Here is a 137171-nt window from a genome sequence, read left to right as displayed (position 1 = left end):
AAATGGTGTGCTTAAAAATAAGCTGGCAAAAATCTGTAGTTCCACAGGGTTAAACTGGCCAGCTGCTTTACCACTGGCCCTTATGGAAATTCGGTCATCCCCATCCCAGAGACACAAATGGAGTCCATTTGAAATCATCATGGGACGCCCTATGCGAACAATGGCTACTATTACCCCAGCCCCAGACCTAAACCTAACTCACAGCACGCTCCTCCAGTACTGCAAAGGGTTAATGCAAGCTGTGAGCTCCTTCCATTCACAGGTGCGAGCAGCTTGGCCGACGGAACCCACCTCTGCTGCCTGTCACACTCTTGAGCCTGGTGATTGGGTCTACATGCGGCACCACCTTCGGAAGCACGGCTTGGAACCCCGGTGGAAGGGTCCATACCAGGTACTGCTCACCACCCAGACAGCAGTGAAATTATCCAGCATCGCTGCATGGATCCACGCCTCACAGTGTAAGCCAGCACCACCTCAAGGGGACCAAGCACCTCCGCAAGACCACGCAGAACCAGCTTCAACCCCAGAAGACAAAGAGGAACAGCCTGCAATACCTTACAATCTGCGCTCTCGTCAGGGTTGCCAGAAGCAGAGGGTAAGCAGACAGCAGGACCCAACAAACAAGAAGCAGTAGTGAGCCTAGTGCCTGCTGGACGTAAAACCGTGACTGTGGTTCCCTCGAAAGGGGTTGTCAGAACCAGAAAGGGTCCTGCTTCCAACATGTGTCCTTTGAGAAGCTTAATCCTCAGCTACTGTGTCCTGAGGGTCTGGGGAATCCAGAGTGACAGTGACACTTCTTTCATCCAACAGGTGCAGATAGCCCAGATCCTGAATATTTCTAATTGCTGGGTCTGCAGCCACATCCCAGCTCACTCACAAGCTAGTATCCCCACCATGGCAATCCCTTTGAATTCCTCAGAGCTTGCTGGAGAACCCTATCCACTTAAAAGGACATGGAAGGAAAATGACACTTGGGGGCTAGGAAAAACATATGTTACCCCTAACCAGAGTGCTAATCTAATGTTGTTAAATGTCACCAGTGAAAGTAATGAAAAAGAACGATTGATGTATGGAATCCAGTAAGTCATTGGTCATGGGCGTAGCCTTGACCAAAAGGGGGGGATTGTGGAAGTATAACATTGTATAAGGGGACATGCTGGATACATTGTATATGAGAGGGCATGCCAAAACATGTTACAGAGTATCTGAGGCAGCACACGTAGGGACAGTTAGCTTTTGAAGGGAGAAGCAATTAAGATAGAGCCAGCATGTCTAAGAAGCAGGCATCAGAATGGAAGGTGTGAAGGGCAATTAGTTAAGTTAACTGGAAGCTGTTAAAGGAGATTGTTAAGGGTGGCAGGTAATTGAAGATACCTGACTGGTCTCAGGGATCTCGAAGGGTGGTGACTAAAATTTTTCTTCTTTTGTCTATAACTTGTGTCTCTTAATTTATACAGCTTGCTGGAGAACAAGCCCCACTCGGGGGGCTCACTTCTAAATGTATTAGCAGAGCAGCTTTGCTAATAAAACAGAGTGGTCTGATAAATTGTGAGTGAGTCAAACTTTGACACCTTGCACCCCACTTCCTAGGGAAGGTTTGGTAAAAATCCTCACCAATTTGCATAGGTGACCTCAGACCCAAACCCTTGGATCAGAGAACAATGAAAAAGCATTCAGTTTTCTTACAAGAAGGCTTTTAATAGAAGTAAAGGAATCACCTCTGTAAAATCAGGATGGTAGATACCTCACAGGGTAATTAGATTCAAAACATAGAGAACACCTCTAGGCAAAACCTTAAGTTACAAAGAAGACACAGACAGGGATAATCATTCTATTCAGCACAGTTCTTTTCTCAGCCATTTAAAGAAATCATAATCTAACACATACCTAGCTAGGTTACTTACTAAAAGTTCTAAGACTCCATTTCTGTTCTGTTCCCAGCAAAAGGAGCTTACAGACAGACAGCCACAGACCCTTTGTTTTTTCTCCCTCCTCCCAGCTTTTGAAAGTATCTTGTCTCCTCATTGGTCATTTTGGTCAGGTGCCAGGGAGGTTACCTTTAGCTTCTTAACCCTTCACTAGTGAGAGCATTTTTCCTCTGGCCAGGAGGGATTTTAAAGTGGTTTACCCTTCCCTTTATAATTATGACAGACCATGACCCACAGCAGCTACAGGGCAGGGGAGAGGGGTCGTGTTCCTACCAGGTCAATGATTTGCTGGAGCTGGGAGAGGGCCTCCAGGGTGCGCTACCTGGCTTGTCTCATCATGCCTAGGGCGTGCTGGTAGGCTCGCTGGCGCAGCGTGCTCGAAAGGGAACCCAGATGCACGTAGTAACTCCGCTGCTCTGCAGGAGCCTCTCCAGGCCCCTCAACGGGAGTTGTGGCAAGCTCAGCTGGAAGGGAAAAGGGGTCAGTTGGCAGCAGTGGTGCAAGTAAGGCAGTAAGGTCAGGTACACCGCACCATTAAGACATTTGTTGCTGGTATGACGTACTGGAATGACGTTCGGTATCCATTGAAAACTGCAGGGCTCTCAGGAACCGCAGCAGCAAAAGGAGCAGAACGCTGGCACCTCCTCCGGTGTGGCTGTACCGCCCCCAGCTGGCTCCCCACCAGCCCTTCCACGTAGTTCCATCTCCTGTCTGGAATCTGTAGAGCCACCTGCACAAGGCAGGGTGTGGCTGTTTTGGGGAAGTCACGTGCCCCCCCTGCCCTTTTGGATCCCTCCCATGAGTCGCCGTACTGGTAAGAGTTTAAATCTACTTGCACCACCGGTTGGCAGGGCCAGGATACAAGGCAGGGATGCGTTCAGCCCTCCCAAAGCTTGTGACCGATGGAATATTTCCCAGGGCACCTTTGGATGCCCTGCAGCACCGACCAGTAAGGCAGCGGGTAGCTGCACAGGGAGCAGCGTCAGAGCCAGACGACAGGGCTAGCTGAGGGCCCAGCATGAAGGAACAAAGGGGAGGGCTAGTAACCAAGTAAGGTTGCAAGGGAGCCTGAAGGAGAGGTGGCTCTTTTGGCAGCTCAGCTGTGAACACTGAACAGCTGTGAGTCCAAACCACACCCCAAGACACCAGGGTCACATTGGTTTGTATTCAGCAGAGGGGTTCTTACCGAGCTCCTCCTCGGTCATGGGGAGGTAGTAGTCCACCAGCTGCTCAGATTTCCCCAATGCTGTGTCTATGCCACTGGCAGCCATCTGCCCCATGCTGGAGCCCATCACTGTGCTCATGCTGCTGGTCACGGCGGATTTGGTCACCTCCACGCTCTCCTGGACAGCCCCTTGGGCCACGCTCACCATGCTGGTCACTGCATCCTTGGCCTCAGTGACCATGCTGCAGACTGCATCCTTGGCACCCACCATTGTGGCACGCACGAGGTCTTGGGCATCCAAAGCCACCTAGAGGGAAAGGGGTCAGAAGAGAGGTCACTGAACACCTAGCGGAAGTGAAGGGCCCACAACCTCATCCTGCTCCAGGACCAGCCGTGACACTCCTGTGGTTACCTTCTCAATCGGCTGCTGCAGGATGGGCAGCTGCTCCTCCAGTCTGTCCAGACCCCGACAGGCATATTCATTGGCTGCTTCAACTGTAACACAACCACAGAACTCGTTCCCTTAATTCGTTCACGTGAACAGATCTCGTGGGGCTGCTAATCTGTGTACATTGGAGGACTGGTGTTCCTAAGCAAGTGTCCCAGGTTACTGATGGGAAAGCCAAGGAAGAGGGCTTGGGCAAGTTGCCCAAGGCTATGGAGCCAGTCTGGGTCAGCGCCAGGTTTAACACTCAGGAGATCTGGCTGCCAGCCATCTGTTCATCCACCCCCAGCTTCTCCTAGAGGGTTTCAGGAGTCTCCAGTGCCTGCAATGGGCTCAGATCCTTTTAGCATTGGAGCTGCTTCCTGTGCCCTCTAGCAGGTATTACTCCATGGCATTAGGTGCCATACGCAGTGCATGTGGCTGTGTGGTACTGGGCCAGGCACACACACCAGGGATTGTGCCTGGGCACTGCCTGCCTCGAGGCTGGCCCAGCTCCCCGCTTGTACCTGAGCAAGAGTCCTCACCAGCAGCTGCTGCAGCCAGAGCTGTTCCGCACATCGCCAATGCCTTGGCCAGATCACGTCTAGGAGCTCGCCGAGTTCAGGGGAGCAGGAGAAGGGAGTCTGTGGATTCTGTTTGCTGCCAGTTGGAGGCCGAGTTCAGTAGTGGGCCTAGAGCCACTGTAGGCTGAGCCTGTCCCCAGACCCAGCTCCCCCACCACACACACAGGAGTGTTCCAGCCTCCCTTCCCTTACTCACGCTGTGGCTCCAATTGGGCCAGGAAGGGCCGTGCCCCGGTGATGGCAGCAGAGGTGATGGCCCTCACCCCAGTCTCTGCCACCTCACAGACACCTTTGATGGCTGGGTGGGTCTCTTTGGTGGCAGCGTAGCTGGCAGAGGCCATCTCACAGGCAGAGCTGACCAAGGGCATGCCAGCCACCCTGTCCCCTGCAGTCTGAGGGAGGGAAAGAGGAGTCAGGTGGGGAAGAGCTCCTGGCTTGTCAAGGTGCCCCTCCTGTCTCTTTCCTTCTACAACTACTGATTCTGTAGGAGACGGTCCTCAGAGCTAGGCAGTCTCCGGTCCCTGTCAGCAGGGGTTCAGTGGCCTGCCTGTGACATTAGTTACACACCCAGAAGCCTGGTCCCATTGGAACAGATGCCTATAGTCAGCAAGGTCTCAGGAACGCCGTTTCCATCCTGGCACGCCCACCAACAAAACAGAACTGTGTCACGATCTCGTTCTGTCAGTGAGAGCAGGAATGGAGAGACCTTTTGTCTTTCCAAGTGCAGTCTCTCCCAATCAGGAACCATGTCTCGGTCCAGCACCCGGTACAGTGCCCCCACTGGGCATTACAATCAGCGGGATTTGCCGGTGTTCTAGTGCAGAGAGCATTCACAGGGTCACCAGTTCTGGTGCTCCTCCCGGATTCAGGGGGCACTTGTGGGCAGTGACTACGGCACTCTGAGAACTAGAACTTGGAGCATTAGCTAGTGTTGTGGTTACGAGTCCCTGTCTCCAGCAGTGGAGACATTCAAGCTAGAACAGCCCTGCTAGCTGGAATGTCTCCAGCAGTGGAGACATTCAAGCTAGACCAGCCCTGCTAGCTGCCAAGCACACCTGCCTCCCCAGGAGGGACCCACCTGTTGCTCCTCTGCCTGGATCTCCACCTCTGGTTCATTTTCCTTAGCAGACATGGGGGAGTGAGATGTCCCTGCAAGACCCAAAAAGGAATATTGAGTGGCTACAGCAGGAGCCAGTGAAATCAATGTTGTGTAGGAACACCAGGAGAGCTGCTCCCGGTCCGTTTTCTCCAAGAGCCAGACCAGGTTGTCCCCCTGTAGAAAGTCTCTCTGTACAGAGAACAGGCCAGGGCCTTAAACCTTTGATCTAAGGCAGGCTCAGAGACAGCCAGTTCCTCAAACCCAGGGATGCACTTGTAATCCACACACCTTGTGGGTATGTTCTTCTGTCCCATCTCATGGCACCAGGACCAGTTAGAGAGACAGAGATTAACGCATCAGCTCTACAGTCTTAGCTAAGAGCCTTGTGGCTTTTAGCTCATGCAGTGGAGGCTCATGCATTTAGCTCCAGAGGTCCCAGGTTTGATCCTGCCGATCACCAGTGTCTATCGGTGTTACACACTCCCAAAGCTTCTCCTCAGACTTCTAGACCCAACAATGCCTCCCAAGGGAAGCACCAGGACACCTGCAAAGCTCAGAGGCACCCTCCTAGTTTAGTCTTTTCCCAGTTAATACCAGGGCTAATTCCATTTGTCTCAGAGTACAATCACTGACAGAAGTTACCCTGCTGAAGGTAGTAGCCATTGACTACACACACAGAACACTGAATTGAGAAGGTACCACTGGTGAGCCTTCAGGGACCTCTTGAGTGAGTAGTGTAGGAGCCTCCCTGGATACTGAATTACATAGGAGATGATCATAATGGTCCCTTCTGGCCTTAATATCTATGAGTCTATGTAGGAGATGCCCACTATGGCAGGCTGGTTATTTTAAAGCCAATTTAGCTGGTAAAAATACAAATATTTTCTATTGTCAGTTAAAGACTGGTCTGGTAAAGAAAGAGATTCCAGTTCAGGTAAATTGACACCATCACCCCTAGAGGCGAGAGTGAGACTACTAACTAGAAAGCTAGGGCCTTTATAGGAAGGCACCAGGCCTGTTTTCCTTTAGTGTTTCCTGCATTACCTGTTTCAGATACATATTGGTTACCCAGCACTCCAGTCTCAGCTGAATCAGCCACCTCAGTCAAGTGTTTCCACCTGTAGATCATCATGACAAGCCAAAACTCAGACCACAACCAGAAGTCCCAATCCTCATCCCTGAGTGGGAACAGCATAGCTTAGCTCAGGTAGAATGGTGAGTGGAGAGTTTTTCATAGTCCAGGCTCTAATTTAGTTCTCCTTGTTAAATATTCTATTCTCCTCTAGGGAAGCCTCCATCTCCTAGAACATACCATTAATCCAGGCCTCCCACTCTGGAAGGCAGACAGTTTCCTTTCCTGGACTGTTTGTTCAGAAGACTCAGCTAGAAATGCTTTACACAAGTACAGCTACCAAGCACTGAAAGTAGCTAAGAACTGCCATCTAAACCCCCCAGAGCCTGAGACATAGCTTAACCACACCACTTACCAAACTTCCACACTACTAATCCTTCACCAATACTCAGACCTCCCCCAGGTCTCAGCCATTATATTCCTGTGATGATGTCATCATGGGGCTGGACACACTTGACAGACAGCTCAGGAGACCAATCACACAGCTGCATTCTCTACTTTGCCCAGTGAGGGCTGTGAACCTCTGAAAAGTTACAGGGTTTCAGAGTTGCCAAACTTGGTTGGATGTGTTCCTGGCGGTCTCATCACATGACAATCTTTAGTTCCTGGAGACTCCAGAACGATCCTGGCGGGCTGGCAAACCTAATTTCAGATTATGAGCTGTTTGGGGCAGGCCTTTTACTCTGTGTTAAGACAGTACCTAGCACGATGGGATTCCAGTTTTGATTTTGGCTTTGAAATGCTACGGTCATACAAATAATAAGAATGCTTCATATTCTCAGAGTGCTCCAGTTGCTCCCTCTGAAGAGCGCCTTTACGCTCCATTTCCCTGGGAACATTTTCAGTGTAGGTGGTTTTTTGTCAGTAAAACAGTTCTAGGAGAGGAGAGTGCTGATAGCTGTTGTATTATTTTGCTGTCTTGCCCACTCCAGAAGAGGCTGGCGAAGTTACTCTGGCCCAGCTGGTACAAGTTGCTTCCTCAGTTCATTTATAGCTTTCCTGTTAGTTGACTTGTCCAGGGAAGAGAACGTGGCACAGGTTTTTAAAGGTATTTAGCTATTGCTCCTCTCAGCATTGCAAGGCCTAAGTGAGTTAGGCCCAGAACCTCAAAGAGAGTTAGTTGCCCCACACTGGGCAATAAGGGGTTAAAGACTGAGTGCAGTTAGCAGTTCCAATATAAGTGTCAGTTCGATACGTGGAACCCCCAGGCTCAGGGGGCATCAGGGGAGCATTTGGGCAGATGCTGGGGGTGACACAGCCACAGGGAAGGACTAAGTGGGGAGACAAGCTCAGGGAAAAGTTTGGGGGGGTGTCAGTTATAGCCACTATGCTCGGCTCTGCCCTCTCCCCATTATCATTCCTGGCCTAGTTACTTCAGTGCCAGGGTCCTTCCCAGCCAGAGTGACAGCAGATCACACCAGGCATAACTTCGTCCCATAACCTCCCCATCACCCTTCACACAGGGAGTAAAATCAAAGCAGGGAGTGCAAATGCCTGGAGCAGCTAAGCAGAGTGACAGAGGCTTGGGGCTGAGGCAGGTGCTCACCTCACTCCTTTAAAGCAAGCCGAGATGTTCATACCCATGTGTCTGTCCCACAGAGGGATGTGAGTGGGCCTCCATCCAGACACACGATCTTCAGCTTCAGTGGCTGCAAGGGCCAGAGTGGGGCAGTGTTAGTCCCTGATTCTACAATGAGCCCTGCACAAACCAGCCCCTGCATTTACTCAGACCCCAGGAACTTCAACAGGCAGTTGGGAAGAGTAGCTGAGTTCCAGAGGGCTCTGCACAGGTGCAAGTATCCCTAGCACAGAGAGACCATTGCACGCTCAGGGCTTAGAAACCACCTTCCCATCCATAGCCCTCCCACACAGGCAGCCAGCAGAAGCAGCAAGCCCAACCATGTTAAGAGCACACTACAAGTCTTCCTACCTGGGATCTACAGCTACAATCACTAATTATCCAGAGGGTGCCACCCAGGAGAGAAAGCCAGCTGGGGGCAGGAAGCATCTTTTTCCTTTTCCCATTCCTCCTTCTAATATTCAGACCATTGGGGTGTAGCTGGTGTGATCTCTATGCTCACACCTTGGAACCTCCAACAGGCCTTTGGATTAAATACCTGAGCCTGTTGGTGGATCATCCTGGGGTTTGAATAAATAACTCACTGCTCCTTCTGCCATAAATACTGCATCCGGTGGGTTAGTCAGTTACTGCATTTGCTTTATATAATTTAAGACTGGTCCAGCACCAGTTGCTATAGGGTATCTTACATCTGACCCTAGCTGGGGATATGTTACAACCACTCCTTCTCTACGGAAGGATTAGCTGCAGGGGCTGCGCTCGGGAAATGCAGGCTGCAATGTTCTTCATGGTGTAAAGAAAATCCAGCTCCCACTTGTATCCATGTTTGAAGCTAATATCTGCTGATGTGAAATCCACTCATTGACCTCACACATTTTATTAGACTTGGACTAAAGAACTTCCTTAGGCTTGAGCACAGAAGTCCCATTTGCTGAACAGCACTACTGAAGTCTGCACTTACTCTTGCATGTCCCTAGAAGGAGCAGGCTACGACCTTTACTCACCCCAGCAGGGCTCCACCTAGCGAGTGCTCTTACTCACTCTTCCCCCTGAGTGTGTTGTAGGGGCCTTTGTTAATCCAGAACACAGCAGGGTTTGCAACACACCTCCAGTTGCAGAGGCAGGTTAGTCTGTCAGTCAGGCAGTTTCTGACTGAAGAGCTTGCAATCCCCAGTCCTTTGGAGTACAAGCCAGGCCCTGTCCAATGAGATGAGGGGTAACCAGCCATAGGAGCTGCTTCCATCACCACTATGGTTACTAGTCTCCATCCTTGAGAGCAACACAGCCATTCCTGCTCATGGTGCTGTTGTAGTGCTGAACCCAGGAGACATGGTCTTGCCTGAAGCTTTTTAATAGCTCAAGCCTGAGTTAGGGTAAGCAACAGTGATGGAGCTGCCTAGATGCCACTACCCACTTGTGACTTCAAGCACAGACACAAGCTCTCAGGAAAATGCATTACAAGCCCAGCACTGGTCCCATCATGGATCTCCCACAACCCTGAGCCACGTGCCTGTACGGTTATTGGCCTGGCTAGGTTTACACTAGGCAGTAGGAAAGGTTAGGCAGGTGCCTGGCTAATAGCCAGCCTGCGTCCTTCCTCCCTGCTGATGTCCATGCTTCAGCAAGACTATCTGCTGCTCTATTTCTTGCAGCTAGTCTCCCTGTGCGTGTGCACACCTGTGTGCATTATGACAACTCCAGGCAACTGGGATTTAACAATTCACCATCTCTTTTCCTGGGCACTTCCAACCTGTTGAGCTTCTTGCACTGGATTAGAGGCAAGGGCCGGCAGTCTCCCACCACTGTATGTGACCCTTTTAACTTCGCTCATTACCAATAGTAGGTTCTCAGCTCTCCACACACCCCATTTCCTCTGAAGGCCACAGTGCCCTAACACCCTGGGTTCTTCCCTCTGTTAGTTGGTCTCAGAGTCTGGCTTCCAGTGTGTAGTAAGGCAACACTACAGACGAGTGTTCTCAATGGGCTGTTGCCGCCGTCTACCTGAGAAAAGTCTCAAAGGAAGAGTGTCAAATGGAGGCACCTGAAGAGATGCCTTCACCAAGGAGATGAGCTCAGCCATTCTGGAGCCCTGCCGGAAACACAAGTGGGTGCAAGGGGGGGGGTGTGCGTGTGTGTGTGTGAGAGAAGAGGGGGATGGGGTCGCCTGTACAGTATACGTTTGTACAGAGTACGAGTCGGGGAGGGAATCACATTAAGCAGACAGGAATTTGAATACAGTTGCAGTTTATTGTGACACCAAACCCTAGTTTTACCTAGTACAAAGCTAGTAAAAATATCGAGCTGAGGAGCACTTCCTATGTACAGAGGAAGACAGCTGTATGTATGTCCTGAGAGAAGCAGGACTAGCCCTGCAAGGGATGCCGTCCTGCATGACTAGTGAGGCCACCCTGTAACAAATGGTTCTGGGGAAGTGTGCCTGGGAAAGGACATTCAGGTTCTTTAATTCTGCAGAAGGAAGAGCCGACATCAGTCCACCGTCTGCCAAAGCCGAACTGCAGCCTTAGTGAGGAGACCCCACACTAGCTATGCAGGCAATTCAGCTGGATTCCTTCCAGCAGCAGGGGGAACCCTTCAGGCCTCCAGCTTCTTTCCTTCCTCCACCCTCTCATCAGGACATGGTGGGGAGTCTCCAGCAGGAGTGAAGGGTCCCACGATCCAGTCCAGGGGAATGTTCTGCATCACGTATTCCAGCAGCTCCCCCAGGGACTCCTGGGCCTTGGTTACGATCTCCCGACTCCGGGCAAGGGCACTGCTGGACAGATCCTGGAAACAGCTGGCACTGGAGAAGGAGGCCTGGAGCTCTTCTATATTGCTCGAGACCTGCTGGGCCTTGTCCTGGATAGTGCTGGGAAGGCCCTGGATGCTGCCCAGGAGAGCAAGGCAGGTGGTTTTCAGTTGCTGGGTGAGGCTCTGGGACGTGGCTAGAGCCTGAGCTTCAACCTGATGGAAGGAGAAAACGAGAGATGGGAGTATCTGCAAGTTTCCCCTACACATGGGGGGAGTTCACTGGAGCGAGAAGGAGAATACCTTTGCGAAGTCTGGTTCCTCCTGCCCTTCCAACTTCCCCCTGCAGCACTGGAGCCACATCTGGTACAGACAGTCCTGGCCATTGTGAAGCTTCTGATCTACAGCCTGCTTGGCATGGTTGATCTGCAGGAGGAGAGGGCAGTTAGCTGGGAAGAGCAGGAGGCGGCTGGCCAGGGAAGCTCTCCCACACCTAGCTGTGGGCAGCAGGCAGGCAGCACTACTGCAGTGACACAGCTGGGCCCAGGAACAAACAGCGCCAATGGCACTGAGCAGGGGAGGCTGCAGAGACCGTGACCCACAGCAGCTACAGGGCAGCGGAGAGGGGTCGTGTTCCTACCAGGTCAATGATTTGCTGGAGCTGGGAGAGGGCCTCTAGGGTGCGCTGCCTGGCTTGTCTCATCTTGCCCAGGGCGTGCTGGTAGGCTCGCTGGCGCAGCGTGCTAGACAGGGAACCCAGACGCACGTAGTAACTCCGCTGCTCTGCAGGAGCCTCTCCAGGCCCCTCAACGGGAGTTGTGGCAAGTTCAGCGGGAAGGGGGAAGGGGTCAGTTGGCAGCAGTGGTGCAAGCAAGCCAGTAAAGTCAGGTACGCCGCACCATGAAGACATTTGTTGCTGGTATGACGTACTGGAATGACCTTCAGTATCCACTGAAAACTGCAGGGCTCTCAGGAACCACAGCAGCGAAAGGAGCAGAACGCTGGCACCTCCTCCGGTGTGGCTGTACTGCCCCCAGCTGGCCCCCCCACCAGCCCTTCCATGTAGTTCCAATTCCTGTCTGGAGTCTGTAGGGCCCCCCCGCACAAGGCAGGGTGGGGTCATTTGGGGGGGGGGGGAAAGTCATGTGCCCCCCCCCACTTTAGGGTCCCTCCCATGAGTCGCTGTACTGGTAATAATTAAAATCTACTTGCACCACCGGTTGGCAGGGCCAGGATACAAGGCATGGATGCATTCAGCCCTCCGAAAGCTTGTGACCGATGGAATCTTTCCCAGGGCATGTTTGAATGCTCTGCAGCACCGACCAGTAAGGCAGCGAGAAGCTGCACAGGGAGCAGCGTCAGAGCCAGACGACAGGGCTAGCAGAGGGCCCAGCAAGAAGGAACAAGGGGAGGGCTAGTAGCCAAGCTAAGTTGCAAGGAAGCCTGAAGGAGAGGTGGCTCTTTTGGCAGATCAGCTGTGAACACCGAGTCCAAGCCACGCCCCAAGACACCAGGGTCACATTGGTTTGTATTCAGCAGAGGGGATCTTACCAAGCTCCTCCTCTGTCATGGGGAGGTAGTAGTCCACCAGCTGCTCAGATTTCCCCAAAGCTGTGTCTATGCCACTCGCAGCCATCTGCCCCAAGCTGGAGCCCATCACTGTGCTCATGCTGCTGGTCACAGCGGATTTGGTCACCTCCACGCTCTCCTGGACAGCCCCTTGGGCCACGCCCACCATGCTGGTCACTGCATCCTTGGCCTCAGTGACCATGCTGCAGACTGCATCCTTGGCACCCACCATTGTGGCACGCACGAGGTCTTGGGCATCCAAAGCCACCTAGAGGGAAAGGGGTCAGAAGAGAGGTCACTGAACACCTAGCGGAAGTGAAGGGCCCACAACCTCATCCTGCTCCAGGACCAGCCGTGACACTCCTGTGGTTACCTTCTCAATCGGCTGCTGCAGGATGGGCAGCTGCTCCTCCAGTCTGTCCAGACCCCGACAGGCACATTCATTGGCTGCTGCAACTGAAACACAACCACAGAACTCGTTCCCTTAATTCCTTCACGTGCACAGATCTCGTGGGGCTGCTAATCTGTGTACATTGGAGGACTGGTGTTCCTAAGCAAGTGTCCCAGGTTACTGATGGGAAAGCCAAGGAAGAGAGGTTGGGCAAGTTGCCCAAGGCTATGGAGCCAGTCTGGGTCAGCGCAGGTTTAGCACTCAGGAGATCCCCCTGCCAGCCATCTGTTCATCCACCCCCAGCTTCTCCTAGAGGGTTTCAGGAGTCTCCAGTGCCCGCAATGGGCTCAGATCCCTTCAGCATTGGAGCTGCTTCCTGTGCCCTCTAGCAGGTATTGCTCCATGGCATTAGGTGCCATACACAGTGCATGTGGCTGTGTGGTACTGGGCCAGCCACGCACACCAGGGATTGTGCCTGGGCACTGCCTGCCTCTAGGCTGGCCCAGCTCAGCACCGGTACCTGAGCAAGAGTCCCCACTAGCAGCTGCTGCAGCCGTCAGAGCCGCTCCGCGCAAGGCCAATGCCTTGGCCAGATCACGTCCAGGAGCTAGCCGAGTTCAGGGGAGCATGAGAAGCGAGTCTGGATTCTGTTTGCTGCCAGTTGGAGGCCAAGCTCAGTAGTGGGCCTAGAGCCACTGTAGGCTGAGCCTGCCCCCAGACCCACCTCCCCCACCACACACCCACGAGTGTTCCAGCCTCCCCTCCCTTACTCACGCTGTGGCTCCAGCTGGTCCAGGATGGGCCGTGCCCCGGTGATGGCAGCAGACGTGATGGCCCTCACCCCAGTCTCTGCCACCTCACAGACCGCTTTGATGGCTGGGTGGGTCTCTTTGGTGGCAGCGTAGCTGGCAGAGGCCATCTCACAGGCAGAGCTGACCAAGGGCAGGCCAGCCACCCTGTCCCCTGCAGTCTGAGGGAGGGAAAGAGGAGTCAGCTGAGGAAGAGCTCCTGGCTTGTCAAGGTGCCCCTCCTGTCTCTTTCCCTCTGCATCTACTGATTCTGTAGGAGACGGTCCTCAGAGCTAGGCAGTCTCTTGTCCCTGTCAGCAGGGGTTCAGTGGCCTGCCTGTAACATTAGTTACACACCCAGAAGCCTGGTCCTATTCGAACAGCTGCCAATATTCAGCAATCTTGGCACACCCACCAACAAAACAGAACTATGTCACAGTCTCTTTCTGTCAGCGAGAGCAGGAATGGAGAGACCTTTTGTCTTTTCCAGTGAAGTCTCTCCCGATCAGGATCCATGTCTCGGTCCAGGACACGGTACAATGCCCCCCTCTTTTTTGGGGGCCCTTGGGCATTACAGTCAACGGGATTTGCCAGTGTTACAGTGCAGACAGCATTCAAACAGTCCCCAGTGCTCCTCCTGGCTTCAGGAGGCACTTGTGGGCAGTGACTACGGCACTCAGAGCTACAATCATTGGCTAGTATTGTGGTTACGAGTCCCTGTCTCCAGCAGTGGAGACATTCAAGCTAGAACAGCCCTTCCAGCTGCCAAGCACACCTGCCTCCCCAGGAGGGACCCACCTGTTGCTCCTCTGCCTGGATTTCCACCTGTGGTTCATTTTCCTTAGCAGACATAGTCGAGTGAGATGTCCCTGCAAGATCCGAAAAGGAATATTGAGTGGCTACAGCAGGAAATCAATTTTGTGTAGGAACATCAGGAGAGCTGCTCCCGGTCCGTTTTCTTTAAGAGCCAGACCAGGTTGTCCCCCGTAGTAAGTCTCTCTACAGAGAGAAGAGGCCAGGGCCTTAAACCTTTCATCTAAGGCAGGCCCAGAAACAGAAACAGCCAGTTTGTCTGTGTGTGGTCTTCTGTCATTGCATGAGTCTCTAGAGGGCCCAGGTTTGATCCTGCCGATGACCAGGGTCTGTTGGTGATTTACACATAGATCGATCGATATTAAGTCAGAAGCGACCATTATGGTCATCTAACTTGACCTCCTGCACAACGCAGGCCACAGAATCTAACCCACCCACTCCTGCAAAAACCCTCTCATTTATGTCTGAGCTATTGAAGTCCTCAAATCGTGGTTTAAAGATGTCAAGGAGCAGAGAATCCTCCAGCAAGTGACCCGTGCCCCATGCTACATAGAAAGGCGAAAAGCCTCCAGGGCCTCTTCCAATCTGCCCTAGAGGAAAATTCCTTCCTGACCCCAAATATGGCAATCAGCTAAACCCTGAGCTTAGGGGCAAGACTCACCAGCCAGATACCCAGGAAAGAATTCTCTGTAGAAACTCAGATCCCACCCGATGTAACACCCCATTTACACACTCCGAAAGCTTCTACTCAGACTTCGAGACCCAACAATACCTCCCAAAGGGAACACCAGGACACCTGCACAGCTCAGAGGCATCCTCTCCATTTAGTCTTTTCCCAGATAATACCAGGGCTAATTCCATTTGTCCCAGAGTACAATCACTGACAGAAGTTATCCTGCTGAAGGTAGTAGACATGGACGACACACACAGAACACTGAATTGAGAAGGTACCATTGGTGAGCCTGCAGGGACCTCGAGAGTGAGTAGTGTTTAAGTCTCCCCGGATTCTGAGTTACATAGGAGATGATCATAATGGTCCCTTCTGACCTTAATATCTATGAGTCTACATCGGGGATGCCCAGTATGGCAGGCTGGTTATTTTAAAGCCAATTTAGCTGGTAAAAATACAAATACTTTCTATTGTCAGTTAAAGACTGGTCTGGTAAAGAAACAGATTCCACTTCAGGTAAATGGACACCATCACCCCTAGATATGAGAGTGAGACCACTAACTAGAAAGCTAGGGCCAGGGAGCGTTTCCCTTATGGGAAGGCACCAGGCCTGCTATCTTTATTGTTTTCTGCATTATCTGTTTCAGATACATATTGGTTACCCAGCACTCCAGTCTCAGCTGAATCAGCCACCTCAGTCAAGTGTTTCCACCTGCAGATCATTAGGACAAGCCAGAACTCAGACCACAGCCAGAAGTCCCAATCCCCATCCCTGAGTGGGAACAGCATAGCTTAGCTCAGGTAGAGGTGAGTGGAGGGTTTTCCCATAGTCCAAGCTCTAATTTAGTTCTCCTTGTTAAATATTCTGTTCTTCTCTAGGGAAGCCTCTATCTCCTAGAACATACCATTAATCCAGGCCTCCCCGTCTGGAAGGCAGACAGTTTCCTTCCCTGGACTGTTTGGTCAGAAGACTCAGCTAGAAATGCTTTACACAAGTACAGCTACCAAGCACTGAAAGTAGCTAAGAGCTTCTGATCATTCAATCCTAGCTACTACTAGCCATCAGGCAAGACATTGTGTCACATTCTGTGTAAGAAAGAGCCCCCATCTAAACACCCAAAGAAGCAGAAACATAGTACAGAGCTTAACCACGCATCTTACCAAACTTCCACACTACTAATCCTTCACCAATACTCAGACCTCTCCCAGGTCTCAGCCATTATATTCCTGTGATGATGTCATCATGGGGCTGGACACACTTGACAGACAGCTTAGGAGACCAATCACACAGCTGCATTCCCTACTTTACCCAGTGAGGGCTGTGAGCCTCTTAAATGTTACAGGGTTTTGGAGTTGCCAATTTTGGCTCCCGCTGGACTCTCTGAAGAGCGTCTTTATGCTCCATTTACCTGGTAACATTTTCAGTGTAGAAGGTTTTTTGTCACTAAAACAATCTAAGAGAGGAGATTGCTGGTAGCTCAAAGAGAGTTAGTTGCCCCACGCTGGGCAATAAGGGGTTAAAGACTGAGTGCAGTTAGCAGTTCCAATATAAGTGTCAGTTCAATACGTGGAACCCCCAGGCTCAGGGGGCATCAGGGGAGCATTTGGGAAATGATGGGGATGACACAGCCACAGGGAAGGACTAAGAGGGGAGACAAGCTCAGGGAAAAGTTTGGGCGGGGGGGGAGTCAATCATAGCCACTATGCTTGGCTCTACCCTCTCCCCATTATCATTCTCTGGCCTAGTTACTCCAGTGCCAGGGTCCTTCCCAGCTGGAGTGACAGCAGATCACACCATGTATAACTTCTTCCCATAACCTCCCCATTGCCCTTCACACAGGGAGTAAAATCAAAGCAGGGAGTGACAGAGGCCTGGGGCTGAGGCAGGTGCTCACCTCACTCCTTTCAAGCAAGCCTAGATGTTCACACCCATGGGACTGTCCCACAAGGGGGATGTGAGTGGGCCTCCATCCAGACACACGACCTTCAGCTTCAGTGGCTGCAAAGGTCAGAGTGGGGCAGTTTTAGGCCCTGATTCTACAATGAGCCCTGCACAAACCAGTCCCTGCATTTACTCAGACCCCAGTAACTTCAACAGGCAGTTGGGAAGAGTAGCTGAGTTCCAGAGGGCTCTGCACAGGTGCAAGTAACACCAGCACAGAGAGACCATTGCATGCCCAAGGCTTAGCAACCACCTTCCCATCCATAGCCCTCCCACACAGGCAGCCAGCAGAAGAAGCAAGCCCAACCATGTTGAGAGCACACTACAAGTCTGCCTACTTAGGGCTTGCTGAAATAACTCACTGCTCCTTGTGCCATAAATCCTGCACACGGTGGGTTAGTCAGTCACTGCATTTGCTTTACATAACTTAAGACTGGCCCAGCAACATTTTCGATCGGGTTTCTTAGGTCTGACCCTGGCTTGGGGATGTGTTAGAACCGCTCCTTCTCTACGGAAAGATTAGCTGCAGGGGCTGCGCTCGGGAAACGTAGGCTGCAACATTCTTCATGGTGTAAAGAAAATCCAGCTCCCACTTCTATCCAAGTTTGAAGCTAATATCTGTCGATGTGAAATCCACTCTTTGACATCACATTTTTATTAGACTTGGACTAAAGAGGAAAGAGCTTCACTGGGCTTGAACACAGAAGTCACATTAGCTGACCACCAGTCCTGAAGTCTGCACTTACTCTTCCATATCCCTAAAAGGAGCAGGCTAGGACCTTTACTCACCCCAGCAGGGCTCCACCTAGCTAGTGTGTTGGAGGGGCCTCTGTTAATCCAGAACACAGCAGGGTATGTAACACACTTCCAGTTACACAGGCAAATTAGCCTCAGTGATCGCTCCCTGTCAATTAGAGAGTTTCTGACTTTTCTGCAGAAAAGGACCTTGAAGTTACAGTGGACAAGAAGCTGGCTATGAGTCAACAGTGTGCCCTTGTTGCCAAGATGGCCAAGACATTTTGGGCTGTGCAAATAGGGGCATTGCCAGCAGATCAACGGATATGATTGTTCCCCTCTATTTGACATTGGTGAGGCCTCATCTGACGTACTGTGTCCACTTTTGAGCCACACACTACAAAAAGGATGTGAAAAAATTGGAAAGTGTTCAGCAGAGGGCAACAAAAATGATTAGGGAGACTAACACATGACTTATGAGAGAGGCTGAGGGAACTGGAATTGTTTAGTCTGCAGAAGAGAAGAATGGAGGGGGGATTTGATAGCTGCTTTCAACTACCTGAAAGGGGGTTCCAAAGAGGATAGATCTAGACTGTTCTCAGTGGTAGCGGAGGACATAACAAGGATCAATGGTCTCAAGTTGCAGTGGGGGAGGTTTAGGTTGGATATTTGGAAAAACTTTTTCACTAGAAGGGTGGTGAAGCACAGGAATGCATTACCTAGAGAGGTGGTGGAACCTTCTTCCTTTGAAGTTTCTAAGGACAGGCTAGACAAAGCCCTGGCTGGGATCATTTAATTGGGAATAGGTCCTTCTTTGAGGAGGGAGTTGGACTAGATGACCTCCTGAGGTCCCTTCCAACCCCCCATATTCTGGGAGTCTATGGAAAGCTTTGTATCCCCAGTCGATTGGAGTACAAGGCAGGCCCTGTACAATGAGATCAGGAATAACCAGCTATGGAAGCTGCTTACATCACCACTTTGGTTACTAGTCTCCATCTTTGAGAGCAACACACCCATTCCTAATCATGCTGCTGCTGCAGTACTGAACCCAAGAGACATTTCCTTGCCTGAAGCTTTTTAATATCTCAAGCCCGAGTTAGGATAAGCCACAGGGATGGAGCTGCCTAGATGACACTACCTACTTGTGACTTCAAGCATAGACACAAGCTCTCAGGACAATGCATTACTAGCCCAGCACTGGTCCTATTATGGATCTCCCACAACCCTGAGCCATGTGCCTGTACTGTTATTGGCCTAGCTAGGTTTACACTAGGCAGTAGGAAAGGTTAGGCCGGTGCTTGGCTAATGGCAGCGAGGAAGGAAGGACGCAGGCTGGCTGATGTCCATGCTTCAACAAGACTGTCTGCTGCTCTATTTCTTGCAGCTAGTCTCCCTGTGTGTGTGTTTTCTTAAATCCCAGTTGCCTGGAGTTGTCAATTCACCATCTCTTTTCCGAGACACTTCCAACCTGTTGAGCTTCTTGCACTGGACTAGAGGCAAGGGCTGGCAGTCTCCCACCACTGTATGTGACCCTTTTAACTTCGCTCATTACCAGTAGTAGGTTCTCAGTTCTCCACACACCCCCTTTCCTCTCAAGGCCATAGTGCCCTATCTCAACAACCTGGGTCTTTCCCTCTGTTAGTTGGTCTCAGAGTCTGTAATGTTGCCTTGCTACCCACTGGAAGCCAGACGAGTGTTCTCAAGGGGCTGTTGCCTCCTTCTACATGAGAAAAGTCTCAGTGGAAGAGTGTCAAATGGAGGCACCTGAAGAGATGCCTTCACCCAGGAGATGAGCTCAGCCATTCTGGAGCCCTGCCAGAGAAAAAAAGTGTGTGTGTGTATGTATGTAGAAGAGGGGCCTGGGGTCACCTGTACAGTATATGTTTGTACAGAGCACGAGCCAGGGAGGGAATCACATTAAGCAGACAGCAATTTGAATGCAGTTGAAGTTTATTGTGACATTAAACCCTAGTATTACACATTACAAAGAGCTACGAAAAATATCAAGCTGAGGAGCACTTCCTATGTACAGAGGAAGACAGATGTATGTCAGTTACAATCCATGTTCTGAGAGAAGCAGACTAGCCCTGCAAGGGATGCAGTCCTGCATGACTAGTGACGCCACCCTGTAACTGGTAATACATGGTTCTGGGTAAGTGTGCATGGGAAATGATATTCACGTTCTGTAATTCTGCAGAAGGAAGAGTTGACCTCAGTCCACCATCTGCCAAAGCAGAACTGTGGCCTCAGCGAGGAGACCCCACACTAGCTATGCTGCCAATTCAGCTGGATTCCTTCCAGCAGCAGGGGGAACCCTTCAGGCCTCCACCTTCTTTCCTTCCTCCACCAGCTCATTAGGACACAGTGGGGAGTCTCCAGTGGGAGTGAAGGGTCCCACGATCCAGTCCAGGGGAATGTTCTGCGTCATGTATTGCAGCAGCTCATCCAGGGACTCCTGGGCCTTGGTCACCATCTCCCGACTACGGGCAAGGGCACTGCTGGACAGATCCTGGAAACAGCCGGCACTGGAGAAGGAGGCCTGGAGCTCTTCTATACTGCTCGAGACCTGCTGGGCCTTGTCCTGGATAGTGCTGGGAAGGCCCTGGATGCTGCCCAGGAGAGTAAGGCAGGTGGTTTTCAGTTGCTGGGTGAGGCTCTGGGACGTGGCTAGAGCCTGAGCTTCAACCTGATGGAAGGAGAAAGAGACTGGAGTATCTGCAAGTTTCCCCTACAGATGGGGGGAGTTCACTGGAGCAAGGCTGTCAGGGCGAGAAGGAGGAGAATACCTTTGCGGAGTCTGGTTCCTCCTGCCCTTCCAACTTCCCCCTGCAGCACTGGAGCCACATCTGGTACAGACGGTCCTGGCCATTGTGAAGCTTCTGATCTACAGCCTGGTTGATCTGCAGGAGGAGAGGGCAGTTAGCTGGGAAGAGCAGGAGGTGGCTGGCCAGGGAAGCTCTCCCACAGCTAGGTGTGGGCAGCAAGCCGGCAGCACTACTGCAGCGACACAGCTGGGTCTAGGAACAAACAGTGCCAATGGCACTGAGCATGGGAGGCTGCAGAGACTGTGTCAAGGTTCCTCCCCCACTCTGAACTCTAGGGTACAGATGTGGGGACCTGCATGAAGACGTCCTGAGCTTACTTTCACCAGCTGAGGTTAAACCTTCCCCAAGGTACAAATTAATTTTACCCTTTGCCCTTGGAATTTCCACTGCCACCACCGAACTCTAACTGGGTTTACCGGGAAATGTAGTTCGGACGCTTCTTTCCCCGCAAAATCCTCCCAACCCTTGCACCCCACTTCCCGGGGAAGGTTTGGTAAAAATCCTCACCAATTTGCATACGTGTCCTCAGACCCAAACCCTTGGATCTTAGAACAATGAAAAAGCATTCAGTTTTCGTACAAGAAGGCTTTTAATAGAAGTAAAGGAATCACCTCTGTAAAATCAGGATGGTAGATACCTTACAGGGTAATTAGATTCAAAACATAGAGAATCCCTCTAGGCAAAACCTTAAGTTACAAAAAAGACACAGAGACAGGGATAATCAGTCTATTCAGCACAGTTCTTTTCTCAGCCATTTAAAGAAATCATAATCTAACACATACCTAGCTAGGTTGCTTACTAAAAGTTCTAAGACTCCAATCCTGGTCGATCCCCGGCAAACACAGCATACAGACAGACACAGACCCTTTGTGTCTCTCCCTCCTCCCAGCTTTTCAAAGTATCTTGTCTCCTCATTGGTCATTTTGGTCAGGTGCCAGCGAGGTTACCTTTAGCTTCTTAACCCTTTATAGGTGAGAGGATTTTTCCTCTGAGAGATTTTAAAGGGGTTTACCCTTCCCTTTATATTTATGACAGACCATGACCCACAGCAGCTACAGGGCAGGGGAGAGGTGTGTTCCTACCAGGTCAATGATTTGCTGGAGCTGGGAGAGGACCTCCAGGGTGCGCTGCCTGGCTTGTCTCATCTTGCCCAGGGCGTGCTGGTAGGCTCGCTGGCGCAGCGTGCTCGAAAGGGAACCCAGACGCACGTAGTAACTCCGCTGCTCTGCAGGAGCCTCTCCAGGCCCCTCAACGGGAGTTGTGGCAAGCTCAGCTGGAAGGGGAAACGATCAGTTGGCAGCAGTGGTGCAAGTAAGGCAGTAAGGTCAGGTACGCCGCACCATTAAGACATTTGTTGCTGGTATGACATACTGGAATGACGTTTGGTATCCACTGAAAACTGCAGGGCTCTCAGGAACTGGAGCAGTGAAAGGAGCAGAAGGCTGGCACCTCCTCCGGTGTGGCTGTACCGCCCCCAGTTGGCCCCCCACCAGCTCTTCCACACAGTTGCATCTCCTGTCTGGGGTCTGTAGAGCTCCTGCACACAAGGCAGGGTGGGGTCGTTTGGGGGGAGTCACGTAACCCCCCTGCCCTTTTGGATCCCTCCCATGAGTCGCCGTACTGGTAAGAGTTTAAATCTACTTGCACCACCGGTTCGCAGGGCCAGGATACAGGGCAGGGATGCGTTCAGCCCTCCCAAAGCTTGTGACCGATGGAATATTTCCCAGGGTACGTTTGGATGCCCTGCAGCACTGACCAGTAAGGCAGCGGGTAGCTGCACAGGGAGCAGCGTCAGAGCCAGACAACAGGGCTAGCTGAGGGCCCAGCATGAAGGAACAAGGAGAGGGCTAGTAGCCAAGCTAGGTTGCAAGGGAGCCCGAAGGAGAGGTGTCTCTTTTGGCAGCTCAGCTGTGAGCACTGAACAGCTGTGAGTCCAAACCACACCTCAAGACACCAGGGTCACATTGGTTTGTATTCAGCAGAGGGGTTCTTACCGAGCTCCTCCTCAGTCATGGGGAGGTAGTAGTCCACCAGCTGCTCAGATTTCCCCAATGCTGTGTCTATGCCACTGGCAGCCATCTGCCCCATGCTGGAGCCCATCACTGTGCTCATGCTGCTGGTCACGGCGGATTTTGTCACCTCCATGCTCTCCTGGAGAGCCCCTTGGGCCACGCCCACCATGCTGGTCACTGCATCCTTGGCCTCAGTGACCGTGCTGCACACTGCATCCTTGGCACCCACCATTGTGGCACGCACAAGGTCTTGGGCATCCAAAGCCACCTAGAGGGAAAGGGGTCAGAAGAGAGGTCACTGAACACCTAGCGGAAGTGAAGGGCCCACAACCTCATCCTGCTCCAGGACCAGCCGTGACACTCCTGTGGTTACCTTCTCAATCGGCTGCTGCAGGATGGGCAGCTGCTCCTCCAGTCTGTCCAGACCCCGACAGGCACATTCATTGGCTGCTGCAACTGAAACACAACCACAGAACTCGTTCCCTTAATTCCTTCACGTGCACAGATCTCGTGGGGCTGCTAATCTGTGTACACTGGAGGACTGGTGTTCCTAAGCAAGTGTCCCAGGTTACTGATGGGAAAGCCAAGGAAGAGGGGTTGGGCAAGTTGCCCAAGGCTATGGAGCCAGTCTGGGTCAGCGCCAGGTTTAGCACTCAGGAGATCCGGCTGCCAGCCATCTGTTCATCCACCCCCAGCTTCTCCTAGAGGGTTTCAGGAGTCTCCAGTGCCTGCAATGGGCTCAGATCCTTTTAGCATTGGAGCTGCTTCCTGTGCCCTCTAGCAGGTATTACTCCATGGCATTAGGTGCCATACACAGTGCATGTGGCTGTGTGGTACTGGGCCAGCCACGCACACCAGGGATTGTGCCTGGGCACTGCCTGCCTCGAGGCTGGCCCAGCTCCCCGCTGGTACCTGAGCAAGATCCCCAACAGCAGCTGCTGCAGCCATCAGAGCTGTTCCGCACATCGCCAATGCCTTGGCCAGATCACGTCTAGGAGCTAGCCAAGTTCAGGGGAGCAGGAGAAGGGAGTCTGTGGATTCTGTTTGCTGCCAGTTGGAGGCCGAGTTCAGTAGTGGGCCTAGAGCCACTGTAGGCTGAGCCTGTCCCCAGACCCACCTCCCCCACCACACACACAGGAGTGTTCCAGCCTCCCTTCCCTTACTCACGCTGTGGCTCCAATTGGGCCAGGATGGGCCATGCCCCGGTGATGGCAGCAGAGGTGATGGCCCTCACCCCAGTCTCTGCCACCTCACAGACACCTTTGATGGCTGGGTGGGTCTCTTTGATGGCAGCGTAGCTGGCAGAGGCCATTTCACAGGCAGAGCTGACCAAGGGCATGCCAGCTACCCTGTCCGCTGCAGTCTGGGGGAGTGAAAGAGGAGTCAGGTGGGGAAGAGCTCCTGGCTTGTCAAGGTGCCCCTCCTGTCTCTTTCCTTCTACAACTCCTGATTCTGTAGCAGACTGTCCTCAGAGCTAGGCAGTCTCCTGTCCCTGTCAGCAGGGGTTCAGTGGCCTGCCTGTGACATTAGTTACACACCCAGAAGCCTGGTCCCATTGGAACAGCTGCCTATATTCAGCAAGGTTTCCATCCTGGCACCCCCACCAACAAAACAGAACTGTGTCACGATCTCATTCCATCAGTGAGAGCAGGAGTGGAGAGACCTTTTGTCTTTCCAAGTGCAGTCTCTCCCAATCAGGAACCATGTCTCAGTCCAGCACCCGGTACAGTGCCCCCACTGGGCATTGCAGTCAGCGGGATTTGCCGGTGTTCTAGTGCAGAGAGCATTCACAGGGGCACCAGTGCTGGTGCTCCTCCCGGATTCAGGGGGCACTTGTGGGCTGTGACTACGGCACTCTGAGAACTAGAACTTGGAGCATTTAGCTAGTGTTGTGGTTACGAGTCCCTGTCTCCAGCAGTGGAGACCTTCAAGCTAGAACAGCCCTGCTAGCTGCCAAGCACACCTGCCTCCCCAGGAGGGACCCACCTGTTGCTCCTCTGCCTGGATCTCCACCTGTGGTTCATTTTCCTTAGCAGACATGGTGGAGTGAGATGTCCCTGCAAGACCCAAAAAGGAATATTGAGTGGCTACAGCAGGAGCCAGTGAAATCAATGTTGTGTAGGAACACCAGGAGAGCTGCCCCCGGTCCGTTTTCTCCAAGAGCCAGACCAGGTTGTCCCCCTGTAGAAAGTCTCTCTGTACAGAGAACAGGCCAGGGCCTTAAACCTTTGATCTAAGGCAGGCTCAGAGACAGCCAGTTCCTCAAACCCAGGGATGCACTTGTAATCCACACACCTTGTGGGTATGTTCTTCTGTCCTATCTCATGGCACCAGGACCAGTTAGAGAGACAGAGATTAACGCATCAGCTCTACAGTCTTAGCTAAGAGCCTTGTGGCTTTTAGCTCATGCAGTGGAGGCTCATGCATTTAGCTCCAGAGGTCCCAGGTTTGATCCTGCCCATCACCAGTGTCTATCGGTGTTACACACTCCCAAAGCTTCTCCTCAGACTTCTAGACCCAACAATGCCTCCCAAGGGAAGCACCAGGACACCTGCAAAGCTCAGAGGCACCCTCCTAGTTTAGTCTTTTCCCAGTTAATACCAGGGCTAATTCCATTTGTCCCAGAGTACAATCACTGACAGAAGTTACCCTGCTGAAGGTAGTAGCCATTGACTACACACACAGAACACTGAATTGAGAAGGTACCACTGGTGAGCCTTCAGGGACCTCTTGAGTGAGTAGTGTAGGAGCCTCCCTGGATACTGAATTACATAGGACCATTATGATCATCTCCTTTCTGGCCTTAATATCTATGAGTCTACGTAGGAGATGCCCACTATGGCAGGCTGGTTATTTTAAAGCCAATTTAGCTGGTAAAAATACAAATATTTTCTATTGTCAGTTAAAGACTGGTCTGGTAAAGAAAGAGATTCCAGTTCAGGTAAATTGACACCATCACCCCTAGAGGCGAGAGTGAGACTACTAACTAGAAAGCTAGGGCCTTTATAGGAAGGCACCAGGCCTGTTTTCCTTTAGTGTTTCCTGCATTACCTGTTTCAGATACATATTGGTTACCCAGCACTCCAGTCTCAGCTGAATCAGCCACCTCAGTCAAGTGTTTCCACCTGTAGATCGTCATGACAAGCCAAAACTCAGACCACAACCAGAAGTCCCAATCCTCATCCCTGAGTGGGAACAGCATAGCTTAGCTCAGGTAGAATGGTGAGTGGAGAGTTTTTCATAGTCCAGGCTCTAATTTAGTTCTCCTTGTTAAATATTCTATTCTCCTCTAGGGAAGCCTCCATCTCCTGGAACATACCATTAATCCAGGCCTCCCACTCTGGAAGGCAGACAGTTTCCTTTCCTGGACTGTTTGTTCAGAAGACTCAGCTAGAAATGCTTTACACAAGTACAGCTACCAAGCACTGAAAGTAGCTAAGAACTGCCATCTAAACCCCCCAGAGCCTGAGACATAGCTTAACCACACCTCTTACCAAACTTCCACACTACTAATCCTTCACCAATACTCAGACCTCCCCCAGGTCTCAGCCATTATATTCCTGTGATGATGTCATCATGGGGCTGGACACACTTGACAGACAGCTCAGGAGACCAATCACACAGCTGCATTCTCTACTTTGCCCAGTGAGGGCTGTGAACCTCTGAAAAGTTACAGGGTTTCAGAGTTGCCAAACTTGGTTGGATGTGTTCCTGGCGGTCTCATCACATGACAATCTTTAGTTCCTGGAGACTCCAGAACGATCCTGGCGGGCTGGCAAACCTAATTTCAGATTATGAGCTGTTTGGGGCAGGCCTTTTACTCTGTGTTAAGACAGTACCTAGCACGATGGGATTCCAGTTTTGATTTTGGCTTTGAAATGCTACGGTAATACAAATAATAAGAATGCTTCATATTCTCAGAGTGCTCCAGTTGTTCCCTCTGAAGAGCGCCTTTACGCTCCATTTCCCTGGGAACATTTTCAGTGTAGGTGGTTTTTTGTCAGTAAAACAGTTCTAGGAGAGGAGAGTGCTGATAGCTGTTGTATTATTTTGCTTTCTTGCCCACTCCAGAAGAGGCTGGCGAAGTTACTCTGGCCCAGCTGGTACAAGTTGCTTCCTCAGTTCATTTATAGCTTTCCTGTTAGTTGACTTGTCCAGGGAAGAGAACGTAGCACAGGTTTTTAAAGGTATTTAGCTATTGCTCCTCTCAGCATTGCAAGGCCTAAGTGAGTTAGGCCCAGAACCGCAAAGAGAGTTAGTTGCCCCACACTGGGCAATAAGGGGTTAAAGACTGAGTGCAGTTAGCAGTTCCAATATAAGTGTCAGTTCGATACGTGGAACCCCCAGGCTCAGGGGGCATCAGGGGAGCATTTGGGCAGATGCTGGGGGTGACACAGCCACAGGGAAGGACTAAGTGGGGAGACAAGCTCAGGGAAAAGTTTGGGGGGGTGTCAGTTATAGCCACTATGCTCGGCTCTGCCCTCTCCCCATTATCATTCCTGGCCTAGTTACTTCAGTGCCAGGGTCCTTCCCAGCCAGAGTGACAGCAGATCACACCAGGCATAACTTCGTCCCATAACCTCCCCATCACCCTTCACACAGGGAGTAAAATCAAAGCAGGGAGTGCAAATGCCTGGAGCAGCTAAGCAGAGTGACAGAGGCCTGGGGCTGAGCCAGGTGCTCACCTCACTCCTTTAAAGCAAGCCGAGATGTTCATACCCATGTGTCTGTCCCACAGAGGGATGTGAGTGGGCCTCCATCCAGACACACGATCTTCAGCTTCAGTGGCTGCAAGGGCCAGAGTGGGGCAGTGTTAGTCCCTGATTCTACAATGAGCCCTGCACAAACCAGCCCCTGCATTTACTCAGACCCCAGGAACTTCAACAGGCAGTTGGGAAGAGTAGCTGAGTTCCAGAGGGCTCTGCACAGGTGCAAGTATCCCTAGCACAGAGAGACCATTGCACGCTCAGGGCTTAGAAACCGCCTTCCCATCCATAGCCCTCCCACACAGGCAGCCAGCAGAAGCAGCAAGCCCAACCCTGTTGAGAGCACACTACAAGTCTTCCTACCTGGGATCTACAGCTACAATCACTAATTATCCAGAGGGTGCCACCCAGGAGAGAAAGCCAGCTGGGGGCAGGAAGCATCTTTTTCCTTTTCCCATTCCTCCTTCTAATATTCAGACCATTGGGGTGTAGCTGGTGTGATCTCTATGCTCACACCTTGGAACCTCCAACAGGCCTTTGGATTAAATACCTGAGCCTGTTGGTGGATCATCCTGGGGTTTGCTGAAATAACCCACTGCTCCTTGAGCCGTAAGTACTGCATCCGGTGGGTTAGTCGGTTACTGTATTTGCTTTATATAATTTAAGACTGGTCCAGCACCAGTTACTATAGGGTATCTTACCTCTGACCCTAGCCGGGCATATGTTACAACCACTCCTTCTCTACGGAAGGATTAGCTGCAGGGGCTGCGCTCGGGAAATGCAGGCTGCAATGTTCTTCATGGTGTAAAGAAAATCCAGCTACTACTTCTATCCAAGTTTGAAGCCAATGTCTGCTGAGGTGAAATCCATTCATTCACCTCACACATTTTATTAGATGTGGACTAAAGAGCGTCCTTGGGCTTGAGCACTGAAGTCCCATTTGCTGAACAGCACTACTAAAGTCTGTACTTACTCTTCCATGTCCCTAGAAGGAGCAGGCTATGACCTTCACTCACCCCAGCAGGGCTCCACCTAGCGAGTGCTCTTACTCACTCTTCCCCCTGAGTGTGTTGTAGGGGCCTTTGTTAATCCAGAACACAGCAGGGTTTGTAACACACCTCCAGTTGCAGAGGCAGGTTAGCCTGTCAGTCAGGCAGTTTCTGACTTTGAAGAGCTTGCAATCCCCAGTCCTTTGGAGTACAAGCCAGGCCCTGTCCAATGAGATGAGGAGTAACCAGCCATAGGAGCTGCTTCCATCACCACTATGGTTACTAGTCTCCATCCTTGAGAGCAACACAGCCATTCCTGCTCATGGTGCTGTTGTAGTGCTGAACCCAGGAGACATGGTCTTGCCTGAAGCTTTTTAATAGCTCAAGCCTGAGTTAGGGTAAGCAACAGTGATGGAGCTGCCTAGATGCCACTACCCACTTGTGACTTCAAGCACAGACACAAGCTCTCAGGAAAATGCATTACAAGCCCAGCACTGGTCCCATCATGGATCTCCCACAACCCTGAGCCACGTGCCTGTACAGTTATTGGCCTGGCTAGGTTTACACTAGGCAGTAGGAAAGGTTAGGCAGGTGCCTGGCTAATAGCCAGCCTGCGTCCTTCCTCCCTGCTGATGTCCATGCTTCAGCAAGACTATCTGCTGCTCTATTTCTTGCAGCTAGTCTCCCTGTGCGTGTGCGCGTGTGTGTGCAGGGGTGCATTTTGACAACTCCAGGCAACTGGGATTTAACAATTCACCATCTCTTTTCCTGGGCACTTCCAACCTGTTGAGCTTCTTGCACTGGATTAGAGGCAAGGGCCGGCAGTCTCCCACCACTGTATGTGACCGTTTTAACTTCGCTCATTACCAATAGTAGGTTCTCAGCTCTCCACACACCCCATTTCCTCTGAAGGCCATAGTGCCCTAACACCCTGGGTTCTTCCCTCTGTTAGTTGGTCTCAGAGTCTGGCTTCCAGTGTGTAGTAAGGCAACACTACAGACGAGTGTTCTCAATGGGCTGTTGCCGCTGTCTACCTGAGAAAAGTCTCAAAGGAAGAGTGTCAAATGGAGGCACCTGAAGAGATGCCTTTACCAAGGAGATGAGCTCAGCCATTCTGGAGCCCTGCCGGAAACAAAAGTGGGTGCAAGGGGGGTGTGTGTGTGTGTGTGTGAGAGAAGAGGGGGATGGGGTCGCCTGTACAGTACTCTGTACAAACGTATACGAGTCGGGGAGGGAATCACATTAAGCAGACAGGAATTTGAATACAGTTGCAGTTTATTGTGACATCAAACCCTAGTTTTACCTAGTACAAAGCTAGTAAAAATATCGAGCTGAGGAGCACTTCCTATGTACAGAGGAAGACAGCTGTATGTATGTCCTGAGAGAAGCAGGACTAGCCCTGCAAGGGATGCCGTCCTGCATGACTAGTGAGGCCACCCTGTAACAAATGGTTCTGGGGAAGTGTGCCTGGGAAAGGACATTCAGGTTCTTTAATTCTGCAGAAGGAAGAGCCGACATCAGTCCACCATCTGCCAAAGCCGAACTGCAGCCTTAGTGAGGAGGCCCCACACTAGCTATGCAGGCAATTCAGCTGGATTCCTACCAGCAGCAGGGGGAACCCTTCAGGCCTCCAGCTTCTTTCCTTCCTCCACCCTCTCATCAGGGCATGGTGGGGAGTCTCCAGCAGGAGTGAAGGGTCCCACGATCCAGTCCAGGGGAATGTTCTGCATCACGTATTCCAGCAGCTCCCCCAGGGACTCCTGGGCCTTGGTTACGATCTCCCGACTCCGGGCAAGGGCACTGCTGGACAGATCCTGGAAACATCCAGCACTGGAGAAGGAGGCCTGGAGCTCTTCTATACTGCTCGAGACCTGCTGGGCCTTGTCCTGGATAGTGCTGGGAAGGCCCTGGATGCTGCCCAGGAGAGTAAGGCAGGTGGTTTTCAGTTGCTGGGTGAGGCTCTGGGACGTGGCTAGAGCCTGAGCTTCAACCTGATGGAAGGAGAAAACGAGAGATGGGAGTATCTGCAAGTTTCCCCTACACATGGGGGGAGTTCACTGGAGCGAGAAGGAGAATACCTTTGCGGAGTCTGGTTCCTCCTGCCCTTCCAACTTCTCCCTGCAGCACTGGAGCCACATCTGGTACAGACGGTCCTGGCCATTGTGAAGCTTCTGATCTACAGCCTGCTTGGCATGGTTGATCTGCAGGAGGAGAGGGCAGTTAGCTGGGAAGAGCAGGAGGCGGCTGGCCAGGGAAGCTCTCCCACAGCTAGGTGTGGGCAGCAGGCAGGCAGCACTACTGCAGCGACACAGCTGGGCCCAGGAACAAACAGCGCCAATGGCACTGAGCATGGGAGGCTGCAGAGACCGTGACCCACAGCAGCTACAGGGCAGGGGAGAGGGGTCGTGTTCCTACCATGTCAATGATTTTCTGGAGCTGGGAGAGGGCCTCCAGGGTGCGCTGCCTGGCTTGTCTCATCTTGCCCAGGGCGTGCTGGTAGGCTCGCTGGCGCAGCGTGCTCGACAGGGAACCCAGACGCACGTAGTAACTCCGCTGCTCTGCAGGAGCCTCTCCAGGCCCCTCAACGGGAGTTGTGGCAAGTTCAGCTGGAAGGGGGAAGGGGTCAGTTGGCAGCAGTGGTGCAAGCAAGCCAGTAAGGTCAGGTACGCCGCACCATTAAGACATTTGTTGCTGGTATGACGTACTGGAATGACCTTCAGTATCCACTGAAAACTGCAGGGCTCTCAGGAACCGCAGCAGCGAAAGGAGCAGAACGCTGGCAGCTCCTCCGGTGTGGCTGTACCGCCCCCAGCTGGCTCCCCTCCAATTCTTCCACGTTGTTCCAATTCCTGTCTGGAGTCTGTAGGGCCCCCCCGCACAAGGCAGGTGGGGTCATTTGGGGGGTAGTCATGTGCCCCCCCCCACTTTAGGGTCCCTCCCATGAGTCGCTGTACTGGTAATAATTAAAATCTACTTGCACCACCAGTATCCTGGCCCTGCCAACAAGGCAGGGATGCGCTCAGCCCTCCCAAAGCTTGTGACCGATGGAATCTTTCCCAGGGCATGTTTGAATGCTCTGCAGCACCGACCAGTAAGGCAGCAGGTAGCTGCACAGGGAGCAGCGTCAGAGCCAGACGACATGGCTAGCAGAGGGCCCAGCATGAAGGAACAAGGGGAGGGCTAGTAGCCAAGCTAAGTTGCAAGGAAGCCTGAAGGAGAGGTGGCTCTTTTGGCAGATCAGCTGTGAACACCGAGTCCGAGTCCAAGCCACGCCCCAAGACACCAGGGTCACATTGGTTTGTATTCAGGAGAGGGGATCTTACCAAGCTCCTCCTCTGTCATGGGGAGGTAGTAGTCCACCAGCTGCTCAGATTTCCCCAATGCTGTGTCTATGCCACTCGCAGCCATCTGCCCCATGCTGGAGGCCATCACTGTGCTCACGCTGCAGGTCACAGCGGATTTGGTCACCTCCACGCTCTCCTGGACAGCCCCTTGGGCCACGCTCACCATGCTGGTCACTGCATCCTTGGCCTCAGTGACCGTGCTGCAGACGGCATCCTGGGCACCCACCATTGTGGCACGCACAAGGTCTTGGGCATCCAAAGCCACCTAGAGGAAAAGGGGTCAGAAGAGAGGTCACTGAACACCTAGCGGAAGTGAAGGGCCCACAGCCTCACCCTGCTCCAGGACCAGCCGTGACACTCCTGTGGTTACCTTCTCAATCGGCTGCTGCAGGATGGGCAGCTGCTCCTCCAGTCTGTCCAGACCCCGAGAGGCATATTCATTGGCTGCTGCAACTGTAACACAACCACAGAACTCGTTCCCTTAATTCCTTCACGTGCACAGATCTCGTGGGGCTGCTAATCTGTGTACACTGGAGGACTGGTGTTCCTAAGCAAGTGTCCCAGGTTACTGATGAGAAAGCCAAGGAAGAGGGGTTGGGCAAGTTGCCCAAGGCTATGGAGCCAGTCTGGGTCAGTGCAGGTTTAGCACTCAGGAGATCCCGCTGCCAGTCATCTGTTCATCCACCCCCAGCTTCCCCTAGAGGATTTCAGGCGTCTCCAGTGCCTGCAATGGGCTCAGATCCCTTCAGCATTGGAGCTGCTTCCTGTGTCCTCTAGCAGGTATTGCTCCATGGCATTAGGTGCCATACACAGTGCATGTGGCTGTGTGGTACTGGGCCAGCCACGCACACCAGGGATTGTGCCTGGGCACTGCCTGCCTCTAGGCTGGCCCAGCTCAGCACCGGTACCTGAGCAAGAGTCCCCACTAGCAGCTGCTGCAGCCGTCAGAGCCGCTCCGCACAAGGCCAGTGCCTTGGCCAGATCACGTCCAGGAGCTAGCCGAGTTCAGGGGAGCATGAGAAGGGAGTCTGGATTCTGTTAGCTGCCAGTTGGAGGCCAAGCTCAGTAGTGGGCCTAGAGCCACTGTAGGCTGAGCCTGCCCCCAGACCCACCTCCCCCACCACACACCCACGAGTGTTCCAGCCTCCCCTCCCTTACTCACGCTGTGGCTCCAGCTGGTCCAGGATGGGCCGTGCCCCGGTGATGGCAGCAGAGGTGATGGCCCTCACCCCTGTCTCTGCCACCTCACAGACCGCTTTGATGGCTGGGTGGGTCTCTTTGGTGGCAGCGTAGCTGGCAGAGGCCATCTCACAGGCAGAGCTGACCAAGGGCAGGCCAGCCACCCTGTCCCCTGCAGTCTGAGGGAGGGAAAGAGGAGTCAGCTGAGGAAGAGCTCCTGGCTTGTCAAGGTGCCCCTCCTGTCTCTTTCCCTCTACAACTACTGATTCTGTAGGAGACGGTCCTCAGAGTTAGGCAGTCTCCTGTCCCTGTCAGCAGGGGTTCAGTGGCCTGCCTGTGACATTAGTTACACACCCAGAAGCCTGGTCCCACTGGAACAGCTGCCTATGTTCAGCAAGGTCTCAGGAACGCCGTTTCCATCCTGGCACGCCCACCAACAAAACAGAACTGTGTCACGATCTCGTTCCATCAATGAGAGCAGGAGTGGAGAGACCTTTTGTCTTTCCAAGTGCAGTCTCTCCCAATCAGGAACCATGTCTCGGTCCAGCACCCGGTACAGTGCCCCCACTGGGCATTGCTATCAGCGGGATTTGCCGGTGTTTTAGTGCAGAGAGCATTCACAGGGTCACCAGTGCTGGTGCTCCTCCCGGATTCAGGGGGCATTTGTGGACAGTGACTACGGCACTCTGAGAACTAGAACTTGGAGCATTAGCTAGTGTTGTGGTTACGAGTCCCTGTCTCCAGCAGTGGAGACATTCAAGCTAGAACAGCCCTTCCAGCTGCCAAGCACACCTGCCTCCCCAGGAGGGACCCACCTGTTGCTCTTCTGCCTGGATCTCCACCTGTGGTTCATTTTCCTTAGCAGACATGGTGGAGTGAGATGTCCCTGCAAGACCCAAAAAGGAATATTGAGTGGCTACAGCAGGAACCAGTGAAATCAATGTGTGTAGGAACACCAAGAGAGCTGCTCCCGGTCCGTTTTCTCTAAGACCCAGACCAGGTTGTCCCCCTGTAGTAAGTCTCTCTGTACAGAGAACAGGCCAGGGCCTTAAACCTTTGATCTAAGGCAGGCTCAGAGACAGCCAGTTCCTCAAACCCAGGGATGCACTTGTAATCCACACACCTTGTGGGTGTGTTCTTCTGTCCCATCTCGTAGCACCAGAACCAGTTAGAGAGGCAGAGATTAACGCATCGGCTTTACAGTCTTAGCTAAGAGCCTTATGGCTTTTAGCTCATGCAGTAGAGGCTCATGCATTTAGCTCCAGAAGTCCCAGGTTTGATCCTGCCCATCACCAGGGTCTGTTGGTGTTACACACTCCCAAAGCTTCTCCTCAGACTTCTGGACCCAACAATGCCTCCCAAGGGGAGCACCAGGACACCTGCAAAGCTCAGAGGCACCCTCCTAGTTTCGTCTTTTCCCAGGTAATACCAGGGATAATTCCATTTGTCCCAGAGTACAATCACTGACAGAAGTTACCCTGCTGAAGATAGTAGCCAGTGACTACACACACAGAACACTGAATTGAGAAGGTATCATTGGTGAGCCTTCAGGGACCTCTAGAGTGAGTAGTGTAGGAGTCTCCCTGGATACTGAATTACATAGGAGATGATCATAATGCTCCCTTCTGACCTTAATATCTATGAGTCTACATAGGAGATGCCCACTATAGCAGCCAATTTAGCTAGTAAAAATACAAATATTTTCTATTGTCAGTTAGAGACTGGTCTGGTAAAGAAACAGATTCCAGTTCAGGGAAATTGACACCCTCACCCCTAGAGAGGAGAGTGAGACCACTAACTAGAAAGCTAGGGCCAGGAAGCATTTCTCTTATGGGAAGGCACCAGGCTTGTTTTTCTTTAGTGTTTCCTGCATTATCTGTTTCAGATACATATTGATTACCCAGAACGTCAATCTCAGCTGAATCAGCCACCTCAGTCAAGTGTTTCCACCTGCAAATCTTTAGGACAAGCCAGAACTCAGACCACAGCCAGAAGTCCCAATCCCCATCCCTGAGTGGGAACAGCATAGCTTAGCTCAGGTAGAGAGGTGAGTGGAGAGTTTTCCCATAGTCCAAGCCCTAATTTATTCTCCTTGTTAAATATTCTATTCTTCTCTAGGGAAGCCTCCACCTCTTAGAGCATACCATTAATCAAGGCCTCCCAGTCTGGAAGGCAGATAGTTTCCTTCCCTGGACTGTTTGCTCAGAAGACTCAGCTAGAAATGCTTTACACAAGTACAGCTACCAAGAACTGAAAGTAGCTAAGAGCTTCTGACCATTCAATCCTAGCCACTACTGGCCATCAGGCAAGACATTGGGTCACACTCTGTGTAAGAAAGAACCCCCATCTAAACACCCCCAGAACTTAAGACATAGCATAGAGGTTAAGCACACATCTTACCAAACTTCCACACTACTAATCCTTTGCCAATACTTGGATTTACCCCCCATCAGCCATTATATTCCTGTGATGATGTCATCATGGGGCTGGACACACTTGACAGACAGCTCAGGAGACCAATCACACAGCTGCATTCTCTACTTTGCCCAGTGAGGGCTGTGAGCTTCTGAAAAGTTACAGGGCTTCAGAGTTGCCAATCTTGCTTGGATGTGTTCCTGGAGGTCCCATCACATGACAATCTTTAATTAAAGATTAATCTTTAATTCCTGGAGAGTTCAGGACAATCCTGGAGGGCTGGAAACCTAGTTTCAGATTATGAGCTGTTTGGGGCAGGCCTTTTACTCTGTGTTAAGACAGTAACTAGCGCGATGGGATTCCAGTTCTGATTTTGGCTTCGAAATGCTATGGTAATACAAATAATAAGAATGCTTCATATTCTCAGAGTGCTCCAGTTGTTCTCTCTGAAGAGCGCCTTTACTCTCCTTTTCCCTGGTAACATTTTCAGTGTAGAAGGTTTTTTGTCAGTAAAACCATCTAAGAGAGGAGAGTGCTGATAGCTGTTGTATTATTTTCCTTTGTTGCCCACCCCAGAAGAGGCTGGCGAAGTTATTCTGGCCCAGCTGGTACAAGTTGCTTCCTCAGTTCATTTTTAGCTTTCCTGTTGGTTGACTTGTCCAGGGAAGAGAACATGGCACAGGTTTTTAAAGGTATTTAGCTATTGCTCCTCTCAGCATTGCAAGCCCTAAGTGAGTTAGGCCCAGAACCGCAAAGAGAGTTAGGCTGCCCCACACTGGGCAATAAGGGGTTAAAGACTGAGTGCAGTGAGCAGTTCCAATATAAGTGTCAGTTCGATACGTGGAACCCCCAGGCTCCGGGGGCATCAGGGGAGCATTTGGGCAGATGCTGGGGGTGACACCGCCACAGGGAAGGACTAAGTGGGGAGACAAGCTCAGGGAAAAGTTTGCGGGGGGGTGTCAGTTATAGCCACTATGCTCGGCTCTGCCCTCTCCCCATTATCATTCCTGGCCTAGTTACTTCAGTGCCAGGGTCCTTCCCAGCCAGAGTGACAGCAGATCACACCAGGCATAACTTCGTCCCATAACCTCCCCATCACCCTTCACACAGGGAGTAAAATCAAAGCAGGGAGTGCAAATGCCTGGAGCAGCTGAGCAGAGTGACAGTGGCCTGCGACTGAGGCAGGTGCTCACCTCACTCCTTTAAAGCAAGCCGAGATGTTCATACCCATGTGTCTGTCCCACAGAGGGATGTGAGTGGGCCTCCATCCAGACACACGATCTTCAGCTTCAGTGGCTGCAAGGGCCAGAGTTAGTCCCTGGTTCTGCAATGAGCCCTGCACAAACCAGCCCCTGCATTTACTCAGAGCCCAGTAACTTCAACATGGAGTTGGGAAGAGTAGCTGAGTTCCAGAGGGCTCTGCACAGGTGCAAGTATCCCTAGCACAGAGAGACCATTGCATGCTCAGGGCTTAGAAACCACAGATTAGCTGCAGGTGCTGCGCTCATGAAACATAGGCTGCAATGTTCTTCATGCTGTAAAGAAATTCCAGCTCCCACTTCTATCCAAGTTTGAAGCTAATATCTGTTGATGTGAAATCCACTCATTGACATCACACATTTTATTAGACTTGGACTAAAGAGGAAAGAGCTTCACTGGGCTTGAACACAGAAGTCACATTAGCTGACCAGCACTCCTGAAGTGTGCACTTACTCTTCCATATCCCTAAAAGGAGCAGGCTAGGACCTTTCCTCACCCCAGCAGGTTTCCACCTAGCTAGTGTGTTGGAGGGGGCCTCTGTTAATCCAGAACACAGCAGGGAATGTAACACACTTCCAGTTACACAGGCAAATTAGCCTCAGTGATCGCTCCCTGTCAATTAGGGAGTTTCTGACATTTCTGGAGGAAAGGACCTCGAGGTTACAGTGGACAAGAAGCTGGCTATGAGTCCACAGTGTGCACTTGTTGCCAAAGATGGCCAATGACATTTTGGGCTGTGTAAATAGGGGCATTGCTAGCAGATCAATGGATGTGATTGTTCCCCTGTATTCAACATTGGTGAGTCCTCATCTGGAGTACTATGTACAGTTTCGGGCCCTACACTACAAAAAGGATGTGAAAAAATTGGAAAGGGTCCAGCAGAGGGCAACAAAAATGTTTAGGGGACTGGAACACATGACTTATGAGAGGTTGAGGAAACTGGAATACTTTAGCCTGCAGAAGAGAAGAATGAGCGGGGGGCGGGGGGATTTGATAGCTGCTTTCAACTACCTGAGAGGGAGTTCCAAAGAGGATGGATCTAGACTCTTCTCAGTGGTACAGATGACAGAACAAGTATCAATGGTCTCAAGTTGCAGTGGGGGAGGTTTTGTTTGGACATTAGGAAAAAACTTTTTCCCACTAGGAAGCTGGTGAAGCACTGGAATGCATTACCTAGGAAGGTGGTGGAATCTCCTTCCTTTGAAGTTTTTCAGGTTGAGTTTGACTAAACCCTGGCTGGGATGGTTTAGTTGGGGATTGGTCCTGCTTTGAGCAGGGGTTGGATTAGATGACCTCCTAAGGTCCCTTCCAACCCCCATATTCTAGGAGTCTATGGAAAGCTTTGTATCCCCTGTCCACTGGAGTACAAGACAGGCCCTGCCCAATGAGATCAGGCGTAACCAGCCCTGGGAGCTGCTTACATCACCACTTTGATTACTAGTCTCCATCTTTGAGAGCTACACACCCATTCCTGGTCATGGTCCTGCTGCAATGCTGAACCCAAGAGACATTTCCTTGCCTGAAGCTTTTTAATACCTCAAGGCCGACTTAGGAAAAGCAACAGTGATGGAGCTGCCTAGATGCCATTACCCACTTGTGACTTCAAGCATAGACACAAGCTCTCAGGAAAATGCATTACAAGCCCAGCACTGGTCCTATTATGGATCTCCCACAACCCTGAGCCACGTGCCTGTATAGTTATTGGCCTGGCTAGGTTTACACTAGGCAGTAGGAAAGGTTAGGCCGGTGCTTGGCTAACGGCAGGGAGGAAGGACGCAGGCTGGCTGATGTCCATGCTTCAGCAAGACTGTCTGCTGCTCTATTTCTTGCAGCTAGTCTCCCCGTGTGTGTGTTTTGTTAAATCCCAGTTGCCTGGAGTTGTCAATTCACCATCTTTTCCGAGACACTTCCAACCTGTTGAGCTTCTTGTACTGGACTAGAGGCAAGGCCCCACAGTCTCCCACCACTGTATGTGACCCTTTTAACTTCGCTCATTACCAGTAGTAGGTTCTCAGTTCTCCACACACCCCATTTCCTGTCAAGGCCATAGTGCCCTATCTCAACAACCTGGGTTCTTCCCTCTGTTAGTTGGTCTCAGAGTCTGTAATGTTGCCTTGCTACCCACTGGAAGCCAGACGAGTGTGCTCAATGGGCTGTTGCCTCCTTCTACATGAGAAAAGTCTCAATGGAAGAGTGTCAAATGGGGGGACCTGAAGAGATGCCTTCACCAAGGAGATGAGCTCAGCCATTCTGGAGCCCTGCCAGAGAACAAGTGGGTGGAGGGGGTTTGTGTGTATGAAGAAGAGGGGCATGGGGTCACCTGTACGGTATATGTTTCTACAGAGCATGAGCCAGGGAGGGAATCACATTAAGCAGACAGCAATTTGAATGCAGTTGCAGTTTATTGTGACATTAAACCCTAGTTTTACACATTACAAATCTAGGAAAAAGATCAAGCTCCGGAGCACTTCCTATATAGAGAGGAAGACAGCTGTATGTATGTCCTGAGAGAAGCAGACTAGCCCTGCAAGGGATGCAGTCCTGCATGACTAGTGATGCCACCCTGTAACCGGTAATACATGGTTCTGGGGGGGCGTGCGTGGGAAATGACATTCACGTTCTGCAATTCTGCAGAACGAAGAGTTGACCTCCGTCCACCATCTGACAAAGCAGAACTGCGGCCTCAGCAAGGAGACCCCATACTAGCTATGCAGGCAATTCAGCTGGATTCCTTCCAGCAGCAGGGGGAACCCTTCAGGCCTCCACCTTCTTTCCTTCCTCCACCAGCTCATCAGGAGACGGTGGGGAGTCTCCAGCGGGAGTGAAGGGTCCCACGATCCAGTCCAGGGGAATGTTCTGCATCACGTATTCCAGCAGCTCATCCAGGGACTCCTGGGCCTTGGTCACCATCTCCTGACTACGGGCAAGGGCACTGCTGGACAGATCCTGGAAACAGCCGGCACTGGAGAAGGAGGCCTGGAGCTCTTCTATACTGCTCGAGACCTGCTGGGCCTTGTCCTGGATAGTGCTGGGAAGGCCCTGGATGCTGCCCAAGAGAGTAAGGCAGGTGGTTTTCAGTTGCTGGGTGAGGCTCTGGGACATGGCTAGAGCCTGAGCTTCAACCTGATGGAAGGAGAAAGAGACTGGAGTATCTGCAAGTTTCCCCTACAGATGGGGGGAGTTGGCTGAAACAAGGCTGTGAGGGCGAGAAGGAGCATACCTTTGCGGAGTCTGGTTCCTCCTGCCCTTCCAACTTGCCCCTGCAGCACTGGAGCCACATCTGGTACAGACGGTCCTGGCCATTGTGAAGCTTCTGATCTACAGCCTGCTTGATCTGCAGGAGGAGAGGGCAGTTAGCTGGGAAGAGCAGGAGGCGGCTGGCCAGGGAAGTTCTCCCACAGTTAAGTGTGGGCAGCAAGCCGGCAGCACTACTGCAGTGACACAGCTGGGCATAGGAAAAACTGTGCCAATGGCACTGAGCATGGGAGGCTGCAGAGACCGTGTCAAGGTTCCTCCCCCACTCTGAACTCTAGGGTACAGATGTGGGGACCTGCATGAAAACATCCTGAGCTTACTTTCACCAGCTGAGGTTAAACCTTCCCCAAGGTACAAATTAATTTTACCCTTTGCCCTTGGAATTTCCACTGCCACCACCAAACTCTAACTGGGTTTACTGGGAAACGTAGTTTGGACACGTCTTCCCTCCCAAAAATCCTCCCAACCCTTGCACCCCACTTCCCGGGGAAGGTTTGGTAAAAATCCTGACCAGTTCGCGTAGGTGACCTCAGACCCAAACCCTTGGATCGGAGAACAATGAAAAAGCATTCAGTTTTCTTACAAGAAGGCTTTTAATAGAAGTAAAGGAATCACCTCTGTAAAATCAGGATGGTAGATACCTTACAGGGTAATTAGATTCAAAACAGAGAATCCCTCTAGGCAAAACCTTAAGTTACAAAATAGACACAGACAGGGATAGTCATACTATTCAGCACAGTTCTTCTCAGCCATTTAAAGAAATCATAATCTAACACATACCTAGCTAGGTTACTTACTAAAAGTTCTAAGACTCCATTCCTGTTCTGTTTCTGGCAAAAGCAGCATACAGCCACAGACCCTTTGTGTCTCTCCCTCCTCCCAGCTTTTGAAAGTATCTTGTCTCCTCATTGGACATTTTGGTTAGGTGCCAGCAAGGTTACCTTTAGCTTCTTAACCCTTTATAGGCGAGAGCATTTTTCCTCTGGCCAGGAGGGATTTTAAAGTGGTTTACCCTTCCCTTTATATTTAAGGCAGACCGTGACCCACAGCAGCTACAGGGCAGGGGAGAGGGGTCGTGTTCCTACCAGGTCAATGATTTGCTGGAGCCGGGAGAGGGCCTCCAGGGTGCTCTGCCTGGCTTGGCTCATCTTGCCCAGGGCGTGCTGGTAGGCTCGCTGGCGCAGCGTGCTCGAAAGGGAACCCAGACGCACGTAGTAACTCCGCTGCTCTGCAGGAGCCTCTCCAGGCCCCTCAACGGGAGTTGTGGCAAGCTCAGCTGGAAGGGGAAAGGATCAGTTGGCAGCAGTGGTGCAAGTAAGGCAGTAAGGTCAGGTACGCCGCACCATTAAGACATTTGTTGCTGGTATGACATACTGGAATGACGTTCGGTATCCACTGAAAACTGCAGGGCTCTCAGGAACCGCAGCAGCAAAAGGAGCAGAACGCTGGCAGCTCCTCCGGTGTGGCTGTACCGCCCCCAGCTGGCCCCCCACCAGCCCTTCCACGTAGTTGCATCTTCTGTCTGGGTTTCTGTAGAGCCCCCATGCACAAGACAGGGTGGGGTCGCTTGGGGGGAGTCAAGTGTCCCTCCCTCCCCCCCCCACATTTGGGTCCCTCCCATGAGTCGCCGTACTGGTAAGAATTAAAATCTACTTTTACCACCAGTTGGCAGGGCTAGGATACAAGGCGGGGATGCGTTCAGCCCTCCCAAACTTGTGACCTATGCAATCTTTCCCAGGGCACATTTGGATGCCCCGCAGCACCGACCAGTAAGGGAGTGAGTAACTGCACAGGGAGCAGTGTCAGAGCCATCAGACCGGACGGGCAGAGGGCCCAGCATGAAGGAACTAAGGGAGGGCTAGTAGCCAAGATAGGTTGCAAGGGAGCCCGAAGGAGAGGAGAGGTGGCTCTTTTGGCAGATCAGCTGTGGACACTGAGTCCAAGCTGAGCCCCAAGACACCAGGGTCACGTTGGTTTGTATTCAGCAGAGAGGTTCTTACCGAGCTCCTCCTCGGTCATGGGGAGGTAGTAATCCACCAGCTGCTCAGATTTCCCCAATGCTGTGTCTATGCCACTCGCAGCCATCTGCCCCATACTGGAGGCCATCACTGTGCTCATGCTGCAGGTCACAGCGGATTTGGTCACCTCCACGCTCTCCTGGACAGCCCCTTGGGCCACGCCCACCATGCTGGTCACTGCATCCTTGGCCTCAGTGACCGTGCTGCAGACGGCATCCTGGGCACCCACCATTGTGGCACGCACGAGGTCTTGGGCATCCAAAGCCACCTAGAGGCAAAGGGGTCAGAAGAGAGGTCACTGAACACCTAGCGGAAGTGAAGGGCCCACAGCCCCATCCTGCTCCTGGACCAGCCGTGACACTCCTGTGGTTACCTTCTCAATCGGCTGCTGCAGGATGGGCAGCTGCTCCTCCAGTCTGTCCAGACCCCGACAGGCATATTCATTGGCTGCTGCAACTGAAACACAACCACAGAACTCGTTCCCTTAATTCCTTCACGTGCACAGATCTCGTGGGGCTGCTAATCTGTGTACACTGGAGGACTGGTGTTCCTAAGCAAGTGTCCCAGGTTACTGATGGGAAAGCCAAGGAAGAGAGGTTGGGCAAGCTGCCCAAGACTATGGAGCCAGTCTGGGTCAGCGCAGGTTTAGCACTCAGGAGATCCCGCTGCCAGTCATCTGTTCATCCACCCCCAGCTTCTCCTAGAGGATTCCAGTGCCTGCAATGGGCTCAGATCCCTTCAGCATTGGAGCTGCTTCCTGTGCCCTCTAGCAGGTATTGCTCCATGGCATTAGGTGCCATACACAGTGCATGTGGCTGTGTGGTACTGGGCCAGCCACGCACACCAGGGATTGTGCCTGGGCACTGCCTGCCTCTAGGCTGGCCCAGCTCAGCACCGGTACCTGAGCAAGAGTCCCCACTAGCAGCTGCTGCAGCCGTCAGAGCCGCTCTGCGCAAGGCCAATGCCTTGGCCAGATCACGTCCAGGAGCTAGCCGAGTTCAGGGGAGCATGAGAAGGGAGTCTGGATTCTGTTTGCTGCCAGTTGGAGGCCAAGCTCAGTAGTGGGCCTAGAGCCACTGTAGGCTGAGCCTGCCCCCAGACCCACCTCCCCCACCACACACCCACGAGTGTTCCAGCCTCCCCTCCCTTACTCACGCTGTGGCTCCAGCTGGTCCAGGATGGGCTGTGCCCCGGTGATGGCAGCAGAGGTGATGGCCCTCACCCCTGTCTCTGCCACCTCACAGACCGCTTTGATGGCTGGGTGGGTCTCTTTGGTGGCAGCGTAGCTGGCAGAGGCCATCTCACAGGCAGAGCTGACCAAGGGCATGCCAGCCACCCTGTCCCCTGCAGTCTGAGGGAGGGAAAGAGGAGTCAGCTGAGGAAGAGCTCCTGGCTTGTCAAGGTGCCCCTCCTGTCTCTTTCCCTCTACAACTACTGATTCTGTAGGAGACGGTCCTCAGAGTTAGGCAGTCTCCTGTCCCTGTCAGCAGGGGTTCAGTGGCCTGCCTGTGACATTAGTTACACACCCAGAAGCCTGGTCCCACTGGAACAGCTGCCTATAGTCAGCAAGGTCTCAGGAACGCCGTTTCCATCGTGGCACGCCCACCAACAAAACAGAACTGTGTCACGATCTCGTTCCATCAGTGAGAGCAGGAGTGGAGAGACCTTTTGTCTTTCCAAGGTCAGTCTCTCCCAATCAGGAACCATGTCTCGGTCCAGCACCCGGTACAGTGCCCCCACTGGGCATTGCTATCAGCGGGATTTGCCGGTGTTCTAGTGCAGAGAGCATTCACAGGGGCACCAGCGCTGGTGCTCCTCCCGGATTCAGGGGGCTTTTGTGGGCAGTGACTACGGCACTCTGAGAACTAGAACTTGGAGCATGAGCTAGTGTTGTGGTTACGAGTCCCTGTCTCCAGCAGTGGAGACATTCAAGCTAGAACAGCCCTTCCAGCTGCCAAGCACACCTGCCTCCCCAGGAGGGACCCACCTGTTGCTCTTCTGCCTGGATCTCCACCTGTGGTTCATTTTCCTTAGCAGACATGGTGGAGCGAGATGTCCCTGCAAGACCCAAAAAGGAATATTGAGTGGCTACTGCAGAACACAGTGAAATCAATGGAACACCAGGAGGGCTGCTCCCAGTCCATTTTCTCCAAGATTCAGACCAGGTTGTCCCCCTGTAGTAAGTCTCTCTGTACAGAGAACAGGCCAGGGCCTTAAACCTTTGATCTAAGGCAGGCTCAGAGACAGCCAGTTCCTCAGGTCCAGGGATGCACTTGTAATCCACACACCTTGTGGGTGTGTTCTTCCGTCCCATCTCGTGGCACGAGGACCAGTTAGAGAGACAGAGATTAACGCATCGGCTTTACAGTCTTAGCTAAGAGCCTTGTGGCTTTTAGCTCATGCAGCAGAGGCTCATGCATTTAGCTCCAGAGGTCCCAGGTTTGATCCTGCCCATCACCAGGGTCTCTCGGTGTTGCACACTCCCAAAGCTTCTCCTCAGACTTCTAGACCCAACAATGCCTCCCAAGGGGAGCACCAGGACACCTGCAAAGCTCAGAGGCACCCTCCTCGTTTAGTCTTTTCCCAGATAATACCAGGGATAATTGAATTTGTCCCAGAGTACAATCACTGACAGAAGTTACCCTGCTGAAGGTAGTAGCCATTGAGTACACACACAGAACACTGAATTGAGAAGATACCGCTGGTGAGCCTTCAGGGACCTCTGGAGTGAGTCCTGTAGGAGTCTCCCTGGATACTGAATTACATAGGAGATGATCATAGTTGTCCCTTCTGGCCTTAATATCTATGAGTCTACGTAGGAGATGCCCACTATGGCAGGCTGGTTATTTTAAAGCCAATTTAGCTGGTAAAAATACAAATATTTTCTCTTCTCAGTTAAAGACTGGTCTGCTAAAGAACAGATTCCAGTTCAGGTAAATTGACACCATCACCCCTAGAGGCAAGAGCGAGACCACTAACTAGAAAACTAGAGCCAGGAAGCATTTCCCTTATGGGAAGGCACCAGGCCTGTTTTCTTTTCGTGTTTCCTGCATTATCTTTTTCAGATACATATTGGTTACCCAGCACTCCAGTCTCAGCTGAATCAGCCACCTCAGTCAAGTGTTTCCACCTGCAGATCATTAGGACAAGCCAGAAGTCCCAATCCCCATTCCTGAGTGGGAACAGCATAGCTTAGCTCAGGTAGAGAAGTGAGTAGAGAGTTTTCCCATAGTCCAAGCCCTAATTTAATTCTCTTTGGTAAATATTCTATTCTTCTCTACAGAAGCCTCCACCTCCTAGAACATACAATTAATCAAGGCCTCCCAGTCTGGAAGGCAGATAGTTTCCTTCCTTGGACTGTTTGCTCAGAAGACTCAGCTAGAAATGCTTTACACAAGAACAGCTACCAAGCACTGAAAGTAGCTAAGAGTTTCTGACCATTCAATCCTAGCCACTACTGGCCATCAGGCAAGACATTGGGTCACACTCTGTGTAAGAAAGAACCCCCATCTAAACACACACAGAACCTAGAAACCAGAGACATAGTATAGAGGTTAAGCACACATCTTACCAAACTTCCACACTACTAATCCTTTGCCAGTACTAGAATCAACCCCGCCCCGCCATTATATTCCTGTGATGATGTCATCATGGGGCTGGACACACTTGACAGACAGCTCAGGAGACCAATCACACAGCTGCATTCTCTACTTTGCTCAGTGAGGGCTGTGAGCCTCTGAAAAGTTACAGGGTTTCAGAGTTGCCAATCTTGCTTGGATGTGTTCCTGGAGGTCCCATCACATGACAATCTTTAGTTCCTCGAGACTCCAGGATGATCCTGTAGGGCTGGCAAACCTAGTTTCAGATTATGAGCTGTTTGGGGCATGCCTTTTACTCTGTGTTAAGACAGTACCTAGCATGATGGGATTCCAGTTCTGATTTTGGCTTCGAAATGCTACGGTCATACAAATAATAAGAATGCTTCATATTCTCAGAGTGCTCCAGTTGTTCTCTCTGAAGAGCGCCTTTGCGCTCCATTTCCCTGGGAACATTTTCAGTGTAGAAGGTTTTTTATCAGTAAAACCATCTAAGAGAGGAGAGTGCTGATAGCTGTTGTATTATTTTGCTGTCTTGCCCACTCCAGAAGAGGCTGGGGAAGTTATTCTGGCCCAGCTGGCACAAGATACTTTCTCAGTTCATTTATAGCTTTCCTGTTGGTTGACTTGTCCAGGGAAGAGAACATGGCACAGGTTTTTAAAGGTATTTAGCTATTGCTCCTCTCAGCATTGCAAGCCCTAAGTGAGTTAGGCCCAGAACCTCAAAGAGAGTTAGGCTGCCCCACGCTGGGCAATAAGGGGTTAAAGACTGAGTGCAGTTAGCAGTTCCAATATAAGTGTCAGTTCGATACGTGGAACCCCCAGGCTCAGGGGGAATCAGGGGAGCATTTGGGCAGATGCTGGGGGTGACACCGCCACAGGGAAGGACTAAGTGGGGAGACAAGCTCAGGGCAAAGTTTGGGGGGGGGTGTCAGTCAGAGCTACTATGCTCGGCTCTGCCCTCTCCCCATTATCATTCCTGGCCTAGTTACTCCAGCTTCAAGGCCCTTCCCAGCCGGAGTGACAGCAGATCACACCAGGCATAACTTCTTCCCATAACCTCCCCATCACCCTTCACACAGGGAGTAAAATCAAAGCAGGGAGGGCAAATGCCTGGAGCAGCTGAGCAGAGTGACAGAGGCCTGGGGCTGAGGCAGGTGCTCACCTCACTCCTTTAAAGCAAGCCTAGCTGTTCATACTCATGTGTCTGTCCCACAGAGGGATGTGAGTGGGCCTCCATCCAGAGACACGACCTTCAGCTTCAGTGGCTGCCAGGGCCAGAGTGGGGCAGTTTTAGTCCCTGATTCTCCAATGAGCCCTGCACAAACCAGTCCCTGCATTTACTCCCTGCACGCCCTGGTTCTCATGGGAGACTTCAATCACCCTGATATCTGCTGGGAGAGCAATACAGCAGTGCACAGACAATCCAGGAAGTTTTTGGAAAATGTAGGGGACAATTTCCTGGTGCAAGTGCTGGAGGAACCAACTAGGGGCAGAGCTCTTCTTGAGCTGCTGCTCACAAACCGGGAAGAATTAGTAGGGGAAGCAAAAGTGGATGGGAACCTGGGAGGCAGTGACCATGAGATGGTTGAGTTCAGGATCCTGACACAAGGAGGAAAGGAAAGCAGCAGAATACGGACCCTGGACTTCAGAAAAGCAGACTTTGACTCCCTCAGGGAACTGATGGGCAAGATCCCCTGGGAGAATAACATGAGGGGGAAAGGAGTCCAGGAGAGCTGGCTTTATTTTAAAGAATCCTTATTGAGGTTACAGGGACAAACCATCCTGATGTGTAGAAAGAATAGTAAATATGGCAGGCGACCAGCTTGGCTTAACAGTGAAATCCTTGCTGATCTTAAACGCAAAAAAGAAGCTTACAAGAAGTGGAAGATCGGACAAATGACCAGGGAGGAGTATAAAAATATTGCTCGGGCATGCAGGAGTGAAATCAGGAAGGCCAAATCACACCTGGAGTTGCAGCTAGCAAGAGATGTTAAGAGTAACAAGAAGGGTTTCTTCAGGTTTGTTGGCAACAAGAAGAAAGTGAAGGAAAGTGTGGGCCCCTTACTGAATGAGGGAGGCAACCTAGTGACAGAGGATGTGGAAAAAGCTAATGTACTCAATGCTTTTTTTGCCTCTGTCTTCACGAACAAGGTCAGCTCCCAGACTACTGCACTGGGCAGCACAGCATGGGGAGGAGGTGACCAGCCCTCTGTGGAGAAAGAAGTGGTTCGGGATTATTTAGAAAAGCTGGACGTGCACAAGTCCATGGGGCCGGATGCGTTGCATCTGAGAGTGCTAAAGGAGTTGGCGGATGTGATTGCGGAGCCGTTGGCCATTATCTTTGAAAACTCATGGCGATCTGGGGCAGTCCCGGACGACTGGAAAAAGGCTAATGTAGTGCCCATCTTTAAAAAAGGGAAGAAGGAGGATCCTGGGAAGTACAGGCCAGTCAGCCTCACCTCAGTCCCCGGAAAAATCGTGGAGCAGGACCTCAAGGAATCAATTCTGAAGCACTTGGATGAGAGGAAAGTCATCAGGAACAGTCAGCATGGATTCACCAAGTCACCATGCCTGACTAATCTAATTGCCTTCTATGACAAGATAACTGGTTCTGTGGATGAAGGGAAAGCAGTGGACATGGTGTTCCTTGACTTTAGCAAAACTTTTGACACCGTCTCCCACAGTATTCTTGCTAGCAAGTTAAAGAAGTATGGGCTGGATGAACGCACTATAAGGTGGATAGAAAACTGGCTAGATTGTTGGGCTCAACGGGTAGTGATCAATGGCTCCATGTCTAGTTGGCATCTGGTATCAAGCGGAGTGCCCCAAGGGTCAGTCCTGGGGCCGGTTTTGTTCAATATCTTCATTAATGATCTGGAGGATGGTGTGGATTGCACCCTCAGCAAGTTTGCAGACGACACTAAACTGGGAGGAGTGGTAGATACGCTGGAGGGTAGGGATAGGATACAGAGGGACCTAGACAAATTGGAGGATTGGGCCAAAAGAAATCTGATGAGGTTCAACAAGGACAAGTGCAGAGTCCTGCACTTAGGATGGAAGAATCCAATGCAGCGCTCCAGACTAGGGACCGAATGGCTCGGCAGCAGTTCTGCAGAAAAGGACCTAGGGGTTACAGTGGACGAGAAGCTGGATATGAGTCAAGAGTGTGCCCTTGTAGCCAAGAAGGCCAATGGCATTTTGGGATGTATATGTAGGGGCATTGCCAGCAGATCGAGGGAGGTGATCGTTCCTCTCTATTCGACACTGGTGAGGCCTCATCTGGAGTAGTGTGTCCAGTTTTGTGCCCCACACTACAAGAAGGATGTGGAAAAATTGGAGAGAGTCCAGCGGAGGCCAACAAAAATGATTAGGGGACTGGAACACATGACTTAGGAGGGGAGGCTGAGGGAAGTGGGATTGTTTAGTCTACAGAAGAGAAGAATGAGGGGAGATTTGATAGCTGCTTTCAACTACCTGAAAGGTGGTTCTAAAGAGGATGGATCTAGACTATTCTCAGGGGTAGCAGATGACAGGACAAGGAGTAATGGTCTCAAGTTGCAGTGGGGCAGATTTAGGTTGGATATTAGGAAAACGTTTTCACTAGGAGGGTGGTGAAACACTGGAATGCGTTACCTAGGGAGGTGGTGGAATCTCCTTTCTTAGAAGTTTTTATGGTCAGGCTTGACAAAGCCCTGGCTGGGATGACTTAACTGGGGATCGGTCCTGCTTTGAGCAGGGGGTTGGACTAAATGACCTCCTGGGGTCCCTTCCAACCCTGATATTCTATGATACTCAGACCCCCAGTAACTTCAACAGGCAGTTGGGAAGAGTAGCTGGGTTCCAGAGAGCTCTGCACAGGTGCAAGTAACACCAGCACAGAGAGACCATTGCATGCTCAGGGCTTAGAAACCACCTTCCCATCCATAGCCCTCCCACACAGGCAGCCAGCAGAAGCAGCAAGCCCAACCATGTTGAGAGCACACTACAAGTCTTCCTACCTGGGATCTACAATCACTAATGATCCAGAAGGCGCCACCCAGGAGAGAAAGCCAGCTGGGGGCAGGAAGCATCTTTTTCCTTTTCTCATTCCTCCTTCTAATATTCAGACCATTGGGGTGTAGCTGGTGTGATCTCTATGCTCACACCTTGGAACCTCCAACAGGCCTTTGGATTAAATACCTGAGCCTGTTGGTGGATCATCCTGGGGTTTGCTGAAATAACCCACTGCTCCTTGAGCCATAAGTACTGCATCCGGTGGGTTAGTCGGTTACTGTATTTGCTTTATATAATTTAAGACTGGTCCAGCACCAGTTACTATAGGGTATCTTACCTCTGACCCTAGCCGGGCATATGTTACAACCACTCCTTCTCTACGGAAGGATTAGCTGCAGGGGCTGCGCTCGGGAAATGCAGGCTGCAATGTTCTTCATGGTGTAAAGAAAATCCAGCTACTACTTCTATCCAAGTTTGAAGCCAATGTCTGCTGAGGTGAAATCCATTCATTCACCTCACACATTTTATTAGATGTGGACTAAAGAGCGTCCTTGGGCTTGAGCACTGAAGTCCCATTTGCTGAACAGCACTACTAAAGTCTGCACTTACTCTTCCATGTCCCTAGAAGGAGCAGGCTATGACCTTCACTCACCCCAGCAGGGCTCCACCTAGCGAGTGCTCTTACTCACTCTTCCCCCTGAGTGTGTTGTAGGGGCCTTTGTTAATCCAGAACACAGCAGGGTTTGTAACACACCTCCAGTTGCAGAGGCAGGTTAGCCTGTCAGTCAGGCAGTTTCTGACTTTGAAGAGCTTGCAATCCCCAGTCCTTTGGAGTACAAGCCAGGCCCTGTCCAATGAGATGAGGAGTAACCAGCCATGGGAGCTGCTTCCATCACCACTATGGTTACTAGTCTCCATCTTTGAGAACAACACAGCCATTCCTGCTCATGGTGCTGTTGTAGAGCTGAACCCAGGAGACATGGTCTTGCCTAAAGCTTCTTAATAGCTCAAGCCCGAGTTAGGATAAGCAACAGTGATAGAGCTGCCTAGATGCCACTACCCACTTGTGACTTCAAGCACAGACACAAGCTCTCAGGAAAATGCATTACAAGCCCAGCACTGGTCCCATCATGGATCTCCCACAACCCTGAGCCACGTGCCTGTACAGTTATTGGCCTGGCTAGGTTTACAGTAGGCAGTAGGAAAGGTTAGGCAGGTGCTTGGCTAATGGCAAGGAGGAAGGACACCGGCTGGCTGATGTCCATGCTTCAGCAAGACTGTCTGCTGCTCTCTCTTGCAGCTAGTCTCCCTGTGTGTGCACGCAGGGGTGCGTTTTGACAACTCCAGGCAACTGGGATTTAACAATTCACCATCTCTTTTCCTGGACACTTCCAGTGCAAGAAGCTCAACAGGTTGGATTAGAGGCAAGGGCCGGCAGTCTCCCACCACTGTATGTGACCCTTTTAACTTCGCTCATTACCAATAGTAGGTTCTCAGTTCTCCACACACCCCATTTCCTCTCAAGGCCATAGTGCCCTAACACTCTGGGTTCTTCCCTCTGTTATTTGGTCTCAGAGTCTAATGTTGCCTTGCTACTCGTCTGGCTTCCAGTGGGTATTCTCAGTGGGCTGTTGCCGCCTTCTACCTGAGAAAAGTCTCAATGGAAGAGTGTCAAATGGAGGCACCTGAAGAGATGCCTTCACCAAGGAGATGAGCTCAGCCATTCTGGAGCCCTGCCAGAAAAAAAAGTGGGTGCAAGGGGTGTGTGTGTGAGAAGAAGGGGGTGGGGTCACCTGTACAGTATACGTTTGTATAGAGCACGAGTCGGGGAGGGAATCATATTAAGCAGACAGGAATTTGAATGCAGCTGCAGTTTATTGTGACATTAAACCCTAGTTTTACACATTACAAAGCTAGGGAAAATATCAAGCTCAGGAGCACTTCCTATGTACAGAGGAAGACAGCTGTATGTATGTCCTGAGAGAAGCAGACTAGCCCTACAAGGGATGCAGTCCTGCATGACTAGTGATGCCACCCTGTAACCGGTAATACATGGTTCTGGGTAAGTGGGCCTGGGAAATGACATTTATGTTCTTTAATTCTGCAGAAGGAAGAGCTGACCTCAGTCCACCATCTGCCAAAGCAGAACTGCGGCCTCAGCGAGGAGACCCCACACTAGCTATGCAGGCAATTCAGCTGGATTCCTTCTAGCAGCAGGGGGAACCCTTCAGGCCTCCACCTTCTTTCCTTCCTCCACCATCTCATTAGGACACGGTGGGGAGTCTCCAGTGGGAGTGAAGGGTCCCACGATCCAGTCGAGGGGAATGTTCTGCATCACGTATTCCAGCAGCTCATCCAGGGACTCCTGGGCCTTGGTCACCATCTCCCGACTCTGGGCAAGGGTATGGCTGGACAGATCGTGGAAACATCCGGCACTGGAGAAGAAGGAGGCCTGTAGCTCTTCTATACTGCTCGAGACCTGCTGGGCCTTGTCCTGGACAGTGCTGGGAAGGCCCTGGATGCTGCCCAGGAGAGTAAGGCAGGTCGTTGTCAGTTGCTGGGTGAGGCTCTGGGACGTGGCTAGAGCCTGAGCTTCAACCTGCTGGAAGGAGAAAGCGAGAGATGGGAGTATCTGCAAGTTTCCCCTACAGATGTGGAGAGTTCACTGGAGCAAGTCTCTCAGGGCAAGAAGGAGGAGAATACCTTTGCGGAGTCTGGTTCCTCCTGCCCTTCCAACTTGCCCCTGCAGCACTGGAGCCACATCTGGTACAGACGGTCCTGGCCATTGTGAAGCTTCTGATCTACGGCCTGCTTGATCTGCAGGAGGAGAGGGCAGTTAGCTGGGAAGAGTAGGAGGCGGCTGGCCAGGGAAGCTCTCCCACAGCTAGGTGTGGGCAGCAGGCAGGCAGCACTACTGCAGCACTGAGCACGGGAGGCTGCAGAGACCGTGACCCACAGCAGCTACAGGGCAGGAGAGAGGGGTCGTGTTCCTACCAGGTCAATGGTTTGCTGGAGCTGGGAGAGGGCCTCCAGGGTGCTCTGCCTGGCTTGTCTCATCTTGCCCAGGGCGTGCTGGTAGGCTCGCTGGCGCAGCGTGCTCGAAAGGGAACCCAGACGCACGTAGTAACTCCGCCGCTCTGCAGGAGCCTCTCCAGGCCCTCAACGGGAGTTGTGGCAAGCTCAGCTGGAAGGGGAAAGGGGTCAGTTGGCAGCAGTGGTGCAAGTAAGGCAGTAAGGTCAGGTACGCCGCACCATTAAGACATTTGTTGCTGGTATGACGTACTGGAATGACGTTTGGTATCCAGTGAAAACTGCAGGGCTCTCAGGAACCACAGCAGCGAAAGGAGCAGAATGCTGGCACCTCCTCCGGTGTGGCTGTACCGCCCCCAGCTGGCTCCCCACCAGCCCTTCCACATAGTTCCAATTCCTGTCTGGAGTCTGTAGAGTCTCCCGCACAAGGCAGGGTGCGGTTGTTTAGGGGGAGTCACGTGCCCCCCCTGCCCTTTTGGATCCCTCCCATGAGTCGCCGTACTGGTAAGAGTTAAAATCTACTTGCACCACCGGTTGACAGGGCCAGGATACAAGGCAGGGATGCGTTCAGCCCTCCCAAAGCTTGTGACCGATGCAATCTGTCCCGGGGCACATTTGGATGCCCTGAAGCACCAACCAGTAAGGCAGCAGGTAGCTGCACAGGGAGCAGCATCAGAGCCATCAGACAGGGCGAGCAGAGGGCCCAGCATGAAGGAACTAAGGGAGGGTTAGTAGCCAAGCTAACCTGAGGGAGAGGTGGCTCTTTTGGCAACTCAGCTGTGAGCACTGTGAACAGCTGTGAGTCCAAGCCATGCCCAAAGACACCAGGGTCACATTGGTTTGTATTCAGCAGAGGGGTTCTTACCGAGCGCCTCCTCTGTCATGGGGAGGTAGTAGTCCACCAGCTGCTCAGATTTCCCCAATGCTGTGTCTATGCCACTGGCAGCCATCTGCCCCATGCTGGAGCCCATCACTGTGCTCATGCTGCTGGTCACGGCAGATTTGGTCACCTCCACGCTCTCCTGGACAGCCCCTTGGGCCACGCCCACCATGCTGGTCACTGCATCCTTGGCCTCAGTGACCATGCTGCAGACTGCATCCTTGGCACCCACCATTGTGGCACGCACGAGGTCTTGGGCATCCAAAGCCACCTAGAGGGAAAGGGGTCAGAAGACAGGTCACTGAACACCTAGCGGAAGTGAAGGGCCCACAGCCTCATCCTGCTCCAGGACCAGCCGTGACACTCCTGTGGTTACCTTCTCAATCGGCTGCTGCAGGATGGGCAGCTGCTCCTCCAGTCTGTCCAGACCCCGACAGGCATATTCATTGGCTGCTGCAACTGAAACACAACCACAGAACTCGTTCCCTTAATTCCTTCACGTGCACAGATCTCGTGGGGCTGCTAATCTGTGTACACTGGAGGACTGGTGTTCCTAAGCAAGTGTCCCAGGTTACTGATGGGAAAACCAAGGAAGAGGGGTTGGGCAAGTTGCCCAAGGCTATGGAGCCAGTCTGGGTCAGCGCCAGGTTTAGCACTCAGGAGATCCGGCTGCCAGCCATCTGTTCATCCACCCCCAGCTTCTCCTAGAGGGTTTCAGGAGTCTCCAGTGCCTGCAATGGGCTCAGATCCTTTTAGCATTGGAGCTGCTTCCTGTGCCCTCTAGCAGGTATTACTCCATGGCATTAGGTGCCATACACAGTGCATGTGGCTGTGTGGTACTGGGCCAGGCACGCACACCAGGGATTGTGCCTGGGCACTGTCTGCCTCTAGGCTGGCCCAGCTCCCCGCTCGTACCTGAGCAAGAGTCCTCACCAGCAGCTGCTGCAGCCATCAGAGCTGTTCCGCACATCGCCAATGCCTTGGCCAGATCACGTCCAGGAGCTCGCCGAGTTCAGGGGAGCAGGAGAAGGGAGTCTGTGGATTCTGTTTGCTGCCAGTTGGAGGCCAAGCTCAGTAGTGGGCCTAGAGCCACTGTAGGCTGAGCCTGTCCCCAGACCCACCTCCCCCACAGGAGTGTTCCAGCCTCCCTTCCCTTACTCACGCTGTGGCTCCAATTGGGCCAGGAGGGGCCGTGCCCCATTGATGGCAGCAGAGGTGATGGCCCTCACCCCAGTCTCTGCCACCTCACAGACACCTTTGATGGCTGGGTGGGTCTCTTTGGTGGCAGCGTAGCTGGCAGAGGCCATCTCACAGGCAGAGCTGACCAAGGGCATGCCAGCCACCCTGTCTGCTGCAGTCTGAGGGAAGGAAAGAGGAGTCAGGTGGGGAAGAGCTCCTGGCTTGTCAAGGTGCCCCTCCTGTCTCTTTCCTTCTACAACTACTGATTCTGTAGCAGACTGTCCTCAGAGCTAGGCAGTCTCCTGTCCCTGTCAGCAGGGGTTCAGTGGCCTGCCTGTGACATTCGTTACACACCCAGAAGCCTGGTCCCATTGGAACAGCTGCCTATAGTCAGCAAGGTCTCAGGAACGCTGTTTCCATCCTGGCACGCCCACCAACAAAACAGAACTGTGTCACGATCTCATTCCATCAGTGAGAGCAGGAATGGAGAGACCTTTTGTCTTTCCAAGTGCAGTCTCTCCCAATCAGGAACCATGTCTCAGTCCAGCACCCGGTACAGTGCCCCCACTGGGCATTACAATCAGCGGGATTTGCTGGTGTTCTAGTGCAGAGAGCATTCACAGGGTCACCAGTGCTGGTGCTCCTCCCGGATTCAGGGGGCACTTGTGGGCAGTGACTACGGCACTCTGAGAACTAGAACTTGGAGCATTTAGCTAGTGTTGTGGTTACGAGTCCCTGTCTCCAGCAGTGGAGACCTTCAAGCTAGAACAGCCCTGCTAGCTGCCAAGCACACCTGCCTCCCCAGGAGGGACCCACCTGTTGCTCCTCTGCCTGGATCTCCACCTCTGGTTCATTTTCCTTAGCAGACATGGTGGAGTGAGATGTCCCTGCAAGACCCAAAAAGGAATATTGAGTGGCTACAGCAGGAGCCAGTGAAATCAATGTTGTGTAGGAACACCAGGAGAGCTGCTCCCGGTCCGTTTTCTCCAAGAGCCAGACCAGGTTGTCCCCCTGTAGAAAGTCTCTCTGTACAGAGAACAGGCCAGGGCCTTAAACCTTTGATCTAAGGCAGGCTCAGAGACAGCCAGTTCCTCAAACCCAGGGATGCACTTGTAATCCACACACCTTGTGGGTATGTTCTTCTGTCCCATCTCATGGCACCAGGACCAGTTAGAGAGACAGAGATTAACGCATCAGCTCTACAGTCTTAGCTAAGAGCCTTGTGGCTTTTAGCTCATGCAGTGGAGGCTCATGCATTTAGCTCCAGAGGTCCCAGGTTTGATCCTGCCGATCACCAGTGTCTATCAGTGTTACACACTCCCAAAGCTTCTCCTCAGACTTCTAGACCCAACAATGCCTCCCAAGGGAAGCACCAGGACACCTGCAAAGCTCAGAGGCACCCTCCTAGTTTAGTCTTTTCCCAGTTAATACCAGGGCTAATTCCATTTGTCCCAGAGTACAATCACTGACAGAAGTTACCCTGCTGAAGGTAGTAGCCATTGACTACACACACAGAACACTGAATTGAGAAGGTACCACTGGTGAGCCTTCAGGGACCTCTTGAGTGAGTAGTGTAGGAGCCTCCCTGGATACTGAATTACATAGGACTATTATGATCATCTCCTTTCTGGCCTTAATATCTATGAGTCTACGTAGGAGATGCCCACTATGGCAGGCTGGTTATTTTAAAGCCAATTTAGCTGGTAAAAATACAAATATTTTCTATTGTCAGTTAAAGACTGGTCTGGTAAAGAAAGAGATTCCAGTTCAGGTAAATTGACACCATCACCCCTAGAGGCGAGAGTGAGACTACTAACTAGAAAGCTAGGGCCTTTATAGGAAGGCACCAGGCCTGTTTTCCTTTAGTGTTTCCTGCATTACCTGTTTCAGATACATATTGGTTACCCAGCACTCCAGTCTCAGCTGAATCAGCCACCTCAGTCAAGTGTTTCCACCTGTAGATCGTCATGACAAGCCAAAACTCAGACCACAACCAGAAGTCCCAATCCTCATCCCTGAGTGGGAACAGCATAGCTTAGCTCAGGTAGAATGGTGAGTGGAGAGTTTTTCATAGTCCAGGCTCTAATTTAGTTCTCCTTGTTAAATATTCTATTCTCCTCTAGGGAAGCCTCCATCTCCTGGAACATACCATTAATCCAGGCCTCCCACTCTGGAAGGCAGACAGTTTCCTTTCCTGGACTGTTTGTTCAGAAGACTCAGCTAGAAATGCTTTACACAAGTACAGCTACCAAGCACTGAAAGTAGCTAAGAACTGCCATCTAAACCCCCCAGAGCCTGAGATATAGCTTAACCACACCTCTTACCAAACTTCCACACTACTAATCCTTCACCAATACTCAGACCTCCCCCAGGTCTCAGCCATTATATTCCTGTGATGATGTCATCATGGGGCTGGACACACTTGACAGACAGCTCAGGAGACCAATCACACAGCTGCATTCTCTACTTTGCCCAGTGAGGGCTGTGAACCTCTGAAAAGTTACAGGGTTTCAGAGTTGCCAAACTTGGTTGGATGTGTTCCTGGCGGTCTCATCACATGACAATCTTTAGTTCCTGGAGACTCCAGAACGATCCTGGCGGGCTGGCAAACCTAATTTCAGATTATGAGCTGTTTGGGGCAGGCCTTTTACTCTGTGTTAAGACAGTACCTAGCACGATGGGATTCCAGTTTTGATTTTGGCTTTGAAATGCTACGGTAATACAAATAATAAGAATGCTTCATATTCTCAGAGTGCTCCAGTTGTTCCCTCTGAAGAGCGCCTTTACGCTCCATTTCCCTGGGAACATTTTCAGTGTAGGTGGTTTTTTGTCAGTAAAACAGTTCTAGGAGAGGAGAGTGCTGATAGCTGTTGTATTATTTTGCTTTCTTGCCCACTCCAGAAGAGGCTGGCGAAGTTACTCTGGCCCAGCTGGTACAAGTTGCTTCCTCAGTTCATTTATAGCTTTCCTGTTAGTTGACTTGTCCAGGGAAGAGAACGTAGCACAGGTTTTTAAAGGTATTTAGCTATTGCTCCTCTCAGCATTGCAAGGCCTAAGTGAGTTAGGCCCAGAACCGCAAAGAGAGTTAGGCTGCCCCACACTGGGCAATAAGGGGTTAAAGACTGAGTGCAGTTAGCAGTTCCAATATAAGTGTCAGTTCGATACGTGGAACCCCCAGGCTCAGGGGGCATCAGGGGAGCATTTGGGCAGATGCTGGGGGTGACACAGCCACAGGGAAGGACTAAGTGGGGAGACAAGCTCAGGGAAAAGTTTGGGGGGGTGTCAGTTATAGCCACTATGCTCGGCTCTGCCCTCTCCCCATTATCATTCCTGGCCTAGTTACTTCAGTGCCAGGGTCCTTCCCAGCCAGAGTGACAGCAGATCACACCAGGCATAACTTCGTCCCATAACCTCCCCATCACCCTTCACACAGGGAGTAAAATCAAAGCAGGGAGTGCAAATGCCTGGAGCAGCTAAGCAGAGTGACAGAGGCTTGGGGCTGAGGCAGGTGCTCACCTCACTCCTTTAAAGCAAGCCGAGATGTTCATACCCATGTGTCTGTCCCACAGAGGGATGTGAGTGGGCCTCCATCCAGACACACGATCTTCAGCTTCAGTGGCTGCAAGGGCCAGAGTGGGGCAGTGTTAGTCCCTGATTCTACAATGAGCCCTGCACAAACCAGCCCCTGCATTTACTCAGACCCCAGGAACTTCAACAGGCAGTTGGGAAGAGTAGCTGAGTTCCAGAGGGCTCTGCACAGGTGCAAGTATCCCTAGCACAGAGAGACCATTGCACGCTCAGGGCTTAGAAACCACCTTCCCATCCATAGCCCTCCCACACAGGCAGCCAGCAGAAGCAGCAAGCCCAACCATGTTAAGAGCACACTACAAGTCTTCCTACCTGGGATCTACAGCTACAATCACTAATTATCCAGAGGGTGCCACCCAGGAGAGAAAGCCAGCTGGGGGCAGGAAGCATCTTTTTCCTTTTCCCATTCCTCCTTCTAATATTCAGACCATTGGGGTGTAGCTGGTGTGATCTCTATGCTCACACCTTGGAACCTCCAACAGGCCTTTGGATTAAATACCTGAGCCTGTTGGTGGATCATCCTGGGGTTTGCTGAAATAACCCACTGCTCCTTGAGCCATAAGTACTGCATCCGGTGGGTTAGTCGGTTACTGTATTTGCTTTATATAATTTAAGACTGGTCCAGCACCAGTTACTATAGGGTATCTTACCTCTGACCCTAGCCGGGCATATGTTACAACCACTCCTTCTCTACGGAAGGATTAGCTGCAGGGGCTGCGCTCGGGAAATGCAGGCTGCAATGTTCTTCATGGTGTAAAGAAAATCCAGCTACTACTTCTATCCAAGTTTGAAGCCAATGTCTGCTGAGGTGAAATCCATTCATTCACCTCACACATTTTATTAGATGTGGACTAAAGAGCGTCCTTGGGCTTGAGCACTGAAGTCCCATTTGCTGAACAGCACTACTAAAGTCTGCACTTACTCTTCCATGTCCCTAGAAGGAGCAGGCTATGACCTTCACTCACCCCAGCAGGGCTCCACCTAGCGAGTGCTCTTACTCACTCTTCCCCCTGAGTGTGTTGTAGGGGCCTTTGTTAATCCAGAACACAGCAGGGTTTGTAACACACCTCCAGTTGCAGAGGCAGGTTAGCCTGTCAGTCAGGCAGTTTCTGACTTTGAAGAGCTTGCAATCCCCAGTCCTTTGGAGTACAAGCCAGGCCCTGTCCAATGAGATGAGGAATAACCAGCCATAGGAGCTGCTTCCATCACCACTATGGTTACTAGTCTCCATCCTTGAGAGCAACACAGCCATTCCTGCTCATGGTGCTGTTGTAGTGCTGAACCCAGGAGACATGGTCTTGCCTGAAGCTTTTTAGTAGCTCAAGCCTGAGTTAGGGTAAGCAACAGTGATGGAGCTGCCTAGATGCCACTACCCACTTGTGACTTCAAGCACAGACACAAGCTCTCAGGAAAATGCATTACAAGCCCAGCACTGGTCCCATCATGGATCTCCCACAACCCTGAGCCACGTGCCTGTACGGTTATTGGCCTGGCTAGGTTTACACTAGGCAGTAGGAAAGGTTAGGCAGGTGCCTGGCTAATAGCCAGCCTGCGTCCTTCCTCCCTGCTGATATCCATGCTTCAGCAAGACTATCTGCTGCTCTATTTCTTGCAGCTAGTCTCCCTGTGCGTGTGCGCGTGTGTGTGCAGGGGTGCATTTTGACAACTCCAGGCAACTGGGATTTAACAATTCACCATCTCTTTTCCTGGGCACTTCCAACCTGTTGAGCTTCTTGCACTGGATTAGAGGCAAGGGCCGGCAGTCTCCCACCACTGTATGTGACCCTTTTAACTTCGCTCATTACCAATAGTAGGTTCTCAGCTCTCCACACACCCCATTTCCTCTGAAGGCCATAGTGCCCTAACACCCTGGGTTCTTCCCTCTGTTAGTTGGTCTCAGAGTCTGGCTTCCAGTGTGTAGTAAGGCAACACTACAGACGAGTGTTCTCAATGGGCTGTTGCCGCCGTCTACCTGAGAAAAGTCTCAAAGGAAGAGTGTCAAATGGAGGCACCTGAAGAGATGCCTTTACCAAGGAGATGAGCTCAGCCATTCTGGAGCCCTGCCGGAAACAAAAGTGGGTGCAAGGGGGGTGTGTGTGTGTGTGAGAGAAGAGGGGGATGGGGTCGCCTGTACAGTACTCTGTACAAACGTATACGAGTCGGGGAGGGAATCACATTAAGCAGACAGGAATTTGAATACAGTTGCAGTTTATTGTGACATCAAACCCTAGTTTTACCTAGTACAAAGCTAGTAAAAATATCGAGCTGAGGAGCACTTCCTATGTACAGAGGAAGACAGCTGTATGTATGTCCTGAGAGAAGCAGGACTAGCCCTGCAAGGGATGCCGTCCTGCATGACTAGTGAGGCCACCCTGTAACAAATGGTTCTGGGGAAGTGTGCCTGGGAAAGGACATTCAGGTTCTTTAATTCTGCAGAAGGAAGAGCCGACATCAGTCCACCGTCTGCCAAAGCCGAACTGCAGCCTTAGTGAGGAGGCCCCACACTAGCTATGCAGGCAATTCAGCTGGATTCCTTCCAGCAGCAGGGGGAACCCTTCAGGCCTCCAGCTTCTTTCCTTCCTCCACCATCTCATCAGGACATGGTGGGGAGTCTCCAGCAGGAGTGAAGGGTCCCACGATCCAGTCCAGGGGAATGTTCTGCATCACATATTCCAGCAGCTCCCCCAGGGACTCCTGGGCCTTGGTTACGATCTCCCGACTCCGGGCAAGGGCACTGCTGGACAGATCCTGGAAACAGCCGGCACTGGAGAAGGAGGCCTGGAGCTCTTCTATACTGCTCGAGACCTGCTGGGCCTTGTCCTGGATAGTGCTGGGAAGGCCCTGGATGCTGCCCAGGAGAGTAAGGCAGGTGGTTTTCAGTTGCTGGGTGAGGCTCTGGGACGTGGCTAGAGCCTGAGCTTCAACCTGATGGAAGGAGAAAGAGAGACTGGAGTATCTGCAAGTTTCCCCTACACATGGGGGGATTTCACTGGAGCAAGGCTGGCAGGGCGAGAAGGAGAATACCTTTGTGGAGTCTGGTTCCTCCTGCCCTTCCAACTTCCCCCTGCAGCACTGGAGCCACATCTGGTACAGACAGTCCTGGCCATTGTGAAGCTTCTGATCTACAGCCTGCTTGGCATGGTTGATCTGCAGGAGGAGAGGGCAGTTAGCTGGGAAGAGCAGGAGGCGGCTGGCCAGGGAAGCTCTCCCACAGCTAGGTGTGGGCAGCAGGCAGGCAGCACTACTGCAGCACTGAGCACGGGAGGCTGCAGAGACCGTGACCCACAGCAGCTACAGGGCAGCGGAGAGGGGTCGTGTTCCTACCAGGTCAATGATTTGCTGGAGCTGGGAGAGGGCCTCCAGGGTGCGCTGCCTGGCTTGTCTCATCTTGCCCAGGGCGTGCTGGTAGGCTCGCTGGCGCAGCGTGCTCGACAGGGAACCCAGACGCACGTAGTAACTCCGCTGCTCTGCAGGAGCCTCTCCAGGCCCCTCAAGGGGAGTTGTGGCAAGCTCAGCTGGAAGGGGGAAGGGGTCAGTTGGCAGCAGTGGTGCAAGCAAGCCAGTAAGGTCTTAATGGTGCGGCGTACCTGACATTTGTTGCTGGTATGTGTAGCCAGACAGCCAGCCCCCCATCTCAGACCAGCATTGCTGGAAACACACGGGAGCCAAAAACCACAGGACACTTAACATGAATTCCAGCACAGCCTTTGAAGCTGAGAGAAGCACAGGTGTGCTGCTACAATGTGCCACTGGGAACATATACAACAATTGGGCTCACAGCAGGCAGAGGCGCTGTGACAGACATGGCTCTTAGCCCCTACTAAAAACAGCATGATGCACACACAACAACATCCTAGGTGGGAAAATATTTACCCTAATAAAAGGAATGTCCAGTAGTTGACACTTATTGTTTCTCTCCCTTGCAAGTGTAAACTACTCTTGCGAGAGCTGGCGTCACCCAGATAGACCAGCCCCAATTTGGCACAAGAAAGGAGAAAGAGAATAAAGGAGTACAGAGGTATAAGTAGGGGACCTACAGCACCATGATTTTTGAGTGCTTTTCACTATCTATCTGCTGGTCAGATAAGTGACAGCCTCCCAAGGCTTCTGCAGCTAAGAGGGTCCCTAAGCCTTGTCCCTTATTCGTCTTTCCGCGGAATTGAGTGACCGATCCTGGCTTGGCACCGCTGGAATCGAGAGATGCAAGGAGGGTAAGAAGCACGCACACCTGATCTCCTATCTTTAGTGTACACATATTTTGAAATAGAGCTCTAGACTTTGTTTTCTTTCTTTGGGATTGTAGCTTCAGTTTTGTAACTTGTTTGTGTGTGTAACATCTCTACATTTAAATAAGTAGGCACTAGCAATTTTGTAACCACATGATTAGAATCTAGTTTAATAAATTTTGGTAACCATTTGTGCATAAGCCTGACTTGTTTCTCTGGTTTACTGTGAAGCAGCCAACACAATTAAAGAACCTCAGCCGTTTTGGCTATAAAGCCTGGCCATTAGGTGAGAGTACTAAGAGCCTAGCGTTGAGTTGTGCCGCCTCCACGGGGCAGACTCTTGGGGCACCTGTCAGTCAATCCTGACTGCCCGCTGCGAAGGAGCTCTGAGCTCTAGCAGTTAACGTCACGGGTGGTTAGGACCTTGGGGCATCCGTCAGCCTAGCCCGGGCTGCCCACCGCAAAGGGACAGTGCGTCCTAGCGGTTAAAGTCACGGATGGTATAAACGGGCATAGCTGGCACCTCACCAAACATCCCTGGCCATCGGCTAACAGTATGACGTACTGGAATGACGTTCAGTATCCACTGAAAACTGCAGGGCTCTCAGGAACCGCAGCAGCGAAAGGAGCAGAATGCTGGCAGCTCCTCCGGTGTGGCTGTACCGCCCCCAGCTGGCCCCCCCACCAGCCCTTCCACGTAGTTGCATCTCCTGTCTGGGGTCTGTAGGGCCCCCCTGCACAAGGCAGGGTGGGGTCATTTGGGGGGGAATCATGTGCCCCCCCCCCCCGACTTTAGGGTCCCTCCCATGAGTCGCTGTACTGGTAATAATTAAAATCTACTTGCACCACCAGTTGGCAGGGCCAGGATACAAGGCAGGGATGTGTTCAGCCCTCCCAAAGCTTGTGACCGATGGAATCTTTCCCAGGGCAGGTTTGAATGCTCTGCAGCACCGACCAGTAAGGCAGCGGGAAGCTGCACAGGGAGCAGCGTCAGAGCCAGACGACATGGCTAGCAGAGGGCCCAACAAGAAGGAACAAGGGGAGGGCTAGTAGCCAAGCTAAGTTGCAAGGAAGCCTGAAGGAGAGGTGGCTCTTTTGGCAGATCAGCTGTGAACACCGAGTCCAAGCCACGCCCCAAGACACCAGGGTCACATTGGTTTGTATTCAGGAGAGGGGATCTTACCAAGCTCCTCCTCTGTCATGGGGAGACAGTAGTCCACCAGCTGCTCAGATTTCCCCAATGCTGTGTCTATGCCACTCGCAGCCATCTGCCCCATAGTGGAGGCCATCACTGTGCTCATGCTGCTGGTCACAGCGGATTTGGTCACCTCCACGCTCTCCTGGACAGCCCCTTGGGCCACGCCCACCATGCTGGTCACTGCATCCTTGGCCTCAGTGACCGTGCTGCAGACTGCATCCTGGGCACCCACCACTGTGGCACGCACAAGGTCTTGGGCATCCAAAGCCACCTAGAGGAAAAGGGGTCAGAAGAGAGGTCACTGAACACCTAGCGGAAGTGAAGGGCCCACAGCCTCATCCTGTTCCAGGACCAGCCATGACACTCCTGTGGTTACCTTCTCAATCGGCTGCTGCAGGATGGGCAGCTGCTCCTCCCGTCTGTCCAGACCCCGACAGGCATATTCATTGGCTGCTGCAACTGAAACACAACCACAGAACTCGTTCCCTTAATTCCTTCACGTGCACAGATCTCGTGGGGCTGCTAATCTGTGTACACTGGAGGACTGGTGTTCCAAAGCAAATATCCCCAGGTTACTGATGAGAAAGCCAAGGAAGAGGGGTTGGGCAAGTTGCCCAAGGCTATGGAGCCAGTCTGGGTCAGCGTCAGGCTTAGCACTCAGGAGATCCGGCTGCCAGCCATCTGTTCATCCACCCCCAGCTTCTCCTAGAGGGTTTCAGGAGTCTCCAGTGCCTGCAATGGGCTCAGATCCCTTCAGCATTGGAGCTGCTTCCTTTGCCCTCTAGCAGGTATTGCTCCATGGCATTAGGTGCCATACACAGTGCATGTGGCTGTGTGGTACTGGGCCAGCCACGCACACCAGGGATTGTGCCTGGGCACTGCCTGCCTCTAGGCTGGCCCAGCTCAGCACCGGTACCTGAGCAAGAGTCCCCACTAGCAGCTGCTGCAGCCGTCAGAGCCGCTCCGCGCAAGGCCAATGCCTTGGCCAGATCACGTCCAGGAGCTAGCCGAGTTCAGGGGAGCATGAGAAGGGAGTCTGGATTCTGTTTGCTGCCAGTTGGAGGCCAAGCTCAGTAGTGGGCCTAGAGCCACTGTAGGCTGAGCCTGCCCCCAGACCCACCTCCCCCACCACACACCCACGAGTGTTCCAGCCTCCCCTCCCTTACTCACGCTGTGGCTCCAGCTGGTCCAGGATGGGCCGTGCCCCGGTGATGGCAGCAGACGTGATGGCCCTCACCCCTGTCTCTGCCACCTCACAGACCGCTTTGATGGCTGGGTGGGTCTCTTTGGTGGCAGCGTAGCTGGCAGAGGCCATCTCACAGGCAGAGCTGACCAAGGGCAGGCCAGCCACCCTGTCCCCTGCAGTCTGAGGGAGGGAAAGAGGAGTCAGCTGAGGAAGAGCTCCTGGCTTGTCAAGGTGCCCCTCCTGTCTCTTTCCCTCTACAACTACTGATTCTGCAGGAGACAGTCCTCAGAGTTAGGCAGTCTCCTGTCCCTGTCAGCAGGGGTTCAGTGGCCTGCCTGTGACATTAGTTACACACCCAGAAGCCTGGTCCCACTGGAACAGCTGCCTATATTCAGCAAGGTCTCAGGAACGCCGTTTCCATCCTGGCACGCCCACCAACAAAACAGAACTGTGTCACGATCTCGTTCCATCAATGAGAGCAGGAATGGAGAGACCTTTTGTCTTTCCAAGTGCAGTCTCTCCCAATCAGGAACCATGTCTCGGTCCAGCACCCGGTACAGTGCCCCCACTGGGCATTGCTATCAGCGGGATTTGCCGGTGTTTTAGTGCAGAGAGCATTCACAGGGTCACCAGTGCTGGTGCTCCTCCTGGATTCAAGGGGCACTTGTGGGCAGTGACTACGGCACTCTGAGAACTAGAACTTGGAGCATTAGCTAGTATTGTGGTTACGAGTCCCTGTCTCCAGCAGTGGAGACATTCAAGCTAGAACAGACCTGCCAGCTGCCAAGCACACCTGCCTCCCCAGGAGGGACCCACCTGTTGCTCCTCTGCCTGGATCTCCACCTGTGGTTCATTTTCCTTAGCAGACATGGTGGAGTGAGATGTCCCTGCAAGACCCAAAAAGGAATATTGAGTGGCTACAGCAGGAACCAGTGAAATCAATGTGTGTAGGAACACCAAGAGAGCTGCTCCTGGTCCGTTTTCTCCAAGAGCCAGACCAGGTTGTCCCCCTGCAGTAAGTCTCTCTGTACAGAGAACAGGCCAGGGCCTTAAACCTTTGATCTAAGGCAGGCTCAGAGACAGCCAGTTCCTCAAGTCCAGGGATGCACTTGTAATCCACACACCTTGTGGGTGTGTTCTTCTGTCCCATCTCGTAGCACCAGAACCAGTTAGAGAGGCAGAGATTAACGCATCGGCTTTACAGTCTTAGCTAAGAGCCTTATGGCTTTTAGCTCATGCAGCAGAGGCTCATGCATTTAGCTCCAGAAGTCCCAGGTTTGATCCTGCCCATCACCAGGGTCTGTTGGTGTTACACACTCCCAAAGCTTCTCCTCAGACTTCTGGACCCAACAATGCCTCCCAAGGGGAGCACCAGGACACCTGCAAAGCTCAGAGGCACCCTCCTAGTTTCGTCTTTTCCCAGGTTATACCAGGGATAATTCCATTTGTCCCAGAGTACAATCACTGACAGAAGTTACCCTGCTGACGATAGTAGCCAGTGACTACACACACAGAACACTGAATTGAGAAGATATCATTGGTGAGCCTTCAGGGACCTCTAGAGTGAGTAGTGTAGGAGTCTCCCTGGATACTGAATTACATAGGAGATGATCATAATGGTCCCTTCTGACCTTAGTGTCTAAGAGTCTACATAGGAGATGCCCACTACAGCAGCCAATTTAGCTAGTAAAAATACAAATATTTTCTATTGTCAGTTAGAGACTGGTCTGGTAAAGAAAGAGATTCCAGTTCAGGGAAATTGACACCATCACCCCTAGAGAGGAGAGTGAGACCACTAACTAGAAAGCTAGGGCCAGGAAACATTTCCCTTATGGGAAGGCACCAGGCCTGTTTTCCTTTAGTGTTTCCTGCATTATCTGTTTCAGATACATATTGATGACCCAGTACTCCAATCTCAGCTGAATCAGCCACCTCAGTCAAGTGTTATCACCTGCAAATCTTTAGGACAAGCCAGAACTCAGACCACAGCCAGAAGTCCCAATCCCCATCCCTGAATGGGAACAGCATAGCTTAGCTCAGGTAGAGAGGTGAGTGGAGAGTTTTCCCATAGTCCAAGCCCTAATTTAATTCTCCTTGTTAAATATTCTATTCTTCTCTAGGGAAGCCTCCACTTCTTAGAACATACCATTAATTAAAGCCTCCCAGTCTGGAAGGCAGATAGTCCAGGGAAGGAAACTGTTTGCTCAGAAGACTCAGCTAGAAATGCTTTACACAAGAACAGCTACCAAGAACTGAAAGTAGCTGAGAGCTTGTGACCATTCAATCCTAGCCACTACTGACCATCAGGCAAGACATTGGGTCATACTCTGGGTAAGAAAAAGCCCCCATCTAAACACCCCCAGAACTTAAGACATAGCATAAAGATTAAGCACACATCTTACCAAACTTCCACACTACTAATCCTTTGCCGATACTTGGATTTACCCCCCCTCAGCCATTATATTCCTGTGATGATGTCATCATGGGGCTGGACACACTTGACAGACAGCTCTGGAGACCAATCACACAGCTGCATTCTCTACTTTGCCCAGTGAGGGCTGTGAGCCTCTGAAAAGTTACAGGGCTTCAGAGTTGCCAATCTTGCTTGGATGTGTTCCTGGAGGTCCCATCACATGACAATCTTTAATTAAAGATTAATCTTTAATTCCTGGAGAGTTCAGGACAATCCTGGAGGGCTGGAAACCTAGTTTCAGATTATGAGCTGTTTGGGGCAGGCCTTTTACTCTGTGTTAAGACAGTACCTAGCACGATGGGATTCCAGTTCTGATTTTGGCTTCGAAATGCTACGGTAATACAAATAATAAGAATGCTTCATATTCTCAGAGTGCTCCAGCTGTTCTCTCTGAAGAGCGCCTTTACACTCCTTTTCCCTGGTAACATTTTCAGTGTAGAAGGTTTTTTGTCAGTAAAACCATCTAAGAGAGGAGAGTGCTGATAGCTGTTGTATTATTTTCCTTTGTTGCCCACTCCAGAAGAGGCTGGCGAAGTTATTCTGGCCCAGCTGGTACAAGTTGCTTCCTCAGTTCATTTATAGCTTTCCTGTTGGTTGACTTGTCCAGGGAAGAGAACATGGCACAGATTTTTAAAGGTATTTAGCTATTGCTCCTCTCAGCATTGCAAGGCCTAAGTGAGTTAGGCCCAGAACCGCAAAGAGAGTTAGTTGCCCCACACTGGGCAATAAGGGGTTAAAGACTGAGTGCAGTGAGCAGTTCCAATATAAGTGTCAGTTCGATACATGGAACCCCCAGGCTCAGGGGGCATCAGGGGAGCATTTGGGCAGATGCTGGGGGTGACACCGCCACAGGGAAGCACTAAGTGGGGAGACAAGCTCAGGGCAAAGTTTGGGGGGGGGGGTGTCAGTTATAGCCACTATGCTCGGCTCTGCCCTCTCCCCATTATCATTCCTGGCCTAGTTACTTCAGTACCAGGGTCCTTCCCAGCCAGCGTGACAGCAGATCACGCCAGGCATAACTTCGTCCCATAACTTCCCCATCACCCTTCACACAGGGAGTAAAATCAAAGCAGGGAGTGCAAATGCCTGGAGCAGCTGAGCAGAGTGACAGTGGCCTGTGGCTGAGGCAGGTGCTCACCTCACTCCTTTAAAGCAAGCCGAGATGTTCATACCCATGTGTCTGTCCCACAGAGGGACGTGGGTGGGCCTCCATCCAGACACACGATCTTCAGCTTCAGTGGCTGCCAGGGCCAGAGTTAGTCCCTGATTCTGCAATGAGCCCTGCACAAACCAGCCCCTGCATTTACTCAGACCCCAGGAACTTCAACAGGCAGTTGGGAAGAGTAGCTGAGTTCCAGAGGGCTCTGCACAGGTGCAAGTATCCCTAGCACAGAGAGACCATTGCATGCTCAGGACTTAGAAACCACCTTCCCATCCATAGCCCTCCCACACAGGCAGCCAGCAGAAGCAGCAAGCCCAACCATGTTGAGAGCACACTACAAGTCTTCCTACCTGGGATCTACAGCTACAATCACTAATTATCCAGAGGGTGCCACCCAGGAGAGAAAGCCAGCTGGGGGCAGGCAGCATCTCTTTCCTTTTCCCATTCCTCCTTCTAATATTCAGACCATTGGGGTGTAGCTGGTGTGATCTCTATGCTCACACCTTGGATCCTCCAACAGGCCTTTGGATTAAACACTCGAGCCCGTTGGTTTGGGGTTTGCTGAAATAACTCACTGCTCCTTGTGCCATAAATACTGCACCCAGTGGGTTAGTCAGTCACTGCATTTGCTTTATATAACTTGAGACTGGGGCAGCAACATTTTCGATCAGGTTTCTATGGTCTGACCCTGGCCTGGGGATGTGCTAGAACCGCTCCTTCTCTACGGAAAGATTAGCTGCAGGGGCTGCGCTCAGGAAACGTAGGCTGCAATGTTCTTCATGCTGTAAAGAAAATCCAGCTCCCACTTCTATCCAAGTTTGAAGCTAATATCTGTTGATGTGAAATCCACTCATTGACATCACACATTTTATTAGACTTGGACTAAAGAGGAAAGAGCTTCACTGGGCTTGAACACAGAAGTCACGTTAGCTGACCAGCACTCCTGAAGTCTGCACTTACTCTTCCATATCCCTAAAAGGAGCAGGCTAGGACCTTTACTCACCCCAGCAGGGCTCCACCTAGCTAGTGTGTTGGAGGGTCCTCTGTTAATCCAGAACACAGCAGGGTATGTAACACACTTCCAGTTACACAGGCAAATTAGCCTCAGTGATCGCTCCCTGTCAATTAGGGAGTTTCTGACTTTTCTGCAGAAAAGGACCTCGAGGTTACAGTGGACAAGAAGCTGGCTATGAGTCAACAGTGTGCCCTTGTTGCCAAGATGGCCAATGACATTTTGGGCTGTGTAAATAGGGGCATTGCCAGCAAATCGACAGACATGATTGTTCCCCTCTATTCTACATTGGTGAGGCCTCATCTGGAGTACTATCTCCAGTTTTGGGCCCTACGATACAAAAAGGATGTGAAAAAATTGGAAAGTGCCCAGCAGAGGGCAACAAAAATGTTTAGGGGACTGGAACACATGACTTATGAGGAGAGGTTGAGGAAACTGGAATTGTTTAGTCTGCAGAAGAGAAGAATGGGGGGGGGGGGGCGGGATTTGATAGCTGCTTTCAACTACCTGAGAGGGAGTTCCAAAGAGGATGGGTCTAGACTGTTCTCAGTGGTATAGATTGCAGAACAAGGATCAATGGTCTCAAGTTGCAGTGGGGGAGGTTTAGTTTGGATATTAGGAAAAAACTTTTTCACTAGGAAGGTGGTGAAGCACTGGAATGTGTTACCTAGGAAGGTGGTGGAATCTCCTTCCTTTGAAGTTTTTAAGGTTGGGTTTGACAAAACCCTGGCTGGGATGATTTAGTTTGGGGATTGGCCCTGCTTTGAGCAGGGGGTTGGATTAGATGACCTCCTAAGGTCCCTTCCAACCCCCATATTCTAGGAGTCTATGAAAAGCTTTGTATCCCCAGTCCACTGGAGTACAAGACAGGCCCTGTCCAATGAGATCAGGTGTAACCAGCCCTGGGAGCTGCTTACATCACCACTTTGATTACTGGTCTCCATCTTTGAGAGCAACACACCCATTCCTGGTCATGGTCCTGTTGCAGTACTGAACCCGAGAGACATTTCCTTGCCTGAAGGTTTTTAATAGCTCAAGCCCGACTTAGGATAAGCAACAGTGATGGAGCTGCCTAGATGCCACTACCCACTTGTGACTTCAAGCATCGACACAAGGTCTCAGGAAAAAAGCATTACAAGCCCAGCACTGGTCCTATCATGGATCTCCCACAACCCTGAGCCATGTGCCTGTACGGTTATTGGCCTGGCTAGGTTTACACTAGGCAGTAGGAAAGGTTAGGCAGGTGCTTGGCTAATGGCAGGGAGGAAGGACGCAGGCTGGCTGATGTCCATGCTTCAGCAAGTCTGTCTGCTGCTCTATTTCTTGCAGCTCGTCTCCCTGTGTGTGGGTTTTGTTAAATCCCAGTTGCCTGGAGTTGTCAATTCACCATCTCTTTTCCGAGACACTTCCAAGCTGTTGAGCTTCTTGTACTGGACTAGAGGCAAGGCCCCACAGTCTCCCACCACTGTATGTGACCCTTTTAACTTCGCTCATTACCAGTAGTAGGTTCTCAGTTCTCCATACACCCCATTTCCTCTCAAGGCCATAGTGCCCTGTCTCAACAACCTGGGTTCCTCCCTCTGTTAGTTGGTCTCAGAGTCCGTAATGTTGCCTTGCTACACACTGGAAGCCAGACGAGAGTTCTCAAGGGGCTGTTGCCTCCTTCTACCTGAGAAAAGTCTCAATGGAAGTGTGTCAAATGGAGGCACCTGAAGAGATGCCTTCACCCAGGAGACGAGCTCAGCCATTCTGGAGCCCTGCCAGAGAAAAAAGTGGGTGGAGGGGGTTTGTGTGTATGAAGAAGAGGGGCATGGGGTCACCTGTACAGTATGTTTCTACAGAGCATGAGCCAGGGAGGAAATCACATTAAGCAGACAGGACTTTGAATGCAGTTGAGGTTTATTGTGACATTAAACCCTAGTTTTACACATTACAAAGCTAGGAAAAAGATCAAGCTCAGGAGCACTTTCTATGTACAGAGGAAGACAGCTGTATGTATGTCCTGAGAGAAGCAGACTAGCCCTGCAAGGGATGCAGTCCTGCACGACTAGTGATGCCACCCAGTAACCGGTAATAAATGGTTCTGGAGGAGTGGGTGTGGGAAATGACATTCACGTTCTGCAATTCTGCAGAAGGTGGACGGAGGTCAACTCTTCCATCTGACAAAGCAGAACTGTGGCCTCAGCAAGGAGACCCCACACTAGCTATGCAGGCAATTCAGCTGGATTCCTTCCAGCAGCAGGGGAAACCCTTCAGGCCTCCAGCTTCTTTCCTTCCTCCACCAGCTCATCAGGAGACGGTGGGGAGTCTCCAGCGGGAGTGAAGGGTCCCACGATCCATTCCAGGGGAATGTTCTGCATCACGTATTCCAGCAGCTCATCCAGGGACTCCTGGGCCTTGGTCACCATCTCCCGACTACGGGCAAGGGCACTGCTGGACAGATCCTGGAAACAGCCGGCACTGGAGAAGGAAGCCTGGAGCTCTTCTATACTGCTCGAGACCTGCTGGGCCTTGTCCTGGATAGTGCTGGGAAGGCCCTGGATGCTGCCCAGGAGAGTAAGGCAGGTGGTTTTCAGTTGCTGGGTGAGGCTCTGGGACATGGCTAGAGCCTGAGCTTCAACCTGATGGAAGGAGAAAGAGACTGGAGTATCTGCAAGTTTCCCCTACAGATGGGGGGAGTTTGCTGAAACAAGGCTGTGAGGGCGAGAAGGAGCATACCTTTGCGGAGTCTGGTTCCTCCTGCCCTTCCAACTTCCCCCTGCAGCACTGGAGCCACATCTGGTACAGACGGTCCTGGCCATTGTGAAGCTTCTGATCTACAGCCTGCTTGATCTGCAGGAGGAGAGGGCAGTTAGCTGGGAAGAGCAGGAGGCGGCTGGCCAGGGAAGCTCTCCCACAGCTAGGTGTGGGCAGCAAGCCGGCAGCACTACTGCAGCGACACAGCTGGGCCTAGGAACAAACAGTGCCAATGGCACTGAGCATGGGAGGCTGCAGAAACCGTGTCAAGGTTCCTCCCCCACTCTGAACTCTAGGGTACAGATGTGGGGACCTGCATGAAAACGTCCTAAGCTTACTTTTACCAGCTGAGGTTAAAACTTCCCCAAGGTACAAATTAATTTTACCCTTTGCCCTTGGAATTTCCACTGCCACCACCAAACTCTAACTGGGTTTACCAGGAAACGTAGTTTGGACACGTCTTCCCTCCCAAAAATCCTCCCAACCCTTTGTGGAAGTATAACATTGTATAACATTGGGACATGCTGGATACATTGTATATGAGAGGGCATGCCAAAACATGTTACAAAGTATCTGAGGGAGCACACGTAGGGACAGTTAGCTTTTGAATGGAGAAGCAATTAAGCAGGCATCAGAATGGAAGGTGTGAAGGGCAATTAGTTAAGTTAACTGGAAGCTGTTAAAGGAGATTGTTAAGGGTGGCAGGTAATTGAAGATCCCTGAGACCAGTCAGGGATCTCGAAGGGTGGTGACTAAAATTTTTCTTCTTTTGTCTGTAACTTGTGTCTCTTAATTTATACAGCTTGCTGGAGAACAAGCCCCACTCGGGGGGCTCACTTCTAAATGTATTAGCAGAGCAGCTTTGCTAATAAAACAGAGTGGTCTGATAAATTGTGAGCGAGTCAAACTTTGACAATTTGGAGGTTCCACCGAGATGGCAAGCGGCTTCACTGAGGCTGTGTGATCCCTGACTGCCTTGCAGGACGATCGTGGCAGTCGGCGCCTGGACGCTTAGTCCAAGCGATCCTCCACAAGACAAAAAGGTACACAGCAGCAGCGCAGTCTACGCCATTGAACTTGTTGCTTCCCACTCTGTTCGGGTAGGGGTCTTTGGATCCAGCTTCTGGAATCAGACGTCTCAGGTAATTATTATTTTTGTGCTTTAACCGGTTTGAGGACTGTCTTGTCTTTGTGTCTATCCGTCTTCCCCGTGGTGTGTGTGTTAATCTGGGAGCGATCTCTGTCCGGAGACTGGCTGACCAAGGGGTCCCCGTCCCCACGGTCTGAATAAGTGGAATCTGCACAGCTGCAGCCGCACCACGCCTTGGGTATAACCCCTGGTGTGAAAGCAAGGGCAGTTGAGGCAGTAGCCTGTGGGCTCCTTTCTGTGTCTTGCACCGGGTACCGCTCTGCGGAGCCCAAATTTCCTTCTTGTGTGAGTGCTGTGTGAAGTCCTCCTGGATGGGTAATCAGAAGTCTAAGGTAGAACAGTTCCCTAAGGGAACTCCAGCTTATTTTATGTGTTTTAGGAGGGGTCTGGACTCTTGTAGGCTTCTTGAAAAATGGTCCAAATTAGCTCTAGAGAACCCCAAATTACAGTGGCCACTGTTAGGTTCTTGGGACAAGGATCAAGTGGACGCTTTAAAAAGCAAACTCGTCCTCCCAAAAACCAAATTGGAGAGAGGAGAAGTAGACTGCTTCATGCAGTGGTGGGAAGAGGCAAATCGTAGATGGACTGAGTCAAAACTCACCTCTCAAAAATTCTATCAAAAAACTAACAATTCAATTGGATGCAGTCTCTCCCACCACTAGTCCGAGTGCTCCCCTTTGCCCAGTCCTGTGGAATGATCCGGATCAAACCCGACCCCCCACCATACTCCTGCGCAAATAAGAAATCAGAAAAGGAAAAATCTTCAGTGACTATTGAAGATAATGAAAGTGAAGAAGATACCCTCATTGGCCTCGCAGCTCTGCAAAATATTATGAAGAAGAAATCCAAAGCAGACTGCAAAGATTCTCTTGACATCTCTTCTTGGAAAAGAGAACCTGATGGGAGGTTAATGAGAGACTCTGATCAAACTGTTCTGGCACCCTTACGCGTCCTTAAGATGGGAGAAAGTGAGTCCATATGGGATTATAAGCCCTGGACTCATACGGAACTTTTATCTATAGTTAAAAGTTTTCCCAAACCACAGGAAAACTGTCAAATTTGCTGAGGAGTTTCTGTTAATCTGTGAAACCTATGAACCCTCTGAGACAGATCTCCTCCAACTGTGTAAATTGTTAGCTCCTGCCAGTTATTATGAAAAATGGTTGGCTGCCGCAGACTGGCCACCTGAGGCACGCCACTCAACCATAAAAAGTACTGGCCCAGATTCGGCATACAGAGACTGGTGTATGGCTCTTTGGAAGCGCCTGCATCAAGCCATTCCCAAAGTGTGGTCTCCTAAAACAAACTGGACAGCAATATGTTGCTGTAAGCAAGGGCAAGGAGAAAGCCCAGGCGACTATAGGTCCCGGCTAACTGATATTTTCCTACAACATTCAGGAATACAAGAGCCCGATGTAAATGGGCAGGGGGCCTTGGCACATGCATTTGTTGATGGTCTTCTCCCTGCCACAGGCAGCATGTTAAAACGAATAAGTGTGGGATGGGAGACTGAAACCATGGACAAATTGCTGGCAGTAGCAGAGCATTGCCACCGCACTTTAAAAGGAAAGGAGGAACAGTCCTCCCAAAAGTTAATGGCTCTGCAGATACAGCATTATTCAGGACTAAGCAGACCACACCGGGGACAGGGACGGGGTTGCGGAACGGGGCGGGGGGCTGGATTAACTGTGGTTTGTAACTACTGTAAACAGCCTGGACACTGGAAAAAAAAAAAAAAAAAAAGAGTGTCCAAGATGACCTAATAATTATATGGGAAATCAAGTGAACCCCCCGCTGGTTCCTCCAGCTGATCCCCAACCCTATTTTTCACCCCAACAATGACGGGATGCTGGGGAACCTCACAAAGTTTTAGCTCCCTTATTACCTCTGTCCCCTACTGGAGAATGTGTCCTGACTGTAAATGATCTCTCTCTCCCCCTTTCCTTGTTGATACTGGAGCTTCTCTTTCTACAATCCACACCACTGACTTGCCTGAGGTTCCCCGATCTGGAAAATCTGTGTCTGCTGTTGGCATTACAGGGATCCCTACCTCTTTTCCCCCTCTCAAAACCTTTGTCTGTTCAGGTCGGTCCCCTCTCTGAGGGAGCATGCATTCTTCCTCTCCGATTCCACCCCTGCAAACCTTCTGGGACAGGACTTGCTATGCAAACTTGGCTGTTCTATTTACTGCTCCCCAGATGGTGTCTATCTGCAAATCCCTCAGGCTTCCTTATGTGATTCTGTAGCCTCCCTGCTGTCTGAAACTTCCCTCTCCACTCCGGTCTTTGGGTTGCTCTTTGCATTCTGATTCCCTTTGGCGATCGCCCACCGGTACCTTTGTAGCCCCCCTCTCACTCTACCCGTCTCTAGCCACCCTGCTACATGGTGTTTCGCATGTCGTCAAGGAGGGGATGGTCTCTGCTATGAGTAAGGCGGGGTGGTGGGCTCCCCATTTCAGCTCCTTTGCAACCCGCCACTGTGCCGCTTGTGTTACTTGTCAAAGCCACAATGTAGGCAAATCTGTAAAAGTAACAAGGGTTCCGGGGTTTGCCTCAAGCACCTTTCCTACACTGGCAACTTGATTTTGTACAAATGCCAAAGTGTCAGAAATATGAATTCATTTTAGTTATAATATGTCTGTTTTCGGGTTGGATTGAAGCCTTTCCCTGTCGCAAAGCTGATTCATTGTCCGTTGCAAAATGTCTGTTAAACCACATTATCCCTACCAAGGGAATTCCTGCTACTGTCTAGTGGCCGGGGAACACATTTTACTGGAAAAATTGTTCAACATCTAAACCAGGTATTACATGTCACCCACCTGTTGCACTGCCCTTACCATCCACAGAGTGCAGGGGCAGTTGAAAGGCGAAATGGTGTGCTTAAAAATAAGCTGGCAAAAATCTGTAGTTCCACAGGGTTAAACTGGCCAGCTGCTTTACCACTGGCCCTTATGGAAATTCGGTCATCCCCATCCCAGAGACACAAATGGAGTCCATTTGAAATCATCATGGGACGCCCTATGCGAACAATGGCTACTATTACCCCAGCCCCAGACCTAAACCTAACTCACAGCACGCTCCTCCAGTACTGCAAAGGGTTAATGCAAGCTGTGAGCTCCTTCCATTCACAGGTGCGAGCAGCTTGGCCGACGGAACCCACCTCTGCTGCCTGTCACACTCTTGAGCCTGGTGATTGGGTCTACATGCGGCACCACCTTCGGAAGCACGGCTTGGAACCCCGGTGGAAGGGTCCATACCAGGTACTGCTCACCACCCAGACAGCAGTGAAATTATCCAGCATCGCTGCATGGATCCACGCCTCACAGTGTAAGCCAGCACCACCTCAAGGGGACCAAGCACCTCCGCAAGACCACGCAGAACCAGCTTCAACCCCAGAAGACAAAGAGGAACAGCCTGCAATACCTTACAATCTGCGCTCTCGTCAGGGTTGCCAGAAGCAGAGGGTAAGCAGACAGCAGGACCCAACAAACAAGAAGCAGTAGTGAGCCTAGTGCCTGCTGGACGTAAAACCGTGACTGTGGTTCCCTCGAAAGGGGTTGTCAGAACCAGAAAGGGTCCTGCTTCCAACATGTGTCCTTTGAGAAGCTTAATCCTCAGCTACTGTGTCCTGAGGGTCTGGGGAATCCAGAGTGACAGTGACACTTCTTTCATCCAACAGGTGCAGATAGCCCAGATCCTGAATATTTCTAATTGCTGGGTCTGCAGCCACATCCCAGCTCACTCACAAGCTAGTATCCCCACCATGGCAATCCCTTTGAATTCCTCAGAGCTTGCTGGAGAACCCTATCCACTTAAAAGGACATGGAAGGAAAATGACACTTGGGGGCTAGGAAAAACATATGTTACCCCTAACCAGAGTGCTAATCTAATGTTGTTAAATGTCACCAGTGAAAGTAATGAAAAAGAACGATTGATGTATGGAATCCAGTAAGTCATTGGTCATGGGCGTAGCCTTGACCAAAAGGGGGGGATTGTGGAAGTATAACATTGTATAAGGGGACATGCTGGATACATTGTATATGAGAGGGCATGCCAAAACATGTTACAGAGTATCTGAGGCAGCACACGTAGGGACAGTTAGCTTTTGAAGGGAGAAGCAATTAAGATAGAGCCAGCATGTCTAAGAAGCAGGCATCAGAATGGAAGGTGTGAAGGGCAATTAGTTAAGTTAACTGGAAGCTGTTAAAGGAGATTGTTAAGGGTGGCAGGTAATTGAAGATACCTGACTGGTCTCAGGGATCTCGAAGGGTGGTGACTAAAATTTTTCTTCTTTTGTCTATAACTTGTGTCTCTTAATTTATACAGCTTGCTGGAGAACAAGCCCCACTCGGGGGGCTCACTTCTAAATGTATTAGCAGAGCAGCTTTGCTAATAAAACAGAGTGGTCTGATAAATTGTGAGTGAGTCAAACTTTGACACCTTGCACCCCACTTCCTAGGGAAGGTTTGGTAAAAATCCTCACCAATTTGCATAGGTGACCTCAGACCCAAACCCTTGGATCAGAGAACAATGAAAAAGCATTCAGTTTTCTTACAAGAAGGCTTTTAATAGAAGTAAAGGAATCACCTCTGTAAAATCAGGATGGTAGATACCTCACAGGGTAATTAGATTCAAAACATAGAGAACACCTCTAGGCAAAACCTTAAGTTACAAAGAAGACACAGACAGGGATAATCATTCTATTCAGCACAGTTCTTTTCTCAGCCATTTAAAGAAATCATAATCTAACACATACCTAGCTAGGTTACTTACTAAAAGTTCTAAGACTCCATTTCTGTTCTGTTCCCAGCAAAAGGAGCTTACAGACAGACAGCCACAGACCCTTTGTTTTTTCTCCCTCCTCCCAGCTTTTGAAAGTATCTTGTCTCCTCATTGGTCATTTTGGTCAGGTGCCAGGGAGGTTACCTTTAGCTTCTTAACCCTTCACTAGTGAGAGCATTTTTCCTCTGGCCAGGAGGGATTTTAAAGTGGTTTACCCTTCCCTTTATAATTATGACAGACCATGACCCACAGCAGCTACAGGGCAGGGGAGAGGGGTCGTGTTCCTACCAGGTCAATGATTTGCTGGAGCTGGGAGAGGGCCTCCAGGGTGCGCTACCTGGCTTGTCTCATCATGCCTAGGGCGTGCTGGTAGGCTCGCTGGCGCAGCGTGCTCGAAAGGGAACCCAGATGCACGTAGTAACTCCGCTGCTCTGCAGGAGCCTCTCCAGGCCCCTCAACGGGAGTTGTGGCAAGCTCAGCTGGAAGGGAAAAGGGGTCAGTTGGCAGCAGTGGTGCAAGTAAGGCAGTAAGGTCAGGTACACCGCACCATTAAGACATTTGTTGCTGGTATGACGTACTGGAATGACGTTCGGTATCCATTGAAAACTGCAGGGCTCTCAGGAACCGCAGCAGCAAAAGGAGCAGAACGCTGGCACCTCCTCCGGTGTGGCTGTACCGCCCCCAGCTGGCTCCCCACCAGCCCTTCCACGTAGTTCCATCTCCTGTCTGGAATCTGTAGAGCCACCTGCACAAGGCAGGGTGTGGCTGTTTTGGGGAAGTCACGTGCCCCCCCTGCCCTTTTGGATCCCTCCCATGAGTCGCCGTACTGGTAAGAGTTTAAATCTACTTGCACCACCGGTTGGCAGGGCCAGGATACAAGGCAGGGATGCGTTCAGCCCTCCCAAAGCTTGTGACCGATGGAATATTTCCCAGGGCACCTTTGGATGCCCTGCAGCACCGACCAGTAAGGCAGCGGGTAGCTGCACAGGGAGCAGCGTCAGAGCCAGACGACAGGGCTAGCTGAGGGCCCAGCATGAAGGAACAAAGGGGAGGGCTAGTAACCAAGTAAGGTTGCAAGGGAGCCTGAAGGAGAGGTGGCTCTTTTGGCAGCTCAGCTGTGAACACTGAACAGCTGTGAGTCCAAACCACACCCCAAGACACCAGGGTCACATTGGTTTGTATTCAGCAGAGGGGTTCTTACCGAGCTCCTCCTAGGTCATGGGGAGGTAGTAGTCCACCAGCTGCTCAGATTTCCCCAATGCTGTGTCTATGCCACTGGCAGCCATCTGCCCCATGCTGGAGCCCATCACTGTGCTCATGCTGCTGGTCACGGCGGATTTGGTCACCTCCACGCTCTCCTGGACAGCCCCTTGGGCCACGCTCACCATGCTGGTCACTGCATCCTTGGCCTCAGTGACCATGCTGCAGACTGCATCCTTGGCACCCACCATTGTGGCACGCACGAGGTCTTGGGCATCCAAAGCCACCTAGAGGGAAAGGGGTCAGAAGAGAGGTCACTGAACACCTAGCGGAAGTGAAGGGCCCACAACCTCATCCTGCTCCAGGACCAGCCGTGACACTCCTGTGGTTACCTTCTCAATCGGCTGCTGCAGGATGGGCAGCTGCTCCTCCAGTCTGTCCAGACCCCGACAGGCATATTCATTGGCTGCTTCAACTGTAACACAACCACAGAACTCGTTCCCTTAATTCGTTCACGTGCACAGATCTCGTGGGGCTGCTAATCTGTGTACACTGGAGGACTGGTGTTCCTAAGCAAGTGTCCCAGGTTACTGATGGGAAAGCCAAGGAAGAGAGGTTGGGCAAGTTGCCCAAGGCTATGGAGCCAGTCTGGGTCAGCGCAGGTTTAGCACTCAGGAGATCCCCCTGCCAGCCATCTGTTCATCCACCCCCAGCTTCTCCTAGAGGGTTTCAGGAGTCTCCAGTGCCCGCAATGGGCTCAGATCCCTTCAGCATTGGAGCTGCTTCCTGTGCCCTCTAGCAGGTATTGCTCCATGGCATTAGGTGCCATACACAGTGCATGTGGCTGTGTGGTACTGGGCCAGCCACGCACACCAGGGATTGTGCCTGGGCACTGCCTGCCTCTAGGCTGGCCCAGCTCAGCACCGGTACCTGAGCAAGAGTCCCCACTAGCAGCTGCTGCAGCCGTCAGAGCCGCTCCGCGCAAGGCCAATGCCTTGGCCAGATCACGTCCAGGAGCTAGCCGAGTTCAGGGGAGCATGAGAAGCGAGTCTGGATTCTGTTTGCTGCCAGTTGGAGGCCAAGCTCAGTAGTGGGCCTAGAGCCACTGTAGGCTGAGCCTGCCCCCAGACCCACCTCCCCCACCACACACCCACGAGTGTTCCAGCCTCCCCTCCCTTACTCACGCTGTGGCTCCAGCTGGTCCAGGATGGGCCGTGCCCCGGTGATGGCAGCAGACGTGATGGCCCTCACCCCAGTCTCTGCCACCTCACAGACCGCTTTGATGGCTGGGTGGGTCTCTTTGGTGGCAGCGTAGCTGGCAGAGGCCATCTCACAGGCAGAGCTGACCAAGGGCAGGCCAGCCACCCTGTCCCCTGCAGTCTGAGGGAGGGAAAGAGGAGTCAGCTGAGGAAGAGCTCCTGGCTTGTCAAGGTGCCCCTCCTGTCTCTTTCCCTCTGCATCTACTGATTCTGTAGGAGACGGTCCTCAGAGCTAGGCAGTCTCTTGTCCCTGTCAGCAGGGGTTCAGTGGCCTGCCTGTAACATTAGTTACTCACCCAGAAGCCTGGTCCTATTCGAACAGCTGCCAATATTCAGCAATCTTGGCACACCCACCAACAAAACAGAACTATGTCACAGTCTCTTTCTGTCAGCGAGAGTAGGAATGGAGAGACCTTTTGTCTTTTCCAGTGAAGTCTCTCCCGATCAGGATCCATGTCTCGGTCCAGGACACGGTACAATGCCCCCCTCTTTTTTGGGGGCCCTTGGGCATTACAGTCAACGGGATTTGCCAGTGTTACAGTGCAGACAGCATTCAAACAGTCCCCAGTGCTCCTCCTGGCTTCAGGAGGCACTTGTGGGCAGTGACTACGGCACTCAGAGCTACAATCATTGGCTAGTATTGTGGTTACGAGTCCCTGTCTCCAGCAGTGGAGACATTCAAGCTAGAACAGCCCTTCCAGCTGCCAAGCACACCTGCCTCCCCAGGAGGGACCCACCTGTTGCTCCTCTGCCTGGATTTCCACCTGTGGTTCATTTTCCTTAGCAGACATAGTCGAGTGAGATGTCCCTGCAAGATCCGAAAAGGAATATTGAGTGGCTACAGCAGGAAATCAATTTTGTGTAGGAACATCAGGAGAGCTGCTCCCGGTCCGTTTTCTTTAAGAGCCAGACCAGGTTGTCCCCCGTAGTAAGTCTCTCTACAGAGAGAAGAGGCCAGGGCCTTAAACCTTTCATCTAAGGCAGGCCCAGAAACAGAAACAGCCAGTTTGTCTGTGTGTGGTCTTCTGTCATTGCATGAGTCTCTAGAGGGCCCAGGTTTGATCCTGCCGATGACCAGGGTCTGTTGGTGATTTACACATAGATCGATCGATATTAAGTCAGAAGCGACCATTATGGTCATCTAACTTGACCTCCTGCACAACGCAGGCCACAGAATCTAACCCACCCACTCCTGCAAAAACCCTCTCATTTATGTCTGAGCTATTGAAGTCCTCAAATCGTGGTTTAAAGATGTCAAGGAGCAGAGAATCCTCCAGCAAGTGACCCGTGCCCCATGCTACATAGAAAGGCGAAAAGCCTCCAGGGCCTCTTCCAATCTGCCCTAGAGGAAAATTCCTTCCTGACCCCAAATATGGCAATCAGCTAAACCCTGAGCTTAGGGGCAAGACTCACCAGCCAGATACCCAGGAAAGAATTCTCTGTAGAAACTCAGATCCCACCCGATGTAACACCCCATTTACACACTCCGAAAGCTTCTACTCAGACTTCGAGACCCAACAATACCTCCCAAAGGGAACACCAGGACACCTGCACAGCTCAGAGGCATCCTCTCCATTTAGTCTTTTCCCAGATAATACCAGGGCTAATTCCATTTGTCCCAGAGTACAATCACTGACAGAAGTTATCCTGCTGAAGGTAGTAGACATGGACGACACACACAGAACACTGAATTGAGAAGGTACCATTGGTGAGCCTGCAGGGACCTCGAGAGTGAGTAGTGTTTAAGTCTCCCCGGATTCTGAGTTACATAGGAGATGATCATAATGGTCCCTTCTGACCTTAATATCTATGAGTCTACATCGGGGATGCCCAGTATGGCAGGCTGGTTATTTTAAAGCCAATTTAGCTGGTAAAAATACAAATACTTTCTATTGTCAGTTAAAGACTGGTCTGGTAAAGAAACAGATTCCACTTCAGGTAAATGGACACCATCACCCCTAGATATGAGAGTGAGACCACTAACTAGAAAGCTAGGGCCAGGGAGCGTTTCCCTTATGGGAAGGCACCAGGCCTGCTATCTTTATTGTTTTCTGCATTATCTGTTTCAGATACATATTGGTTACCCAGCACTCCAGTCTCAGCTGAATCAGCCACCTCAGTCAAGTGTTTCCACCTGCAGATCATTAGGACAAGCCAGAACTCAGACCACAGCCAGAAGTCCCAATCCCCATCCCTGAGTGGGAACAGCATAGCTTAGCTCAGGTAGAGGTGAGTGGAGGGTTTTCCCATAGTCCAAGCTCTAATTTAGTTCTCCTTGTTAAATATTCTGTTCTTCTCTAGGGAAGCCTCTATCTCCTAGAACATACCATTAATCCAGGCCTCCCCGTCTGGAAGGCAGACAGTTTCCTTCCCTGGACTGTTTGGTCAGAAGACTCAGCTAGAAATGCTTTACAGAAGTACAGCTACCAAGCACTGAAAGTAGCTAAGAGCTTCTGATCATTCAATCCTAGCTACTACTAGCCATCAGGCAAGACATTGTGTCACATTCTGTGTAAGAAAGAGCCCCCATCTAAACACCCAAAGAAGCAGAAACATAGTACAGAGCTTAACCACGCATCTTACCAAACTTCCACACTACTAATCCTTCACCAATACTCAGACCTCTCCCAGGTCTCAGCCATTATATTCCTGTGATGATGTCATCATGGGGCTGGACACACTTGACAGACAGCTTAGGAGACCAATCACACAGCTGCATTCCCTACTTTACCCAGTGAGGGCTGTGAGCCTCTTAAATGTTACAGGGTTTTGGAGTTGCCAATTTTGGCTCCCGCTGGACTGTCTGAAGAGCGTCTTTATGCTCCATTTACCTGGTAACATTTTCAGTGTAGAAGGTTTTTTGTCACTAAAACAATCTAACAGAGGAGATTGCTGGTAGCTCAAAGAGAGTTAGTTGCCCCACGCTGGGCAATAAGGGGTTAAAGACTGAGTGCAGTTAGCAGTTCCAATATAAGTGTCAGTTCAATACGTGGAACCCCCAGGCTCAGGGGGCATCAGGGGAGCATTTGGGAAATGATGGGGATGACACAGCCACAGGGAAGGACTAAGAGGGGAGACAAGCTCAGGGAAAAGTTTGGGCGGGGGGGGAGTCAATCATAGCCACTATGCTTGGCTCTACCCTCTCCCCATTATCATTCTCTGGCCTAGTTACTCCAGTGCCAGGGTCCTTCCCAGCTGGAGTGACAGGAGATCACACCATGTATAACTTCTTCCCATAACCTCCCCATTGCCCTTCACACAGGGAGTAAAATCAAAGCAGGGAGTGACAGAGGCCTGGGGCTGAGGCAGGTGCTCACCTCACTCCTTTCAAGCAAGCCTAGATGTTCACACCCATGGGACTGTCCCACAAGGGGGATGTGAGTGGGCCTCCATCCAGACACACGACCTTCAGCTTCAGTGGCTGCAAAGGCCAGAGTGGGGCAGTTTTAGGCCCTGATTCTACAATGAGCCCTGCACAAACCAGTCCCTGCATTTACTCAGACCCCAGTAACTTCAACAGGCAGTTGGGAAGAGTAGCTGAGTTCCAGAGGGCTCTGCACAGGTGCAAGTAACACCAGCACAGAGAGACCATTGCATGCCCAAGGCTTAGCAACCACCTTCCCATCCATAGCCCTCCCACACAGGCAGCCAGCAGAAGAAGCAAGCCCAACCATGTTGAGAGCACACTACAAGTCTGCCTACTTAGGGCTTGCTGAAATAACTCACTGCTCCTTGTGCCATAAATCCTGCACACGGTGGGTTAGTCAGTCACTGCATTTGCTTTACATAACTTAAGACTGGCCCAGCAACATTTTCAATCGGGTTTCTTAGGTCTGACCCTGGCTTGGGGATGTGTTAGAACCGCTCCTTCTCTACGGAAAGATTAGCTGCAGGGGCTGCGCTCGGGAAACGTAGGCTGCAACATTCTTCATGGTGTAAAGAAAATCCAGCTCCCACTTCTATCCAAGTTTGAAGCTAATATCTGTCGATGTGAAATCCACTCTTTGACATCACATTTTTATTAGACTTGGACTAAAGAGGAAAGAGCTTCACTGGGCTTGAACACAGAAGTCACATTAGCTGACCACCAGTCCTGAAGTCTGCACTTACTCTTCCATATCCCTAAAAGGAGCAGGCTAGGACCTTTACTCACCCCAGCAGGGCTCCACCTAGCTAGTGTGTTGGAGGGGCCTCTGTTAATCCAGAACACAGCAGGGTATGTAACACACTTCCAGTTACACAGGCAAATTAGCCTCAGTGATCGCTCCCTGTCAATTAGAGAGTTTCTGACTTTTCTGCAGAAAAGGACCTTGAAGTTACAGTGGACAAGAAGCTGGCTATGAGTCAACAGTGTGCCCTTGTTGCCAAGATGGCCAAGACATTTTGGGCTGTGCAAATAGGGGCATTGCCAGCAGATCAACGGATATGATTGTTCCCCTCTATTTGACATTGGTGAGGCCTCATCTGACGTACTGTGTCCACTTTTGAGCCACACACTACAAAAAGGATGTGAAAAAATTGGAAAGTGTTCAGCAGAGGGCAACAAAAATGATTAGGGAGACTAACACATGACTTATGAGAGAGGCTGAGGGAACTGGAATTGTTTAGTCTGCAGAAGAGAAGAATGGAGGGGGGATTTGATAGCTGCTTTCAACTACCTGAAAGGGGGTTCCAAAGAGGATAGATCTAGACTGTTCTCAGTGGTAGCGGAGGACATAACAAGGATCAATGGTCTCAAGTTGCAGTGGGGGAGGTTTAGGTTGGATATTTGGAAAAACTTTTTCACTAGAAGGGTGGTGAAGCACAGGAATGCATTACCTAGAGAGGTGGTGGAACCTTCTTCCTTTGAAGTTTCTAAGGACAGGCTAGACAAAGCCCTGGCTGGGATCATTTAATTGGGAATAGGTCCTTCTTTGAGGAGGGAGTTGGACTAGATGACCTCCTGAGGTCCCTTCCAACCCCCCATATTCTGGGAGTCTATGGAAAGCTTTGTATCCCCAGTCGATTGGAGTACAAGGCAGGCCCTGTACAATGAGATCAGGAATAACCAGCTATGGAAGCTGCTTACATCACCACTTTGGTTACTAGTCTCCATCTTTGAGAGCAACACACCCATTCCTAATCATGCTGCTGCTGCAGTACTGAACCCAAGAGACATTTCCTTGCCTGAAGCTTTTTAATATCTCAAGCCCGAGTTAGGATAAGCCACAGGGATGGAGCTGCCTAGATGACACTACCTACTTGTGACTTCAAGCATAGACACAAGCTCTCAGGACAATGCATTACTAGCCCAGCACTGGTCCTATTATGGATCTCCCACAACCCTGAGCCATGTGCCTGTACTGTTATTGGCCTAGCTAGGTTTACACTAGGCAGTAGGAAAGGTTAGGCCGGTGCTTGGCTAATGGCAGCGAGGAAGGAAGGACGCAGGCTGGCTGATGTCCATGCTTCAACAAGACTGTCTGCTGCTCTATTTCTTGCAGCTAGTCTCCCTGTGTGTGTGTTTTCTTAAATCCCAGTTGCCTGGAGTTGTCAATTCACCATCTCTTTTCCGAGACACTTCCAACCTGTTGAGCTTCTTGCACTGGACTAGAGGCAAGGGCTGGCAGTCTCCCACCACTGTATGTGACCCTTTTAACTTCGCTCATTACCAGTAGTAGGTTCTCAGTTCTCCACACACCCCCTTTCCTCTCAAGGCCATAGTGCCCTATCTCAACAACCTGGGTCTTTCCCTCTGTTAGTTGGTCTCAGAGTCTGTAATGTTGCCTTGCTACCCACTGGAAGCCAGACGAGTGTTCTCAAGGGGCTGTTGCCTCCTTCTACATGAGAAAAGTCTCAGTGGAAGAGTGTCAAATGGAGGCACCTGAAGAGATGCCTTCACCCAGGAGATGAGCTCAGCCATTCTGGAGCCCTGCCAGAGAAAAAAAGTGTGTGTGTGTGTGTGTGTGTGTGTAGAAGAGGGGCCTGGGGTCACCTGTACAGTATATGTTTGTACAGAGCACGAGCCAGGGAGGGAATCACATTAAGCAGACAGCAATTTGAATGCAGTTGAAGTTTATTGTGACATTAAACCCTAGTATTACACATTACAAAGAGCTACGAAAAATATCAAGCTGAGGAGCACTTCCTATGTACAGAGGAAGACAGATGTATGTCAGTTACAATCCATGTTCTGAGAGAAGCAGACTAGCCCTGCAAGGGATGCAGTCCTGCATGACTAGTGACGCCACCCTGTAACTGGTAATACATGGTTCTGGGTAAGTGTGCATGGGAAATGATATTCACGTTCTGTAATTCTGCAGAAGGAAGAGTTGACCTCAGTCCACCATCTGCCAAAGCAGAACTGCGGCCTCAGCGAGGAGACCCCACACTAGCTATGCTGCCAATTCAGCTGGATTCCTTCCAGCAGCAGGGGGAACCCTTCAGGCCTCCACCTTCTTTCCTTCCTCCACCAGCTCATTAGGACACAGTGGGGAGTCTCCAGTGGGAGTGAAGGGTCCCACGATCCAGTCCAGGGGAATGTTCTGCGTCATGTATTGCAGCAGCTCATCCAGGGACTCCTGGGCCTTGGTCACCATCTCCCGACTACGGGCAAGGGCACTGCTGGACAGATCCTGGAAACAGCCGGCACTGGAGAAGGAGGCCTGGAGCTCTTCTATACTGCTCGAGACCTGCTGGGCCTTGTCCTGGATAGTGCTGGGAAGGCCCTGGATGCTGCCCAGGAGAGTAAGGCAGGTGGTTTTCAGTTGCTGGGTGAGGCTCTGGGACGTGGCTAGAGCCTGAGCTTCAACCTGATGGAAGGAGAAAGAGACTGGAGTATCTGCAAGTTTCCCCTACAGATGGGGGGAGTTCACTGGAGCAAGGCTGTCAGGGCGAGAAGGAGGAGAATACCTTTGCGGAGTCTGGTTCCTCCTGCCCTTCCAACTTCCCCCTGCAGCACTGGAGCCACATCTGGTACAGACGGTCCTGGCCATTGTGAAGCTTCTGATCTACAGCCTGGTTGATCTGCAGGAGGAGAGGGCAGTTAGCTGGGAAGAGCAGGAGGTGGCTGGCCAGGGAAGCTCTCCCACAGCTAGGTGTGGGCAGCAAGCCGGCAGCACTACTGCAGCGACACAGCTGGGTCTAGGAACAAACAGTGCCAATGGCACTGAGCATGGGAGGCTGCAGAGACTGTGTCAAGGTTCCTCCCCCACTCTGAACTCTAGGGTACAGATGTGGGGACCTGCATGAAGACGTCCTGAGCTTACTTTCACCAGCTGAGGTTAAACCTTCCCCAAGGTACAAATTAATTTTACCCTTTGCCCTTGGAATTTCCACTGCCACCACCGAACTCTAACTGGGTTTACCGGGAAATGTAGTTCGGACGCTTCTTTCCCCGCAAAATCCTCCCAACCCTTGCACCCCACTTCCCGGGGAAGGTTTGGTAAAAATCCTCACCAATTTGCATACGTGTCCTCAGACCCAAACCCTTGGATCTTAGAACAATGAAAAAGCATTCAGTTTTCGTACAAGAAGGCTTTTAATAGAAGTAAAGGAATCACCTCTGTAAAATCAGGATGGTAGATACCTTACAGGGTAATTAGATTCAAAACATAGAGAATCCCTCTAGGCAAAACCTTAAGTTACAAAAAAGACACAGAGACAGGGATAATCATTCTATTCAGCACAGTTCTTTTCTCAGCCATTTAAAGAAATCATAATCTAACACATACCTAGCTAGGTTGCTTACTAAAAGTTCTAAGACTCCAATCCTGGTCGATCCCCGGCAAACACAGCATACAGACAGACACAGACCCTTTGTGTCTCTCCCTCCTCCCAGCTTTTCAAAGTATCTTGTCTCCTCATTGGTCATTTTGGTCAGGTGCCAGCGAGGTTACCTTTAGCTTCTTAACCCTTTATAGGTGAGAGGATTTTTCCTCTGAGAGATTTTAAAGGGGTTTACCCTTCCCTTTATATTTATGACAGACCATGACCCACAGCAGCTACAGGGCAGGGGAGAGGTGTCGTGTTCCTACCAGGTCAATGATTTGCTGGAGCTGGGAGAGGACCTCCAGGGTGCGCTGCCTGGCTTGTCTCATCTTGCCCAGGGCGTGCTGGTAGGCTCGCTGGCGCAGCGTGCTCGAAAGGGAACCCAGACGCACGTAGTAACTCCGCTGCTCTGCAGGAGCCTCTCCAGGCCCCTCAACGGGAGTTGTGGCAAGCTCAGCTGGAAGGGGAAACGATCAGTTGGCAGCAGTGGTGCAAGTAAGGCAGTAAGGTCAGGTACGCCGCACCATTAAGACATTTGTTGCTGGTATGACATACTGGAATGACGTTTGGTATCCACTGAAAACTGCAGGGCTCTCAGGAACTGGAGCAGTGAAAGGAGCAGAAGGCTGGCACCTCCTCCGGTGTGGCTGTACCGCCCCCAGTTGGCCCCCCACCAGCTCTTCCACACAGTTGCATCTCCTGTCTGGGGTCTGTAGAGCTCCTGCACACAAGGCAGGGTGGGGTCGTTTGGGGGGAGTCATGTACCCCCCCTGCCCTTTTGGATCCCTCCCATGAGTCGCCGTACTGGTAAGAGTTTAAATCTACTTGCACCACCGGTTCGCAGGGCCAGGATACAGGGCAGGGATGCGTTCAGCCCTCCCAAAGCTTGTGACCGATGGAATATTTCCCAGGGTACGTTTGGATGCCCTGCAGCACTGACCAGTAAGGCAGCGGGTAGCTGCACAGGGAGCAGCGTCAGAGCCAGACAACAGGGCTAGCTGAGGGCCCAGCATGAAGGAACAAGGAGAGGGCTAGTAGCCAAGCTAGGTTGCAAGGGAGCCCGAAGGAGAGGTGTCTCTTTTGGCAGCTCAGCTGTGAGCACTGAACAGCTGTGAGTCCAAACCACACCTCAAGACACCAGGGTCACATTGGTTTGTATTCAGCAGAGGGGTTCTTACCGAGCTCCTCCTCAGTCATGGGGAGGTAGTAGTCCACCAGCTGCTCAGATTTCCCCAATGCTGTGTCTATGCCACTGGCAGCCATCTGCCCCATGCTGGAGCCCATCACTGTGCTCATGCTGCTGGTCACGGCGGATTTTGTCACCTCCATGCTCTCCTGGAGAGCCCCTTGGGCCACGCCCACCATGCTGGTCACTGCATCCTTGGCCTCAGTGACCGTGCTGCACACTGCATCCTTGGCACCCACCATTGTGGCACGCACAAGGTCTTGGGCATCCAAAGCCACCTAGAGGGAAAGGGGTCAGAAGAGAGGTCACTGAACACCTAGCGGAAGTGAAGGGCCCACAACCTCATCCTGCTCCAGGACCAGCCGTGACACTCCTGTGGTTACCTTCTCAATCGGCTGCTGCAGGATGGGCAGCTGCTCCTCCAGTCTGTCCAGACCCCGACAGGCACATTCATTGGCTGCTGCAACTGAAACACAACCACAGAACTCGTTCCCTTAATTCCTTCACGTGCACAGATCTCGTGGGGCTGCTAATCTGTGTACACTGGAGGACTGGTGTTCCTAAGCAAGTGTCCCAGGTTACTGATGGGAAAGCCAAGGAAGAGGGGTTGGGCAAGTTGCCCAAGGCTATGGAGCCAGTCTGGGTCAGCGCCAGGTTTAGCACTCAGGAGATCCGGCTGCCAGCCATCTGTTCATCCACCCCCAGCTTCTCCTAGAGGGTTTCAGGAGTCTCCAGTGCCTGCAATGGGCTCAGATCCTTTTAGCATTGGAGCTGCTTCCTGTGCCCTCTAGCAGGTATTACTCCATGGCATTAGGTGCCATACACAGTGCATGTGGCTGTGTGGTACTGGGCCAGCCACGCACACCAGGGATTGTGCCTGGGCACTGCCTGCCTCGAGGCTGGCCCAGCTCCCCGCTGGTACCTGAGCAAGATCCCCAACAGCAGCTGCTGCAGCCATCAGAGCTGTTCCGCACATCGCCAATGCCTTGGCCAGATCACGTCTAGGAGCTAGCCGAGTTCAGGGGAGCAGGAGAAGGGAGTCTGTGGATTCTGTTTGCTGCCAGTTGGAGGCCGAGTTCAGTAGTGGGCCTAGAGCCACTGTAGGCTGAGCCTGTCCCCAGACCCACCTCCCCCACCACACACACAGGAGTGTTCCAGCCTCCCTTCCCTTACTCACGCTGTGGCTCCAATTGGGCCAGGATGGGCCATGCCCCGGTGATGGCAGCAGAGGTGATGGCCCTCACCCCAGTCTCTGCCACCTCACAGACACCTTTGATGGCTGGGTGGGTCTCTTTGATGGCAGCGTAGCTGGCAGAGGCCATTTCACAGGCAGAGCTGACCAAGGGCATGCCAGCTACCCTGTCCGCTGCAGTCTGGGGGAGTGAAAGAGGAGTCAGGTGGGGAAGAGCTCCTGGCTTGTCAAGGTGCCCCTCCTGTCTCTTTCCTTCTACAACTCCTGATTCTGTAGCAGACTGTCCTCAGAGCTAGGCAGTCTCCTGTCCCTGTCAGCAGGGGTTCAGTGGCCTGCCTGTGACATTAGTTACACACCCAGAAGCCTGGTCCCATTGGAACAGCTGCCTATATTCAGCAAGGTTTCCATCCTGGCACCCCCACCAACAAAACAGAACTGTGTCACGATCTCATTCCATCAGTGAGAGCAGGAGTGGAGAGACCTTTTGTCTTTCCAAGTGCAGTCTCTCCCAATCAGGAACCATGTCTCAGTCCAGCACCCGGTACAGTGCCCCCACTGGGCATTGCAGTCAGCGGGATTTGCCGGTGTTCTAGTGCAGAGAGCATTCACAGGGGCACCAGTGCTGGTGCTCCTCCCGGATTCAGGGGGCACTTGTGGGCTGTGACTACGGCACTCTGAGAACTAGAACTTGGAGCATTTAGCTAGTGTTGTGGTTACGAGTCCCTGTCTCCAGCAGTGGAGACCTTCAAGCTAGAACAGCCCTGCTAGCTGCCAAGCACACCTGCCTCCCCAGGAGGGACCCACCTGTTGCTCCTCTGCCTGGATCTCCACCTGTGGTTCATTTTCCTTAGCAGACATGGTGGAGTGAGATGTCCCTGCAAGACCCAAAAAGGAATATTGAGTGGCTTCAGCAGGAGCCAGTGAAATCAATGTTGTGTAGGAACACCAGGAGAGCTGCTCCCGGTCCGTTTTCTCCAAGAGCCAGACCAGGTTGTCCCCCTGTAGAAAGTCTCTCTGTACAGAGAACAGGCCAGGGCCTTAAACCTTTGATCTAAGGCAGGCTCAGAGACAGCCAGTTCCTCAAACCCAGGGATGCACTTGTAATCCACACACCTTGTGGGTATGTTCTTCTGTCCCATCTCATGGCACCAGGACCAGTTAGAGAGACAGAGATTAACGCATCAGCTCTACAGTCTTAGCTAAGAGCCTTGTGGCTTTTAGCTCATGCAGTGGAGGCTCATGCATTTAGCTCCAGAGGTCCCAGGTTTGATCCTGCCGATCACCAGTGTCTATCGGTGTTACACACTCCCAAAGCTTCTCCTCAGACTTCTAGACCCAACAATGCCTCCCAAGGGAAGCACCAGGACACCTGCAAAGCTCAGAGGCACCCTCCTAGTTTAGTCTTTTCCCAGTTAATACCAGGGCTAATTCCATTTGTCCCAGAGTACAATCACTGACAGAAGTTACCCTGCTGAAGGTAGTAGCCATTGACTACACACACAGAACACTGAATTGAGAAGGTACCACTGGTGAGCCTTCAGGGACCTCTTGAGTGAGTAGTGTAGGAGCCTCCCTGGATACTGAATTACATAGGACTATTATGATCATCTCCTTTCTGGCCTTAATATCTATGAGTCTACGTAGGAGATGCCCACTATGGCAGGCTGGTTATTTTAAAGCCAATTTAGCTGGTAAAAATACAAATATTTTCTATTGTCAGTTAAAGACTGGTCTGGTAAAGAAAGAGATTCCAGTTCAGGTAAATTGACACCATCACCCCTAGAGGCGAGAGTGAGACTACTAACTAGAAAGCTAGGGCCTTTATAGGAAGGCACCAGGCCTGTTTTCCTTTAGTGTTTCCTGCATTACCTGTTTCAGATACATATTGGTTACCCAGCACTCCAGTCTCAGCTGAATCAGCCACCTCAGTCAAGTGTTTCCACCTGTAGATCGTCATGACAAGCCAAAACTCAGACCACAACCAGAAGTCCCAATCCTCATCCCTGAGTGGGAACAGCATAGCTTAGCTCAGGTAGAATGGTGAGTGGAGAGTTTTTCATAGTCCAGGCTCTAATTTAGTTCTCCTTGTTAAATATTCTATTCTCCTCTAGGGAAGCCTCCATCTCCTGGAACATACCATTAATCCAGGCCTCCCACTCTGGAAGGCAGACAGTTTCCTTTCCTGGACTGTTTGTTCAGAAGACTCAGCTAGAAATGCTTTACACAAGTACAGCTACCAAGCACTGAAAGTAGCTAAGAACTGCCATCTAAACCCCCCAGAGCCTGAGACATAGCTTAACCACACCTCTTACCAAACTTCCACACTACTAATCCTTCACCAATACTCAGACCTCCCCCAGGTCTCAGCCATTATATTCCTGTGATGATGTCATCATGGGGCTGGACACACTTGACAGACAGCTCAGGAGACCAATCACACAGCTGCATTCTCTACTTTGCCCAGTGAGGGCTGTGAACCTCTGAAAAGTTACAGGGTTTCAGAGTTGCCAAACTTGGTTGGATGTGTTCCTGGCGGTCTCATCACATGACAATCTTTAGTTCCTGGAGACTCCAGAACGATCCTGGCGGGCTGGCAAACCTAATTTCAGATTATGAGCTGTTTGGGGCAGGCCTTTTACTCTGTGTTAAGACAGTACCTAGCACGATGGGATTCCAGTTTTGATTTTGGCTTTGAAATGCTACGGTAATACAAATAATAAGAATGCTTCATATTCTCAGAGTGCTCCAGTTGTTCCCTCTGAAGAGCGCCTTTACGCTCCATTTCCCTGGGAACATTTTCAGTGTAGGTGGTTTTTTGTCAGTAAAACAGTTCTAGGAGAGGAGAGTGCTGATAGCTGTTGTATTATTTTGCTTTCTTGCCCACTCCAGAAGAGGCTGGCGAAGTTACTCTGGCCCAGCTGGTACAAGTTGCTTCCTCAGTTCATTTATAGCTTTCCTGTTAGTTGACTTGTCCAGGGAAGAGAACGTGGCACAGGTTTTTAAAGGTATTTAGCTATTGCTCCTCTCAGCATTGCAAGGCCTAAGTGAGTTAGGCCCAGAACCGCAAAGAGAGTTAGTTGCCCCACACTGGGCAATAAGGGGTTAAAGACTGAGTGCAGTTAGCAGTTCCAATATAAGTGTCAGTTCGATACGTGGAACCCCCAGGCTCAGGGGGCATCAGGGGAGCATTTGGGCAGATGCTGGGGGTGACACAGCCACAGGGAAGGACTAAGTGGGGAGACAAGCTCAGGGAAAAGTTTGGGGGGGTGTCAGTTATAGCCACTATGCTCGGCTCTGCCCTCTCCCCATTATCATTCCTGGCCTAGTTACTTCAGTGCCAGGGTCCTTCCCAGCCAGAGTGACAGCAGATCACACCAGGCATAACTTCGTCCCATAACCTCCCCATCACCCTTCACACAGGGAGTAAAATCAAAGCAGGGAGTGCAAATGCCTGGAGCAGCTAAGCAGAGTGACAGAGGCCTGGGGCTGAGCCAGGTGCTCACCTCACTCCTTTAAAGCAAGCCGAGATGTTCATACCCATGTGTCTGTCCCACAGAGGGATGTGAGTGGGCCTCCATCCAGACACACGATCTTCAGCTTCAGTGGCTGCAAGGGCCAGAGTGGGGCAGTGTTAGTCCCTGATTCTACAATGAGCCCTGCACAAACCAGCCCCTGCATTTACTCAGACCCCAGGAACTTCAACAGGCAGTTGGGAAGAGTAGCTGAGTTCCAGAGGGCTCTGCACAGGTGCAAGTATCCCTAGCACAGAGAGACCATTGCACGCTCAGGGCTTAGAAACCGCCTTCCCATCCATAGCCCTCCCACACAGGCAGCCAGCAGAAGCAGCAAGCCCAACCCTGTTGAGAGCACACTACAAGTCTTCCTACCTGGGATCTACAGCTACAATCACTAATTATCCAGAGGGTGCCACCCAGGAGAGAAAGCCAGCTGGGGGCAGGAAGCATCTTTTTCCTTTTCCCATTCCTCCTTCTAATATTCAGACCATTGGGGTGTAGCTGGTGTGATCTCTATGCTCACACCTTGGAACCTCCAACAGGCCTTTGGATTAAATACCTGAGCCTGTTGGTGGATCATCCTGGGGTTTGCTGAAATAACCCACTGCTCCTTGAGCCATAAGTACTGCATCCGGTGGGTTAGTCGGTTACTGTATTTGCTTTATATAATTTAAGACTGGTCCAGCACCAGTTACTATAGGGTATCTTACCTCTGACCCTAGCCGGGCATATGTTACAACCACTCCTTCTCTACGGAAGGATTAGCTGCAGGGGCTGTGCTCGGGAAATGCAGGCTGCAATGTTCTTCATGGTGTAAAGAAAATCCAGCTACTACTTCTATCCAAGTTTGAAGCCAATGTCTGCTGAGGTGAAATCCATTCATTCACCTCACACATTTTATTAGATGTGGACTAAAGAGCATCCTTGGGCTTGAGCACTGAAGTCCCATTTGCTGAACAGCACTACTAAAGTCTGCACTTACTCTTCCATGTCCCTAGAAGGAGCAGGCTATGACCTTCACTCACCCCAGCAGGGCTCCACCTAGCGAGTGCTCTTACTCACTCTTCCCCCTGAGTGTGTTGTAGGGGCCTTTGTTAATCCAGAACACAGCAGGGTTTGTAACACACCTCCAGTTGCAGAGGCAGGTTAGCCTGTCAGTCAGGCAGTTTCTGACTTTGAAGAGCTTGCAATCCCCAGTCCTTTGGAGTACAAGCCAGGCCCTGTCCAATGAGATGAGGAGTAACCAGCCATAGGAGCTGCTTCCATCACCACTATGGTTACTAGTCTCCATCCTTGAGAGCAACACAGCCATTCCTGCTCATGGTGCTGTTGTAGTGCTGAACCCAGGAGACATGGTCTTGCCTGAAGCTTTTTAATAGCTCAAGCCTGAGTTAGGGTAAGCAACAGTGATGGAGCTGCCTAGATGCCACTACCCACTTGTGACTTCAAGCACAGACACAAGCTCTCAGGAAAATGCATTACAAGCCCAGCACTGGTCCCATCATGGATCTCCCACAACCCTGAGCCACGTGCCTGTACGGTTATTGGCCTGGCTAGGTTTACACTAGGCAGTAGGAAAGGTTAGGCAGGTGCCTGGCTAATAGCCAGCCTGCGTCCTTCCTCCCTGCTGATATCCATGCTTCAGCAAGACTATCTGCTGCTCTATTTCTTGCAGCTAGTCTCCCTGTGCGTGTGCGCGTGTGTGTGCAGGGGTGCATTTTGACAACTCCAGGCAACTGGGATTTAACAATTCACCATCTCTTTTCCTGGGCACTTCCAACCTGTTGAGCTTCTTGCACTGGATTAGAGGCAAGGGCCGGCAGTCTCCCACCACTGTATGTGACCCTTTTAACTTCGCTCATTACCAATAGTAGGTTCTCAGCTCTCCACACACCCCATTTCCTCTGAAGGCCATAGTGCCCTAACACCCTGGGTTCTTCCCTCTGTTAGTTGGTCTCAGAGTCTGGCTTCCAGTGTGTAGTAAGGCAACACTACAGACGAGTGTTCTCAATGGGCTGTTGCCGCTGTCTACCTGAGAAAAGTCTCAAAGGAAGAGTGTCAAAAGGAGGCACCTGAAGAGATGCCTTTACCAAGGAGATGAGCTCAGCCATTCTGGAGCCCTGCCGGAAACAAAAGTGGGTGCAAGGGGGGTGTGTGTGTGTGAGAGAAGAGGGGGATGGGGTCGCCTGTACAGTACTCTGTACAAACGTATACGAGTCGGGGAGGGAATCACATTAAGCAGACAGGAATTTGAATACAGTTGCAGTTTATTGTGACATCAAACCCTAGTTTTACCTAGTACAAAGCTAGTAAAAATATCGAGCTGAGGAGCACTTCCTATGTACAGAGGAAGACAGCTGTATGTATGTCCTGAGAGAAGCAGGACTAGCCCTGCAAGGGATGCCGTCCTGCATGACTAGTGAGGCCACCCTGTAACAAATGGTTCTGGGGAAGTGTGCCTGGGAAAGGACATTCAGGTTCTTTAATTCTGCAGAAGGAAGAGCCGACATCAGTCCACCATCTGCCAAAGCCGAACTGCAGCCTTAGTGAGGAGGCCCCACACTAGCTATGCAGGCAATTCAGCTGGATTCCTACCAGCAGCAGGGGGAACCCTTCAGGCCTCCAGCTTCTTTCCTTCCTCCACCATCTCATCAGGACATGGTGGGGAGTCTCCAGCAGGAGTGAAGGGTCCCACGATCCAGTCCAGGGGAATGTTCTGCATCACGTATTCCAGCAGCTCCCCCAGGGACTCCTGGGCCTTGGTTACGATCTCCCGACTCCGGGCAAGGGCACTGCTGGACAGATCCTGGAAACAGCCGGCACTGGAGAAGGAGGCCTGGAGCTCTTCTATACTGCTCGAGACCTGCTGGGCCTTGTCCTGGATAGTGCTGGGAAGGCCCTGGATGCTGCCCAGGAGAGTAAGGCAGGTGGTTTTCAGTTGCTGGGTGAGGCTCTGGGACGTGGCTAGAGCCTGAGCTTCAACCTGATGGAAGGAGAAAGAGAGACTGGAGTATCTGCAAGTTTCCCCTACACATGGGGGGATTTCACTGGAGCAAGGCTGGCAGGGCGAGAAGGAGAATACCTTTGTGGAGTCTGGTTCCTCCTGCCCTTCCAACTTCCCCCTGCAGCACTGGAGCCACATCTGGTACAGACAGTCCTGGCCATTGTGAAGCTTCTGATCTACAGCCTGCTTGGCATGGTTGATCTGCAGGAGGAGAGGGCAGTTAGCTGGGAAGAGCAGGAGGCGGCTGGCCAGGGAAGCTCTCCCACAGCTAGGTGTGGGCAGCAGGCAGGCAGCACTACTGCAGCGACACAGCTGGGCCCAGGAACAAACAGTGCCAATGGCACTGAGCAGGGGAGGCTGCAGAGACCGTGACCCACAGCAGCTACAGGGCAGCGGAGAGGGGTCGTGTTCCTACCAGGTCAATGATTTGCTGGAGCTGGGAGAGGGCCTCCAGGGTGCGCTGCCTGGCTTGTCTCATCTTGCCCAGGGCGTGCTGGTAGGCTCGCTGGCGCAGCGTGCTCGACAGGGAACCCAGACGCACGTAGTAACTCCGCTGCTCTGCAGGAGCCTCTCCAGGCCCCTCAAGGGGAGTTGTGGCAAGCTCAGCTGGAAGGGGGAAGGGGTCAGTTGGCAGCAGTGGTGCAAGCAAGCCAGTAAGGTCAGGTACGCCGCACCATTAAGACATTTGTTGCTGGTATGACGTACTGGAATGACCTTCAGTATCCACTGAAAACTGCAGGGCTCTCAGGAACCGCAGCAGCGAAAGGAGCAGAACGCTGGCAGCTCCTCCGGTGTGGCTGTACCGCCCCCAGCTGGCTCCCCTCCAATTCTTCCACGTTGTTCCAATTCCTGTCTGGAGTCTGTAGGGCCCCCCCGCACAAGGCAGGTGGGGTCATTTGGGGGGTAGTCATGTGCCCCCCCCCACTTTAGGGTCCCTCCCATGAGTCGCTGTACTGGTAATAATTAAAATCTACTTGCACCACCAGTATCCTGGCCCTGCCAACAAGGCAGGGATGCGCTCAGCCCTCCCAAAGCTTGTGACCGATGGAATCTTTCCCAGGGCATGTTTGAATGCTCTGCAGCACCGACCAGTAAGGCAGCAGGTAGCTGCACAGGGAGCAGCGTCAGAGCCAGACGACATGGCTAGCAGAGGGCCCAGCATGAAGGAACAAGGGGAGGGCTAGTAGCCAAGCTAAGTTGCAAGGAAGCCTGAAGGAGAGGTGGCTCTTTTGGCAGATCAGCTGTGAACACCGAGTCCGAGTCCAAGCCACGCCCCAAGACACCAGGGTCACATTGGTTTGTATTCAGGAGAGGGGATCTTACCAAGCTCCTCCTCTGTCATGGGGAGGTAGTAGTCCACCAGCTGCTCAGATTTCCCCAATGCTGTGTCTATGCCACTCGCAGCCATCTGCCCCATGCTGGAGGCCATCACTGTGCTCACGCTGCAGGTCACAGCGGATTTGGTCACCTCCACGCTCTCCTGGACAGCCCCTTGGGCCACGCTCACCATGCTGGTCACTGCATCCTTGGCCTCAGTGACCGTGCTGCAGACGGCATCCTGGGCACCCACCATTGTGGCACGCACAAGGTCTTGGGCATCCAAAGCCACCTAGAGGAAAAGGGGTCAGAAGAGAGGTCACTGAACACCTAGCGGAAGTGAAGGGCCCACAGCCTCACCCTGCTCCAGGACCAGCCGTGACACTCCTGTGGTTACCTTCTCAATCGGCTGCTGCAGGATGGGCAGCTGCTCCTCCAGTCTGTCCAGACCCCGAGAGGCATATTCATTGGCTGCTGCAACTGTAACACAACCACAGAACTCGTTCCCTTAATTCCTTCACGTGCACAGATCTCGTGGGGCTGCTAATCTGTGTACACTGGAGGACTGGTGTTCCTAAGCAAGTGTCCCAGGTTACTGATGGGAAAGCCAAGGAAGAGGGGTTGGGCAAGTTGCCCAAGGCTATGGAGCCAGTCTGGGTCAGTGCTGGTTTAGCACTCAGGAGATCCTGCTGCCAGTCATCTGTTCATCCACCCCCAGCTTCCCCTAGAAGATTTCAGGCGTCTCCAGTGCCTGCAATGGGCTCAGATCCCTTCAGCATTGGAGCTGCTTCCTGTGCCCTCTAGCAGGTATTGCTCCATGGCATTAGGTGCCATACACAGTGCATGTGGCTGTGTGGTACTGGGCCAGCCACGCACACCAGGGATTGTGCCTGGGCACTGCCTGCCTCTAGGCTGGCCCAGCTCAGCACCGGTACCTGAGCAAGAGTCCCCACTAGCAGCTGCTGCAGCCGTCAGAGCCGCTCCGCACAAGGCCAGTGCCTTGGCCAGATCACGTCCAGGAGCTAGCCGAGTTCAGGGGAGCATGAGAAGGGAGTCTGGATTCTGTTAGCTGCCAGTTGGAGGCCAAGCTCAGTAGTGGGCCTAGAGCCACTGTAGGCTGAGCCTGCCCCCAGACCCACCTCCCCCACCACACACCCACGAGTGTTCCAGCCTCCCCTCCCTTACTCACGCTGTGGCTCCAGCTGGTCCAGGATGGGCCGTGCCCCGGTGATGGCAGCAGAGGTGATGGCCCTCACCCCTGTCTCTGCCACCTCACAGACCGCTTTGATGGCTGGGTGGGTCTCTTTGGTGGCAGCGTAGCTGGCAGAGGCCATCTCACAGGCAGAGCTGACCAAGGGCAGGCCAGCCACCCTGTCCCCTGCAGTCTGAGGGAGGGAAAGAGGAGTCAGCTGAGGAAGAGCTCCTGGCTTGTCAAGGTGCCCCTCCTGTCTCTTTCCCTCTACAACTACTGATTCTGTAGGAGACGGTCCTCAGAGTTAGGCAGTCTCCTGTCCCTGTCAGCAGGGGTTCAGTGGCCTGCCTGTGACATTAGTTACACACCCAGAAGCCTGGTCCCACTGGAACAGCTGCCTATGTTCAGCAAGGTCTCAGGAACGCCGTTTCCATCCTGGCACGCCCACCAACAAAACAGAACTGTGTCACGATCTCGTTCCATCAGTGAGAGCAGGAGTGGAGAGACCTTTTGTCTTTCCAAGTGCAGTCTCTCCCAATCAGGAACCATGTCTCGGTCCAGCACCCGGTACAGTGCCCCCACTGGGCATTGCTATCAGCGGGATTTGCCGGTGTTTTAGTGCAGAGAGCATTCACAGGGTCACCAGTGCTGGTGCTCCTCCCGGATTCAGGGGGCATTTGTGGACAGTGACTACGGCACTCTGAGAACTAGAACTTGGAGCATTAGCTAGTGTTGTGGTTACGAGTCCCTGTCTCCAGCAGTGGAGACATTCAAGCTAGAACAGCCCTTCCAGCTGCCAAGCACACCTGCCTCCCCAGGAGGGACCCACCTGTTGCTCTTCTGCCTGGATCTCCACCTGTGGTTCATTTTCCTTAGCAGACATGGTGGAGTGAGATGTCCCTGCAAGACCCAAAAAGGAATATTGAGTGGCTACAGCAGGAACCAGTGAAATCAATGTGTGTAGGAACACCAAGAGAGCTGCTCCCGGTCCGTTTTCTCTAAGACCCAGACCAGGTTGTCCCCCTGTAGTAAGTCTCTCTGTACAGAGAACAGGCCAGGGCCTTAAACCTTTGATCTAAGGCAGGCTCAGAGACAGCCAGTTCCTCAAACCCAGGGATGCACTTGTAATCCACACACCTTGTGGGTGTGTTCTTCTGTCCCATCTCGTAGCACCAGAACCAGTTAGAGAGGCAGAGATTAACGCATCGGCTTTACAGTCTTAGCTAAGAGCCTTATGGCTTTTAGCTCATGCAGTAGAGGCTCATGCATTTAGCTCCAGAAGTCCCAGGTTTGATCCTGCCCATCACCAGGGTCTGTTGGTGTTACACACTCCCAAAGCTTCTCCTCAGACTTCTGGACCCAACAATGCCTCCCAAGGGGAGCACCAGGACACCTGCAAAGCTCAGAGGCACCCTCCTAGTTTCGTCTTTTCCCAGGTAATACCAGGGATAATTCCATTTGTCCCAGAGTACAATCACTGACAGAAGTTACCCTGCTGAAGATAGTAGCCAGTGACTACACACACAGAACACTGAATTGAGAAGGTATCATTGGTGAGCCTTCAGGGACCTCTAGAGTGAGTAGTGTAGGAGTCTCCCTGGATACTGAATTACATAGGAGATGATCATAATGCTCCCTTCTGACCTTAATATCTATGAGTCTACATAGGAGATGCCCACTATAGCAGCCAATTTAGCTAGTAAAAATACAAATATTTTCTATTGTCAGTTAGAGACTGGTCTGGTAAAGAAACAGATTCCAGTTCAGGGAAATTGACACCCTCACCCCTAGAGAGGAGAGTGAGACCACTAACTAGAAAGCTAGGGCCAGGAAGCATTTCTCTTATGGGAAGGCACCAGGCTTGTTTTTCTTTAGTGTTTCCTGCATTATCTGTTTCAGATACATATTGATTACCCAGAACGTCAATCTCAGCTGAATCAGCCACCTCAGTCAAGTGTTTCCACCTGCAAATCTTTAGGACAAGCCAGAACTCAGACCACAGCCAGAAGTCCCAATCCCCATCCCTGAGTGGGAACAGCATAGCTTAGCTCAGGTAGAGAGGTGAGTGGAGAGTTTTCCCATAGTCCAAGCCCTAATTTATTCTCCTTGTTAAATATTCTATTCTTCTCTAGGGAAGCCTCCACCTCTTAGAGCATACCATTAATCAAGGCCTCCCAGTCTGGAAGGCAGATAGTTTCCTTCCCTGGACTGTTTGCTCAGAAGACTCAGCTAGAAATGCTTTACACAAGTACAGCTACCAAGAACTGAAAGTAGCTAAGAGCTTCTGACCATTCAATCCTAGCCACTACTGGCCATCAGGCAAGACATTGGGTCACACTCTGTGTAAGAAAGAACCCCCATCTAAACACCCCCAGAACTTAAGACATAGCATAGAGGTTAAGCACACATCTTACCAAACTTCCACACTACTAATCCTTTGCCAATACTTGGATTTACCCCCCATCAGCCATTATATTCCTGTGATGATGTCATCATGGGGCTGGACACACTTGACAGACAGCTCAGGAGACCAATCACACAGCTGCATTCTCTACTTTGCCCAGTGAGGGCTGTGAGCTTCTGAAAAGTTACAGGGCTTCAGAGTTGCCAATCTTGCTTGGATGTGTTCCTGGAGGTCCCATCACATGACAATCTTTAATTAAAGATTAATCTTTAATTCCTGGAGAGTTCAGGACAATCCTGGAGGGCTGGAAACCTAGTTTCAGATTATGAGCTGTTTGGGGCAGGCCTTTTACTCTGTGTTAAGACAGTAACTAGCGCGATGGGATTCCAGTTCTGATTTTGGCTTCGAAATGCTATGGTAATACAAATAATAAGAATGCTTCATATTCTCAGAGTGCTCCAGTTGTTCTCTCTGAAGAGCGCCTTTACTCTCCTTTTCCCTGGTAACATTTTCAGTGTAGAAGGTTTTTTGTCAGTAAAACCATCTAAGAGAGGAGAGTGCTGATAGCTGTTGTATTATTTTCCTTTGTTGCCCACCCCAGAAGAGGCTGGCGAAGTTATTCTGGCCCAGCTGGTACAAGTTGCTTCCTCAGTTCATTTTTAGCTTTCCTGTTGGTTGACTTGTCCAGGGAAGAGAACATGGCACAGGTTTTTAAAGGTATTTAGCTATTGCTCCTCTCAGCATTGCAAGCCCTAAGTGAGTTAGGCCCAGAACCGCAAAGAGAGTTAGGCTGCCCCACACTGGGCAATAAGGGGTTAAAGACTGAGTGCAGTGAGCAGTTCCAATATAAGTGTCAGTTCGATACGTGGAACCCCCAGGCTCCGGGGGCATCAGGGGAGCATTTGGGCAGATGCTGGGGGTGACACCGCCACAGGGAAGGACTAAGTGGGGAGACAAGCTCAGGGAAAAGTTTGCGGGGGGGTGTCAGTTATAGCCACTATGCTCGGCTCTGCCCTCTCCCCATTATCATTCCTGGCCTAGTTACTTCAGTGCCAGGGTCCTTCCCAGCCAGAGTGACAGCAGATCACACCAGGCATAACTTCGTCCCATAACCTCCCCATCACCCTTCACACAGGGAGTAAAATCAAAGCAGGGAGTGCAAATGCCTGGAGCAGCTGAGCAGAGTGACAGTGGCCTGCGACTGAGGCAGGTGCTCACCTCACTCCTTTAAAGCAAGCCGAGATGTTCATACCCATGTGTCTGTCCCACAGAGGGATGTGAGTGGGCCTCCATCCAGACACACGATCTTCAGCTTCAGTGGCTGCAAGGGCCAGAGTTAGTCCCTGGTTCTGCAATGAGCCCTGCACAAACCAGCCCCTGCATTTACTCAGAGCCCAGTAACTTCAACATGGAGTTGGGAAGAGTAGCTGAGTTCCAGAGGGCTCTGCACAGGTGCAAGTATCCCTAGCACAGAGAGACCATTGCATGCTCAGGGCTTAGAAACCACAGATTAGCTGCAGGTGCTGCGCTCATGAAACATAGGCTGCAATGTTCTTCATGCTGTAAAGAAATTCCAGCTCCCACTTCTATCCAAGTTTGAAGCTAATATCTGTTGATGTGAAATCCACTCATTGACATCACACATTTTATTAGACTTGGACTAAAGAGGAAAGAGCTTCACTGGGCTTGAACACAGAAGTCACATTAGCTGACCAGCACTCCTGAAGTGTGCACTTACTCTTCCATATCCCTAAAAGGAGCAGGCTAGGACCTTTCCTCACCCCAGCAGGTTTCCACCTAGCTAGTGTGTTGGAGGGGGCCTCTGTTAATCCAGAACACAGCAGGGAATGTAACACACTTCCAGTTACACAGGCAAATTAGCCTCAGTGATCGCTCCCTGTCAATTAGGGAGTTTCTGACATTTCTGGAGGAAAGGACCTCGAGGTTACAGTGGACAAGAAGCTGGCTATGAGTCCACAGTGTGCACTTGTTGCCAAAGATGGCCAATGACATTTTGGGCTGTGTAAATAGGGGCATTGCTAGCAGATCAATGGATGTGATTGTTCCCCTGTATTCAACATTGGTGAGTCCTCATCTGGAGTACTATGTACAGTTTCGGGCCCTACACTACAAAAAGGATGTGAAAAAATTGGAAAGGGTCCAGCAGAGGGCAACAAAAATGTTTAGGGGACTGGAACACATGACTTATGAGAGGTTGAGGAAACTGGAATACTTTAGCCTGCAGAAGAGAAGAATGAGCGGGGGGATTTGATAGCTGCTTTCAACTACCTGAGAGGGAGTTCCAAAGAGGATGGATCTAGACTCTTCTCAGTGGTACAGATGACAGAACAAGTATCAATGGTCTCAAGTTGCAGTGGGGGAGGTTTTGTTTGGACATTAGGAAAAAACTTTTTCCCACTAGGAAGCTGGTGAAGCACTGGAATGCATTACCTAGGAAGGTGGTGGAATCTCCTTCCTTTGAAGTTTTTCAGGTTGAGTTTGACTAAACCCTGGCTGGGATGGTTTAGTTGGGGATTGGTCCTGCTTTGAGCAGGGGGTTGGATTAGATGACCTCCTAAGGTCCCTTCCAACCCCCATATTCTAGGAGTCTATGGAAAGCTTTGTATCCCCTGTCCACTGGAGTACAAGACAGGCCCTGTCCAATGAGATCAGGCGTAACCAGCCCTGGGAGCTGCTTACATCACCACTTTGATTACTAGTCTCCATCTTTGAGAGCTACACACCCATTCCTGGTCATGGTCCTGCTGCAATACTGAACCCAAGAGACATTTCCTTGCCTGAAGCTTTTTAATACCTCAAGGCCGACTTAGGAAAAGCAACAGTGATGGAGCTGCCTAGATGCCATTACCCACTTGTGACTTCAAGCATAGACACAAGCTCTCAGGAAAATGCATTACAAGCCCAGCACTGGTCCTATTATGGATCTCCCACAACCCTGAGCCACGTGCCTGTATAGTTATTGGCCTGGCTAGGTTTACACTAGGCAGTAGGAAAGGTTAGGCTGGTGCTTGGCTAACGGCAGGGAGGAAGGACGCAGGCTGGCTGATGTCCATGCTTCAGCAAGACTGTCTGCTGCTCTATTTCTTGCAGCTAGTCTCCCCGTGTGTGTGTTTTGTTAAATCCCAGTTGCCTGGAGTTGTCAATTCACCATCTTTTCCGAGACACTTCCAACCTGTTGAGCTTCTTGTACTGGACTAGAGGCAAGGCCCCACAGTCTCCCACCACTGTATGTGACCCTTTTAACTTCGCTCATTACCAGTAGTAGGTTCTCAGTTCTCCACACACCCCATTTCCTGTCAAGGCCATAGTGCCCTATCTCAACAACCTGGGTTCTTCCCTCTGTTAGTTGGTCTCAGAGTCTGTAATGTTGCCTTGCTACCCACTGGAAGCCAGACGAGTGTGCTCAATGGGCTGTTGCCTCCTTCTACATGAGAAAAGTCTCAATGGAAGAGTGTCAAATGGGGGGACCTGAAGAGATGCCTTCACCAAGGAGATGAGCTCAGCCATTCTGGAGCCCTGCCAGAGAACAAGTGGGTGGAGGGGGTTTGTGTGTATGAAGAAGAGGGGCATGGGGTCACCTGTACGGTATATGTTTCTACAGAGCATGAGCCAGGGAGGGAATCACATTAAGCAGACAGCAATTTGAATGCAGTTGCAGTTTATTGTGACATTAAACCCTAGTTTTACACATTACAAATCTAGGAAAAAGATCAAGCTCCGGAGCACTTCCTATATAGAGAGGAAGACAGCTGTATGTATGTCCTGAGAGAAGCAGACTAGCCCTGCAAGGGATGCAGTCCTGCATGACTAGTGATGCCACCCTGTAACCGGTAATACATGGTTCTGGGGGGGCGTGCGTGGGAAATGACATTCACGTTCTGCAATTCTGCAGAACGAAGAGTTGACCTCCGTCCACCATCTGACAAAGCAGAACTGCGGCCTCAGCAAGGAGACCCCATACTAGCTATGCAGGCAATTCAGCTGGATTCCTTCCAGCAGCAGGGGGAACCCTTCAGGCCTCCACCTTCTTTCCTTCCTCCACCAGCTCATCAGGAGACGGTGGGGAGTCTCCAGCGGGAGTGAAGGGTCCCACGATCCAGTCCAGGGGAATGTTCTGCATCACGTATTCCAGCAGCTCATCCAGGGACTCCTGGGCCTTGGTCACCATCTCCTGACTACGGGCAAGGGCACTGCTGGACAGATCCTGGAAACAGCCGGCACTGGAGAAGGAGGCCTGGAGCTCTTCTATACTGCTCGAGACCTGCTGGGCCTTGTCCTGGATAGTGCTGGGAAGGCCCTGGATGCTGCCCAAGAGAGTAAGGCAGGTGGTTTTCAGTTGCTGGGTGAGGCTCTGGGACATGGCTAGAGCCTGAGCTTCAACCTGATGGAAGGAGAAAGAGACTGGAGTATCTGCAAGTTTCCCCTACAGATGGGGGGAGTTGGCTGAAACAAGGCTGTGAGGGCGAGAAGGAGCATACCTTTGCGGAGTCTGGTTCCTCCTGCCCTTCCAACTTGCCCCTGCAGCACTGGAGCCACATCTGGTACAGACGGTCCTGGCCATTGTGAAGCTTCTGATCTACAGCCTGGTTGATCTGCAGGAGGAGAGGGCAGTTAGCTGGGAAGAGCAGGAGGCGGCTGGCCAGGGAAGTTCTCCCACAGTTAAGTGTGGGCAGCAAGCCGGCAGCACTACTGCAGTGACACAGCTGGGCATAGGAAAAACTGTGCCAATGGCACTGAGCATGGGAGGCTGCAGAGACCGTGTCAAGGTTCCTCCCCCACTCTGAACTCTAGGGTACAGATGTGGGGACCTGCATGAAAACATCCTGAGCTTACTTTCACCAGCTGAGGTTAAACCTTCCCCAAGGTACAAATTAATTTTACCCTTTGCCCTTGGAATTTCCACTGCCACCACCAAACTCTAACTGGGTTTACTGGGAAACGTAGTTTGGACACGTCTTCCCTCCCAAAAATCCTCCCAACCCTTGCACCCCACTTCCCGGGGAAGGTTTGGTAAAAATCCTGACCAGTTCGCGTAGGTGACCTCAGACCCAAACCCTTGGATCGGAGAACAATGAAAAAGCATTCAGTTTTCTTACAAGAAGGCTTTTAATAGAAGTAAAGGAATCACCTCTGTAAAATCAGGATGGTAGATACCTTACAGGGTAATTAGATTCAAAACAGAGAATCCCTCTAGGCAAAACCTTAAGTTACAAAATAGACACAGACAGGGATAGTCATACTATTCAGCACAGTTCTTCTCAGCCATTTAAAGAAATCATAATCTAACACATACCTAGCTAGGTTACTTACTAAAAGTTCTAAGACTCCATTCCTGTTCTGTTTCTGGCAAAAGCAGCATACAGCCACAGACCCTTTGTGTCTCTCCCTCCTCCCAGCTTTTGAAAGTATCTTGTCTCCTCATTGGACATTTTGGTTAGGTGCCAGCAAGGTTACCTTTAGCTTCTTAACCCTTTATAGGCGAGAGCATTTTTCCTCTGGCCAGGAGGGATTTTAAAGTGGTTTACCCTTCCCTTTATATTTAAGGCAGACCGTGACCCACAGCAGCTACAGGGCAGGGGAGAGGGGTCGTGTTCCTACCAGGTCAATGATTTGCTGGAGCCGGGAGAGGGCCTCCAGGGTGCTCTGCCTGGCTTGGCTCATCTTGCCCAGGGCGTGCTGGTAGGCTCGCTGGCGCAGCGTGCTCGAAAGGGAACCCAGACGCACGTAGTAACTCCGCTGCTCTGCAGGAGCCTCTCCAGGCCCCTCAACGGGAGTTGTGGCAAGCTCAGCTGGAAGGGGAAAGGATCAGTTGGCAGCAGTGGTGCAAGTAAGGCAGTAAGGTCAGGTACGCCGCACCATTAAGACATTTGTTGCTGGTATGACATACTGGAATGACGTTCGGTATCCACTGAAAACTGCAGGGCTCTCAGGAACCGCAGCAGCAAAAGGAGCAGAACGCTGGCAGCTCCTCCGGTGTGGCTGTACCGCCCCCAGCTGGCCCCCCACCAGCCCTTCCACGTAGTTGCATCTCCTGTCTGGGGTCTGTAGAGCCCCCATGCACAAGGCAGGGTGGGGTCGCTTGGGGGGAGTCAAGTGTCCCTCCCTCCCCCCCCCACATTTGGGTCCCTCCCATGAGTCGCCGTACTGGTAAGAATTAAAATCTACTTTTACCACCAGTTGGCAGGGCTAGGATACAAGGCGGGGATGCGTTCAGCCCTCCCAAACTTGTGACCTATGCAATCTTTCCCAGGGCACATTTGGATGCCCCGCAGCACCGACCAGTAAGGGAGTGAGTAACTGCACAGGGAGCAGTGTCAGAGCCATCAGACCGGACGGGCAGAGGGCCCAGCATGAAGGAACTAAGGGAGGGCTAGTAGCCAAGATAGGTTGCAAGGGAGCCCGAAGGAGAGGAGAGGTGGCTCTTTTGGCAGATCAGCTGTGGACACTGAGTCCAAGCTGAGCCCCAAGACACCAGGGTCACGTTGGTTTGTATTCAGCAGAGAGGTTCTTACCGAGCTCCTCCTCGGTCATGGGGAGGTAGTAATCCACCAGCTGCTCAGATTTCCCCAATGCTGTGTCTATGCCACTCGCAGCCATCTGCCCCATACTGGAGGCCATCACTGTGCTCATGCTGCAGGTCACAGCGGATTTGGTCACCTCCACGCTCTCCTGGACAGCCCCTTGGGCCACGCCCACCATGCTGGTCACTGCATCCTTGGCCTCAGTGACCGTGCTGCAGACGGCATCCTGGGCACCCACCATTGTGGCACGCACGAGGTCTTGGGCATCCAAAGCCACCTAGAGGCAAAGGGGTCAGAAGAGAGGTCACTGAACACCTAGCGGAAGTGAAGGGCCCACAGCCCCATCCTGCTCCTGGACCAGCCGTGACACTCCTGTGGTTACCTTCTCAATCGGCTGCTGCAGGATGGGCAGCTGCTCCTCCAGTCTGTCCAGACCCCGACAGGCATATTCATTGGCTGCTGCAACTGAAACACAACCACAGAACTCGTTCCCTTAATTCCTTCACGTGCACAGATCTCGTGGGGCTGCTAATCTGTGTACACTGGAGGACTGGTGTTCCTAAGCAAGTGTCCCAGGTTACTGATGGGAAAGCCAAGGAAGAGAGGTTGGGCAAGCTGCCCAAGACTATGGAGCCAGTCTGGGTCAGCGCAGGTTTAGCACTCAGGAGATCCCGCTGCCAGTCATCTGTTCATCCACCCCCAGCTTCTCCTAGAGGATTCCAGTGCCTGCAATGGGCTCAGATCCCTTCAGCATTGGAGCTGCTTCCTGTGCCCTCTAGCAGGTATTGCTCCATGGCATTAGGTGCCATACACAGTGCATGTGGCTGTGTGGTACTGGGCCAGCCACGCACACCAGGGATTGTGCCTGGGCACTGCCTGCCTCTAGGCTGGCCCAGCTCAGCACCGGTACCTGAGGAAGAGTCCCCACTAGCAGCTGCTGCAGCCGTCAGAGCCGCTCTGCGCAAGGCCAATGCCTTGGCCAGATCACGTCCAGGAGCTAGCCGAGTTCAGGGGAGCATGAGAAGGGAGTCTGGATTCTGTTTGCTGCCAGTTGGAGGCCAAGCTCAGTAGTGGGCCTAGAGCCACTGTAGGCTGAGTCTGCCCCCAGACCCACCTCCCCCACCACACACCCACGAGTGTTCCAGCCTCCCCTCCCTTACTCACGCTGTGGCTCCAGCTGGTCCAGGATGGGCTGTGCCCCGGTGATGGCAGCAGAGGTGATGGCCCTCACCCCTGTCTCTGCCACCTCACAGACCGCTTTGATGGCTGGGTGGGTCTCTTTGGTGGCAGCGTAGCTGGCAGAGGCCATCTCACAGGCAGAGCTGACCAAGGGCATGCCAGCCACCCTGTCCCCTGCAGTCTGAGGGAGGGAAAGAGGAGTCAGCTGAGGAAGAGCTCCTGGCTTGTCAAGGTGCCCCTCCTGTCTCTTTCCCTCTACAACTACTGATTCTGTAGGAGACGGTCCTCAGAGTTAGGCAGTCTCCTGTCCCTGTCAGCAGGGGTTCAGTGGCCTGCCTGTGACATTAGTTACACACCCAGAAGCCTGGTCCCACTGGAACAGCTGCCTATAGTCAGCAAGGTCTCAGGAACGCCGTTTCCATCGTGGCACGCCCACCAACAAAACAGAACTGTGTCACGATCTCGTTCCATCAGTGAGAGCAGGAGTGGAGAGACCTTTTGTCTTTCCAAGGTCAGTCTCTCCCAATCAGGAACCATGTCTCGGTCCAGCACCCGGTACAGTGCCCCCACTGGGCATTGCTATCAGCGGGATTTGCCGGTGTTCTAGTGCAGAGAGCATTCACAGGGGCACCAGCGCTGGTGCTCCTCCCGGATTCAGGGGGCTTTTGTGGGCAGTGACTACGGCACTCTGAGAACTAGAACTTGGAGCATGAGCTAGTGTTGTGGTTACGAGTCCCTGTCTCCAGCAGTGGAGACATTCAAGCTAGAACAGCCCTTCCAGCTGCCAAGCACACCTGCCTCCCCAGGAGGGACCCACCTGTTGCTCTTCTGCCTGGATCTCCACCTGTGGTTCATTTTCCTTAGCAGACATGGTGGAGCGAGATGTCCCTGCAAGACCCAAAAAGGAATATTGAGTGGCTACTGCAGAACACAGTGAAATCAATGGAACACCAGGAGGGCTGCTCCCAGTCCATTTTCTCCAAGATTCAGACCAGGTTGTCCCCCTGTAGTAAGTCTCTCTGTACAGAGAACAGGCCAGGGCCTTAAACCTTTGATCTAAGGCAGGCTCAGAGACAGCCAGTTCCTCAGGTCCAGGGATGCACTTGTAATCCACACACCTTGTGGGTGTGTTCTTCCGTCCCATCTCGTGGCACGAGGACCAGTTAGAGAGACAGAGATTAACGCATCGGCTTTACAGTCTTAGCTAAGAGCCTTGTGGCTTTTAGCTCATGCAGCAGAGGCTCATGCATTTAGCTCCAGAGGTCCCAGGTTTGATCCTGCCCATCACCAGGGTCTCTCGGTGTTGCACACTCCCAAAGCTTCTCCTCAGACTTCTAGACCCAACAATGCCTCCCAAGGGGAGCACCAGGACACCTGCAAAGCTCAGAGGCACCCTCCTCGTTTAGTCTTTTCCCAGATAATACCAGGGATAATTGAATTTGTCCCAGAGTACAATCACTGACAGAAGTTACCCTGCTGAAGGTAGTAGCCATTGAGTACACACACAGAACACTGAATTGAGAAGATACCGCTGGTGAGCCTTCAGGGACCTCTGGAGTGAGTCCTGTAGGAGTCTCCCTGGATACTGAATTACATAGGAGATGATCATAGTTGTCCCTTCTGGCCTTAATATCTATGAGTCTACGTAGGAGATGCCCACTATGGCAGGCTGGTTATTTTAAAGCCAATTTAGCTGGTAAAAATACAAATATTTTCTCTTCTCAGTTAAAGACTGGTCTGCTAAAGAACAGATTCCAGTTCAGGTAAATTGACACCATCACCCCTAGAGGCAAGAGCGAGACCACTAACTAGAAAACTAGAGCCAGGAAGCATTTCCCTTATGGGAAGGCACCAGGCCTGTTTTCTTTTCGTGTTTCCTGCATTATCTTTTTCAGATACATATTGGTTACCCAGCACTCCAGTCTCAGCTGAATCAGCCACCTCAGTCAAGTGTTTCCACCTGCAGATCATTAGGACAAGCCAGAAGTCCCAATCCCCATTCCTGAGTGGGAACAGCATAGCTTAGCTCAGGTAGAGAAGTGAGTAGAGAGTTTTCCCATAGTCCAAGCCCTAATTTAATTCTCTTTGGTAAATATTCTATTCTTCTCTACAGAAGCCTCCACCTCCTAGAACATACAATTAATCAAGGCCTCCCAGTCTGGAAGGCAGATAGTTTCCTTCCTTGGACTGTTTGCTCAGAAGACTCAGCTAGAAATGCTTTACACAAGAACAGCTACCAAGCACTGAAAGTAGCTAAGAGTTTCTGACCATTCAATCCTAGCCACTACTGGCCATCAGGCAAGACATTGGGTCACACTCTGTGTAAGAAAGAACCCCCATCTAAACACACACAGAACCTAGAAACCAGAGACATAGTATAGAGGTTAAGCACACATCTTACCAAACTTCCACACTACTAATCCTTTGCCAGTACTAGAATCAACCCCGCCCCGCCATTATATTCCTGTGATGATGTCATCATGGGGCTGGACACACTTGACAGACAGCTCAGGAGACCAATCACACAGCTGCATTCTCTACTTTGCTCAGTGAGGGCTGTGAGCCTCTGAAAAGTTACAGGGTTTCAGAGTTGCCAATCTTGCTTGGATGTGTTCCTGGAGGTCCCATCACATGACAATCTTTAGTTCCTCGAGACTCCAGGATGATCCTGTAGGGCTGGCAAACCTAGTTTCAGATTATGAGCTGTTTGGGGCATGCCTTTTACTCTGTGTTAAGACAGTACCTAGCATGATGGGATTCCAGTTCTGATTTTGGCTTCGAAATGCTACGGTCATACAAATAATAAGAATGCTTCATATTCTCAGAGTGCTCCAGTTGTTCTCTCTGAAGAGCGCCTTTGCGCTCCATTTCCCTGGGAACATTTTCAGTGTAGAAGGTTTTTTATCAGTAAAACCATCTAAGAGAGGAGAGTGCTGATAGCTGTTGTATTATTTTGCTGTCTTGCCCACTCCAGAAGAGGCTGGGGAAGTTATTCTGGCCCAGCTGGCACAAGATACTTTCTCAGTTCATTTATAGCTTTCCTGTTGGTTGACTTGTCCAGGGAAGAGAACATGGCACAGGTTTTTAAAGGTATTTAGCTATTGCTCCTCTCAGCATTGCAAGCCCTAAGTGAGTTAGGCCCAGAACCTCAAAGAGAGTTAGGCTGCCCCACGCTGGGCAATAAGGGGTTAAAGACTGAGTGCAGTTAGCAGTTCCAATATAAGTGTCAGTTCGATACGTGGAACCCCCAGGCTCAGGGGGCATCAGGGGAGCATTTGGGCAGATGCTGGGGGTGACACCGCCACAGGGAAGGACTAAGTGGGGAGACAAGCTCAGGGCAAAGTTTGGGGGGGGGTGTCAGTCAGAGCTACTATGCTCGGCTCTGCCCTCTCCCCATTATCATTCCTGGCCTAGTTACTCCAGCTTCAAGGCCCTTCCCAGCCGGAGTGACAGCAGATCACACCAGGCATAACTTCTTCCCATAACCTCCCCATCACCCTTCACACAGGGAGTAAAATCAAAGCAGGGAGGGCAAATGCCTGGAGCAGCTGAGCAGAGTGACAGAGGCCTGGGGCTGAGGCAGGTGCTCACCTCACTCCTTTAAAGCAAGCCTAGCTGTTCATACTCATGTGTCTGTCCCACAGAGGGATGTGAGTGGGCCTCCATCCAGAGACACGACCTTCAGCTTCAGTGGCTGCCAGGGCCAGAGTGGGGCAGTTTTAGTCCCTGATTCTCCAATGAGCCCTGCACAAACCAGTCCCTGCATTTACTCCCTGCACGCCCTGGTTCTCATGGGAGACTTCAATCACCCTGATATCTGCTGGGAGAGCAATACAGCAGTGCACAGACAATCCAGGAAGTTTTTGGAAAATGTAGGGGACAATTTCCTGGTGCAAGTGCTGGAGGAACCAACTAGGGGCAGAGCTCTTCTTGAGCTGCTGCTCACAAACCGGGAAGAATTAGTAGGGGAAGCAAAAGTGGATGGGAACCTGGGAGGCAGTGACCATGAGATGGTTGAGTTCAGGATCCTGACACAAGGAGGAAAGGAAAGCAGCAGAATACGGACCCTGGACTTCAGAAAAGCAGACTTTGACTCCCTCAGGGAACTGATGGGCAAGATCCCCTGGGAGAATAACATGAGGGGGAAAGGAGTCCAGGAGAGCTGGCTTTATTTTAAAGAATCCTTATTGAGGTTACAGGGACAAACCATCCTGATGTGTAGAAAGAATAGTAAATATGGCAGGCGACCAGCTTGGCTTAACAGTGAAATCCTTGCTGATCTTAAACACAAAAAAGAAGCTTACAAGAAGTGGAAGATCGGACAAATGACCAGGGAGGAGTATAAAAATATTGCTCGGGCATGCAGGAGTGAAATCAGGAAGGCCAAATCACACCTGGAGTTGCAGCTAGCAAGAGATGTTAAGAGTAACAAGAAGGGTTTCTTCAGGTACGTTGGCAACAAGAAGAAAGTGAAGGAAAGTGTGGGCCCCTTACTGAATGAGGGAGGCAACCTAGTGACAGAGGATGTGGAAAAAGCTAATGTACTCAATGCTTTTTTTGCCTCTGTCTTCACGAACAAGGTCAGCTCCCAGACTACTGCACTGGGCAGCACAGCATGGGGAGGAGGTGACCAGCCCTCTGTGGAGAAAGAAGTGGTTCGGGATTATTTAGAAAAGCTGGACGTGCACAAGTCCATGGGGCCGGATGCGTTGCATCTGAGAGTGCTAAAGGAGTTGGCGGATGTGATTGCGGAGCCGTTGGCCATTATCTTTGAAAACTCATGGCGATCTGGGGCAGTCCCGGACGACTGGAAAAAGGCTAATGTAGTGCCCATCTTTAAAAAAGGGAAGAAGGAGGATCCTGGGAAGTACAGGCCAGTCAGCCTCACCTCAGTCCCCGGAAAAATCGTGGAGCAGGACCTCAAGGAATCAATTCTGAAGCACTTGGATGAGAGGAAAGTCATCAGGAACAGTCAGCATGGATTCACCAAGTCACCATGCCTGACTAATCTAATTGCCTTCTATGACAAGATAACTGGTTCTGTGGATGAAGGGAAAGCAGTGGACATGGTGTTCCTTGACTTTAGCAAAACTTTTGACACCGTCTCCCACAGTATTCTTGCTAGCAAGTTAAAGAAGTATGGGCTGGATGAACGCACTATAAGGTGGATAGAAAACTGGCTAGATTGTTGGGCTCAACGGGTAGTGATCAATGGCTCCATGTCTAGTTGGCAGCTGGTATCAAGCGGAGTGCCCCAAGGGTCAGTCCTGGGGCCGGTTTTGTTCAATATCTTCATTAATGATCTGGAGGATGGTGTGGATTGCACCCTCAGCAAGTTTGCAGACGACACTAAACTGGGAGGAGTGGTAGATACGCTGGAGGGTAGGGATAGGATACAGAGGGACCTAGACAAATTGGAGGATTGGGCCAAAAGAAATCTGATGAGGTTCAACAAGGACAAGTGCAGAGTCCTGCACTTAGGATGGAAGAATCCAATGCAGCGCTCCAGACTAGGGACCGAATGGCTCGGCAGCAGTTCTGCAGAAAAGGACCTAGGGGTTACAGTGGACGAGAAGCTGGATATGAGTCAAGAGTGTGCCCTTGTAGCCAAGAAGGCCAATGGCATTTTGGGATGTATATGTAGGGGCATTGCCAGCAGATCGAGGGAGGTGATCGTTCCTCTCTATTCGACACTGGTGAGGCCTCATCTGGAGTAGTGTGTCCAGTTTTGTGCCCCACACTACAAGAAGGATGTGGAAAAATTGGAGAGAGTCCAGCGGAGGCCAACAAAAATGATTAGGGGACTGGAACACATGACTTAGGAGGGGAGGCTGAGGGAACTGGGATTGTTTAGTCTACAGAAGAGAAGAATGAGGGGAGATTTGATAGCTGCTTTCAACTACCTGAAAGGTGGTTCTAAAGAGGATGGATCTAGACTATTCTCAGGGGTAGCAGATGACAGGACAAGGAGTAATGGTCTCAAGTTGCAGTGGGGCAGATTTAGGTTGGATATTAGGAAAACGTTTTCACTAGGAGGGTGGTGAAACACTGGAATGCGTTACCTAGGGAGGTGGTGGAATCTCCTTTCTTAGAAGTTTTTATGGTCAGGCTTGACAAAGCCCTGGCTGGGATGACTTAACTGGGGATCGGTCCTGCTTTGAGCAGGGGGTTGGACTAAATGACCTCCTGGGGTCCCTTCCAACCCTGATATTCTATGATACTCAGACCCCCAGTAACTTCAACAGGCAGTTGGGAAGAGTAGCTGGGTTCCAGAGAGCTCTGCACAGGTGCAAGTAACACCAGCACAGAGAGACCATTGCATGCTCAGGGCTTAGAAACCACCTTCCCATCCATAGCCCTCCCACACAGGCAGCCAGCAGAAGAAGCAAGCCCAACCATGTTGAGAGCACACTACAAGTCTTCCTACCTGGGATCTACAATCACTAATGATCCAGAAGGCGCCACCCAGGAGAGAAAGCCAGCTGGGGGCAGGAAGCATCTTTTTCCTTTTCTCATTCCTCCTTCTAATATTCAGACCATTGGGGTGTAGCTGGTGTGATCTCTATGCTCACACCTTGGAACCTCCAACAGGCCTTTGGATTAAATACCTGAGCCTGTTGGTGGATCATGCTGGGGTTTGAATAAATAACTCACTGCTCCTTGTGCCCTAAATACTGCATCCGGTGGGTTAGTCAGTTACTGCATTTGTTTTATATAATTTAAGACTGGTCCAGCAGCAGTTGCTATAGGGTATCTTACCTCTGACCCTAGCTGGGGATATGTTACAACCACTCCTTCTCTACGGAAGGATTAGCTGCAGGGGCTGCGCTCGGGAAATGCAGGCTGCAATGTTCTTCATGGTGTAAAGAAAATCCAGCTCCCACTTCTATCCATGTTTGAAGCTAATATCTGCTGATGTGAAATCCACTCATTGACCTCCCACATTTTATTAGACTTGGACTAAAGAACTTCCTTAGGCTTGAGCACAGAAGTCCCATTTGCTGAACAGCACTACTGAAGTCTGCACTTATTCTTCCATGTCCCTAAAAGGAGCAGGCTAGGACCTTTACTCACCCCAGCAGGGCTCCACCTAGCGAGTGCTCTTACTCACTCTTCCCCCTGAGTGTGTTGTAGGGGCCTTTGTTAATCCAGAACACAGCAGGGTTTGTAACACACCTCCAGTTGCAGAGGCAGGTTAGCCTGTCAGTCAGGCAGTTTCTGACTTTGAAGAGCTTGCAATCCCCAGTCCTTTGGAGTACAAGCCAGGCCCTGTCCAATGAGATGAGGAGTAACCAGCCATGGGAGCTGCTTCCATCACCACTATGGTTACTAGTCTCCATCTTTGAGAACAACACAGCCATTCCTGCTCATGGTGCTGTTGTAGAGCTGAACCCAGGAGACATGGTCTTGCCTAAAGCTTCTTAATAGCTCAAGCCCGAGTTAGGATAAGCAACAGTGATAGAGCTGCCTAGATGCCACTACCCACTTGTGACTTCAAGCACAGACACAAGCTCTCAGGAAAATGCATTACAAGCCCAGCACTGGTCCCATCATGGATCTCCCACAACCCTGAGCCACGTGCCTGTACAGTTATTGGCCTGGCTAGGTTTACAGTAGGCAGTAGGAAAGGTTAGGCAGGTGCTTGGCTAATGGCAAGGAGGAAGGACACCGGCTGGCTGATGTCCATGCTTCAGCAAGACTGTCTGCTGCTCTCTCTTGCAGCTAGTCTCCCTGTGTGTGCACGCAGGGGTGCGTTTTGACAACTCCAGGCAACTGGGATTTAACAATTCACCATCTCTTTTCCTGGACACTTCCAGTGCAAGAAGCTCAACAGGTTGGATTAGAGGCAAGGGCCGGCAGTCTCCCACCACTGTATGTGACCCTTTTAACTTCGCTCATTACCAATAGTAGGTTCTCAGTTCTCCACACACCCCATTTCCTCTCAAGGCCATAGTGCCCTAACACTCTGGGTTCTTCCCTCTGTTATTTGGTCTCAGAGTCTAATGTTGCCTTGCTACTCGTCTGGCTTCCAGTGGGTATTCTCAGTGGGCTGTTGCCGCCTTCTACCTGAGAAAAGTCTCAATGGAAGAGTGTCAAATGGAGGCACCTGAAGAGATGCCTTCACCAAGGAGATGAGCTCAGCCATTCTGGAGCCCTGCCAGAAAAAAAAGTGGGTGCAAGGGGTGTGTGTGTGAGAAGAAGGGGGTGGGGTCACCTGTACAGTATACGTTTGTATAGAGCACGAGTCGGGGAGGGAATCATATTAAGCAGACAGGAATTTGAATGCAGCTGCAGTTTATTGTGACATTAAACCCTAGTTTTACACATTACAAAGCTAGGGAAAATATCAAGCTCAGGAGCACTTCCTATGTACAGAGGAAGACAGCTGTATGTATGTCCTGAGAGAAGCAGACTAGCCCTACAAGGGATGCAGTCCTGCATGACTAGTGATGCCACCCTGTAACCGGTAATACATGGTTCTGGGTAAGTGGGCCTGGGAAATGACATTTATGTTCTTTAATTCTGCAGAAGGAAGAGCTGACCTCAGTCCACCATCTGCCAAAGCAGAACTGCGGCCTCAGCGAGGAGACCCCACACTAGCTATGCAGGCAATTCAGCTGGATTCCTTCTAGCAGCAGGGGGAACCCTTCAGGCCTCCACCTTCTTTCCTTCCTCCACCATCTCATTAGGACACGGTGGGGAGTCTCCAGTGGGAGTGAAGGGTCCCACGATCCAGTCGAGGGGAATGTTCTGCATCACGTATTCCAGCAGCTCATCCAGGGACTCCTGGGCCTTGGTCACCATCTCCCGACTCTGGGCAAGGGTATGGCTGGACAGATCGTGGAAACATCCGGCACTGGAGAAGAAGGAGGCCTGTAGCTCTTCTATACTGCTCGAGACCTGCTGGGCCTTGTCCTGGACAGTGCTGGGAAGGCCCTGGATGCTGCCCAGGAGAGTAAGGCAGGTCGTTGTCAGTTGCTGGGTGAGGCTCTGGGACGTGGCTAGAGCCTGAGCTTCAACCTGCTGGAAGGAGAAAGCGAGAGATGGGAGTATCTGCAAGTTTCCCCTACAGATGTGGAGAGTTCACTGGAGCAAGTCTCTCAGGGCAAGAAGGAGGAGAATACCTTTGCGGAGTCTGGTTCCTCCTGCCCTTCCAACTTCCCCCTGAAGCACTGGAGCCACATCTGGTACAGACGGTCCTGGCCATTGTGAAGCTTCTGATCTACGGCCTGCTTGATCTGCAGGAGGAGAGGGCAGTTAGCTGGGAAGAGTAGGAGGCGGCTGGCCAGGGAAGCTCTCCCACAGCTAGGTGTGGGCAGCAGGCAGGCAGCACTACTGCAGCACTGAGCACGGGAGGCTGCAGAGACCGTGACCCACAGCAGCTACAGGGCAGGAGAGAGGGGTCGTGTTCCTACCAGGTCAATGGTTTGCTGGAGCTGGGAGAGGGCCTCCAGGGTGCTCTGCCTGGCTTGTCTCATCTTGCCCAGGGCGTGCTGGTAGGCTCGCTGGCGCAGCGTGCTCGAAAGGGAACCCAGACGCACGTAGTAACTCCGCCGCTCTGCAGGAGCCTCTCCAGGCCCTCAACGGGAGTTGTGGCAAGCTCAGCTGGAAGGGGAAAGGGGTCAGTTGGCAGCAGTGGTGCAAGTAAGGCAGTAAGGTCAGGTACGCCGCACCATTAAGACATTTGTTGCTGGTATGACGTACTGGAATGACGTTTGGTATCCAGTGAAAACTGCAGGGCTCTCAGGAACCACAGCAGCGAAAGGAGCAGAATGCTGGCACCTCCTCCGGTGTGGCTGTACCGCCCCCAGCTGGCTCCCCACCAGCCCTTCCACATAGTTCCAATTCCTGTCTGGAGTCTGTAGAGTCTCCCGCACAAGGCAGGGTGCAGTTGTTTAGGGGGAGTCACGTGCCCCCCCTGCCCTTTTGGATCCCTCCCATGAGTCGCCGTACTGGTAAGAGTTAAAATCTACTTGCACCACCGGTTGACAGGGCCAGGATACAAGGCAGGGATGCGTTCAGCCCCTCCCAAAGCTTGTGACCGATGCAATCTGTCCCGGGGCACATTTGGATGCCCTGAAGCACCAACCAGTAAGGCAGCAGGTAGCTGCACAGGGAGCAGCATCAGAGCCATCAGACAGGGCGAGCAGAGGGCCCAGCATGAAGGAACTAAGGGAGGGTTAGTAGCCAAGCTAACCTGAGGGAGAGGTGGCTCTTTTGGCAACTCAGCTGTGAGCACTGTGAACAGCTGTGAGTCCAAGCCATGCCCAAAGACACCAGGGTCACATTGGTTTGTATTCAGCAGAGGGGTTCTTACCGAGCGCCTCCTCTGTCATGGGGAGGTAGTAGTCCACCAGCTGCTCAGATTTCCCCAATGCTGTGTCTATGCCACTGGCAGCCATCTGCCCCATGCTGGAGCCCATCACTGTGCTCATGCTGCTGGTCACGGCAGATTTGGTCACCTCCACGCTCTCCTGGACAGCCCCTTGGGCCACGCCCACCATGCTGGTCACTGCATCCTTGGCCTCAGTGACCATGCTGCAGACTGCATCCTTGGCACCCACCATTGTGGCACGCACGAGGTCTTGGGCATCCAAAGCCACCTAGAGGGAAAGGGGTCAGAAGACAGGTCACTGAACACCTAGCGGAAGTGAAGGGCGCACAGCCTCATCCTGCTCCAGGACCAGCCGTGACACTCCTGTGGTTACCTTCTCAATCGGCTGCTGCAGGATGGGCAGCTGCTCCTCCAGTCTGTCCAGACCCCGACAGGCATATTCATTGGCTGCTGCAACTGAAACACAACCACAGAACTCGTTCCCTTAATTCCTTCACGTGCACAGATCTCGTGGGGCTGCTAATCTGTGTACACTGGAGGACTGGTGTTCCTAAGCAAGTGTCCCAGGTTACTGATGGGAAAACCAAGGAAGAGGGATTGGGCAAGTTGCCCAAGGCTATGGAGCCAGTCTGGGTCAGCGCCAGGTTTAGCACTCAGGAGATCCGGCTGCCAGCCATCTGTTCATCCACCCCCAGCTTCTCCTAGAGGGTTTCAGGAGTCTCCAGTGCCTGCAATGGGCTCAGATCCTTTTAGCATTGGAGCTGCTTCCTGTGCCCTCTAGCAGGTATTACTCCATGGCATTAGGTGCCATACACAGTGCATGTGGCTGTGTGGTACTGGGCCAGGCACGCACACCAGGGATTGTGCCTGGGCACTGTCTGCCTCTAGGCTGGCCCAGCTCCCCGCTCGTACCTGAGCAAGAGTCCTCACCAGCAGCTGCTGCAGCCATCAGAGCTGTTCCGCACATCGCCAATGCCTTGGCCAGATCACGTCCAGGAGCTCGCCGAGTTCAGGGGAGCAGGAGAAGGGAGTCTGTGGATTCTGTTTGCTGCCAGTTGGAGGCCAAGCTCAGTAGTGGGCCTAGAGCCACTGTAGGCTGAGCCTGTCCCCAGACCCACCTCCCCCACAGGAGTGTTCCAGCCTCCCTTCCCTTACTCACGCTGTGGCTCCAATTGGGCCAGGAGGGGCCGTGCCCCATTGATGGCAGCAGAGGTGATGGCCCTCACCCCAGTCTCTGCCACCTCACAGACACCTTTGATGGCTGGGTGGGTCTCTTTGGTGGCAGCGTAGCTGGCAGAGGCCATCTCACAGGCAGAGCTGACCAAGGGCATGCCAGCCACCCTGTCTGCTGCAGTCTGAGGGAAGGAAAGAGGAGTCAGGTGGGGAAGAGCTCCTGGCTTGTCAAGGTGCCCCTCCTGTCTCTTTCCTTCTACAACTACTGATTCTGTAGCAGACTGTCCTCAGAGCTAGGCAGTCTCCTGTCCCTGTCAGCAGGGGTTCAGTGGCCTGCCTGTGACATTCGTTACACACCCAGAAGCCTGGTCCCATTGGAACAGCTGCCTATAGTCAGCAAGGTCTCAGGAACGCTGTTTCCATCCTGGCACGCCCACCAACAAAACAGAACTGTGTCACGATCTCATTCCATCAGTGAGAGCAGGAATGGAGAGACCTTTTGTCTTTCCAAGTGCAGTCTCTCCCAATCAGGAACCATGTCTCAGTCCAGCACCCGGTACAGTGCCCCCACTGGGCATTACAATCAGCGGGATTTCCCGGTGTTCTAGTGCAGAGAGCATTCACAGGGTCACCAGTGCTGGTGCTCCTCCCGGATTCAGGGGGCACTTGTGGGCAGTGACTACGGCACTCTGAGAACTAGAACTTGGAGCATTTAGCTAGTGTTGTGGTTACGAGTCCCTGTCTCCAGCAGTGGAGACCTTCAAGCTAGAACAGCCCTGCTAGCTGCCAAGCACACCTGCCTCCCCAGGAGGGACCCACCTGTTGCTCCTCTGCCTGGATCTCCACCTCTGGTTCATTTTCCTTAGCAGACATGGTGGAGTGAGATGTCCCTGCAAGACCCAAAAAGGAATATTGAGTGGCTTCAGCAGGAGCCAGTGAAATCAATGTTGTGTAGGAACACCAGGAGAGCTGCTCCCGGTCCGTTTTCTCCAAGAGCCAGACCAGGTTGTCCCCCTGTAGAAAGTCTCTCTGTACAGAGAACAGGCCAGGGCCTTAAACCTTTGATCTAAGGCAGGCTCAGAGACAGCCAGTTCCTCAAACCCAGGGATGCACTTGTAATCCACACACCTTGTGGGTATGTTCTTCTGTCCCATCTCATGGCACCAGGACCAGTTAGAGAGACAGAGATTAACGCATCAGCTCTACAGTCTTAGCTAAGAGCCTTGTGGCTTTTAGCTCATGCAGTGGAGGCTCATGCATTTAGCTCCAGAGGTCCCAGGTTTGATCCTGCCGATCACCAGTGTCTATCGGTGTTACACACTCCCAAAGCTTCTCCTCAGACTTCTAGACCCAACAATGCCTCCCAAGGGAAGCACCAGGACACCTGCAAAGCTCAGAGGCACCCTCCTAGTTTAGTCTTTTCCCAGTTAATACCAGGGCTAATTCCATTTGTCCCAGAGTACAATCACTGACAGAAGTTACCCTGCTGAAGGTAGTAGCCATTGACTACACACACAGAACACTGAATTGAGAAGGTACCACTGGTGAGCCTTCAGGGACCTCTTGAGTGAGTAGTGTAGGAGCCTCCCTGGATACTGAATTACATAGGACTATTATGATCATCTCCTTTCTGGCCTTAATATCTATGAGTCTACGTAGGAGATGCCCACTATGGCAGGCTGGTTATTTTAAAGCCAATTTAGCTGGTAAAAATACAAATATTTTCTATTGTCAGTTAAAGACTGGTCTGGTAAAGAAAGAGATTCCAGTTCAGGTAAATTGACACCATCACCCCTAGAGGCGAGAGTGAGACTACTAACTAGAAAGCTAGGGCCTTTATAGGAAGGCACCAGGCCTGTTTTCCTTTAGTGTTTCCTGCATTACCTGTTTCAGATACATATTGGTTACCCAGCACTCCAGTTTCAGCTGAATCAGCCACCTCAGTCAAGTGTTTCCACCTGTAGATCGTCATGACAAGCCAAAACTCAGACCACAACCAGAAGTCCCAATCCTCATCCCTGAGTGGGAACAGCATAGCTTAGCTCAGGTAGAATGGTGAGTGGAGAGTTTTTCATAGTCCAGGCTCTAATTTAGTTCTCCTTGTTAAATATTCTATTCTCCTCTAGGGAAGCCTCCATCTCCTGGAACATACCATTAATCCAGGCCTCCCACTCTGGAAGGCAGACAGTTTCCTTTCCTGGACTGTTTGTTCAGAAGACTCAGCTAGAAATGCTTTACACAAGTACAGCTACCAAGCACTGAAAGTAGCTAAGAACTGCCATCTAAACCCCCCAGAGCCTGAGACATAGCTTAACCACACCTCTTACCAAACTTCCACACTACTAATCCTTCACCAATACTCAGACCTCCCCCAGGTCTCAGCCATTATATTCCTGTGATGATGTCATCATGGGGCTGGACACACTTGACAGACAGCTCAGGAGACCAATCACACAGCTGCATTCTCTACTTTGCCCAGTGAGGGCTGTGAACCTCTGAAAAGTTACAGGGTTTCAGAGTTGCCAAACTTGGTTGGATGTGTTCCTGGCGGTCTCATCACATGACAATCTTTAGTTCCTGGAGACTCCAGAACGATCCTGGCGGGCTGGCAAACCTAATTTCAGATTATGAGCTGTTTGGGGCAGGCCTTTTACTCTGTGTTAAGACAGTACCTAGCACGATGGGATTCCAGTTTTGATTTTGGCTTTGAAATGCTACGGTAATACAAATAATAAGAATGCTTCATATTCTCAGAGTGCTCCAGTTGTTCCCTCTGAAGAGCGCCTTTACGCTCCATTTCCCTGGGAACATTTTCAGTGTAGGTGGTTTTTTGTCAGTAAAACAGTTCTAGGAGAGGAGAGTGCTGATAGCTGTTGTATTATTTTGCTTTCTTGCCCACTCCAGAAGAGGCTGGCGAAGTTACTCTGGCCCAGCTGGTACAAGTTGCTTCCTCAGTTCATTTATAGCTTTCCTGTTAGTTGACTTGTCCAGGGAAGAGAACGTGGCACAGGTTTTTAAAGGTATTTAGCTATTGCTCCTCTCAGCATTGCAAGGCCTAAGTGAGTTAGGCCCAGAACCGCAAAGAGAGTTAGTTGCCCCACACTGGGCAATAAGGGGTTAAAGACTGAGTGCAGTTAGCAGTTCCAATATAAGTGTCAGTTCGATACGTGGAACCCCCAGGCTCAGGGGGCATCAGGGGAGCATTTGGGCAGATGCTGGGGGTGACACAGCCACAGGGAAGGACTAAGTGGGGAGACAAGCTCAGGGAAAAGTTTGGGGGGGTGTCAGTTATAGCCACTATGCTCGGCTCTGCCCTCTCCCCATTATCATTCCTGGCCTAGTTACTTCAGTGCCAGGGTCCTTCCCAGCCAGAGTGACAGCAGATCACACCAGGCATAACTTCGTCCCATAACCTCCCCATCACCCTTCACACAGGGAGTAAAATCAAAGCAGGGAGTGCAAATGCCTGGAGCAGCTAAGCAGAGTGACAGAGGCCTGGGGCTGAGCCAGGTGCTCACCTCACTCCTTTAAAGCAAGCCGAGATGTTCATACCCATGTGTCTGTCCCACAGAGGGATGTGAGTGGGCCTCCATCCAGACACACGATCTCCAGCTTCAGTGGCTGCAAGGGCCAGAGTGGGGCAGTGTTAGTCCCTGATTCTACAATGAGCCCTGCACAAACCAGCCCCTGCATTTACTCAGACCCCAGGAACTTCAACAGGCAGTTGGGAAGAGTAGCTGAGTTCCAGAGGGCTCTGCACAGGTGCAAGTATCCCTAGCACAGAGAGACCATTGCACGCTCAGGGCTTAGAAACCGCCTTCCCATCCATAGCCCTCCCACACAGGCAGCCAGCAGAAGCAGCAAGCCCAACCCTGTTGAGAGCACACTACAAGTCTTCCTACCTGGGATCTACAGCTACAATCACTAATTATCCAGAGGGTGCCACCCAGGAGAGAAAGCCAGCTGGGGGCAGGAAGCATCTTTTTCCTTTTCCCATTCCTCCTTCTAATATTCAGACCATTGGGGTGTAGCTGGTGTGATCTCTATGCTCACACCTTGGAACCTCCAACAGGCCTTTGGATTAAATACCTGAGCCTGTTGGTGGATCATCCTGGGGTTTGCTGAAATAACTCACTGCTCCTTGAGCCATAAGTACTGCATCCGGTGGGTTAGTCGGTTACTGTATTTGCTTTATATAATTTAAGACTGGTCCAGCACCAGTTACTATAGGGTATCTTACCTCTGACCCTAGCCGGGCATATGTTACAACCACTCCTTCTCTACGGAAGGATTAGCTGCAGGGGCTGCGCTCGGGAAATGCAGGCTGCAATGTTCTTCATGGTGTAAAGAAAATCCAGCTACTACTTCTATCCAAGTTTGAAGCCAATGTCTGCTGAGGTGAAATCCATTCATTCACCTCACACATTTTATTAGATGTGGACTAAAGAGCATCCTTGGGCTTGAGCACTGAAGTCCCATTTGCTGAACAGCACTACTAAAGTCTGCACTTACTCTTCCATGTCCCTAGAAGGAGCAGGCTATGACCTTCACTCACCCCAGCAGGGCTCCACCTAGCGAGTGCTCTTACTCACTCTTCCCCCTGAGTGTGTTGTAGGGGCCTTTGTTAATCCAGAACACAGCAGGGTTTGTAACACACCTCCAGTTGCAGAGGCAGGTTAGCCTGTCAGTCAGGCAGTTTCTGACTTTGAAGAGCTTGCAATCCCCAGTCCTTTGGAGTACAAGCCAGGCCCTGTCCAATGAGATGAGGAGTAACCAGCCATAGGAGCTGCTTCCATCACCACTATGGTTACTAGTCTCCATCCTTGAGAGCAACACAGCCATTCCTGCTCATGGTGCTGTTGTAGTGCTGAACCCAGGAGACATGGTCTTGCCTGAAGCTTTTTAGTAGCTCAAGCCTGAGTTAGGGTAAGCAACAGTGATGGAGCTGCCTAGATGCCACTACCCACTTGTGACTTCAAGCACAGACACAAGCTCTCAGGAAAATGCATTATAAGCCCAGCACTGGTCCCATCATGGATCTCCCACAACCCTGAGCCACGTGCCTGTACGGTTATTGGCCTGGCTAGGTTTACACTAGGCAGTAGGAAAGGTTAGGCAGGTGCCTGGCTAATAGCCAGCCTGCGTCCTTCCTCCCTGCTGATGTCCATGCTTCAGCAAGACTATCTGCTGCTCTATTTCTTGCAGCTAGTCTCCCTGTGCGTGTGCGCGTGTGTGTGCAGGGGTGCATTTTGACAACTCCAGGCAACTGGGATTTAACAATTCACCATCTCTTTTCCTGGGCACTTCCAACCTGTTGAGCTTCTTGCACTGGATTAGAGGCAAGGGCCGGCAGTCTCCCACCACTGTATGTGACCCTTTTAACTTCGCTCATTACCAATAGTAGGTTCTCAGCTCTCCACACACCCCATTTCCTCTGAAGGCCATAGTGCCCTAACACCCTGGGTTCTTCCCTCTGTTAGTTGGTCTCAGAGTCTGGCTTCCAGTGTGTAGTAAGGCAACACTACAGACGAGTGTTCTCAATGGGCTGTTGCCGCCGTCTACCTGAGAAAAGTCTCAAAGGAAGAGTGTCAAATGGAGGCACCTGAAGAGATGCCTTTACCAAGGAGATGAGCTCAGCCATTCTGGAGCCCTGCCGGAAACAAAAGTGGGTGCAAGGGGGGTGTGTGTGTGTGTGAGAGAAGAGGGGGATGGGGTCGCCTGTACAGTACTCTGTACAAACGTATACGAGTCGGGGAGGGAATCACATTAAGCAGACAGGAATTTGAATACAGTTGCAGTTTATTGTGACATCAAACCCTAGTTTTACCTAGTACAAAGCTAGTAAAAATATCGAGCTGAGGAGCACTTCCTATGTACAGAGGAAGACAGCTGTATGTATGTCCTGAGAGAAGCAGGACTAGCCCTGCAAGGGATGCCGTCCTGCATGACTAGTGAGGCCACCCTGTAACAAATGGTTCTGGGGAAGTGTGCCTGGGAAAGGACATTCAGGTTCTTTAATTCTGCAGAAGGAAGAGCCGACATCAGTCCACCGTCTGCCAAAGCCGAACTGCAGCCTTAGTGAGGAGGCCCCACACTAGCTATGCAGGCAATTCAGCTGGATTCCTTCCAGCAGCAGGGGGAACCCTTCAGGCCTCCAGCTTCTTTCCTTCCTCCACCATCTCATCAGGACATGGTGGGGAGTCTCCAGCAGGAGTGAAGGGTCCCACGATCCAGTCCAGGGGAATGTTCTGCATCACATATTCCAGCAGCTCCCCCAGGGACTCCTGGGCCTTGGTTACGATCTCCCGACTCCGGGCAAGGGCACTGCTGGACAGATCCTGGAAACAGCCGGCACTGGAGAAGGAGGCCTGGAGCTCTTCTATACTGCTCGAGACCTGCTGGGCCTTGTCCTGGATAGTGCTGGGAAGGCCCTGGATGCTGCCCAGGAGAGTAAGGCAGGTGGTTTTCAGTTGCTGGGTGAGGCTCTGGGACGTGGCTAGAGCCTGAGCTTCAACCTGATGGAAGGAGAAAGAGAGACTGGAGTATCTGCAAGTTTCCCCTACACATGGGGGGATTTCACTGGAGCAAGGCTGGCAGGGCGAGAAGGAGAATACCTTTGTGGAGTCTGGTTCCTCCTGCCCTTCCAACTTCCCCCTGCAGCACTGGAGCCACATCTGGTACAGACAGTCCTGGCCATTGTGAAGCTTCTGATCTACAGCCTGCTTGGCATGGTTGATCTGCAGGAGGAGAGGGCAGTTAGCTGGGAAGAGCAGGAGGCGGCTGGCCAGGGAAGCTCTCCCACAGCTAGGTGTGGGCAGCAGGCAGGCAGCACTACTGCAGCGACACAGCTGGGCCCAGGAACAAACAGTGCCAATGGCACTGAGCAGGGGAGGCTGCAGAGACCGTGACCCACAGCAGCTACAGGGCAGCGGAGAGGGGTCGTGTTCCTACCAGGTCAATGATTTGCTGGAGCTGGGAGAGGGCCTCCAGGGTGCGCTGCCTGGCTTGTCTCATCTTGCCCAGGGCGTGCTGGTAGGCTCGCTGGCGCAGCGTGCTCGACAGGGAACCCAGACGCACGTAGTAACTCCGCTGCTCTGCAGGAGCCTCTCCAGGCCCCTCAAGGGGAGTTGTGGCAAGCTCAGCTGGAAGGGGGAAGGGGTCAGTTGGCAGCAGTGGTGCAAGCAAGCCAGTAAGGTCTTAATGGTGCGGCGTACCTGACATTTGTTGCTGGTATGTGTAGCCAGACAGCCAGCCCCCCATCTCAGACCAGCATTGCTGGAAACACACGGGAGCCAAAAACCACAGGACACTTAACATGAATTCCAGCACAGCCTTTGAAGCTGAGAGAAGCACAGGTGTGCTGCTACAATGTGCCACTGGGAACATATACAACAATTGGGCTCACAGCAGGCAGAGGCGCTGTGACAGACATGGCTCTTAGCCCCTACTAAAAACAGCATGATGCACACACAACAACATCCTAGGTGGGAAAATATTTACCCTAATAAAAGGAATGTCCAGTAGTTGACACTTATTGTTTCTCTCCCTTGCAAGTGTAAACTACTCTTGCGAGAGCTGGCGTCACCCAGATAGACCAGCCCCAATTTGGCACAAGAAAGGAGAAAGAGAATAAAGGAGTACAGAGGTATAAGTAGGGGACCTACAGCACCATGATTTTTGAGTGCTTTTCACTATCTATCTGCTGGTCAGATAAGTGACAGCCTCCCAAGGCTTCTGCAGCTAAGAGGGTCCCTAAGCCTTGTCCCTTATTCGTCTTTCCGCGGAATTGAGTGACCGATCCTGGCTTGGCACCGCTGGAATCGAGAGATGCAAGGAGGGTAAGAAGCACGCACACCTGATCTCCTATCTTTAGTGTACACATATTTTGAAATAGAGCTCTAGACTTTGTTTTCTTTCTTTGGGATTGTAGCTTCAGTTTTGTAACTTGTTTGTGTGTGTAACATCTCTACATTTAAATAAGTAGGCACTAGCAATTTTGTAACCACATGATTAGAATCTAGTTTAATAAATTTTGGTAACCATTTGTGCATAAGCCTGACTTGTTTCTCTGGTTTACTGTGAAGCAGCCAACACAATTAAAGAACCTCAGCCGTTTTGGCTATAAAGCCTGGCCATTAGGTGAGAGTACTAAGAGCCTAGCGTTGAGTTGTGCCGCCTCCACGGGGCAGACTCTTGGGGCACCTGTCAGTCAATCCTGACTGCCCGCTGCGAAGGAGCTCTGAGCTCTAGCAGTTAACGTCACGGGTGGTTAGGACCTTGGGGCATCCGTCAGCCTAGCCCGGGCTGCCCACCGCAAAGGGACAGTGCGTCCTAGCGGTTAAAGTCACGGATGGTATAAACGGGCATAGCTGGCACCTCACCAAACATCCCTGGCCATCGGCTAACAGTATGACGTACTGGAATGACGTTCAGTATCCACTGAAAACTGCAGGGCTCTCAGGAACTGCAGCAGCGAAAGGAGCAGAATGCTGGCAGCTCCTCCGGTGTGGCTGTACCGCCCCCAGCTGGCCCCCCCACCAGCCCTTCCACGTAGTTGCATCTCCTGTCTGGGGTCTGTAGGGCCCCCCTGCACAAGGCAGGGTGGGGTCATTTGGGGGGGAATCATGTGCCCCCCCCCCCGACTTTAGGGTCCCTCCCATGAGTCGCTGTACTGGTAATAATTAAAATCTACTTGCACCACCAGTTGGCAGGGCCAGGATACAAGGCAGGGATGTGTTCAGCCCTCCCAAAGCTTGTGACCGATGGAATCTTTCCCAGGGCAGGTTTGAATGCTCTGCAGCACCGACCAGTAAGGCAGCGGGAAGCTGCACAGGGAGCAGCGTCAGAGCCAGACGACATGGCTAGCAGAGGGCCCAACAAGAAGGAACAAGGGGAGGGCTAGTAGCCAAGCTAAGTTGCAAGGAAGCCTGAAGGAGAGGTGGCTCTTTTGGCAGATCAGCTGTGAACACCGAGTCCAAGCCACGCCCCAAGACACCAGGGTCACATTGGTTTGTATTCAGGAGAGGGGATCTTACCAAGCTCCTCCTCTGTCATGGGGAGACAGTAGTCCACCAGCTGCTCAGATTTCCCCAATGCTGTGTCTATGCCACTCGCAGCCATCTGCCCCATAGTGGAGGCCATCACTGTGCTCATGCTGCTGGTCACAGCGGATTTGGTCACCTCCACACTCTCCTGGACAGCCCCTTGGGCCACGCCCACCATGCTGGTCACTGCATCCTTGGCCTCAGTGACCGTGCTGCAGACTGCATCCTGGGCACCCACCACTGTGGCACGCACAAGGTCTTGGGCATCCAAAGCCACCTAGAGGAAAAGGGGTCAGAAGAGAGGTCACTGAACACCTAGCGGAAGTGAAGGGCCCACAGCCTCATCCTGTTCCAGGACCAGCCATGACACTCCTGTGGTTACCTTCTCAATCGGCTGCTGCAGGATGGGCAGCTGCTCCTCCAGTCTGTCCAGACCCCGACAGGCATATTCATTGGCTGCTGCAACTGAAACACAACCACAGAACTCGTTCCCTTAATTCCTTCACGTGCACAGATCTCGTGGGGCTGCTAATCTGTGTACACTGGAGGACTGGTGTTCCAAAGCAAATATCCCCAGGTTACTGATGAGAAAGCCAAGGAAGAGGGGTTGGGCAAGTTGCCCAAGGCTATGGAGCCAGTCTGGGTCAGCGTCAGGCTTAGCACTCAGGAGATCCGGCTGCCAGCCATCTGTTCATCCACCCCCAGCTTCTCCTAGAGGGTTTCAGGAGTCTCCAGTGCCTGCAATGGGCTCAGATCCCTTCAGCATTGGAGCTGCTTCCTTTGCCCTCTAGCAGGTATTGCTCCATGGCATTAGGTGCCATACACAGTGCATGTGGCTGTGTGGTACTGGGCCAGCCACGCACACCAGGGATTGTGCCTGGGCACTGCCTGCCTCTAGGCTGGCCCAGCTCAGCACCGGTACCTGAGCAAGAGTCCCCACTAGCAGCTGCTGCAGCCGTCAGAGCCGCTCCGCACAAGGCCAATGCCTTGGCCAGATCACGTCCAGGAGCTAGCCGAGTTCAGGGGAGCATGAGAAGGGAGTCTGGATTCTGTTTGCTGCCAGTTGGAGGCCAAGCTCAGTAGTGGGCCTAGAGCCACTGTAGGCTGAGCCTGCCCCCAGACCCACCTCCCCCACCACACACCCACGAGTGTTCCAGCCTCCCCTCCCTTACTCACGCTGTGGCTCCAGCTGGTCCAGGATGGGCCGTGCCCCGGTGATGGCAGCAGACGTGATGGCCCTCACCCCTGTCTCTGCCACCTCACAGACCGCTTTGATGGCTGGGTGGGTCTCTTTGGTGGCAGCGTAGCTGGCAGAGGCCATCTCACAGGCAGAGCTGACCAAGGGCAGGCCAGCCACCCTGTCCCCTGCAGTCTGAGGGAGGGAAAGAGGAGTCAGCTGAGGAAGAGCTCCTGGCTTGTCAAGGTGCCCCTCCTGTCTTTCCCTCTGCAACTACTGATTCTGTAGGAGACTGCCCAGCTCTGAGGACAGTCTCCGGTCCCTGTCAGCAGGGGTTCAGTGGCCTGCCTGTGACATTAGTTACACACCCAGAAGTCTGGTTCCATTGGAACAGCTGCCTATATTCAGCAACGTCTCAGGAATGCCGTTTCCATCCTAGCATGCCCACCAACAAAACACAACTGTGTCACGATCTCGTTCTGTCAGCAGGAGCAGAAATGGAAAGACAATAGGTGTCTCCAAGTGCAGTCTCTCTCGATCAGGAACCATGTCTCGGTCCAGCACCCGGTACAATGCCCCCACTGGGCATTGCAATCAGCGGGATTTGCCGGTGTTCTAGTGCAGAGAGCATTCACAGGGTCACCAGTGCTGGTGCTCCTCCCGGATTCAAGTGGCATTTGTGGGCAGTGACTACGGCACTCTGAGAACTAGAACTTGTAAGCACAACACTAGCTAATGCTCCGAGTCCCTGTCTCCAGCAGTGGAGACATTCAAGCTAGAACAGCCCTTCCAGCTGCCAAGCACACCTGCCTCCCCAGGAGGGACCCACCTGTTGCTCTTCTGCCTGGATCTCCACCTGTGGTTCATTTTCCTTAGCAGACATGGTGGAGTGAGATGTCCCTGCAAGACCCAAAAAGGAATATTTAGTGGCTACAGCAGGAAACAATGAAATCAATGTTGTGCAGGAACACCATGAGAGCTGCTCCTGGTCTGTTTTCTCTAAGAGCCAGACCAGGTTGTCCCCCTGTAGTAAGTCTCTCTGTACAGAGAACAGGCCAGGGCCTTAAACCTTTGGTCTAAGGCAGGCTCAGAGACGGCCAGTTCCTCAAGCCCAGGGATGCACTTGTAATCCACACACCTTGTGGGTGTGTTCTTCTGTCCCATCTCGTGGCACTAGGACCAGTTAGAAGGGCAGAGATTAACGCATAAGCTTTACAGTCTTAGCTAAGAGCCTTACGGCTTTTAGCTCATGCAGTAGAGGCTCATGCATTTAGCTCCAGAGGTCCCAGGTTTGATCCTGCCCATCACCAGGGTTTGTCGGTGTTACAGACTCCCAAAGCTTCTGCTGAGACTTCTACACCCAACAATGCCTCCCAAGGGGAGCACCAGGACACCTGCATAGCTCATCAGAAGCACCCTCCTAGTTTAGTCATTTCCCAGACAATACCAGGGCTAATTCCATTTGTCCCAGAGTACAATCACTGACAGAAGTTACCCTGCTGAAGGTAGTAGCCATTGACTACACAAACAGAACACTGAATTGAGAAGATACCACTGGTGAGCCTTCAGGGACCTCCAGAATGAGTAGTGTAGGAGTCTCCCTGGATACTGAATTACATAGGAGATGATCATAATGGTCCCTTCTGGCCTTAATATCTATGAGTCTACATAGGAGATGCCCACTATGGCAGGCTGATTATTTTAAAGCCAATTTAGCTGGTAAAAATACAAATATTTTCTATTGTCAGTTAAAGACTGGTCTGGTAAAGAAAGAGATTCCAGTTCAGGTAAATTGACACCATCACCCCTAGAGGGGGGAGTGAGACCACTAACTAGAAAAAAGAAAAAAGAAAAGGAGTACTTGTGGCACCTTAGAGACTAACCAGTTTATTTGAGCATGAGCTTTCTCATGCTCAAATAAACTGGTTAGTCTCTAAGGTGCCACAAGTACTCCTTTTCTTTTTACAAATACAGACTAACACAGCTGTTACTCTGAAACCTAACACTAACTAGAAAGCTAGGGCCAGGAAGCACTGCCATTATGGGAAGGCACCAGGCCTCTTTTCCTTTGGCATTTCCTGCATTATCTGTTTGAGATACATATTGGTTACCCAGCACTCCAGTCTCAGCTCAATCAGCTACCTCAGTCAAGGGTTTCCACCTGGCAAATCATTAGGACAAGCCAGAACTCAGACTACAGCCAGAAGTCCTAATCCCCATTCCTGAGTGGGAACAGCATAGCTTAGCTCAGGTAGAGAGGTGAGTGGAGAGTTTTCCCCATAGTCCAAGCCCTAATTTAATTCTCTTTGGTAAATATTCTGTTCTTCTCTACAGAAGCCTCCACCTCCTAGAACATACCATTAATCAAGGCCTCCCAGTCTGGAAGGCAGATAGTTTCCTTCCCTGGACTGTTTGCTCAGAAGACTCAACTAGAAATGCTTTACACAAGTACAGCTACAAAGTACTGAAAGTAGCTAAGAGCTTCTGACCATTCAATCCTAGCCACTATTGGCCATCAGGCAAGACATTGGGTCACACTCTGTGTAAGAAAAGAGCCCCCAGCTAAACACACACACAATCTAGGAACCAGAGACATAGCATAAAGGTTAACCACACATCTTACCAAACTTCCACACTACTAATCCTTCACCAATATTCAGACCTCTCCCAGGTCTCAGCCATTATATTCCTGTGATGATGTCATCATGGGGCTGGACACACTTGACGGACAGCTCAGGAGACCAATCACACAGCTGCATTCTCAACTTTGCTCAGTGAGGGCTGTGAGCCTCTGAAAAGTTACAGGTTTCAGAGTGGTCAATCTTGGTTGGATGTCTTGCTGGAGGTCTCATCACATGACAATCTTTAGTTCCTGGAGACTCCAGGACGATCCTGGAGGGCTAGCAAACCTAGTTTCAGATTATGAGCTGTTTGGGGCAGGCCTTTTACTCTGTGTTAAGACAGTACCTAGCACGATGGGATTCCAGTTCTGATTTTGGCTTCGAAATGCTACGGTCATACAAATAATAAGAATGCTTCATATTCTCAGAGTGCTCCAGTTGTTCTCTCTGAAGAGCGTCTTTATGCTCCATTTCCCTGGGAACATTTTCAGTGTAGAAGGTTTTTTGTCAGTAAAACAGTTCTAGGAGAGGAGAGTGCTGATAGCTGTTGTATTATTTGGCTTTCTTGCCCACTCCAGAAGAGGCTGGGGAAGTTATTCTGGCCCAGCTGGTACAAGTTGCTTCCTTAGTTCATTTATAGCTTTCCTGTTGGTTGGCCTGTCCAGGGAAGAGAACATGGCACAGATTTTTAAAGGTATTTAGCTATTGCTCCTCTCAGCATTGCAAGGCGTAAGTGAGTTAGGCCCAGAACCTCAAAGAGAGTTAGGTTGCCCCACACTGGGCAATAAGGGGTTAAAGACTGAGTGCAGTTAGCAGTTCCAATATAAGTGTCAGTTCGATACGTGGAACCCCCAGGCTCAGGGGGCATCAGGGGAGCATTTGGGCAGATGCTGGGTTTGACAGCCACAGGGAAGGACTAAGTGGGGAGACAAGCTCAGGGAAAAGTTTGGGGGGGTGTCAGTCATAGCCAAAATGCTCGGCTCTGCCCTCTCCCCATTATCATTCCTGGCCTAGTTACTCCAGCTTCAAGGCCCTTCCCAGCCGGAGTGACAGCAGATCACACCAGGCATAACTTCTTCCCATAACCTCCCCATCACCCTTCACACAGGGAGTAAAATCAAAGCAGGGAGTGCAAATGCCTGGAGCAGCTGAGGAAAGTGACAGAGGCCTGGGGCTGAGGCAGGTGCTCACCTCACTCCTTTAAAGCAAGCCTAGATGTTCATACCCATGTGTCTGTCCCACAGAGGGACGTGAGTGGGCCTCCATCCAGAGACACGACCTTCAGCTTCAGTGGCTGCCAGAGCCAGAGTGGGGCAGTTTTAGTCCCTGATTCTACAATGAGCCCTGCACAAACCAGTCCCTGCATTTACTCCCTGCACACCCTGGTTCTCATGGGAGACTTCAATCACCCTGATATCTGCTGGGAGAGCAATACAGCGGTGCACAGACAATCCAGGAAGTTTTTGGAAAATGTAGGGGACAATTTCCTGGTGCAAGTGCTGGAGGAACCAACTAGGGGCAGAGCTCTTCTTGAGCTGCTGCTCACAAACCGGGAAGAATTAGTAGGGGAAGCAAAAGTGGATGGGAACCTGGGAGGCCGTGACCATGAGATGGTTGAGTTCAGGATCCTGACACAAGGAGGAAAGGAAAGCAGCAGAATACGGACCCGGGACTTCAGGAAAGCAGACTTTGACTCCCTCAGGGAACTGATGGGCAAGATCCCCTGGGAGAATAACATGAGAGGGAAAGGTGTCCAGGAGAGCTGGCTTTATTTTAAAGAATCCTAATTGAGGTTACAGGGAGAAACCATCCTGATGTGTAGAAAGAATAGTAAATATGGCAGGCGACCAGCTTGGCTTAACAGTGAAATCCTTGCTGATCTTAAACGTAAAAAAGAAGCTTACAAGAAGTGGAAGATCGGACAAATGACCAGGGAGGAGTATAAAAATATTGCTCGGGCATGCAGGAGTGAAATCAGGAAGGCCAAATCACACCTGGAGTTGCAGCTAGCAAGAGATGTTAAGAGTAACAAGAAGGGTTTCTTCAGGTACGTTGGCAACAAGAAGAAAGTGAAGGAAAGTGTGGGCCCCTTACTGAATGAGGGAGGCAACCTAGTGACAGAGGATGTGGAAAAAGTTAATGTACTCAATGCTTTCTTTGCCTCTGTCTTCACGAACAAGGTCAGCTCCCAGACTACTGCACTGGGCAGCACAGCATGGGGAGGAGGTGACCAGCCCTCTGTGGAGAAAGAAGTGGTTCGGGACTATTTAGAAAAGCTGGACGTGCACAAGTCCATGGGGCCGGATGCGTTGCATCTGAGAGTGCTAAAGGAGTTGGCGGATGTGATTGCGGAGCCATTGGCCATTATCTTTGAAAACTCGTGGCGATCCGGGGCAGTCCCGGACGACTGGAAAAAGGCTAATGTAGTGCCCATCTTTAAAAAAGGGAAGGAGGAGGATCCTGGGAACTACAGACCAGGCAGCCTCACCTCAGTCCCTGGAAAAATCATGGAACAGGTCCGCAAGGAATCAATTCTGAAGCACTTAGATGAGAGGAAAGTGATCAGGAAAAGTCAGCATGGATTTACCTAGGGTAAGTCATTCCTGACTAATGTAATTGCCTTCTATGACGAGATAACTGGCTCTGTGGATGAAGGGAAAGCAGTGGACGTGGTGTTCCTTGACTTTAGCAAAGCTTTTGACGCTGTCTCCCACAGTATTCTTGTCAGCAAGTTAAAGACGTATGGGCTGGATGAATGCACTATAAGGTGGGTAGAAAGCTGGCTAGATTGTCGGGCTCAATAGGTAGTGATCAATGGCTCCATTTCTAGTTGGCAGCCGGTATCAAGCGGAGTGCCCCAAGGGTCAGTCCTGGGGCCGGTTTTGTTCAATACCTTCATTAATGATCTGGAGGATGGCGTGGATTGCACCCTCAGCAAGTCTGCAGACGACACTAAACTGGGAGGAGTGGTAGATACGCTGGAGGGTAGGGATAGGATACAGAGAGACCTAGACAAATTGGAGGATTGGGCCAAAAGAAATCTGATGAGATTCAACAAGGACAAGTGCAGAGTCCTGCACTTAGGACGGTAGAATCCAGTGCACCGCTACAGACTAGGAACCGAATGGCTAGGCAGCAGTTCTGCAGAAAAGGACCTAGGGGTTACAGTGGACGAGAAGCTGGATATGAGTCAAAAGTGTGCCCTTGTAGCCAAGAAGGCCAATGGCATTTTGGGATGTATAAGTAGGGGCATTGCCAGCAGATTGAGGGACGTGATTGTTCCCCTCAATTCGACATTGGTGAGGCCTCATCTGGAGTAGT

General features: G+C 51.6%; 11 protein-coding genes and 2 pseudogenes across 11 annotated transcripts; all 13 read right to left on the bottom strand.

Annotated features, from left to right (window-relative positions):
• The window catches only part of LOC141987094 (perilipin-3-like), an 11217-nt pseudogene extending 4502 nt beyond the window's left edge, over nt 1-6715 (bottom strand).
• Nucleotides 6716-10503: 3788 nt separating this feature from the next.
• LOC141988005 (perilipin-3-like) lies at nt 10504-17583 on the bottom strand. Its single transcript, XM_074953828.1, has 9 exons — nt 17576-17583; nt 16049-16098; nt 14203-14303; nt 13391-13586; nt 12599-12681; nt 12210-12493; nt 11297-11489; nt 10960-11082; nt 10504-10872 (listed from the first exon to the last, which is right to left on the bottom strand). The coding sequence occupies exons 1-9, from the start codon at nt 17581-17583 to the stop codon at nt 10504-10506; spliced, it is 1407 nt and encodes a 468-aa protein (XP_074809929.1).
• Nucleotides 17584-19881: 2298 nt separating this feature from the next.
• LOC141988004 (perilipin-3-like) lies at nt 19882-28088 on the bottom strand. Its single transcript, XM_074953827.1, has 9 exons — nt 28081-28088; nt 25896-25945; nt 24388-24488; nt 23569-23764; nt 22775-22857; nt 22384-22669; nt 21472-21662; nt 20351-20464; nt 19882-20250 (listed from the first exon to the last, which is right to left on the bottom strand). The coding sequence occupies exons 1-9, from the start codon at nt 28086-28088 to the stop codon at nt 19882-19884; spliced, it is 1398 nt and encodes a 465-aa protein (XP_074809928.1).
• Nucleotides 28089-29718: 1630 nt separating this feature from the next.
• On the bottom strand, nt 29719-35059 carry LOC141987093 (perilipin-3-like). The gene is made up of 8 exons (XM_074952135.1): nt 35020-35059; nt 33435-33535; nt 32603-32798; nt 31811-31893; nt 31420-31705; nt 30512-30702; nt 30175-30297; nt 29719-30087 (listed from the first exon to the last, which is right to left on the bottom strand). Exons 2-8 carry the CDS (start codon nt 33486-33488, stop codon nt 29719-29721), a joined length of 1302 nt encoding a protein of 433 aa, XP_074808236.1. The 5' UTR covers nt 33489-33535; nt 35020-35059.
• A 3989-nt stretch (nt 35060-39048) lies between these two features.
• On the bottom strand, nt 39049-45160 carry LOC141987092 (perilipin-3-like). The gene is made up of 8 exons (XM_074952134.1): nt 45139-45160; nt 43555-43655; nt 42723-42918; nt 41941-42023; nt 41550-41835; nt 40635-40825; nt 39515-39628; nt 39049-39417 (listed from the first exon to the last, which is right to left on the bottom strand). The coding sequence occupies exons 2-8, from the start codon at nt 43606-43608 to the stop codon at nt 39049-39051; spliced, it is 1293 nt and encodes a 430-aa protein (XP_074808235.1). The 5' UTR covers nt 43609-43655; nt 45139-45160.
• A 6226-nt stretch (nt 45161-51386) lies between these two features.
• On the bottom strand, nt 51387-58766 carry LOC141988003 (perilipin-3-like). Its single transcript, XM_074953826.1, is given in 10 exon segments — nt 51387-51761; nt 51863-51976; nt 52154-52320; nt 52323-52343; nt 53055-53340; nt 53446-53528; nt 54232-54427; nt 55065-55165; nt 56573-56622; nt 58759-58766. Coding segments are annotated over 10 exon segments (1401 nt in total).
• A 1626-nt stretch (nt 58767-60392) lies between these two features.
• LOC141987091 (perilipin-3-like) lies at nt 60393-66888 on the bottom strand. Its single transcript, XM_074952133.1, has 8 exons — nt 66849-66888; nt 65263-65363; nt 64431-64626; nt 63637-63719; nt 63246-63531; nt 61161-61351; nt 60861-60983; nt 60393-60761 (listed from the first exon to the last, which is right to left on the bottom strand). Exons 2-8 carry the CDS (start codon nt 65314-65316, stop codon nt 60393-60395), a joined length of 1302 nt encoding a protein of 433 aa, XP_074808234.1. The 5' UTR covers nt 65317-65363; nt 66849-66888.
• Nucleotides 66889-71345: 4457 nt separating this feature from the next.
• Nucleotides 71346-82830, bottom strand: LOC141987090 (perilipin-3-like; annotated as a pseudogene).
• Nucleotides 82831-86641: 3811 nt separating this feature from the next.
• Nucleotides 86642-94851, bottom strand: LOC141988002 (perilipin-3-like). The gene is made up of 9 exons (XM_074953825.1): nt 94844-94851; nt 92659-92708; nt 91151-91251; nt 90332-90527; nt 89538-89620; nt 89147-89432; nt 88235-88425; nt 87111-87224; nt 86642-87010 (listed from the first exon to the last, which is right to left on the bottom strand). The coding sequence occupies exons 1-9, from the start codon at nt 94849-94851 to the stop codon at nt 86642-86644; spliced, it is 1398 nt and encodes a 465-aa protein (XP_074809926.1).
• A 1624-nt stretch (nt 94852-96475) lies between these two features.
• Nucleotides 96476-101828, bottom strand: LOC141987089 (perilipin-3-like). Its single transcript, XM_074952132.1, has 8 exons — nt 101789-101828; nt 100204-100304; nt 99372-99567; nt 98580-98662; nt 98189-98474; nt 97281-97471; nt 96944-97066; nt 96476-96844 (listed from the first exon to the last, which is right to left on the bottom strand). Exons 2-8 carry the CDS (start codon nt 100255-100257, stop codon nt 96476-96478), a joined length of 1302 nt encoding a protein of 433 aa, XP_074808233.1. The 5' UTR covers nt 100258-100304; nt 101789-101828.
• A 3983-nt stretch (nt 101829-105811) lies between these two features.
• Nucleotides 105812-111922, bottom strand: LOC141987088 (perilipin-3-like). Its single transcript, XM_074952130.1, has 8 exons — nt 111901-111922; nt 110317-110417; nt 109485-109680; nt 108703-108785; nt 108312-108597; nt 107398-107588; nt 106278-106391; nt 105812-106180 (listed from the first exon to the last, which is right to left on the bottom strand). Exons 2-8 carry the CDS (start codon nt 110368-110370, stop codon nt 105812-105814), a joined length of 1293 nt encoding a protein of 430 aa, XP_074808231.1. The 5' UTR covers nt 110371-110417; nt 111901-111922.
• A 6226-nt stretch (nt 111923-118148) lies between these two features.
• On the bottom strand, nt 118149-125528 carry LOC141988001 (perilipin-3-like). The gene is given in 10 exon segments (XM_074953823.1): nt 118149-118523; nt 118625-118738; nt 118916-119082; nt 119085-119105; nt 119818-120103; nt 120209-120291; nt 120995-121190; nt 121828-121928; nt 123336-123385; nt 125521-125528. Coding segments are annotated over 10 exon segments (1401 nt in total).
• Nucleotides 125529-127154: 1626 nt separating this feature from the next.
• On the bottom strand, nt 127155-133880 carry LOC141987087 (perilipin-3-like). The gene is made up of 8 exons (XM_074952129.1): nt 133853-133880; nt 132059-132159; nt 131229-131424; nt 130435-130517; nt 130044-130329; nt 127960-128150; nt 127623-127745; nt 127155-127523 (listed from the first exon to the last, which is right to left on the bottom strand). The coding sequence occupies exons 2-8, from the start codon at nt 132110-132112 to the stop codon at nt 127155-127157; spliced, it is 1302 nt and encodes a 433-aa protein (XP_074808230.1). The 5' UTR covers nt 132113-132159; nt 133853-133880.
• Between the last annotated feature and the right edge of the window lie 3291 nt (nt 133881-137171).

The sequence above is a fragment of the Natator depressus genome, chromosome 5 (genome assembly GCF_965152275.1).
Source record: "Natator depressus isolate rNatDep1 chromosome 5, rNatDep2.hap1, whole genome shotgun sequence".
NCBI lineage: Eukaryota > Metazoa > Chordata > Testudines > Cheloniidae > Natator > Natator depressus.
The sequence above is the reverse complement of the archived record's forward strand: the minus strand, read 5'-3'. Positions and strand labels throughout refer to the sequence as shown.

Coding starts and splice junctions, on each gene's coding strand:
- LOC141988004 (XM_074953827.1), bottom strand. Junction 24,489..25,895: donor ATTAGTAGTGTGGAAGTTTG/GTAAGAGGTGTG, acceptor CTCCTGCTGTAG/CCACTCAATATTCCTTTTTG. Junction 22,858..23,568: donor GGCCCAATTGGAGCCACAGC/GTGAGTAAGGGA, acceptor GTTGTGTTTCAG/TTGCAGCAGCCAATGAATGT.
- LOC141987092 (XM_074952134.1), bottom strand. CDS start 43,608: ATGTCTGCTAAGGAAAATGAACCACAGGTGGAGATCCAGGCAGAAGAG. Junction 41,836..41,940: donor TGCAGCAGCCGATTGAGAAG/GTAACCACAGGA, acceptor CTTTGCCTCTAG/GTGGCTTTGGATGCCCAAGA. Junction 39,629..40,634: donor TCCAGCAAATCATTGACCTG/GTAGGAACACGA, acceptor CTCCTCCTGCAG/ATCAAGCAGGCTGTAGATCA.
- LOC141987091 (XM_074952133.1), bottom strand. CDS start 65,316: ATGTCTGCTAAGGAAAATGAACCACAGGTGGAGATCCAGGCAGAGGAG. Junction 63,532..63,636: donor TGCAGCAGCCGATTGAGAAG/GTAACCACAGGA, acceptor CTTTTCCTCTAG/GTGGCTTTGGATGCCCAAGA. Junction 60,762..60,860: donor AGGAACCAGACTCCACAAAG/GTATTCTCCTTC, acceptor TCCTTCCATCAG/GTTGAAGCTCAGGCTCTAGC.
- LOC141987089 (XM_074952132.1), bottom strand. CDS start 100,257: ATGTCTGCTAAGGAAAATGAACCACAGGTGGAGATCCAGGCAGAAGAG. Junction 97,472..98,188: donor CATGACAGAGGAGGAGCTTG/GTAAGATCCCCT, acceptor TCCCCCTTCCAG/CTGAGCTTGCCACAACTCCC. Junction 96,845..96,943: donor AGGAACCAGACTCCACAAAG/GTATTCTCCTTC, acceptor TCCTTCCATCAG/GTTGAAGCTCAGGCTCTAGC.
- LOC141988005 (XM_074953828.1), bottom strand. Junction 14,304..16,048: donor ATTAGTAGTGTGGAAGTTTG/GTAAGATGCGTG, acceptor TTCCTGCTGTAG/CCACTCAATATTCCTTTTCG. Junction 13,587..14,202: donor TCCAGGCAGAGGAGCAACAG/GTGGGTCCCTCC, acceptor TCCCTCCCTCAG/ACTGCAGGGGACAGGGTGGC.
- LOC141987093 (XM_074952135.1), bottom strand. CDS start 33,488: ATGTCTGCTAAGGAAAATGAACCACAGGTGGAGATCCAGGCAGAAGAG. Junction 31,894..32,602: donor GGACCAGCTGGAGCCACAGC/GTGAGTAAGGGA, acceptor GTTGTGTTACAG/TTGCAGCAGCCAATGAATAT. Junction 30,088..30,174: donor AGGAACCAGACTCCGCAAAG/GTATTCTCCTTC, acceptor TCCTTCCATCAG/GTTGAAGCTCAGGCTCTAGC.
- LOC141987088 (XM_074952130.1), bottom strand. CDS start 110,370: ATGTCTGCTAAGGAAAATGAACCACAGGTGGAGATCCAGGCAGAAGAG. Junction 109,681..110,316: donor TCCAGGCAGAAGAGCAACAG/GTGGGTCCCTCC, acceptor TCCCTCCCTCAG/ACTGCAGGGGACAGGGTGGC. Junction 106,181..106,277: donor AGGAACCAGACTCCGCAAAG/GTATGCTCCTTC, acceptor TCCTTCCATCAG/GTTGAAGCTCAGGCTCTAGC.
- LOC141987087 (XM_074952129.1), bottom strand. CDS start 132,112: ATGTCTGCTAAGGAAAATGAACCACAGGTGGAGATCCAGGCAGAAGAG. Junction 131,425..132,058: donor TCCAGGCAGAAGAGCAACAG/GTGGGTCCCTCC, acceptor TCCCTCCCTCAG/ACTGCAGGGGACAGGGTGGC. Junction 127,524..127,622: donor AGGAACCAGACTCCACAAAG/GTATTCTCCTTC, acceptor TCCTTCCATCAG/GTTGAAGCTCAGGCTCTAGC.
- LOC141988002 (XM_074953825.1), bottom strand. Junction 88,426..89,146: donor CATGACTGAGGAGGAGCTCG/GTAAGAACCCCT, acceptor TTCCCCTTCCAG/CTGAGCTTGCCACAACTCCC. Junction 87,225..88,234: donor TCCAGCAAATCATTGACCTG/GTAGGAACACGA, acceptor CTCCTCCTGCAG/ATCAACCAGGCTGTAGATCA.